The sequence below is a fragment of the Odontesthes bonariensis genome, chromosome 10, assembly GCF_027942865.1.
Source record: "Odontesthes bonariensis isolate fOdoBon6 chromosome 10, fOdoBon6.hap1, whole genome shotgun sequence".
Taxonomy (NCBI): domain Eukaryota; kingdom Metazoa; phylum Chordata; class Actinopteri; order Atheriniformes; family Atherinopsidae; genus Odontesthes; species Odontesthes bonariensis.
This window is the reverse complement of record NC_134515.1, coordinates 30,648,319-30,787,929: the sequence shown is the minus strand read 5'-3', so window position 1 is coordinate 30,787,929 and position 139,611 is coordinate 30,648,319. Positions and strand designations below refer to the sequence as shown.

Here is a 139,611-nt window from a genome sequence, read left to right as displayed (position 1 = left end):
CCTGACGAACCTGCTATCGCATTTACAACGTGGTTGAAGATGTTTGAGAACTACAAGCTCGTTATTGGTGCTACGGGGGAAAGCTGGTCTGATGGGTTCTTCTCCACGCACTTGGGACAGAGGGACAAAGACTGTTTTATGCTCTGCCGGATACTGGCTGTGGAGGGACTGAAAAAGCACTTTGTTCCCAAAGTTAACGTGATTGCAGAACGTCACAAATTTCGACAGAGGGCTCAGAGACCTGATGAGACGATAAATGAGTTTCTGGCTGCACTATGCCAACTCGCTGCTGCTTGTGAGTTTGGAGATATGGAGGAGCCACGGTAGAGTTCTCAACAGGTCGGGTCGGCCCGAAAAACCCGACGGGACCCGCGGGTTCGGGCCGGGTTCGGGTCGAAAATATAAGCAGATGACTCGGGTCGGGTCGGTCCTCGGGCTTAATCTTTTGCGCCCAGTGAAAGAAAAAAAAAAACACATCTATCTATCTATCGTAACGAAAGTCTGCATGGAGCGGGGACAGACATGACACCGCTGCGTGCACGCCTTTAGCGGAGAAGAAGATGGAGTTGGTGAACTTGCTGCAGGTGAATTCACTGTCGCAACAGGATGCAAATGCAAGGTGCTGTTTTTTTTTTTTATAGCAAGAACAGTAAGTTTTCCCATTCATATCATGTTTCTATTGTGGAAAATATCGTTTCACTAGGTTTTTACGTGGGTTAGGCCACTGCACATAAGTGCCGTAACGACCCACAGCCCGTCAGTCTCCATAGGATAACATGGGAAAACTCGACCCCCGGCGTCAGGCTGCGGGCCGGGTTCGGGTAGATAATTCATATTGATGTGTCGGGTTACATCGGGCTCGGGCTTTGAAAGCCACGGGCCGGGTCGGGTCGGGTTGTAATTTTCAGGCCCGTTGAGAACTCTAAGCCACGGTACAACCGGCCTCGGGAAAAGAAGAAAATGGCCCAGAGGACCGCACCTGCTACAGCTCCGGTAAATGTTGCTCCTGCTACCGCTGCGGATCTACCAGCCACCTGGCTAATAAGCCATCATGCCCTGCAGCCAAAGACACATGCAATTCATGTGGTAAAACAGGACATTTTATGCCAAGGTTTGTCGGTCTGGCCAAAAAGAGGTAGCCTGGCGACGCCATCCTACGTACTTCCGCCCAAAGATTTTGGCTCCGCACATAGTCTGGCCAAATCCCCCTACATCGGTTCGCTCAGTGTTTGACCAATCAGCAAACAGTTGGGAGTGGTGACGCAGAACTCACGCGCGGAGTTCATTGTAGTCCATGTAATTGTAGTTCAACCGCAGTGGAAATAAACATGGCGACGGAAGAACGCCAGAAGCTATCCATGAAGTTGTCTCAACTCTGGAGAGCATTACACAATTAAAACAAGAGCAAGAGGAATGCCTCGTCAATTTTGTTAGTGGCAAGGATGTCGTAGCTCTCCTTCCAACTGGCTTTGGGAAAAGTTTGATTTCTCAAATGGTACCGGTATGTTGAAAGCAGATGTGGGAAGCGTGATTCGCGAGCTAGAGTCTCGCGAGAGTAAGCATGAACCTCGGCGCATAACCTACGTCCTTTCTAAACATTACTGATTGGTTAAGGGAACTCCAATTGCTACAGTTGCTGAGTAAGGTCCCACCCTCCATGGAAACAGATTCCTCTTGGGTTTTTCCAGACTGTTTGACGGAGTCAACAGTCGGCTTTCACCCAGGCTAAAAAAGAGGTGCGTGAGGTACTGATATATGAACTGAATGTGCTTTACATGAATGATACTGGGCAAGATAAAATCCTCTGTACTGTACATGTTGATGCTAATGAACATTCTCATGATGTTGAGCTAATCGTGGATACAGGTTCATCTGTTTCTATTCTTCCTGTGAGCATATACCAGAACCTATTTCCTTCATGTGAACTTACTAAGCCTACTGTGACTGTGCACATACTCAAAAGAGAAAATACCAGTTATTGGGCGATTACATGCCACAGTAACTCATAAGGGACATTCAGCTAAATGCTCATTTATGGTTGTTGAGTCAGGTGCTGCTTTGCTTGGGTTAAACCTGTTTGTTGCTCTGCATATGTGTGTTGAGGGTAACAAAGTAATTCCTGCTGCAAACCCTAATGACACCCCCTGACCCTGAACCAACAGTGCCACTGACTGCTCCAGAGGCTCAGATACAAGAAGTTGGATGTGCAAAAGGGTTTGTGCACAAAATACAACTGAAACCACATGCTATTCCAGTACAGCAGAAGCTGAGGAGGCTTCCTTTTTCAGTAAGACAGGCTGTTACTGAGGAGCTTAAGGACCTACAAGACAGGGGCCTTATTGAGCACATTGATGCATCTCCATGGGTCTCTCCTATTGTTGTCACCAAGAGACGGGGCGGAGGAAAGCCTCCCCTGTGTGTTGACCTGAGAGGGCCTAACAAATCAATTGTCTGTGACTGCTACCCCTTGCCACACATGGACGAACTGCTCACCAACCTGCAGGGGGCTACTATCTTTTCCACCATTGCTCTTGCCTCGGCATATCATCAAATGTTGCTCTACCCAGGTAGCCGTGATATAACTGCATTTATCACTCATGAGGGCCTTTTCCAGTTTTGTCGTGTTCCATTTGGACTTGCTTCAGCTCCAACAGCATTCCAAAAGATTATATCTACTATACTGTCTGGCTTTCCAGGAGTACAAGCTTACCTTGATGATATCATATGTTATGGTACCACCCAGCAGGATCACGATACCAACTTACGGAAGGTGCTGCATGACTTGAACGAGGCGGGACTCAAGTTAGGCGAAGCTCAGACAGGCGGGCATCAAGTATGGCATGTTCCACCCAGCCGACCTACATCTCACCTGTGACGGCGTTTCGCACTCTTTCAAAGAACCCGCAGATGTGGAAGTTTTTCTCGCCAAATGGAGCCATCCCTCTTTGGAGACGTAGGAAAACTTTGGCGGTGTCTCGTACTATATGCAAATCTCTAGTACTGGTATTGTAATCTATATAGCCTGTCCTGAGCAGACTTAATTTTTTTTTTTTAATTTTTAAAAGAAAGGAAAGATAGGATTTTTTATTATTATTATCCGTTTATGTCCTTTGACTCGAGTTAAGGCCAGTCCCTCATTTATTTTCTACAGACCTGTTTATAATAAGGAAGGCAAAAAGACACTTATTTTTTATTTTCTGGTATGGGTCGTACTTGGATGTACAATTACGCACATCAAGAGTTGGACTGCATATATTTTCCTTGTGGTCTTTTCTTTTTTTTTTTTTTATTCTAGGCTCAGCTGAGGTACAGTACTCCAGCACTCCTTACAATATAACAAGATCAGCAAAGATCATTACTTCCAGGCACTACTTATTAACCTTTGAGAATCTCAGAACATTCAAAAGCCCCTGTCTCATCTATAGATCTGAACGGGCTGGCACCACCGCCCCTGGGTAACTTAATTAAACAGAAAAACAGGGTGACAATGACAAAATCAGCCACCAGGGGGGACTGTGAGGTACAGTTTAGGAGAACGGCATTTGCACAAAAGGTCCTAACAGTCTTTGGTTTCTCTACATGGAACACAGTTCCGTTGGCCCAACTTTTAAGAAACAACTAAAAATGTGGCTTACAGATAACCAGGACTGTAAACATGAAGGGTAGTTTTATTTAACATGCAATACTAAAAATTAAATTGTTAGTAATTCTTAAAATTAGTTGGCACTTTATTCCGTGCACTTTACAAATAGCACTTAAGGATAAATGCACTTTAATATAGTACCACATGCACTTTAATAAATGTATACTTGTATAGGAGGGTAAAACATTATTTGCCAATCAGATGCATTTTAATGTCTGAAACTACTGTGCGACAAAATTGTGTTGATTATGGTTTTTCGTTACGGTATTCGTACCATAACAGGTAATTTGTTGTATATCTTGTGATGTGGTTAAGTGATATGGAATGTTGAACACTTTGTTTTCTTGTTTCCTGTTTCCTGTTTTTGTCTTTGTCTTGTCTTGATTTTAGTGTGAACAGCAGGACTGCAGATGGAAAAAATTAGCTATGGAGCTAAATCTGGGATATTTACATTGTATGTTTATTAATATGCAGAGTCCTGTCACAAATAACTAACTAACTTTCTTCAAGTATATAATATGACTGATCCCTGGCGTTTCCTGTACCCTGATCTAAGACATTATGCATTTTTCTCCCCTGTGCATCATTCCTACTCACGCATTGATTTTTTATTTTTTTTTGATAATCAGTTGCGGACCTCGATCAGGGAGTGCAGGTATGAAAGTATTGTAATTTCTGATCATGGGCCTGTAGTTTTGCAAATATTCTTTCCTAAGAAAGTTACTCGGCCCCCCTGGCGCTTTAGCAATGCTTCACTCACTAATGAAGGGTTTGTTAACCATATAAACTCAGAAATAGATTTTTTCATGTCCATGAATGATGCACCAGATGTTAGCAAATCAAACTCTTTGAGAATCACTTAAAGTCTTTTTTAAGAGGAGAGACTATTTCATACACCACCTGGGAGGGCAGGAATAGAAAACAGCGCCTTAAAGATCTCACAGACCAAATTCATCAGTTGGACTGTAAATATTCAACTGCCCCCACCCCTAAACTTAAGGGAGAGACTGTCAAAAACGTTATCCCCAAATTGAAAAAGAAATGCTTGCAATAGTGTTTGGAAGACATGTGCATGAGTAAAGCACGGGACGCTGCTGGTGATCTATGTGGCCCTGCTGGATTACAGGAATACGCCACTGAGTGAGGTTGGCTTTTCACCTGCTCAGATGCTCATGGGAAGAAGGTTCAAGTCAAAGTTACCAGTGACAAAAACATTGTTGCAGCCAGGTCTCCATAAAAACACCAGGAGCAACCTGGTGATGTGTAGCGTGGCTCAATAAACCTTATTCAAACCTTATGCAACCTCGGATGTAGGGGGCACCACCTTAAAGAAGGAAAAACACAGAATCTTATGATTCTGGTATGTTAAATTTATATTTCAATTAATAATCAGTCTCATATCTCGCTACTTTCGTGAATTCTCGTTTGATTGGACAGACATTACGTAAAGAAAGCATCCAACACAATCTGTGGTTATACATATATATAGATATATGAACTATTTATTAAAACGATATGACCAAAGACATGAACCTTAGAACAAACAGGAGATGCGTTGAATATGGGTTACTATACACAACACTTAGTGAATTGAAAATAAAATATGGGGAATGGAGAGATACCGGATTTACTCAAATAGTTTAGGTTTGCTTACTATTTGAAGCTAAAGACTGACATCTTGGATTCATTTATCATTCTAATAGTGAAATTCTCGAGACACCCATCTTAACCGTCTGTAAGATGAAAAACGGGTCGACCTTACTTTAATGGAGTCCTGTTTAGTCAGCTCGGAACATCTGGTGTTAGCCACGCGGGGTTCGAGTGGATTTCTCTCGGTTCCGCTCTCAGGGCCTTCCTTGGTTGTGGATGACTTTCGAGGACTTTTCAGCTACTTGGTCGGTCGCTTCTTTCCACCGGGAAACGGGAACTGGCTGGTATCGAGGACTTTACCGTACAGAATGACAAAATCGTCCAAGTGTCAAGAGTTGGTCGTTTGCTGACCAACTTCTGATGAGGTGAGCTTGGCGCTGGCTTTCTTGGTGGGAAACTATGCAATGGCGTGCAGCAGCGGAGGTAAAAAACGTGCGACGTACAAAGACATGGATGACAATGGACGAACAAAAACACAGAAAGCGTGTATCTTTAGCCAACTTCATTCTGTATCTTTGTTCGGATTTTCTACTTCTTCCTCATCTTTCTATCCTGTCTTAAGTCTTCTTCTTCTGCATCGTTCATTCTCTCCGCATCATTCTGAAGACTTGTTCTTCATTCCATTGTCTTCTGTCTCATTTCTCTGGCTCATGGATGTATGGCTTTACTCCATGGTTTACTCTTTCGGCTCTCTCATGTTTCAAAGGGAAGAGTCCCAAGATAAGACTAGAAGTAGAACTGATTTTGGAACGCGGGTTCCGTGGTTTGACTCGCGGAGGCGGGGCATGACGTAGGCATACGCTACACTTTCAGCCAATGATATGCCTGAAACTGTTGTGACGTCTGCCTGGGTATGTTTGTAAGGCGATCTGTTCTAATGTTTATAGAGATTTTTGGATAAAACAAAGAAACTCTATTTCTCCATTTCTTCCGTCTCATAAAACCTTTGTCTCGATGATTCTGAAAACACTACAACTTGTTAAGATATGCAGATTAAAGATATAACATAGACTTAAACAAAGACATCAAATAACACATAACATGACATAGACAATGATCATGAGTCTCAAAACTCAGATGAATATCTGTAAAGTTGTGACATATGAATAACAAACCCAACAATGTTATTTTCCTGTGTTAACAATGGAGTACAAAAAGATACAGAAGGGACATCTTTTAACAGTTGCATTACTGCACATAACTTGTCCAGTTTACTGATTCCGTGTGGATTTAACTATTCAACACTACAGACCACTAGGGGGCAATGTGGTTCCATAGGCGGATTAGTCACGTTTCCAACAGGATTATTTCTTCGTCACACTTTGAGTCAAAATCGTGAAAATCGTCTTTAAATGCATCTCGTGACTTCACTGAGAATCTGAAAGAACTTGTAAAAAGATATCAAACACATTTTATACAGTTTTAAGATTCGGCTGAAAGTGAATCTAGGTAAAAGTAATTTCAGTTCTATTTGGTTCTGTTATCTGGGGGCAATGAGGGTAAAATGTCAACTTCGATTTATTGGTCCAGATAAGATAGGGAATGGGTTGGTCTCCCATTTCTCCAAAAAGGGTTCTTTGTTTGTTCATCTTGAGTTGTTAATGCATCCCTCAAGTTTATGGCAAATGTCTGTTGCTAAATCCACTCCCAAAAGCTTTCATAGGCAGAAGGTGGTTGTAAATTAGGCGATTTCAGTCCCTTTCCGTTGTGTAGACTTTTCACATCTGGTCCTTACCGAGAAAAACATCCCCCACAGGAATGCTTGTATCTTCAAAAGGTTTAAGGTATATTAATTCCACACTGGAGCTTGCTACAGATTAGACAACAAAAAATAGAAACAATACTTTGACCAAGGCACCAGAAAACTGTCTGTCTTCCAAGAGGGTGAACATTTGAGGTTTACACAAGGCAACAAGTGGGAGCCAGCCACTGTGATTGAGAAACACAACCAGCTGAGATCCTACAGAGTGAAAACCCTTAGTGGACAAAAGTACAGGAGGAATCGCAAACACCTGCTCAAAACAAGAGAGACTTCAGTCCCAGTGAAACCTGTTGACACCACATCAGAGCACCATGTGGAACAAGACACTCAGCAAAGTGCTGACTCTTACAGTTGTACTCCAGACTGTCCTGCTGTACCGGCTAATCCAAGGGTAGTGGCAGACCATACTGTTTCCAAAACAACCCTGTGAAAACAAGACGCTGTGGAAGGCCTGTCAGAGTGCCGCATATTTCTGGCATAAAATACGTTCATCTACTCATCTATCCATCCATATATCGGGAGAGAACAGGGCATAGACAATACAGCCTCTAAATAAAGCATTATCTGTCTTTATTTCACCAATACTTTAAGCCGAATTAATGAATGAACGCGGACTATTGCACTGTTAGCTCAAAGCTGCCATGTTGTTGTAATCTGGGGCTATTCACACACGTCTAGTGGAATGACTTCATCACCAGGAAACTGGTTTAGAATAGAATAGCAGCCGCGGCCGCTGTATTTGGGCAGGATGGGCAGAGCCCCGCCTGCCACACCCACCTGCCACACCCCCAACCTTTCCGAAATTATAGATAAAATATTTATTTCAACTTCAATCACAGTGGGAATCGTATTACACCATATTGTGACTTGTGACGGACTTTGCGAGTGGAATCTGTTTTTATTTTTGCTGAAATATTGTGCCATGCTAGGTAATGCTAACATAGCTGCCCAACTCCATGAGGGCTACAGTGTGAGTGTTAGAAATCACAACAAAGAGGTTGATAAAAATAGGCATATCTAAATATTTACTGAGAATCCTGCTGCTGATAGCAAAAAAGACAATAACAGCTTCCTGGTTGAAACCGCAGCCTCCAAGCATAACGCAATGAAGAGATGAGTAAAAAATGTGTTTATTATGGAGAAAATCACAGCAAGACTACAGCTGAAGACAAACTTGTTTGATAAGAGATGGTCATTAATAAGGCAGGTAATGCCTGAACTCTAATCGCCTCCACTTTTATTTTATCTCATTTTATTTTATTTATTTTTATTTTATTAATATAGCAGGGTACTTTCCTTCCCTTTTTCTTTCTTTACTTTTGAATTGGTGTTGTTGTTTTCTCTCTTATTTGTAAAGTACTAAGACTTGGTAGTATTGTTTTTTGGTTGTCGAATATGAAAGTATGACGTATTAAGTACGAGAACACTGACTGATAATTACAAAGATCTAGTCAATGAGAGGTTAGGGAACGGAAAAGACTTTCAAAGGACTATAATCCATCTGTATGTAACGCACATCTGCTATGTTGTTGAATTTGTGTTTGTATGTATGAATGTGTCAAATAAAAAATAAGTTAAAAAAAAAAAAAAAATAGGCATATCCTTTCCAAATTGATGGGTTGCATTCGGTTATGTGGGGCACTTGGATTTGGTAGCATCTTTAGACAGTGTAATGCACGAACATCTGCAGAATGCAACTGTGTTCAGGGGTACCTCCAAAACCATTCAAAATGAATTGCTGGATTGCATGTTTGAGGTCATGCAGAGTTTATCTCTATCCAGGCAGACGAGACCACTGACGTTTCCACCCATTGTCAGCTTGTTGTAGTGTTTCGTAACATTGACAAGGCAAACACGGTGCAGGAGAGATTTTTCTCTTTTAAATCAATTGATGGTCAGTTGCAGGGTGGGCCATTTTCTCAGTCCGGGAATTTAATTCAAATTCAGGCCACTCTGATAAGGAGGAGGAATTTGAGTCCATGAAAAAAGATAAATGTAAAGCAAGTGTTCGGTTCGTTTACACACAGCAAGCACGGGACGTGAACGTGTCTGCATCTGCATTCGTGTTCAGTCCGAAATGGATAGAAATCAACAAGAAAACAGATTCTTCCTTTCACATCAAAGCGTCGTGCCCGCGCGGTGTCCGGATAAGTGCTCATTGCTATTCCCTGCACGGGCGTGAGCGGGCTCAGCTCACATTATAATAAATGGGAGGGGAAAGCTTGAACATGAAACATGATGCTGATTCCCGCGGATAGAACGCGCGTGCAGACTCTCCAGTAATTAAAAAAGGCAACTAAACACCCCAACGTGCTCGCGCTGCCCCTGCCCTGCCATACTGCCCCTGTCCCTGCGCACGCGAACCATGTACAATATTTGCATACAGCCCTTCTAAATAATTATATTTATTTTAATTGCATGTTTGAGATGCATTTAATAACAAATATCAAACAACAAATGTGATCGCCCCTATTTAATATTGCGTTAGTAACCACATGTGCGCGCCTGTGGGAATGCAGGCTACAGTTGATGAGGAGATAAAGCGTGATAAAGCGTTAAGCAATTGTTCATCAGAACTGGAATGTAAAGAAAGTGTTTGGTTCTTCTTTGAATATAGGAATACTTTTCTAAATCATATAAATTGTGAGATTTTACATATTTAACAACAAAAGCTGTCAGATGACAGTTGAGTTGACATTGCAAACGTTCGCCACATTATAGCCTATTTGATCAAATTCACAACCAGGCCTATTATCCATATCTCTCAGTAACCTACCAGCTTGTCTTGAGAAGATATCTGTCAATTTGGCACATTTGGCTGCCACCTCCTGTCTGTTTTTTGAGCTTAGCCCTCTCTGTTCCACCTGGCCTCTTTCTACCCTCCATCACTGACGCGCTCTGTTTCGCGCCATTGTTATTTAAAAGACGAGCCATGGGCCAAACCATCTGAAACATTTGGGAGGAGAGAATTCCCTTACATGGTAGAACCTATTTAATCTGCTGTGACGCAGCAGGCGGCTGCGCTGCAATGGTGAATTTATGCAGACTACAGTTGAATTGATATTAATGCAAGAATAAGATAAGTGACAAAAATTAGTTACAACTATTTTCCCCATGGGCCAAGCAGCCCAGGTCGATGGTTTGGGCCGGGATAGGTCCCGGATAATACCATTGCCAAACCGGCATTGGTCAGTTGTATGGCAGACTTTTATGCGAGTGCGCACATCCCCCCCTGCGTATGGTTGCATAGACTATTGGCCTATTGCGTATGCTCCATAAAAGCTTGCATTTTGATAACGCAGATCATCTGCCTCGCCTATTTTCCAGACCACGAGCCACTACTGTAGAATAGAATAGAAAAATACTTTATTCATCCCCCAATGGGGGAAATTAAAAAAATGTTTAAAATTAATTGATGCCACCTATCACTTGTTCTCATAGTTGTCATGCACATCTTCCAATAGACTCTTAATTGAAAACAATATAACTTGGGAGATGTAGTGTATTGCAATAGTAAAGGTGCATTACTGAGTTTGTCCACGAGAAGCGCTTTTATCTAGCTGTTGTATTGCTTTGTTTAGATCGAGACAGAATAAAAGGTTGTTGTCTGACTACTCATACCTGTGTCCACCTCGTATCTTACAGATATATTCATAATACTTTCATTTTCGTATTTTTACTCTAAATTTCTCTTACTTTTTTCGTACGAAGATCTCGTACGAACACGCCACATCAGATTCAACAAACGGTCTTAACTTCGGAAAAAGTGTGTAAACGACCTGCGTAAATGATGAATGCCACACGTTCATATTTAAGTGCATGTGCACAAGGATAGTAGATTTGCATACTCCACGCCCAAAATGATACCATATAAGGCTGTGCTTCCCCTCTCCTGTGCCAGGAAGTGTTGAGTGTTGAGTCATGAGAATGGCATCAAGGCGCAAATAGAACAACTTTACGGGCTCTGAGATTGAAGTTCTGCTTTCAGAGATCCAAAAAGGAAAATCTGTTATTTTTAGCAGTTCAATTACGGGACCTGCTAAAGCAAAGAAATGGGAAGCAATTACGAGTGCTGTTAATTCCATGTAACCTGTTCGTAATGTCACCGAAATAAAAAAGAAATAGTTTGATATTAAAATAAACGCTGTATCCAGACACACCCACCTGGCCTTCAGCTCAGTGCGCTCCCCAAAGGCACGGGTGCTTTGATGCGTATATGTGTGCATTGCTCCGATTATGATTGGCAGTCCAGCCACGGCATGAAAGTCCCTCTTAATTTGTACTTGTTGGTCCGCGGTGTATGGGAATTTGATGTACCATGGATGATAAACTGATGAGAGTTTTGATGACCAAGGGGAGTGCACGACTCACAGAGGACTGGGACACTCCCGGTCTGTCTCCAATCTCCCTCTGAAAGGTTCCAGTGGCCAAAAATCCAAGTGTGGTGAGGACCTGGACGTGTGGTGGAATTGGGTTTGATCGGCGTATTTCTTTCTGGAGTTGTGGCTCTAGCAAGCTGCATATTTGCAGCAGGACAGTCCTTGGCAATATAAATCGCGATGTCAGCCATTCGTCTGTTTCCACGCGGTGAAGAGCCTGAAGCCTAAGGCATCCAAAAGTAGCAAGTCAGCCACTGGTTACACTTCCCATTGACCTTGTTATATACAGAGTCAAAATAACCTTCAATTAGTGCATAATTTAAGTCAGACAGAATAATTTCAGCATAATTACGAGGTATAATGTATATATTTATTTATGTTTGCTTCAAAGTAATTAAATATATAATCCATTAGTCAAGCAAACTTGATTTGAATAACAGCGGACTATTTTACGAAACTCCTACGACAGGTCTAAATCACTCGTAAATTCTGTTTGTACCTGAAAGAAAACGTAAAATATGAAAAGATTGGTGAATGCGCAAATTCTCTTAAATCACTCGTACGCACAATTTAAGAACAAATCTGTGCGTACGAACGGTTCTTGCATGAGGCCCGTTGTTCTAACAGGTGAGATCTTGGCATGGAGGTACCTCATTTTGATCATGTTTTACACTGTAAAGTAAATATTAAGTGGCTATTTCACTGTGCAGTTGTTTTTATCCCCAACATAATGCTGTTTTCACACACATAAATGTCTTCTCATCTATATCATGTTCTGTTAAATAATTAAGCCTATTTAAACTAACGCAGACTTCTACTGAGCCAACAGAAAGAAGGCAGATGCCCGTAAATCGGGTGGTGGCCCAGCACGCCACCTCTAATGGAGGCAGAGGAGCTTAGCCTGACTACGTCATACTCATGATTCTAATCAGAATGTGAGTCTGTTTCAACCGAACCAGGAGAAAAAATGCCTCTTCGCTCAATTGGATAGACCTACAACCAATCAGAGCAACGTAGTATGTGACGTAGATTAAGCGACACACACTTGTTGTCAAAGGAACTCAGCTGCACGCACGATAAGAGCCTTTATCGCGTTCCTCTGTTCAGCTTTCAAAACGAATGCAATGTGGAGATCCTGTAGAACAGACTCGATGGCAGAATCTACACACCCTAGCTCTCCAGCGGCAGCCATGTTTGTTTCAAACGAATTCAAACCAAGCGCTCTTTAGTGACGTAGTCGATAATGTCCCTATTGATCATCTGTCCATCATCGTATAAAGCCCGCTCTGGCAATCTGATTGGGTCGACTGTCGCGATGTCAAGCATAGAGATTTTCCCAATTGAGCAGAGCCAGACCGAACTTCCCGACCAAAAATTTTATGGGCGGGGCTAAGTTCAGCTGGCACCCAGGCTAAGAGGAGCTGGCCCAAAGCCAGAATATTGGAAGGCCAGTGGCTGAGGGAATCCCTGGAGGGAGTCCACCCCCAAGACACAAGTGCCTTTATAAAATATAATAGGCCTATAGATATCTTTTTTAAGCCTATTCATACAAATATTTATTTGTCTTTTATGTCTTTTTTTCATTCGTCCCAACAAAATTCTGATGGTGCCGCTCAAAAATATAATTGTCTGTAAATGCTAAAACATCTGATAACCATCTCCCGACGAAAATTTAATTCTCTGTGCAATAATGCTGCGCCTTCATCCACGGGATCGTTGTCAAAAGGACATGCCATGTTCGTGACAAAAGTCGTCTCCTACTGTGCGTAATGGACTTCTGGAAGTAGAAGAACTCGCTCTGCTGACTGAATGAATGAGGAAATCAAATGGCGTGTGTGGCTGAAAGAGGGCGGAGACAGAGAGAAACTCGAGGTTTCTTGAGTAAAACCTCGTTTTACCAGGTAGAATCTGTTACTACTGTAACAGGGTGAAACAGGGTAGAGTTACCCCTCTTTCTTGGGTTTGAGTTACCTTCCTTTGTGAAACGGAAAACTTTTCCCCTCATTTCAGGGTTAATAAACTCAGTTTTCACTAAACCTGCTTTGTGAAACGGATCTCAGAACTACAAAATACACCAACGGGTGCCTCAGCAGCTGTATTCATCACTGTCCATAACCTATGTCAGTATTCTGTTCGTGTTTAGAGGCCAGAAGACCTCTAAACTGCTTCGAAACTAGCTGAAGCCAATAAGGCATAGGGGGTTTTCCAAACAATGACCACAGACACCATTAACAGTACAAACAATAAGAAGGGGAGTCAAACAAGGCTGTCCTCTGTCCCCCTATCTTTTTATCATTGCAATTGAAATCTTGGCAATGAAAATAAGATCTAATAGAGAGATAAAAGGTTTAGAATTAAATGGTATTAATAATAAAGTCTGTATGTATGCAGATGATTCTAGTTTTATGCTAGAACCAGACAATGCATCGCTCCATAATCTGATTAGTGATCTGAATACATTTTCAAAAATATCAGGGCTTAAACCCAATTATGAGAAATGTCGCATATTGAGACTTGGCAATTTGAAGAATAGTGATTTCCATCTTCCCTGTGATCTTCCAGTGGAATGGGTAGGTGGAGCTGTTAATATTCTTGGTATCCACATACCCCAGAACATCGGAGACATATCTTTAATTAATTATAAAAACAAGTTGAGGAGGATATGTTCTATTTTACAGCTATGGCAAGGCAAAAATCTAACTATTTATGGTAAGGTAACACTTATAAATTCTTTAGTTGTGTCTCAATTTACTTATTTAATGTTAGCACTTCCTTCACCACCTGAAGTTTTCTTTAAAGAGTATGAAAAACAAATATTTAAAGGAGCACTAGGTAGCATTTTCACCTAAAATTATAGCCTTCAGGAGTTTAACAAAGGTTAAACAAGTCAAAGGTAAGCGAATGAAGCCTGTCTCGCTCCCAACAGGGGTCTGTATGCTGAAAATCCCATATGTAACTTCGGCAGGAGCAACCCGCTTTTGAAGTGTCGTGAAGCGCGAGAAGAGTCGTTTGTGTTTACGGCACTTAGCTAGGTACTGTATGCTAGCTGTAGTTGTAGCTATGTGTTCGCTTGCGTTGAAGAGCCAACACCAAGCGTTTCCTATTCTGCCTTTCACAGACTGAATATGAAACGTTCGATGTTGGCACTTCCCATCTTTGTGAAATTTCTCCAAGCGTGATCTTGTTCATCTACCTTAGTGATCTGCGTTTTAGATCGTAAAGAGACAGGTGAAGACGGTGCTCTAATTCCTCCTGAGTTCGAGACGTAGCCTAGCTTCAGAAATACACGGACTGACCTGATTAGAATAAGAATAGCGTTTTGATCCGAACAAGAATTGTTATGTACAAATGAAAATTGATTAATTTGTGATTGTAATCGGAATAGTGTAGAGCTAGTCTGCGTTTATTGCGGCGTGTGTTGGTAGTGCCTGCGCGCATCTGTCTAAGATGTAACTTTTGTAAGTGTCTGCTAATACAAAGGAATCACTCCACGAATACACCATGATGAGGGAAGAATCCCATTCAAGATCAGCAACAGTCCATCCATACATCCATTATCTTCCGCTTGTCCGGGGGTCGGGTCGCGGGGACAGCAGCCTGAGCAGAGACACCCAGACGAGCTGTCCCCGGCCACTTCCTCCAGCAACAGGATTATAGCGTATTATCTTGAGTTCTTTCTTCAGAAAATCTCTGATTATAGTATCTTACGTGGGCAGTCTACACTTGTGAATTAGATGACCTAACTGCACTGACTAAATAACACAATGGCAGCATTCGCCACAATGGTTAGTTAGTGGGTGTGTACAGGTGGGCATTTTTACGACAGTGTAGAATTTCAGTTTGACCAATAGAGATCGCTATACTGCCGCCAAACTACCTTGTATCCCTTTAAGTTTATTTGGAATGGCAAAAAAGATAAAATTAGACGAGCATATCTTTACAATGATTATGAGGTAGGTGGTATGCAACTGTTGAACCTGAGGTCAATGAACAAATCATTAAAAGCATCTCTCATACAAAAAATTTATTTTAACCCAGACGGGTTCTCAAGCAAGTTACTTGAAAACATTCATCCAATGTTTGAGAAAAAACTGTACCCATTTTTACAGATTAGCCCAACACACTTTGATAAGATGGTAAGCATTAGTTATAAAGCTTCTACCTTCTTAATGGAAGCACTACAAAGCTGGCTACATTTCCAGTATTACCCTCCTGAAAAAGCAGAAGAAATATTACAACAAATGTTATGGTTTAATTCAAATATATTAAGTGGAGGACAAGTAATCTTTTTTAAGCACATGTTTAGTAAAGGAATTATTTTTGTTAAAGACATTTTGAATGAAAAATGTGAGATCCTTCCATATAGTCAAGTAAGAATTATGTATGGGGAGGTATGTACTATTCAACAGTATAATCAATTAATTGCGTCTCTGCCTTTAAGTTGGAGACAAAAAATTAAAACTAGCTGTGACAATAATTTAGTGTGCAGACCAAATATATAGCAGTACAAATGGCTAAACCGAACAAAAATTAACAAGGAAATATACACATTTTATTTACAAACGGATAAATTGGTGGAGTTCCCATGTAAAGTTTTTGATAGCTGGGAAAAAATGATAGATTGTCCTCTTCCATGGAAAGAAATATTCAATCATTTTTACGAAGCATCACTGGATATAAAAATACGTTTTTTTCAATACAAGTTAATTTTTAAATACTTAAACACAAAGAAAATGCTGCATATTTGGGGTATAGAGGCAAATCCATTCTGTCGATTTTGTTTAGAAGAAGAAGAGACCACAGAACATTTATTTTGGTACTGTCCTTCAGTTGTTATATTCTGGCTCGAATTACAAAGTTGGCTGTTAAAATATGATATCAACTTGCGTTTAGATCTCCCTACAGTACTCCTGGGCGATTTGGCAAATGAAAGCCAGGCAATACATAATATCATTCTTTTGTTGGGAAAAGTTTTTATAAATAAAATGATGGATTTAAAACAGTTAAATTTAAGAGCCTTTAAGAATTATGTCAGACACTATTGTAAAATAGAGTGTACAATGGCATGGGAGACAGGTAAAATAATCTATGCAGACAGGTGGTTTAAGATAAAAGATGGAGAAGGATGGCCTTAGGTTTTTGTTTTGTTTTGATTTTCATTTCATTTCATTTCTTAAATGTTTAAGGTATAATTTCAAGGTACAGCAGCACACAAAACATATGTTACAATTCCTTCCTGGGGTGGTGTATGGGGAGGGTGGGGGGGTGGGGGGGTGGCGGGGTAGTTAATATATGGTTTTGAAATGTTGGGGGACACATATTGTTTTTTTTTTTTGTATTTTTTTTTCTCTTTCTTTTTTTCTTTATCCAATTATTGTCCTCTAATATATGTTATAATTTGCCTTATTTCTGTGCCTTGAGGATTGTATGAAGAAAGAGAAAAGGAACGAAGGAAAATATGGAAAAAATTATTAAAGAGTGAGAAGAAAGAAAGAAAATATAGGTCCCCCATAAGGGGGGGTGGTGGTTGGGTTAAAAAAAAAGAAAAAACAGTACAAACACACAGAGAAGCAGGAAGTGTGGTTAAATACAACCTCGCTGCTCTTACAGTGACAAGTTTGCTTTGCATAATCTGTGAAATGAATGATACCACAAGGGTTGCCTTCTATTCCTGTGTGTCTGATAACTGCTTGAGGAAATTTTCTTTGCTCTTTGCAAACAAGACAGTGGTACACTTAAGGTTACTCACCTTAGAAAGAGATTACACAAAATTCCCATTTTGCACACTCCGTCCATACAAGTCTTTTTCATTTATCCATCAAGGTGAAATAATACCCGTTGCCAAAATTATTTGCAGTTTATTCTCATTTGCTCTAGTTGCCTTCTGACCCCGTTTGTGTATTTGAGGGCAGATCGGGATTTTTGAAAAATGAACAGACTGTAACTGGTTTGGTTCGTCTTCTACAGAAGTCATATTGTAAAATATAGCCATATTTGCAACATTGTTCAAACGATCGTGGAATTTCTACTTCAAGACTTACTGTTTCTTCATGTAGAGACAGATGCAGTCACAGTTGGATGTCTGAATGTGGTGCTGTCAATATGGGACCATATTGGGGTCCCAGTGGGTCCTTAATTATTTTTGAGTGTTAAAACTTGGATGTTTCATCCCGATCAGGGATCGAATATATAGCCTATATATGTATATTTTTTATCTTTTTTTTTTTTAAATCAGAACTATATTTCAAAACAAATGGGAAAAAATAACAGCTTAGTATTTACTGTTATGTGGTGGTCAGACCGTCTCAACCATAGACAGCATATACGTCTCATAGACTGACACTATTGGAAATGAGTATCAGCGCGGCCGCCATCTTGGATCGGTCTCCAATGCCCCCACATTGCATTTATTTCGGCTGAGGAACGTCTATATCCCCAGCTACAATAATCATAACTCCACGAATTTTTATATCTATGGTCTCAACTACAAACAGAAACAACGCATGCGGCATGACGTCACTTTGCTGCGTGCCATAAAGCGAAGCAGAACACGGCAGCAGCTTGAAGCTGGGGGCGAGAATGTCTGCGGTGTGGAGGTATTTTAAAGTGGACAAAAACGTTGCGATTGCAAATTGTGACATATGCAAACTTGGGATTTCAAGAGGTGCCAAGGACATCGCTAACATCCTTGATGACAATGGGAATCAAACCTGACAAGGTAGAGATGTTGGTTTTCATTAAGAAAAAAGTACATTTCCTTCTGTGAAGCCAGAGGAGGAGAGTAAGAATTAGGAGTACTGTTCCGAAAAGCACATTACTGGCCTTACTTTATAACAGTGTGGCACCTTTATTTGCTTATTTGTTTATGTGGCGAGGAAGGGGAGGAACTGAATAAAACTAGTCTGAACTAAAGGGAAAACAAGGAAAACCAACAACGCCACCCTGGGAATTGCACCCAAAGAATTAGTTTGCTATATTAAAGGCACACAGATAAGTCACTCAGGCAGCATGAGACGAGGTTCAAAGTTTAAAATACAACTTTTATTAATCTATAAAAGCTTGGTTAAAAAAAAAAGGATCACATTCACACAAAAGTAAAATCGAATTAATGTTGGGGCCAAGTGAGTGGACAAGAACTAGTACAACCAAGCGGCACACCAAAATAAAGAACAACCAAAATCACCCATGTGCTAGACACACACTCCAACGTAGACCTGCTTCCCAAACACAGCAAACAAAACAGAAAGGGGAGGCCACCACCAAGACACCAGCACTACCACCACCGGCCACCAGCAACTGCAAAAGACAGACATTAGAAAAATGCAGAAATAGATAAAACAAAACAGAAAAGTAATAAACCCAGTCAATAACCAACCACAATTAACGAAAGTCAAAGAGCAAAAGAAAATACAAACTCAGGACAAACAATTAATAAAAGAAAAGCTTAAAACCAACTCCAGGCATGTATGCCTTTCCCAATCATCTGGGAGGCCAGGCAGACAAAGACATGGTGGCTGCGAGGCAGCGGCAAGACACAACCGCGCCGAACGAGCAGCAGATGAGCAGCAGAGAAGCAGAGCGGTGAAGTTGAGCAAATTAGACACCCAGCAAAGCAGCAGCAGCTCCAGTGAGCTGATTGCGGTACCCTGTAGAAGTTCTTGAACTTCTAATGTACTTTCTGTTGTGAAATAAGGCTGCTGGTCAACCAGGAAAATGTTTTAGCGAAAAGTTTCAGATTTATCGAGTAACATTATTTATTGTGCTATTCATAACCACACTGGGTATGTTTACACAGACTCACAAGTGTTAACTGACCTGAGGGGTATTCTACGAAGCTGGCTTAGCGGAAAGCCTGGCTTTTCTCGCTACTTCTGGCTAATCTTAGAGAGAGTTCCGTTCCACGAACGTGGCTTATTTGAATGCCCGCTGAGTAACCATGGTAACTTATGCTGCTGAACTAGCGTGCTCCTGGGCAGGCTAAAGTTGAAGCTTAGCTTAGCTACAACTCAAAGAATGTCCGACCGGCTGAAACGCACTCCCGAAAGAAATGTCCACCTAGAATTCTGCACTCCCGCAACTCATGTCTTACTCATGACTCACGAAACAAAAACTGTGGTTATCATATCACCACTTTCACTGTCTCGAAAAATTAATCAGTCGGTGCCAGTGCAACTACAGAAACGCAACTATACACACGTATAGAACATGAAATTAATTGAGAAAGAACATGGTATTCATTAAAACTAATCAATACCTAACAAACATCCGATCTGCACCCACGTAGGACCCGACTCAGAAAAATGGAGAACAGGTAATAATGTTAATAATACAAATTATTGAAAGCTCCTTTCAAAACAGTCAAGGACACTGTACAAATAAGATATTAGATAAAAACACAGGAATTAATACATCATACCGTATTAGAAATACACAGAACGAGGCAATCAATGGAGGTAAGCACACTTGAACGGATGGGTTTTGAGTTAATACTTGAACAGAGGGAGAGTGTCAGTATTGCCAAAGTTTGGGGGGGGGATTTTGACCTCTGTCCTTTCAGGCTGCTGCTCCACATTTACAGCCGATAATGTAAAACAACCTACTGGCTGAAGTATTTGCATTAAGTTCATCATTTCCCTCAGGCTTCCCCATGTTATCGGTGCACTACACTCTACCCATGTACGCATCCAAGGCAAGGCAAGGCAATTTGTAGAGCACAATTCGTACACAAGGCAATTTAAAGTGCTTCACAGCTACATAAAATCACAAGAAGGCAATAAAATCATTCCAAAAAAAAAAATCATTAATTAATTAATTTAAAAGAGAAGAGTGCAGATAAAATACTTTTTTAATTTAGTCTGTCGGCAGTTGTTTGACATGCCGTTTTCTTCGCTTTATTGATCACGGCTGTATTACCATTTCTGGTGATGACAGTTTTAAAATCCTCATACAGCTCCAAGGGAGTAACTTTGATTTTGAAATTGGTGGGGACACAAAAGTGCTCCACGACAGTTTTTTTTATTTTTTGCATTACCAATCATAAGTTAATGGCATGCAGATGCTATATGTTAACGAGCCATCCTAATGTTTAGGGAGTTGGTCTTTAAATCACAGGGTTGCAGGCTCAAATCCCACGATTAAGCTACCTCTGTTTACACCCCCATCCATGACTGGAGTGACCTTGAGCAAAACAACTAACCCAACATTGCTCCAGAGACTATAACCAATAATGTGTTCTTATAAGTCGCTTTGGATAAAAAAAGTCAGCTAAGTGTTATGGAATGTAACTCATATAATGAAAGTCAAGGAGGCAACTTCAGAGAGTTCTCAACTTTATTCTATTATAAAGGATGTTTGGGGCTGTAGTGGTGAAACAGTGCATAATACAGCCAATTTAGATCAAGATCAAGAACAATGATCAAGATCAAGAACATTGAAAGACATAGATCAAGAACATTGAAACACATAACTACAGCATGTAGGCCTAACATGTAAGTAATAGATCAAGAACATTGAAACACATAATGTAACATGTAAGTAAAGTGTTGGTTACTGATACTGATACTGATTAACACAAGTACATTTCTTTACACTGGTTGCTCTTGTTTGAAAGAACCAAACACATGCCTGCGCCTGTCTGTGACAGAGACAAACTGCTGGCAGATCTCTGTTAGGTCAGTATTGTCCAGTTTTTCCTGGTGAACATGGCACACAGCAAGATTGTTCAGCCTTACTTGTGTCTGTCACGCCCATGGACTCATTTTCAGTTTTTCATGTTTCAGGTTATGCTTTTGTTCAGTCCATGTTTAGTTTTTGCCTTAGTTTCCAGTCACTCTGTTCATTTAGTTCACTCACGTCACCTGTGTTTTTTCCTCAGCTGCACTCACTCCCCAATCACTCCCTGCCCTCTATTTAGTTTCCTGCATCCCCTGTCAGTTTGTCAGATCCTTGCCCCTGTCAGTGCCTTTGTTAATGTTCATGACCTGTCTGTCCCAACCTGCCCGGCTAAAGTTAAGTATTTATTCCATGCCATGTCATGTGATTTTGTTTTGGTTTTGTCACAGTTTAGCTTTTGAATCCGGCTTTGCCGCGCCTTTTGTTCGTGTTTGTTTTGTTGTTAATAAATCCACCCTTTTTTGAAAGTCCGCATCCGTGTCCACCCTTCCATCCACCACAACCTGACAGTGTCATGGTGGTTCTTAGTCATGTTTTCAGTCTCCTAAGGGCACTGAAACTTCTCTCTGCTTCAGATGAGGAAATTGGGATGACTAAAAGAAGCCTGACAAGGGACTCAACTTCATCAAACAAGCCTCTCACTTCAACTGCCAAACCTCTCATGATGTCAGCTACTTCGACACTAGATTTGTAGGAGTACTTGGACCTGAACATGGCTAACTGCACCTTTAATGCATCCCTATTCAGCTCTGGGTACTGGCCAATAATGTCGTTCAGAATGTCGTTTCCTCCAGTTTCTGCAGTACACTGAGATCTGGCTGATTAAACCTCTCCTCAAACTGAACATGCACTGTATCCAACATTTTGTAGAACTCTGTCCTATAATGCTCCTCAGCTGACTTTGGAGTGTGCTGGATTGCTTCACTTGAGTATCGTTTTGGTGGTTTTCTTTGGTGAGGAATCTGGATTGGTTCAATCCCAAGACTGTCAACCATTGCAACTGCTTTCTGAAAAACCTAATGAAAGCTGTCTTCACTCCTTTTGCCCTGTATGGTAGATTTGACACACTCTATGGCACTTCTCATTCCTGCCACAGTCTCAGTCCTCTTTTGCAGAGATGTGCTGAGACACTCCAGTTCCTCAATCACCTCTAATGCCAAACAAAGGCCAAGCACAGTTTTTCCTTTCTCAAATCTTTCTCGCAAGCCATTTGCTCTCATGCCTGTGTTAGACCCACTTGATGCCATCTCCTCCAAGCTAGACAAAACACATTCGTACTGAGACAGCACTGCTCGGGTAGCCTTTCCTCTCACTGTCCACCTGGTCGGACAAAGCGGCCTGAGTGACTTGACCGGTACCTCTGAACTTCCTGCTGCAGAAAACAAGTTTTTGAACTTCCCAGACTGTTTGCTTAATGTTCCTAGCTCATGCACCCACTGCAAGGAGTCATTAATCAGAGGGCTGGCTCTGCATGCAGACTGTGTGATCAGGTTCAAACAGTGAGCCCCACAATGCACAAACAATGCTAGCGGTTGCTGTGTCTTAATTTCAGCTTGTGCTCCAGAATACCTCCCTGACATATTTGCAGCACCATCATATGTCTGGGCTCTTAACCCAGACATTGGAATATTCAGCCTCAAGAGCACATCCTCTGCCATTTTTTTCCCAGCTTTCCAGTGTGTGGGCACAAAGACAAGAGGATGCTAGGCATTGTTTGAAGAATATTGTGGGATCAGTACAATACCTTGCTAGGCAGGGCATAGCACTGAGGGGCCATGATACAGAAGACGGCAATCTGTTTCAGCTGTTGAAATTGCAAGCTCAGGATGACTCGCGTCTCAGGGATTGGCTAGCTCATTCTCATGACTATACCTCTCCTAAAGTGCAGAATGAAATTTTGCAATTGTTAGGGAACACTATCGTTAGAGGTATCGCGCAGTCCATTCAGGTGCTTCCAGTTCTGCAGTACTCACTGATCATCGACGGCACTCAGGATATCTCTGGAACAGAGCAAGAGGCTATTTGAGGTATGTGGACCATGACCTGGTACCACATGAGGTGTTTGTTGGATTGTACGGCATCAAAATAAAAAATCCCACCATCATGCTATAACAGTTAGTGCTCAAGAGAGAAGCCATGCAGGCCGCATGTTGATTACATTACATTTAACTGACGTTTTTATCCAAAGCGACTTACAGCTTGTTTTTTAAGTACAGGGTATTGGTTACAGTCTCTGGGGCAGCGTGAGGTTAGGTGCCTTGCTCAAGGGCACCTCAGCCATGAAGTGAGATGGGCAATGGAAGGGTGGGATTCGAACCTGCAACCCTTGGATAAAAAGTCTATCTCCTTAACCACTAGGCCAAGGGTATGTGTTTATTTTGGCCCAAGGGCCACATTGGGTTAAGAATATCGGTCGAAGGGCCAGATCGCAGACAACTTGTGTCAGTAATAAGAAATAATGTACGCTGACATAACTTCTAGGCTATTTCATTCCTGCTCATTGTAATGAAATGTACTTAGATGAACACAGTAGCGGTTAATCTCAAAGCCACAAGGCAAGACCCCTGATTTTAATGAGGTTGGGTGACAGCATCATATTGGATTTAAAAGTGGTCTCTCTTGTAAAGGCTCTGTGGGCCAGATGAAATTGCTCAACGGGCAGCATGTGCCCCCCTGGCCTGAGTTTGCCCACCTATGCACTAGGCCATGGCTGCTACTCTCATGACTAACATTATCCATTAACCTCACCTGTGAATTTCCAGCCTCTGTCTCTGCTTGTCCTCCTCCATCTCCTCCTCTATCTCCTCCAACTGCAGGTTCTCCTCCACTACCACCTCCATCCTCTCCTTCAGCCTCTGCTCCTCTATCTCTTTCTGCCTCTTTTCCTTTACCTCCTCTGTCCTCGCCTCCATCTCCTCCAGCCTCTCTGCTGTCTGTCACCTTACAAAAATATGTTGATGCATGGCATACGAACAGATTAGGGATAGAATGACTGTAAAATTTCATGGTAAGTTAAAGGAGAATTCCGGCTATTTTACAAACATATCCCATCTGTTGGAGACCCAGGAAAGTTGGCCAAAGGGAAAAACGCGAGAAATTTTCATGCCCGCTGCGCAAAGTTTTCCAATTGCGCTGATTTCCATGAAAGCGGGCTCTATCGGACAAGCTTTTAACCTTTCCTGAGGCTCTTGTACCAGCTTCTGTCACAAATCATAAAGACTTCCCCGCAATCCTGAATGCTGGTGTCTTGCAGACTTTTTTCCACGTTCCCAAAATTAACTGGAAGAAGCGACCCAGGCCAGCTCTCCAACTTAGTGCCAAGCGATTGTGAGGTGTAAAATACGATTTTGTGATGCAAATCTATTACTCTTTTGAATGCATATTCTTTTCAGAAGCAAAACGTTATATTTCAAAAGCCCCAGCCAACTAGCCGGACTACTTACGTCACCGCCTAAAAGAGGCTGTAACTCGGCTCACAGGACGCAGCGGGGGGTAAGAAAATGTTCATAAATAATATTACTAGGATGGGATGTCGTACAGCTTCATGTCAAAAGAGGCGAACTATCCCTTTAAGGGGCTGCTTTTGTTGACTGATGCCTCCACACCTTACGACCAAAGGTTCAGCACCCCATATATACACCTAACTCAGAAAAAACACAAGGGCGAGACCAATAGAAGCTGGCTTCTCTGCAGAGAAACTCACTTATTGTTAGAAAGCCCATGTTGTTTAGTTGTTTTCAGTTAAATACCATTAATTTATATTGTGTTTTACGGTGAGTTTTCATACGTCCAACGCTCATGAACACCATAGACGTTTCGACGTTCCTGTGTGAGACGCTGTAGCTGTAAAGTTTACTTTTCTCCTCCTGATGCATCAGTGGACAGCTTATAATATTCCCTTTGCCTGTTTTCACCTAACATTCGCCTGTACATCCTGGGTTTATTGTGTGTAAATGGCAGAAGGTGAGTTTATAAGGTTTCATGTCTAATTTAGTCTAATTCTGTCTAATTTGAATGCTATTCAAATTAGACATGCTATTGTTTACCTTTGGATACAGCTAATGCTATTTCATGCTGCCTCTCACTGTGTTACTGTGATCCTTGTGTGAGGTGATTGTTTAAATATATGAGTCATATATCATATATGATTGATTGATGTATGCAGGATACCAAGCAGTACAGAGGGGAGGACACAGGTGTTGAGCTCAAAGTGGGTTTTTATTTACCCAAAACATGAAAAAAGATTAACAAAATAAACAACTGAATCGGCATGCCAATAAAAGAGGTCAAATCAAGATATTAAGTCAAAAACCATCACTGACAGGACTCAGACAGACAGACAAAAAACTGACCTAATGAAATGACACATAGGGGCCCTTAAATACTATCTAACTAAACCATTCACACACAATAGGGGAAAACAAAAAGGCTGCCACATAAATACTAACACAACCCCACTGAGATGAACCTAAACACCCCCTTCAGTTCCCCCCACTTGACATGAAGCATTGGTTCAGTCCAATCAGGCCATCAGCAGTTCTTCATGCATCTCAGCCTGTAGCCACACCTTTTGCCCATCAGGAAGGGGAACCCAAACACCAAACCCAGGTAACTCAAACAAAGAAAGAAAGTATTAATACAACATAAAACTGAATTTACCTTGCAGTGCATATGGAGTGTGTGCACTCCATACACCCCTGCAAGGCAATAAAGTAACAAACTACAACACATTATATAATTAAAGAATATTCAAAGTAATGATTACAAAGTAAGTTAAAGAAACCAAATTGTGGAAGGGTGTGGCTCTTACCCTGTGTGGCTTGCCATCACAGATGATAACAGTCCTTTATATTCAGAGTTATATTATTATATACATTATGTATGGTGTTTCCATACTGATTGTTGTTTGTATCTTTATTATAGAACCACAGCCAAAGAAATCCACCGTAAACTGGACATCTGTATCCGTGTCTTTTAACGGGGACACACACCATACACCTTGCCGCTCTAAATAACCCAGCTAATTCCTGGAGAACCCCAATCTCTCCTTTTTACTTATAGTGGGTCATAAGACATGGTTTAGAGGAGTTACTGTTACACGAGTCTTTATGTTATTTTCCAGGAATATTCTGCTTGGAGACTGATAACACTGCTATTTGTTATATACACACAGAATTCTGCAATGCTAAACTGACCCAGAAAATTTGAGGGCACAGACGGGGACTGTTGTTGGCCCTGCTCTGGACTCTTGCGCACTGCCAGCGTCCAGTGAAGCTGCTGGAATGATTTATGGTGGAGGCCCGAAGGCACCTGCTAGTAGATGGAGTTTCATCTACTTTGGCCAGGAGATGTGTTAATTCTCCATCACTGATATCCTCCTCCACCATGGAGCTCTCTGTACTGGGTAATTTAACAAAGAGCAGGTGGTCTTTTTTTTTTTTGTCAACATAAAAGTGGAACTACACTTTTGCTGATCCTTTCCAGTTTACATTGCTGTAAAACGACCACAAATGTGCGACTGCATGTAGTGGCTGGGAAAGGTTACAGGCAGTTATCTTCCTGTGATTTCCCATGAGAGGACAATTCTGAAATGTTCCTGCATTTAGCCTATTCCTCCAGGCAACAGTAAACATGCATATTTTGTTCGCTTTATTTTTAGCCCTGCTCTTTCTCTGGGTGTTAGGAGGTGAAATCAATCCACCACTCTGGTCAAGAAATTTGTCAACAACTATTGGGAAACTGACAGGATTTTTTATGGTGTGCTGCCCACGATTTTCTTGGCTGAATTATCATCTTGCAGCACGATGTGATAACTTTGTGCAAGAAACTGTCACTTACTCTGTGAAGTATCTCCACATGAAATAAATGAATGAGGAAAAAGATTAAAAAAACAAAAACAAATGAGGAAGCCCTGACTGTTCCAACCAGTATTATGCAGTTTTATGACAACTGTTTGACAGCTGAAGTCTGAGAATACTTTGTTGGTGCTTGAGGCCACTAGCATGTCAAAAAAGTTTAAATTCATCCAGCAGTTTGTGACCAGACACCAGGACAATCAACTAACTTTACATTGCAATGCTTATTCGCAAAAGTTTGCGCGCTAAAATGCTACGTAACGGTGATAAAAACCTGCCGAATTACGGACAACCAGGCTCTTAATCTCTTTCCCTTAAAAAATAACATTAAGTAAAAACAAGTTAAAAAAAAATCACAATGGCTCTATTTGACGGGCCACTGATCAGTTAACAGCACAGATGTACCTGTATTTAAGACTTATGGCTACACACTCAGGACAAATCCAGTCACCCTCTGGGCCGGGGGTCAATAATGGTCTCAAGCAGTCCATGTGATATCCGAAAAATTAAGTTTGACCAAAGTTCTGGCGTGAAATATCTTCAAAATGTTAACATGGCATCAACTCAAAACACGTGTAAAGCATCAGAGACGGATAGTGGGCAGAGGAAGACAGAGAGGATGTGTGGACACAGAACGTTTATTATTACTGCACCGAGTCACACTGTAGGCACAGCTGATGCCTCCGGTCACTGCGTCCACATTCCTCACAGACAACCGCGTTACTGCCCTCCTCTTCATCATCCCTTTTAGGCGGCCTCACTTCAGTCTGCAGCAACACAAATACTTCATCAATGTAAATGTAGCATACAGAAAACTTTGGCAGATTTGATCAGCAAAGCTTCTTCTGAATGTCTCCTCTGTCTCACCTGCCCAGTGGATCGCTTCAGGTGTTGGCGGCCTGAAATAAAAAAATGAAAAATCCTCTCCTGGTCATATGCAGCTAAGCTTACACGTCTTATAATCCATTGCAAATACAGAACATCGAAAAAATAAATCCATGCACCAAATGCATCTGCAAACAATGCATAACTTCATCTCTTATTTATCTGCCGAAGACTTTCTATTTTTAGTTTTGAAATTGAGAAATATTGAGAGGAATTATCCAGAAGGGAGGAAATTAGAAGTATCTGTGACAGATAAGCCATGTTTACCTGAGACCATTGGAGAATACATTCAAGACAGAAGACATGCTGGCAGTTCTCTAGAGAGCCCACCAATTGCTTGTCAAATGGACTAAGGCAGATGTGACAATTCTCTGAATCAGATATCAGCTCAGCAGTTTCTCCCCCAGCTGCGTTCAACACAATGGACTTGGTCGTAATTTAAATGCTATCAATTGGGCAAAAAGTGTCCATGTGATTTGATAATACCCAATTGTAGTTCAGTTGTAGTACCTCCAGATTAACTGAGCTTTCTGTGAGTTGATGATTCCAGGAAAAACCTGCACAATAACGGCTAGTTAGCTAGCATTAGCCAATTAGCTAACACTACAATAGGACCGTTTCAAGTGGGGCGCTAAAATATATCAAACCATGTCAAGCGTTTTGGGTTTTTTTTGCTTTTATGTTGCTGGTGGGAAGTATTCTACTGCATGAACGCACAGGAGTATAATAAAAGTGTTAACTGCAATGTTTAAATGTCTAGAAAGATTCTCAGTTCACTTCATGCCCCGCGTTACACATAAAAACATCCGTTGTTTTACTTTTCAAATTAAGAGCGGCTGCACAAAACGTAGACAAAAGGTATCAAAACACAAAAATGGCACGAATAGTTGTCATTGACAAAAGCTTTTATTAGGGACCGAGCAGTGAAACTGCAAGGACCCTATTGTAACTGAAGGAGTTATTATTCTTTGCAAAAGGTACTCGAAAACTCAGAAAATTTGGCAGGGACGACCTGCCAGTTTTATTTCAGTTTTTGTTTTATTTATTTATGCATTTTCTAATTGTTGTAATTCTTTCTTTTGCAGTTGCTGGTGGCCATTGGTGGCCTCCCCCATTCTGTTTTGTTTGCTGCGTTTGGGAAGCAGGTCTACTTTGGAGTGTGTCTGTCACATGGGGGATTTTGGTTGCTTTTCTTTATTTTGTTTGCACTCACTCTTGTCCACTCACTTGGCCCCAGGATTAATTCGATTTTACTTTTGTGTGAGTGTGATTCTCAGGGCTCTCAAGTTTTCAAGTTTGCTTGGAGTGAGATTCAGGCGGGGCAGGGGCCAGGCTGTGTGCGCAGGGGGGGGGTTTCTTTCAGGGTTTTTTTGGGGGGGGGGGTGGCTGGTCCCTTGCAGTATTCCATCGCCATAAACTAGCTACTTAAAGAACAAAAAAGTTGTTTTATTTATACCAAAATCACAAATCTTCACTTTTACACTAAATTCTGCTATATTTTAAAATAAATTGTTTTAGGTATGCAAAGTCTTAACAAACAAAATTTTTTTATGAGTGTTGTAAGTGTTTGTGGCAGATTTTGATGCTTGATGACTGATATTGGGGGCTCCCATTTAAAGCACTGTGGCTCAATGTCAGCCATTTTCACAGTCATGATGGATGACAGAGTTCCATTCAGAGCCAACGTGTTCCTGGTCTTGGTTTTATTGAGCCCCACCATGGAAAAAACCCTCTCTGCATCAGCATTTCAGTGTGGCAGAACTAATACCAGTTTGGCAATTGTAGATAGCCTTATTGGGAATCTGTTCATACCAGTCACCTTTGAAAAAATTAACCACGGAAGCCTAATTACACTACATATATTTCATTTTTCATTAAGTTGCTCATGTCAAAGGGTGTGTGCTGAATATTTAGGTCTACTACTCCAACGAACACTTTAATCGGCAGTTATTGGTCTTTTACAAGGAGTAGGAAAACTATAGTAACTAATAAAAGATTCAAATAAATGAAGATATGACCTGCTGATGATCCTGACGGTTCTCTTCCACCTCCAGCTCGTCTACAACTTCTGCACGCATTCAGAGCATAATAGGTTATGTCCGCTGTGCATTCATGGGACGCGTGCTTGCAGCTGAAAGCTCTTTCAGACCTCACCCGGCAACAAGAAATTCTGTTTTGTGATTGGCTGAGAAATTCTATTTTGTGATTTTCCGATGGGTTGCTAAATCAAGACAGCTGTACCAGAGCTATAGTTCTGAGCTGTGCGAGCGCACCTGCCATTGACTCGTTTATAGTATAGGCCATTATCATTTCTGTGCGACGAAGTTGATCATTTCTCAGCGTGAGAAATGGCATGTGTGGCGTGTGAGCGTGTGAACTTGTTGAAATGCGTGTGTCTCACGCTCATTGCGTGAGACTTGAGAGCCCTGGTGATTCTTTTTAACCAAGCTTTTATAGATGAATAAAAGTTGTATTGTTAAACCTTGAACCTCGTCTCATGCTGCCTGAGTGACTTACCTGTGTGCCTTTAATATAGCAAACTAATTCTCTGGGTGCAATTCCCAGGGTGGCGTTGTTGGTTTTCCTTGTTTTCCCTTTAGTTCAAACTAGTTTTATTTAGTTCCTCCCCTTCCTCACCACATCTGGAAGAGGTCTGATCAGTATTTCTTCAGGCTGGTTGTTTTTGTTTTTATTTTGTTTCACAAGCTACTCAACATTAAAAAAAAAAGCTCCTCACTCAAGGGGTGAAGCAGGGTTGGGTTTACACATAACAGCACTTGGCAAAGAACCAATTTTAAATAGCATCTTTAAGGACTTCCTTGTTTAATTAGTTCCCAATTCGTTAGTTGCATTGCATCGATGAAAGATGCCAATGATAATGGAGTTTGACAGACAAAATTGTGTTTTGCACCAACAAAGTGATTTAAAAAAATCTATTAGACCAAAGCAAGGCGTATTTCTGTATGCAGGGTCCATAAAAAATAAACTGAGAAAACCTGAAAAGTGGGGGACAAAAGGAAAAATTGGCACGCCATCTACAGCAGATGAACAGTATCTGAAAGTAATGTGTCCTTAAGAGATAGTTAAGCAGGCGCCCCATGTGCAGAGGCTACAGTCCTCGCTGCAGTCCCGCATCAGACGGCCCTTTGCTGCATGTCATTCCCCCTCTCTCTGCCCCCTGCTTCCTGTCTCTCTTCAACTGTCCTGTCCACTAAAGGCATAAAAGCCAAAAAAATTAATTATGAAAAAAAAAAAAGAGCTTTGTCTTTCAAGAAGGCTGGAAAACCATCCCTGAAGACCATTTAAAGAAATGACAAGAAAGCTTGTCAAACAGGGTTCAGGCCGTGTTGAGGAATTAAGGTAGTCAGGATAAATGTTGACTTTCAAACTCATTAAAACTACACTTTCCCTGTAAAATAACAGTAAAATACTTGCAGGGACACCAGTATTTTACTGTTATTTTATAATACAACTTCTGTTATTTATTTTAACAGTATTTTGGATTACAGTATATGACCGTAGAATAACGGTGGGTGTTGTGGTTATTTTACAGCACATATACCGTAATTTATCTAACAGTATAATACAGTTTTTTGGATTACAGTACATGACGGTAGGATAACTGTGTTTTAGTAATTTTACAGCGCATCCAAAAGTAGCAGGTTAAGCTTGCGGAGGACAGAGTAGCAAAGATTGAACAGTACAAGGAGCGCTTACTCTGACGCTGTTTTCAAGAACCAAGAACCAGAACTCAGAGCAGAGCACTAACTCTAACACCGTTTCCCAGAACCGACAGTACAGAGCTCTCACTTTAAACTTATTCAGCTGATATTTAATTTCACTTAAGTTATTTCACTTAATAACTTCGACCAAACTGTCTGAGCTGTGTCTGCCTCAGTTTCTATGCATGCTGGCTCAATGAAGAGGGTGGCGGCTGGAAAGATATTTTTTAGGTGGGGATGTGCCACATCCAGTAACTGTCAAAGGTTTTAAAATGAGTGCACAAAAGTAAAGTCATTTATTTTCACTTAAAAGGTTATACATTCAACAATTACTTTATGGCATCATGAAATAACACCGACCAATATTAGAGCATCTTAATTTAGTAACTCACACCGCTCCTGTATTTCATTGTTGCTCAGTTCAATGTAGCGCAGCACAAGCAGCTGACAGTGGGTGGAAATGTCCATGTCTCGACTGCTTGAATGGCGACAAAATTGGCGTTCTTCATCTCTTCCTGAATATAACTCCTCACCATAGTTGGGGTAGTTACTCAAAAAAGTAATTAGTTACTTATTACTAGTTACTTCTGAAAATTGTAATGAAATTACTTTACTAGTTACTACATTCGAAAAGTAACTTCATTACTTATTACTTTACTGTTTCTTAATAAAGCGTTAAGGTATGCACAATCATCATAAAGTCTCATACTTTTGAACATTAGGAACAGAATACTGTATGTTGCAATTTAACACAATGCAGAAAGTAAGTGCAACAAAAGTGTAACAGTGAAAACTGCAATAAGAACATTTTACATTTGCTATTCAAAATAAGGATTAATTCATTCATGCAGTTAACATTGAAGCCAACGGCACTTGCCAAATACTTTCATAGTGTTTTAAGAGAGATTTTGTGTATTTAAAACACATCTCAAAATTGTGGTTGGCTCAATATCAGACCATTGCAGGATGTAGACAAAAACATTAACACCTCCTGCAAGGGGAAAGAAAACATCACTCCCACAGTATAATCCAATCATACTAATAGCCTGTTATATCCTTATTTTGTCAGTTTAAACTTGTGACTGCCTCTGTGTTTGTGAGTTCTGTTATGTGTTTCATTTAAAAACATGAAACAAAAGTGCAACATTGAAAACTACAATAAGAACTACATTTTACATTCGCTTTTAATTCAATTCAAATTCAAAATTCAAATTCAATTCAAAAATACTTTATTTATCCCAGAGGGAAATTAAATGTTGATGTAGCTCAATTAAATCAAAGAGTTATTATAGATGCTGATGGCTGTGGGCAGGAAAGATTTCCTGTAGCGGTCCGTTTTGCATCCAAACTGAAGAAGCCTTTGACTGAAGAGACTCTGTTTTCTGATAACAGTCTCATGGAGAGGATGTTCAGGGTTGTCCATAATTCTCTTGATTTTATGCAAAATCCTTCTTTGCATTATTGTCTCCAGAGGTTCCACAGTCGTCCCCAGAACAGAACCAGCCTTCCTTATCAGGTTGTTGAGTCTTTTTAGGTCCCTGGTTCTGATGCTGCTGCCCCAACAGATGACGCAAGAGGAAATGACGCTCTCAACAACAGACTTGTAGAAGATCTGCAACATCTTGTTGCAAACCTTGAAGGACCTTAGCTTCCTCAAGAAGTACAGTCTGCTCTGTCCTTTCTTGTAGATGGCTTCACTGTTGTGTCTCCAGTCCAGTCTGTTGTCCACATGAACACCAAGGTATTTATATTCCTCAACCACCTCCACTTCTTCTCCCATGATGGAAACAGGGTTTGATCTGACCTTGTTTCTCCTGAAATCTACAATCATCTCCTTTGTTTTGTTAACATTCAAGATGAGATGATTGTTCCCACACCATGCCACAAAGCGGTCCACCAGCTCTCTGTACTCAGCTTCTTGTCCATCTCTGATACACCCGACAACTGCAGAGTCATCTGAATATTTCTGTAGATGACAGGAGTCTGACTTGTACTGGAAGTCTGAAGTGTACAGAGTGAAAAGGAATGGTGAGAGTACAGTCCCCTGTGGTGCTCCTGTGCTGCTGATCACCTGGTTAGACACACAATTCTTCAGTCTGACAAACTGTGGTCTGTTTGTCAGGTAGTCATTAATCCAGGTGATTGTTGAGGCCTCCACCTGAGTCTTCTGGAGTTTCAGACTAAGCAGATCAGGCTGGATTGTGTTAAATGCACTGGAGAAATCAAAGAACATGATCCTCACAGTGCTGCCTGCTTTATCCAGATGACAGTGGGTTTGTTGAAGCAGGTGTATGATAGCGTCTTCAACTCCAACTCCATGGCGATAAGCAAACTGCAGGGGGTCCTGATATGTGCTGGTTTGCTTACACAGGTGGGTCAACAGGAGTCTCTCCAGGACCTTCATGATGTGGGATGTCAGTGCAATAGGTCTGTAGTCATTGATATCTGAAGGGTGAGTTTTCTTTGGTACCGGAACCAGACAGGATGTCTTCCACAACAGTGGTACCTTCTCTTGGGTCAAGCTAAGGTTGAAAAGGTGTTGCAGAATCCCACAGAGCTGCTCTGCACAGGCCTTCAGGACTCGGGGGCTGACACCATCTGGACCTGCAGCCTTGTTCCGGTTCAGTCTTTCCAACTGCCTCTTCACCTGACTTCTAGAAACAGAAAAGTGGGAGGAGGAGGCAAAGGGGACAGCAGCATCTCCTGATTGGGTTGATGACAAACTAGTGGAAGCAGAAGAATCCATGACTGAGGTGGAGGTGGAGATGTTACAGGAAAGCTGTGGGTCAGAGGAGGATGGGATGTCTCTTTGGCTGGGAACAGGATGGGAGGATGGTGAGCTTGTTCCAGAACTGAACCTGTTGAAGAATGTGTTCAGCTCATTTGCTCTGTCCAGACTTCCATCCATCCGATCCTCCCTCTGCTTGAGGCCTGTGATCTTCTTCATTCCTGACCACACATCTCTGATATTGTTCCTCTGCAGTTTACTCTCAAGCTTCTTTCTATACACCTCCTTGCTCTCTCTGATCTTGACTTTGAGCTGCTTCTGTATACTCCTCAGTAACTCCCTGTCTCGCTCCCTAAAGGCTCTTTTTTTCTTGTTCAATAGTTCCTTTAGCTCACTGGTGATCCAGGGTTTGTTATTAGGGAAGCATCTCACTGTTCTGGTGGGGATGGTGTTGTCCACACAGAAGTTTATATAGTCAGTCACACACTCAGTCATGGCATTAATGTCCTCTCCATGTGGCTTACAAAGAGAAATCCAATCGGTTGCATCAAAACAACCCTGTAAGGCTTCTTCAGCTTCATGTGACCACTTTCTAACAGTCCTTTTTGTGACAGGTAGTCTCTGGACAAGGGGTTTATATGCTGAACAGAGAAAAACAAGGTTGTGATCTGATTTTCCCAGGGGAGGTCTTGATTTGGAAATGTATGAATCCTTGACATTTGTGTAAAACAAATCCAATGTCTTGTTTTCTCTGGTAGAGCAGCTGACAAACTGTTGAAAAGTTGGCAGTGTAGCAGAGAGTGAGGCATGATTAAAATCACCAGATATTGCCACAAAAGAATTGGGGTGTTGAGTCTGTATCTTAGCAACAACGGAACTGATGACGTCACATGCAGTGTCGGCAACAGCTGAGGGTGGAATGTAAACAGCCACCAAAACAACACTGGTGAACTCTCTTGGCAAATAATATGGACGAAACCCCACTGCCAATAGTTCAATGTCAGGACTGCAGATACGACTCTTCACAGTAACATGTCCTGGGTGACACCATCTGTTGTTGACAAGCACTGCCAATCCACCCCCTTTCCTTTTCCTGCTACTCTTTAAATCTCGATCTGCTCGTACAGTCAGGAAGCCCGGCAGAGAGACGCTGGAGTCGGGTATATGATCCTGTAGCCATGTCTCAGTAAAACACATAATGCTACATTCCCGATATTCTTGCTGAGTCGTTATCAAGGCTAAAAGTTCATCCAACTTGTTAGCTAACGATCTTACATTTCCCATGATGCAGGATGGCAGAGATGGTTTGAACTTCTTCTTTCTTTCTCTCCTCTTTGCTCCTGCTCTGCATCCACGACGCCTCCTTTTCAATTCCAGTGGGATTTCTGGCTTCAGTTGTCGAATTATTTCTGCTTTTCCAATGTTATTCAGCTGCTCCCTGTTGTAAACCACCTTGTTGCTATGGTGATGCATCATGACAAAAGAGTAAAATATGCAAAAGTATTGGGAAAAATTAATCCAGCTGCACAGCATCCAAGGTAGGAAGGAACAGTTGTCCAAAAAATGCAATTTCTTCCAAGAAATAACAGGAATGAAATTTAGAAAAAAAGAAAAATCTCAATGTGAGGTACAGAGCTACTCCAACATGCTGCCACCCTCAGCAGCGCATTCTAGAACACAACTATAAAACAGAAAAATTAAACAGAAAAGTCACATTAAAGGCGCCATGGCATGAAAATAAATGGAGGCTTTTATATATTTTTATAGGCTTTAGTGGTCCCCTTATACTGTATCTGAGTTTTTATCCCCAAAATTCTGCCTTGGTGCAGAATTACAGCCAGTCCCAAAAATGAGCTTTCCTTAGGACCCGCAGAATGAGCTGTTTAGGGTTTGCAGCTTTAAATGCAAATTAGGAGGAGAAAGACGGGGCAAAGATTGCTCTGGTTTGCAAAGATGCACGTAGTGCTAGTCATTTCAATCAGGGGAAAGGCAGATATCGTGCGCGCCATAACACCAACAGCAAGACGGCTATCAAAACAACAAATAAGTACAAAACACTCGAGTTACAGTAAATAAGGTGTCCACTCGCATACCTCATGCTATTTACTGTTACATTAGCGACAGTGACTGAGCTATTAGCTGCAGAGCTAACGACACAGACAGACTGACCGTTTTGACTCTGGAACCATGAATGAATCATTATCCTGATGAAATGCACTGAATTTGCAGATTCATTGTTCTTCAGGAAGCTTGAAGTAGGGGGTTTTGGTCTAAAATGAGCGAGTTAACCATCTCATGGGCATGCAAACACCTCCCACAGCCCAGTTGGCAGAGATAAGAGCTTGCAGATGCTATTAGCTGCATAGCTAACGATACAAACCCTTTCTCGTGGTAACAAGCTATGTAACTATACTGTACATACAGGAAAGCAACACAATAATAGAGCGTTAAATTACTTACTCTCAGGAATGAGATCCTTCCCCAAGTGAGGGACGAATGGAGCAGGAGATTGACAGACGGATCGGTGCGGCGTCTGAAGTGATGCGGGCTCTGCACCGGCCCGTCGTGGTGAAGAAGGAGCTGAGCCAGAAGGCGAAGCTCTCGATTTACCGGTCAATCTGTGTTCCTACCCTGATCCTATGATCGCGAGCTGTGGGTAGTGACCGAGAGAATGAGATCGCGAATACAAGCGGCCGAAATGAGATTTTTGACATCCATGTACAGAGCAATGAGCTGGCCAAATAGCTGTGGGCCGGGAATGGCAGTTTTGGCATAGCCATATATGGGCTCAGGGGGGAAACAACCTCCACGTCATAAGAGGCAGCTTTCCCGATCAGGCCATCTGCATGGTCACATTACCAAAGGCGGAGAATAATTTCCAGTGCATGGTTTAGGTCTATCGTCATTTTTAGCCACTGGGGGACCGCAGGCAGGCTAGGGGAACTCATATTAATGTTAAACAACCTTAAAAAGTGAAAATTTCATGCCATGGCTCCTTTAAGCTTCTCCATCAAAGTTCTCCTCTCAAATGGGTCTTGAATAGAGTATGGCAACCCGACCGAAGCCCGACGGGCCCGGTCGGAACCCGACGGGCCGGGCCGGACTCGGACAAAAAATTAGAATGTCTTGTGGGACTCGGGTCGGGCTCGAAAGCAAGCAGACATCGTGAAAATTATAAACAGGTTTCAGTTCATTGCAAACGTCAGTTTTTGTGATAAACATAAATAATTGAATATGCATAAATGAAAATGTTGGTAGGCTATTCGTGCCTCATGCCGTGCAGCATGCATCTGTGTGCATCTGTGGTCTGTGCATGCTCGGTGCGCACGCACGCATATCGAACATTCGAACAACTTTACATTAAACACGTGCGATCAGTGCAGCCGAGCTCAGTTGGCTGGAAGCGCTATGGAGGACATTAAAAGAAAAATAGCTTCTGGAGAACTGAAAGTCGTGGAAAATGAGAGGGGGAAATCCACTGTGTGGAAACACTTTAAGCTATAATGGATTATGGAGGATAATGGTGCGCTGTCACCAATGTGTATTTACTGATTAGGGTGCGCCGTTTTGCGTTGGTCACTGGTCTCGGGCTTCCGGCGGGCTCGGACACAAATATTTTAATTAATCTCGGGCTCGGGTCGGATTTGAGAACTTTTCTGTTGGTTGAGGGCCGGGCTCGGACAGAAAAATCCGGCCCGAGCCAGGCTCTAGTCTTGAAGTAGAGATCTTATGGAGTTAGGACTCGGTCTCATCGGGGTTGTCATTTTGCTTGCTGTCATGTAGAAAATGTGCGCCTGTTGAGAGTCTAACCATAGACATAAAGAGTCAAATTCTTTATATGACTATGAGTATAACTGCCTTGGTTTAGGCTTGGACGATAAAATTGTCGCCCTTCGTGGAATTATTTTGACAGCGCTGATTGGATAAATTTGTATCATACATTTGACAATATGGTTATGCTATTGGCTAATCTGCTACAAAACCCCGCCTCCTTGGGACGATTTCTCCACCGCCCCTGAGCTGAATTTGAGACATACAGACAGTGAACGTGCAGGAAAAACAGATTTTACATGATAGTTTGTATTTTTTTTAAAGTATATTTTACACATACTACTGGGTATATCAATATTTTAAACACAAAAATGAGAAATTTTGACATTTTTGTAAAATCTTTATGATGCTTTCTGTTGGGAGGGCGGTTCCCTAGCGCCTTCTATTGGCCAGTTGCTGCTGCAAAGTGAAGCATAACTTTACTTTACCTGCTCTGTTGAATTCCACATGGACTTCTCGAATGATATGACGGAGCTGTGCTCTCCAAAGTTAAGTTCAGGAATAGCCAGTTAGTATATTGTCACTCAAAAATGAGGAGTTTGATCAGTAAAGAAATGCTATGTGCCCCCCCAGCCCCCCCGTAGCCACGCCTGTGCCTGGTGTAGACAATCGCTCTCTCCCTTTGCCCAAAATACTACATTTCTATTTTTTATGCACGTTTCAATAAGTTGCAACACTTTAAAAAAAAATAATAAAAATGTGGCTTAAGACTTTTGTGCCCTACTGCAGGATTTGTAACAACAGAAATACATTTATTTTAAGCAAAAGTTAGTTATTTAATAGTTATTTTTATCTCATTTGTGTTTGCGCTCATAACTCTGTTCGAGTTATAATAGAGACGTTCTTTGTCTTCACAATAATAACACGTGCTAGAACACACACACCTCAGTGGGTTGGTGATAAAGCATATATAGAAATGATATGGTTTCCTGCGCGAACACCTTCACACTGAAACAGGAAATTACAGCTGAACAAGGAGCAGCATGTTATTGTCACACTGTAGTCTGAAAGGAACAGTAGCTTTGATCACATCTACCGTTTGCATTTGAGCTCTCTGCTTTTGGAGGTCAAGCAAAGGAGTCCGTAAAGATCCGGGTAAGCGATTTCCACTCTAGACTTTTTCAGATATTCTAAATATGCAACTTTTTGTATTTGTATGCGATTAAATGTTTTTTTATTTTTTTTATTTTTTTTTTTAGAAAATATTAGAATGTGGCGGAAATCTACCAACATTAACTCATTCAGTATTTAGGATTCAACCTTGTGGAAAACTCTAGCAGTAGAAGGAAATATTCAACATCTCAAACACACTAGCTTTAGTGAACTTTATTCACAGCTGGTGCTTTCCTACCTTGTTTCACTTCATTTTCTATAGTTAATTCCTCAAATGACAACAAAAAAAATGTTTTACATCCCTTTTATTTTATGATATGTGAACTACAGCGGTAGGAAAATTACTTGTCATATAAGCGACCGTGTGAATGTCAAATTGGAAAAACTGAAAGGAAACATGTGGTCTCCCTCCACTTACAGGAGACGCCCTGCGATGTGGATACATTTTTTCCATTGATCTGACTCAAGAAAAACAAAAACAAAAAAACGCTCCACTGCATCTGCCACCATGAATGTGACAAACTGCACTGACCCATTAGCGGAGTTCCAGTACCACCTCTTCCCTGCGGTCTACATCCTCGCTTTAGTTGTAGGTCTACCGGGAAATCTGGCTGCGTTCTTTGTTTTCACCTTCAGGATCACGCCGCGCACAGCCTTCAGCGTCTACATCAGCAACCTCGCTCTGGCAGACATTGGCATCCTCTGCACGCTCCCCTTTCGGATCCACTACCACCTGAACAGGAACAACTGGATATTCGGGAACTCTGCATGTCTCCTCACGGGGACTCTATACTTTGCCAACATCTACATGAGCATCTGCTTTATGACCTGCATCTGTGTGGACCGCTATGTGGCCACCGTGCATCCACATACTTATCTGAGGCTGCGGGGCCCCCGGTACTCTCTGGCTGTCAGTGTGGTGCTCTGGTCCGTTGCTGGAGTGGCGATCCTGATCTTTATCCTCATGGGCCCACTGACAATCGGTGATGAATCTCTGGGCCAAAGTTGCTTTGAGAACTTTGCCAGGGCAGAGTGGGAAAAGCGTCTCAGGCTGTTTAGCATTCTAGGCCTGGTCTTTGGCTCCCTGGTGCCCTCTGTGATCATTCTGGTGTGCTACCCTCTGGCAGCGAGGCGCATTTCCATGATCAAGACACAAACAGCCCAAAAAGCTGTGGGGGTCATTTACACCATCCTCGCCATCACGCTGCTCTGCTTCCTGCCCAACCACGTGGTTTACCTGCTGCACCTCCTTCAACGCCTGGACATCATCCAGAGCTGCCCTACACGTGACGCCATCTACAGCGCCCGGCGAGTCACCATGGCGCTCGTCACCCTCAACACATGTCTGGACCCCGTGCTTTACTACATGACCACCAGCCATTTCAGTTGGGAAGACTTAAAGAGGACATGGTTGTGGGGAACGGTCAGCAGGAGGAGGGGTGTCTATACCATAACCTGATGACCTGAGAGGGATGACTGCCCACACTCACTGTAAATACACCTCTGTAAATGCTAAGTACATGACTGCAAAAAGAAACTTTTCAGTAAAAAGCGTTTATTTGTGTTTGTTTCTTCAAAATTAAAGCAATAAGTTTCAGTCTCTTATTTTTCTATTGTTTCAACCATGACCCTATAAAGAATAGCCCAATAAGGACAGGAGCCTGTGTACATGTGAGGTACTATCAGACCATCCCAGTAATAAAAGATGAGAGCAGAAAAGAGAAGATTGAGCCCTGCTGTTGTTAATGTTTACATGTGATCATGTGCGATTCTCTGCGCTGGGGAAAGTAACGACAAATAAAGTCTCCCTGAAGTGTATTTCCTTGGAGATGTCGACATTTAGGGGCAAAAAAGTATTTCAGCAGAGTCCAGACGGAAGCCCCTTTTTCAGCAGAGACGAAAGGAAGCTCCCCAGCTCTTCATCCTGACAAAAAAAATTAAAAATATTAAAAGACAAGTTTAACAGAACTAAGAAAGAATGCAAATTACACATTTTGACACATGAACACAAACACCAGTAAAGTTAAACCAGATTTTTTTTTCTGCTTTAGTCTGACTTTAACAAGCTATTAAGGTAGGGATTCAAAGGTAATACTTAATAATAATCAACAGTTAAGCTAATTGTCTAAACTCTTTTGGTGAATATCAAAAATAGGCACCTCATTTCATGGCTTGTGTTTCCTTGTACCAGTCCTCGCCTTGCTCTTATACGTGCTCTGCACTGAACACATGAAACCACTGAAACCTCCCTCCTTCCATTGCGCAGGGGCTGAGTGCAGGTTCCCCCACCCTCTGCTTTCATCTTACTTCGAAAGGCGCTTCTTTCACAATGTCCACCCACACAATAGTTTTCACCCCTCATTGTTTAAGGTCTCACCATCTCCACAGTGGGCACAAGCAAAAGGTTGAATCGCCCTTCTCTCGGCTGCGTGGTCAGACTGGGTTTACCTAATATCTTCAGGTCAGACAGGAATGTGTGTTGATATATTCGAATTTATCAATTTCCTGGTGCTCACTGCTGTCAAGGTGGCTCTTTTCTCCTTTGCTGCTTGTTTTACGCAATCGTTTGAATATAGGAACAAGTTTATTGAGAATCTAGGATAAATACTAATTCAGACAGATAGCTGTAAATAAATACTGATACTCGTGCAACCTTACTTTATTAACGATCCGTTCCTAAGCTTCCTACAAGTGGGCGAACCGATAAACGCTTGATAAATTCTGCTTCATAAAGAGAAGCCAAGCTATCAAAAATATATAAATTACTGTCTAAGATGGATGACACAATTTCTTTACCATCCTCAAAATGGGAGGCAGATCTATCCTTCAGTTCTAATTCTAACCATAACTTCTGGCCACAAATATGTTTGAACACCTTCAGAATGACTCGAAATCCTAATTTGCAGCTCATACAATACAAAATCCTTCACAGAACACATTATACAGGACAAAGGATGTTCAGGATGGGTCCAGCACACTCAAATATCTGCTCACATTGCACAGATAACAAACTTGATGATTATGCACACGCTTTGTGGTTTTGTGCGCCTGTCCAGAAGTTCTGGCTTGAGGTCTGTGAGGACCTATCAACATGGCTTAAGTGTAGTATTCCTGCATGCTCCACACTGTGCATACTGGGTGACTTGGACAACATCAACATGGAAATTAACTCAGCGCACATGGTCCTCAGTGCTATGTATCGCAAAGAAAACTATCCTCATGAATTGGAAAGCAAACAATCTGTGTATTAACCAGTTTAGAAATGTTCTTTTAGATTATATTAGCATGGAAACAATGTCTGCCTCCTCAAAAGATCAACTGGCTGAATTTCATTCTCTCTGGTCCCCGCTGATTAGCTTTATCACATAGTGGAGGTGGAAAAGTCTTCTCTTTAAAAAAAATAAGAGAAGACAAGCTGACATGGATGGATTTAAAAGCAACCTCATAAAGGGTGCTTGGCCAACATTAGCTTGTCATCCCTGTACTAACTTGTCTGACACTTTTTGCTTTATAGCCAAAAAAAGCACAAGGATCATAAGGCCCTGCAGTCACGATCCGTACTCCACCAAAATCTTAGGAAGCTGGTTTGACTTAATGGATCAAAGTTTATCTTAAATTGGAGGTGGATACACCTGGCCCCTCCTGCGCCTGCTTTATCTGCAATCAAAGTGACGATTAAATAAGATGCTGTTTTAGGTCTCATTACTTTTGATATTTACATACATAAGAGAGGCAGAGATTTAAAGGGGAAGTTCTTTTTTTTTTTTTTAAACATGGACCTTATTTCTGGCATAAAATACTTTAATCTACTCACCGATAACAGTTTGGTGAAAGTCGCCGTCCTTCGGAAGATATTTATATTACCTGAGATCCACTTATATACATATAACGGGACTGAACAGGGCATAGACAATACAGCCTCTAAATTAGGCATCATCTGTCTTTATTTCACCAATACTTTGACGAATGAATGAATGAACATGTACTATTGCACTGTTAGCTAATAGCTGGCATGTTGTTGTTATCCGGGACTATCGGGGGGCTTAAGGGAGCTTTCTACACACGAGTCTAGTGGGATGACTTCATTGACGCGCACCGCTGCCCGTTATATGTTCCTCCACACCCACTCAAATTAGATGCTGCTAAATCTTGACGCCACCGTATTACGGTCATGCCGATACAAGGTTTTCTTTCTTTGCTGGGTGAACTGCCCAAGTGTTTTCATTGTATGGGAAACTTTGTTTATTTTAAACCTTTAATTTTTCATTTTTTTACACTATATTAACTACCGGTATGTCAAGTTTGGCAAATTCCCAACATATCCTGCCCATTATCAAAGCCAGAAATTTCTAAGAACTGGCAATATTTGCATATTCATAGATCGGCTGTGTAAGCTTTTCCATCATCTGTTTAATGTGTCTGTGGAGAGCAGTGCATGCTCAGATAACAGAAGCAGGAAATAATTACAGCGAATCCTTTGAATTGATGCTCTTAAAAAGGACACAGAGGACCAGATATTATCTTTAATTGTCTTGCTTTCGATTAATGCTGATAATTATTTATCTTGCTGTGAACTTTAAGGCGGGTTGTTCATTCTAACAGTTGTTAAAAATGAATGTTTTTCCATGAAAGCAACCATGATGATATAAGATATTGGTTGTATAAAGAAACTCTTGATGGAGCATATTCTCCAACAGAACGTCTTTAAACAACTGCAAGAAGGTGCAGCAAGAAGAGAAGTGAAATGATGGGGAACGGTGGAAATATGTTTCTAACTGCAACCATTTCTCTCCCCATTACAAAGACGAATAATAAATGATGTGGGGAATAATGCGATCTGAGGAGATTTATTGGTAAAATCAACTAAATTATCGTGTTGTACCTGGTAACTCCAGGAAAGCAGCAGAACCTTGGCGTTGGTGTCGTCGACAGAGGAGGACACTTTGATGACAATAGACTCCACCATGACTGTGCCATCAGGGAGGTGCTGGATGGTGTAACCTTTTAATACACTGAAACAAACAGATGAAATGCAATTGCAATGCTGATGAACTGTAGGATGAAGGAAGCCCATTAAGCGTCCCCTCACCTCTTGAGGTGTGTGTAGATTCTGTGGAGTGTGTCGGGGTCGCTGTGAGGATCCTGGAGCTGCACGCGGCAGGTGAAGCGTAACTGATGTTCGTTGAGGCCCAACTCCTTCAGGGCCTGCTCCGACGACACCAGCTTCAGACTCTGTGTTCAGGTAAAGACACCAGCGGGTTAAATAACAGTAATAGGATAAATGATGAAGAGAGCAGCTGCTCACAAATGAAACGAGCACAGATCCACTCACCAGCAGGTTATTACACCAACCGAAAAACAATACTGGGCAACATAATCGTTTATAGGGTTCAGCTTTAGAAAGGATATTTGTTATCTGGGCTACTTTCACTTTTATAAATGTGGTAGACAAAGTCATAAAGTATAAAGTAAAACAATTCAACAGTAAAGTGAATCAGCAGCTTTTATAATCTTCATAAAAACAGAATTTACATATCCAGAACAGCCAACTTACATTTTCTTTCATGATCAGGGTCCCATGCATGGTGCAAGGTTTTTTGGGATCCGGCAGGGGCCCTATAACATAATGACAATGTTATTTACAAGAACTTAACCAGAAAAGAGGAAACACCAACGGTGTGGACCAACAGTGGAGGAAACCATAAACAACAACTAAGAGATACAGCACATTGACTATGTTGGAATATTATTAAGCTGGTAAAATGTTTGTGTTTGGTGGTTTAGATTACTCATGTTCTCGAGCCATAAATTACAGAATAAATACATTTCATGCTGATTTTTAAGTTTTATGTTTTATCATGTTTTAATATGCAATCATTTATGACTTTATGTGACTTTTAAATCTTTTCTCCTCATCATTTAGGATTAAAATAAGCTTGTCAGGAAAACGAAAGTTACGTATGTAACTATAGTTCTATGAATCCCGGATGATGCTGAAAGCACTGAATGTCCCCTTTCCACATGCACCGTTCAAGTAGTAAGACCAACAGAGTCACACCTGTGACATGTCGTGTGACGCTCTGTTCCTACAGAATCTTCTCGCGGAATGCAAGGATTCTGAGTGACAGAGAAGCTCGGGGAAGCCCATGATGCAGCAGCACATATTGCTTCCATCAGAACCCCTCTCAAGGCTGCCCAGGAAGCGGAGACGCTCCTGGTAGAGTGCGCCTTCACACCGATGAGTGGGGAGCAGCATAGGCGTGGCAGATGACATCCAAAATCCAATGGGAGAGGCGTTGCTTGGAAAGAGGACAACCTAACCTAGGGCCTCCATAACACAAGAACAGTTGGTCTGAGCGTCGTATAGCAGCAGTGGCTGCAATGTATGCCTCCAGTGGCCTCACTGGGCACAACAACCGAGACCCATCGGCAGTTCCCTCTGACACAGGCTGACATCGTGCCAATCTCAATGGCCGGTTGCAATGAGAACGAGATAACACTTTAGGCAGGAATGCAGTGTTTGGCCACAAGGTAACACCAGAGCCATCAGTACCCAATCTGAGAAAGGAAGGGCTGACAGAAGGAGCATGTAGCTCACTGACCCTCTCAGAAAGACAATAGCCAACAAAAAGGCAGTCTTACAAGATAGCCACTTGAGGTCCGCCTGCGCCAAAGGCTCTAATGGAGAGTGGCACAGAGCTTCAAGAACCAAGGGCAGATCCCAAACTGGTGCCCGTGGAACCATCAGCGGGTACAACCTACGAGCACCACGCAAAAAAAGATAAACTAGATTATGGCTCCCCATGGTACAGCCCTCAAAGCCTGCATTATTAGATTATATCGCCGCTACATACACCTTAAGTGTTGAAGGAGAGCGGCCCTCATCAAGAAGAGACTGGAGAAACTCCAGGATAGTGGACACTGCACAGGTGACTGGATCATCATTGCGGGCAGAACACCACTGGGAAAACAGCCGCCACCCATTTCCACATTACTGGCGAGTAGAGGGTGCCCTGGCTCTCAAAAGGGTGCGTCTGACGAGACCCGAATATCCTGTCAGCAGCTGCTCAAACTGTCCAGCGGCCATAGTCGGAGGCGTTGAGGATTGGGGTACCACAACAGTCCCAACTGAGACAGCAAATCCCTCCTGGTCGGAAGACACCACTGGATGCCGTGACACAGACTCTGTCGGAGTGGGAACCATGGCCGTGCTGGCCAACACGGAGCCCCTAGCAACATCTTTAGGCCCTCCTCGGCAACCCTCCAAAGAGTAGGCCAAATCAGAGACGGGTGGAAAAGCGTATAGGAGGACCCTTGGCCAAGGATGAGCCAATGCGTCCTGGCCCAGTGCACCTGATGCCCCCGTAAGGGAATACCATTGAGGACATTGAGTCGACTCCTCTGTGGCGAAAAGAATCAAATGCACAGCACGCAGCTCCAGTACATTTATGTGTTAGGGTGCATTGACAGCAGACCTAAGGGCACAACCCGAGTGACTGACGTTAGTTTGCCCAGCAGCCGCAGGAAGGCGACGTTAGGAAACTGCCGGCCCAGCCTGAATCAACTGACCAACCGGACTACATCGTTCACCCTTTGAGCAGATAGGTAAGCCTTCATGGAAGGTGAATCCAGAAACACCCCAAGAAAAGTGGTTGTCTGAGATGGGGTCAGGCAGCTCTTCTCCAAGTTGACCTGGAGGCCCAACTGGGACACATGACCAAGCAGACGACTTGTATCGCGAGAAGCATGCGCTCGGGATGGGGCGCAGAAGCCAATCGTCGAGGTATGGAAGAACCTTCATTTCGCAGGCCTGCAGAGGAGAAAGGGCTGCTTTTACGCACCGAGTGAACACCCTCGGGGGGAGAGAGAGAGAGAGGCCAAACGGGAGCACCGGAGAAAAACGGTGCACTGTCGCAATAGGTACATGAAGTACGCATCCGTCAGGTCTATTGAGGTAAACCACTCGTCCCTCGAAACAGTCTGAAGAACCTCTGCCATCGTGAGCATGTGAAAGGGCAGCACCTTTAGATATCGATTCAGTCCCCTGAGATCTAAAATAGTAGCCTCTGGGTTGCTGCAGAGGATCCACTGTCTCGATTGCACCCATGGCCAGGAGGGCGGAAAGCACCTGGTCCAGTGCTGTCGGAATTGTAGCCGGTAACCATGGGTCAGGGTGGCAACCACCCATTGATCCCCAGCATGAGCAGCCCAATAACTGAGCTGCTGATGGGAAAAATATCCGACGGTCGGCCTGGTGGCCTCACTGTCTGTCCCCACAGCCCCTGGTGGGGCTGCGGCCAGAGTTTGTGGCACATCACGACGCAGAGCCTCATCTGGTGACACAATTAGTGTGGCCACAGCAGGTTCAACCACAGGCATACGATCCAAGCCTGCTTTAACCGACTCACGCATAGCTGCCAACATGTGACCATTTGTGGAGAGGCATGAAAAGGCTCTAGGGTCCCGCCAACAAGCGTGTAACTCCTTCAAGTATTCCTGATGGAGGGACAGAAAAGGGAGAAGGGGCCCGTCCTCGCCTGAAAAAGGCGAATAATTCAGAAAAAGTCAGACCTCACATCGCTTGGCGCTATTTCTCTCTTCCTTCATATCACTACGGGCTGTGTAAACTGTGCGGACTGAAGTGCAGACCGAGCAGTCCCTTGCTTCCGAGCAGTAAACACCGTAACAGGTGCGGCTATCGCTAGGTGGCTGTACGCATTGATATGAGGCAAAAATAGCGCCAAACGATGTGAGGTCTGACTTTTTCTGGAGGGAGGATTTTGTGATGCAAATGTGTTACTCTTTTGAACGCATATTGTTTTGAGAAGCAAGACGCTCTATTTTCGGGACCCTCGCAAACTAGGGTCAAAAGAGGCGAACTATCCCTTTAACTTCATTCTGCCAACAGCAAAAACCAGCATGACAGCCAGCAAGCGCAGTCAGGATGTTTTGCTCTTATGCATCATCTAAATCACACTAAATTTGAGAGAATTATCATTGAAACTATTTTTATATTTAAATCATTTCATACCTCCAGCATACAATAGGAGTGTGCGCTAAACTGTGCATGGATTTAAACCGCGTAACCTGTCAGCAGCAGAAATCATGCCAAGAATGATTGATGTGCCGGTCGGTTTTCAAATATGATTTGCTAAGTTGCATTCTGTACAAAAGTCATGTCTATAAGTCATAAAACCTTTGCTGCACTGTCCACACAAACATGACTTCTCACTTTCTCTTGTCCTTTTATATAAATATTTTATAAATTTGTATAAAAATTTTAGCTCCTTTTCTTTTCACGCTGTACACATCAGACTTTAGGTACAACTCAGAGTAGAGCCCTGCACTCCCGCGGGAGTCCCGCGAGGGAGGTGGACCCAACACAAAGAAGTGCGGCGCGGGACACATTTTAGATTTTGAAAGCTCATTGCGGGCACGGGCGGGACGGGGAGTGCCCAGTGCGGGAGCGGTGATAAGCTGCAGTCCCGCTAACTAAAAACATGTTTAATATAAAAGCTATAAATTATTAATTTATGTCTATCACATAGGCTATATAGTAGGAATGCTTTACAAATGCTGGGTTAGCCAAATGTTTTGTATGGCTGAAGAATAAATATACAAAATTTCCACTTGGAATTACGCACTGTCTGTCTGTCTTCCCTTCCTCGTATTACTACTACTACTACTACTATTATTAGGCTATTATTATTATTATTATTATCATTTGAGAAACTGGCGAATGCATAAGTCAAGACTTTGATCTCCTGCTGCTGAAAACAACTGAGAAGAAATAAAGCCTAACTAAAAGAAGTTCAAAAGCGCGATCCATCTCCTTTTATTCATTGCACAACAACGAGGGAAAAGGCATGGTTAACCTACTTAAATAATAATTGGATTACATGTTACATTTTCAACATTCTGGGTTTAGAAAAGGTAGGGTAATTAATAACACATATTGTTTTCATTCCACTTGTTTGCATTTAAATCAATGTAACGTGAGCTGTAGGCTTAGATATTTATGCTCAAATCCACTCAAAGTAGGGGGCGGGGCTCCATCATGCTGTGTTCAAAATCATTGTAAGCGCCATTTATTATTGTTTAGTTAGTCACACTGATTTGTGCTGATGTTGTTGGAGGATTAAGTTCAAGTATGATTTGAATTTAGAGCCAACTGTGTTTCTGTTGACGTTGGATGCAGTTTACGTAGAGAGCGCAGAAAGTGAAGTTTTGACTGCTGAGTTCTTCTCAAATTGATTGATTGATTTTTTTATTTGATTTATTTAGTAATTTATTATTATCATTATTATTATTATGAGTTAGCAGTAGTATTTTTATTAGAATTGTTTATTATTGTTGTTGTTAATATACAATCATTGTAAATATTAATAATTTTTTTGAGCTACTTGACTAATTTGAATTTCCCTCATTGGGGGATGAATAAAGCATTTTTCTATTCTATTCTAAATGTCATCATGACTAATCTGGCTCATAATACTGTACGGAGGTGGCAGAAGTAGAGAAAATGCTGAAAAACCACTTCAATCACAGTGAGAGAACTAAAAATGCCAGTCCAAAAAAACTGAAATGTGAACTAAACTGTAGGCATGCTTAATCTGAACCATCTTTAACCACAGGACAGAAAATACCTCCAAGAGCCATCTCCCTTTTGAGCAGGTTGAGCGACATGTCCACAGGAACGCTGGGGTTTGTCGTCACAGTCGCCGTCTCTCCGTTGGCAGGCATGTAACAGTCTACGCCTGACAGTCAAAGAAGTATTAACCGGGCTGGAAATTCCCTCTGCCTCTAATGCCAACATGCTTACAATATCACTGATGATTTGAAGCTGCACTCACTGAACTCCTGCTCGATCTTGCCCTTGAGGAACTCCATTTTGACTGCCTCCCCGTGCACAAGCAGCATGTTGCGAGGCTCTGCCATGCGGATGAGCTGCATGATGCCCTTGGCATCTGCATGTGCACTGAAGGACATGTACTCCACCTGCAGCTTCACGTCCAACTGTAGCAATCACAGACAGACTCAGATATAGTCACTCTACTCATGATTTTTCACAATGGTCAAAATTTCAAGGCTTTTTTCCCTTTTAAATGAACAGCTAAAAATAAGTTCTCTTCTTTCTGAGATAATTTTGAAAAAAAACTTTTTAGCGCCATCTGTTGCTCAGCTTAAGTAGGTAAAGTTTGCTTATTTACTTTTTACAACGCAGGGAGCTACATGAGCAGATTGGCATCGGTCTCCTCCAGTGTGTCACATATAAAACTACAGTGGGGTGTAGAACTAATAGGCGTTCTTTATCGTACTTGATAACTTTGCCTGTTGGCTGTTCTGTGGTGTGCTGTTCAACAACCTAAGCCAGCTCAAGATATATGTAACTAAGGTTAAAAATCTATATTAGGAAAACAATTAAAACTAAAACATTTGTATTAAAATGGGTTAAATTCATATCAAAAAGTTAATTCATGAAGTACGTTATTAATTTAAAGATTTAAAACTTATATTTGTTTAAAAGCAATTGAATTGTGAAAAGAAAATTATAAGAAATAAATAGGAAGTTTATTTTGAAGGAGAAGGGTTGGAGACGAGCTGTCAGCCAATCTGAAAAAAACCCTGGTCTGTTGACCTGCTCGGAGCAGAATTCATGTCCTCTTGAGCTGCTGGGAGAAACCCCTGCGTCGAGCACAATTCCTACCTCGTGAAGAGAATGAAATTAAAGTTGATAAAACTGATTAAAAACTCATCAAGACCATCCCGTGTGGAACCCTGGGCCTGTGAGAGTGCAGTTGGAGAGACTTGACGTCTCCCTCATGAAGGAAAACGCATCGGTCAGGTTTTTTTTGTTGGACCTCTTTGAACCTGTGATCTACTGAATGGAACTAAAAACGGTTTGAAGTGACTGAAAAAAGGGGAAATTTTGAATTTTAAATCACAGCTGTGAGTTTTTTTTATACATTTTTTATTTTTCTAAAAAAACTTAAAAGGGAAGCGTTCTTTGTTTCTCAAAGAAAATACAACTGTGCCCGAGTCATTCCTGGTTCTTTGTTTGGTTAATCCGGGGCTCTGTAGTCAAACATAGAGCTTCTGATCTCACTGACCATAAGTAATCATTACACCCAGTAAACCCATCTTCAAAGGGTTACATATATCTCTAGGCAAGACTGCATCTACCTGCAATTAAGGGTGATGCAACTATTCAAGAATAAAATTCCTTGTCTAATATCTTTTTTTAATCAGTCCGGTTATCTGGGCTCAATTTGCTGTGTTTGGTAGTGGGAGCTCTCAGATGCCCTGTCATATGGTAACAATGTACTTCAAGGTTTATTGAGTACTACTAATCTGGCAAAAGAGAGGTTGTGGAGCGGAGAGAGTGGGTCACCCCATTCATGCCCTAAAACAGTTCATTGTGAAAGCAGATATAAATTCACGGTGGTGAGAGGAGCTATTGTAGGTATCTCTGTGGTGTTTTGACCAAAGCATGTTGGAAACACTCTCTTAAGACCTCAGGAAAGTGTGCCAATAGTTAAAGAAGGCATGATATGTCTTCTTTAACTACCAGAAGTAATGAGAGTAATGACAAGATGAGGGGAATATGTGTCTTTATCTGCTCAACTAAGACAAAATGTTATCTTTTTTGTAAGAAAATAAGACTCTTACTGTTGCTCTTCCTTCCATCTCCAGCTTCCTCTGCCCATTTAGGATCTTATGACCAATTGTTCCTTGTACACAATATCCAGGCATGATTACCTACAAAAAGATTCTAATTTTTAGATCACAGTGTAACTCACAAAACCTTAAAACCTGTTCACTGCCGTACAAGACTCACCATGTTCTTCTCATTACCTGCCCATTTCTTGAATATCTGCAAAGACTGGCCTGCGTGCAGCATACCTGGTGTGGCAAACACCACCTGAAAAGTGCCCACATCTTTAGCTCCACTGCTGTTTAAATGATCAGACAGAAACATTTCAAGTGTGCGCATCTTGGAGGAAAAACCGACTCACCATTGGTCCAGGATTGTCCGCGTAGGAGCGATCAAAGGCCTTGATGTGCTTAAATTCAAACATGTTTCTTTGTACAAAGGTTTTTCGAATCTTCTGGTTGGTCCATGTTATGAAAAGCTTGTAGTAATGATTAGCTTTCTCCGTCAGCCCAGTGGAGAAGTAGATTGGGGCCTTCAGGTTCATTCTCTCCCTGTGTAGTCAGAGAAGGTACTTAGAGCCTGTCCACTGAGTCAATGAAAACCTATGTGTAATACAATTACTCTTTCAAACTTAGTCAAATTAATATAGCTATTACAGGGAGCTCCCTAGACAAACACATTACCTTTTTTGTAATGTAATCATGTGCAATTACTCAACACTGAGAATATTTCTTTTTAACCAGGATGCAAATAGTCTTGAGGCAGAAAAGTGGCTTTAATCTAATATCATTCAACCAGGGAACAGACTGATTATCTCCACACATCACTGTGTTTGCTGTCTTATTCCTAGATCTGAAAAAGATGTCCTCAATGGAAAAAAAAAGCTAATGCAATGCACTGATTCAAAGGTTTCTTTAAAAACTCTACCAAAATGTTTCCAGCAGGATGCAGAGCTCTTGAGCTCGTCCGAGAGCAAAAACTGGAATGAGGACCTGGTTTGAAAGAATCAAAGATGTTAGAAAACGTAGAAGAATTAAAGGGAAACCGAAACGTTCACCTCAATATGCAACATTAAACTGACTAGAAATGTTACCTTTCCTCCTCGCTCTATGCTTTCATGCACCTTCTTCAAAAAGTCCCTCTCTCTGCACCTCTTTGAGTCACGGATGGTGGTAGCATACGTGGACTCTGAGATAAGGATGTCTGGACGGCACTTATCAATCCATGCAGCACTGCAGCAACATACAACGCAAAGATCAAACGAGGGCACAGCATACTCGGCAACAGAATTTTGAATACACCAACTGAATGGTCATGCACACAGAGTCAGCCGGTTACATTACAAGTAGAGCCGAGCTACAGCTGGACTTGACGAGTTAATTGGACCACCTTTCTTGTAACAATTTACACGTATACCCAACCCCGACACCCTTACTTGTCACAAATTAATCTGCTGATAGTAGAAGCTTCCAGAATGCTGTTACTTGTGTATTGTAAGGGCGTTTGTGCCTTTCTTTGCCTCTCTGCTAACTTCTTTTGAGCGTGTTTTGCTAGCACCAAATTCTGTTTTTGTTAAGATTTTCTAAATACAATGAAGTTGAATTTGGAAAATATTAAGTTCAGTGAAGACACTGAAAATAGTTTTTCTTCTACTAGTGTCTGTTAAATACAGGCTCAAAATAATAATAATGAATAGAAAAATACTTTATTCATCCACCAAAGGGGGAAATTCAAATTAGTCAAGTAGCACAAAAAAATATTAATATTTTCAATGATTATATATTAACAACAACAATAATAATAATAATACCAATTCTAATAAAAATACTACTACTAACTAATAATAATAATATTAATAATAAATGACTAAATAAATAAAAAATAAAAATAAATCAATCAATCAATTTGAGAAGAACTCAGCAGTCACTGTTAAAAAGCCTTATGGCTGTGGGAACAATGACCTCCTGAACCTCTCAGTCCTGCAGCGCAGAGAGATGAGCCTCTCACTGCAGCTGCTCCTCTGTCCTGCCAGGATGCTGTGGAGAGGATGTTTATTGTTCTCCAAAACAGAATACAATTTCCTCCTCATCCGTTGCTCCACCACAGCACTGAGAGGGTCCAGCCTTCTGCCTACAACAGAACCAGCCTTTTTTTTACCAGTTTGTCCAGGTGCCTACAGTTTTTGTCTGTAGTGCAACTCCCCCAGCAGACAGCAGCATAGAACAGTGCACTCTCAATGATAGTGTGATAAAACATGCACATCATATCACTGCAGACATTGAAGGACCTGAGCCATCTCAGGAAAAAGAGACGGCTCTGGCCCCTCCTGTACACTGCTTCTATGTTGGCAGACCACTCCAGTTTATTATCGAGCACCACCCCCAGGTATTTGCAGGTCTGAACAGTCCCTATCTCCCCTCCATCAATGCAGACTGACTGGTATGGGGTTTTAGATCTTCTGAAGTCCACCACCAGCTCTTTGGTTTTGGTGGTGTTCAGGAGCAAACAGTTATTTTTGGTCCAGTCAGTAAAGGCCTCCACAAGGTCCCTGTACTCCTTCTCCTGTCCACCATGCACACATGCCACAACAGCCGTATCATCAGAATACTTCTGAATGTGGCAGGACTCTGAGTTGTACCTGAAGTCCGATGTGTACAGGGTGAAAAGAAAAGGAGCCAAAACAGTACCCTGCGGAGCCCCAGTACTGCATTTCAGTGTTCCAGAAAGACATCTTAATGATGAAAAAAAAAAGAATTTTAAAAAAACTTCCCCCCCGCGACCCTGAGTTGGATTAAGTGGGTATAGAAAATGGATGAGTGGGGGGGGTTAAGCAACAAAATCAGTTTTAAAAAAGCCACAGCTTCTTTAAAACAGGCTCTTTTTTCTATGAACACAAATTTGTACGCTCTTCATTCCCTTAAGGCTGATTTATGGTCGCCTATGGAGAGCCCTCTCCGTCAACGGAGACCCTCCTGGAGACGCTCTCCGTCGCTTGCGTGCGTCGGCCAAAATTCCTATCTGTCCATCGAGGCGACGGAGACTCGCGGAAACCACAAGGGTTGTGATTGGTCGGCTACCAACATTAATTCCGGAATCACTCTTCCGGTTTAGCTCCTTCCTCTCAGAACAAGTCTGGGTCGTTTAAGATTGGGTCGTTTAACGTAGCGACGCCCACTGATCGGGAGGTGAATTGCCTTGCGTATCCGACAGCCTGACGGAGAACTTCGAAAGGACGGACTACGGAGACGGATTGACGGATAGCGACGGAGAAGCATACTGAGGCATTTAACCAGCAGCATGAAGTGGCCACCTGCAGTCTTGAAGGAGGACTTGCTGGCTGCTTTGCCTTCCAAATGACGGCTTTGCAGATTTTAAGATAAATGTGATGTTGCGTTGAATTCTCAACAAATATCCAATTCAATTCATGTCAGTTTTACTCATATAGCGCCAAATACAACAAATGTCATCTCAAGGCACTTAAATAGTATAGTCCAATTGGAATTCAATTCAATAATGTCACCAGCAAAGCCCCCACTCCATCACCATCACCAGCTCCTCCTTCATGCATATACCCTCCATTTACCTTCCCTGCATCTGTAAAACAAGAGTAGCAGCAGCAGGCAATTTTCCCATTCTGACTTTCAGACCAAAGCCTTGATTTCCACTTGACGACTGTCTACTTGGGCCAAGCAGTTATCCTTCTCTTCTTGGTCTCTCTCAGCAGAGGTGTCTTTGCACCAGTTTCACCATGAAGATTAACCGGATTAACACAGCCAGCTAGTAATGTTCTAAGAATGTTTGGTGTTGCAAACTTTGTGGGAAGTTGGCAAAACAGAACAAAAAAGCTAGTATGATTGCAGAAAATCCAGCCCAATCAAAATTTCTTAAAATTCTTTGGACTAATTGACGTTTCACAATACCAACTGAGAGTATGATTGCTAATAGTGTGCAAAGGTGACACTGAGAATGCTAAACTATGGAATACGTATTTTCTATGCATTTTATTTATATATTATATATCATATATATTTTCTTTGTCAACAGCCATTTTCTCATTGCATAATTGCTTTTGTATCATACAGCATTGTGCTACAATGTGGAAAATTGTAAGAATTAAAAGCCTTGAATAAGCGTGTGTGTTAAAACTAGAATACGACAGCACAGAAGATTTTCATTAAATGAAGTAAAGTCAACTTACCCTAAATGCCTGTCTGGTGTCATATTATAGTCTCCCTAAAATGAGAAGATATTTTCCTCAGATTGCCAGTTGTTAAAATTGCCAGCCGTGACACAGTTCAGACTTGTTTACACTCACAGTGTAGACCACAGACTCTGATCCCACTTTGATGAGCACCATAGCAGCTCCCAGGACATGGCCTGCATAGTACGCCTTGATCTCCAGCTCATCATCCACCTGCCGGCAGCAAAACAGAAACAGCTTGATTTGTCATTCAAAGAGACGAGCAGCTGGCACAGAAAAAAAAAGATGAGATAAGAAAAAAAAAAAGTGTGACTGAACACTTCAAACGTGATGTCAACATTGCACCTGGACAGTTTGGTGGAGGTTCAAAGGAACAACTTTCTTCATGCAGTCCTTGATCATTTGCGAAGTGAAAAAGTTGGTTTCTCCCTTCTTGTCAACGGTGATCTTCCGGAAATCCTCCAGTAAAATGGGACATATGGCCTTGGTAGGATGAGTCATGTAGATGGGTCCGTCATAGCCCACCATCTCACTCATGTAAGGCAGAGCGCCACAGTGGTCCAAATGAAAATGGCTGAGAACACAGGCGGTGAAGCCGCATGGCGACACAGAGTTGTTATATGACTGTTGCAAATACTGTTGACTCAGAAAGGGTGAAACAAAGACGAGAAACTGAGACAACAAACCTAATGATAACACAGTCCAGAAAGTCTGTCAGACGGCCATTCTGGGTTATGTAAGAAAAGTCTGGAAAACGTCTCTGGAATGATAATAAAGAGTCATGTTTAACTGAAATTATACTGTAGATGATCAACAGGTGAGACTTCATTTTTAGACTACAATTTTAAAAACAGATTTTCAGCGCAGTGAATCCAATCAATAAAGAAGTTAAAACATTTCCGTAGCTCTGTAATGGACACCCTTCACAAGAATGGTCAACGATAAATGGGTTGTACCTGTAAAGCTGCTTTCCTAGTCGACTATTTAAAGTGCTTTGACATTACGAGCCACAAGCACCCATTCACACACGCTCATACAGCACCTCTTAAGTCTACACAGTGTTACAGGATACATCCATAGACACATTCCCACACAGATGGATGCATCAGTGGCGCTGAGTCAGCGTCTAGCACAAGGACACTTCGACATGCGGTTTGGGAAGGTCAAGAATTCAGCCACCACTGACCTCCCAATTAGAAGACAACTGCCGGTACTCTTTCTGAGACAGATTTTATGTATGACAGCAGCAAAGGATTGTTCCGCTTGGGTCGAAAATGAATTGCAATTAGTCAGTATTCCCAAATTTTTGGCTGTGACTTTCAAAAGAATTGGGCTGTATTAAAGCAGATTAAGGTTGTTGTTTTTTTTCAAGCAATGGTCAGTTTGACTGTCTAATTATTATTTTTTAATAAATTTGTATAATTATGTTTTACTTTAGTTTTCTTTCAGACATATGGAAAGATGCTGACTGAAATAAATGTGTTAAATTTTACAAGCTTTTTACAAGCTAAACAGCTGATTGCGCTGAAGTGGAAGAACATAGAAAGACCAAAGATAAATGAGTGGATTAAAGCACTGAGCAACAACCTGGCAATGGAAAAACTGACGTATATGGTGAAAGGGAAGCTTGAAGACTTTAAAGATATGTGGTCACCCTTCCTATATTTTATCAAAAATAACAACATGTAAACTTAAATTTCTTTTCTTTGTTTGTCTGATCTGACCCCTAGGTGTACAGGGTGGGGGAAGGGTTATAAGATGTTTATGTTTTCTGTTTAATTTCTTTATTGTATCTTTGTTGTTTGTTTGTATAATTTGAAAATTTCAATAAAAATATTTTGAAAAAAAAAATTGTGTTTAATTCGCCACCCTTTGTTTATTGGATGCTTATTAAATCAGTGTATATTTACATATTAAAATAATTATATATACACTGCATATAAAATTATAAGGTAAAAAATTCATTAGTAAAGAATCAACTGGATAAAATGAAACAAATAACTAAACTAAAAGTCTAAATTAGGTTAGACTTTTACATGTAAACTGTGGTTCAAATTAGAGTTAATAGGATTTTATAGTCTTTTATAGTTTTCTCTAAACATGATATTCCAGTGCACTTCAAACCCAAGAACACCCTCAGACAGAGACTGGTTCACCCAAACGACAAAATGTGTATGCAGTGCAGTGCAGAGAAGAGTGTGAGGACCTCTATATCGGAGAGACCAAACAACAGCTCCACAAGCACATGGCACAACATAGGAGAGCCAGCTCTTCAGGTCAACACTCAGCAGTGCACCTACATCTCAAGGAAAAGGGACACTGTTCCGAGGACAGTAATGTACACTTTCATCTATATTAAACTGGAAAATACATCTTTAAACAGAGGAAGTGGTCTCAGGTATCACCTTCCCAGCACTGCCCCACAATGCAGCATGGTCTCTCCTCCCCAGGCAATTTCACAACCATTCCCACTTTGGATCCTGTGACCCAAACTCGCCATTTCAGGTAGGTAGACAATTCATAGGTGATAATAACTCAAACAACACGCATATTGGTCAGGGGGTTCAATGACACAAGTAACGACCCTAACTGCTTATAAGCTGACACTTAGAACTGAAGAAGATAAGAGGTGAAACGTCTTCGAGATCCAAGAAAAAGTCTAGTTGCCCTTGTTCAAGCTCTTATGATTACCATGACCTGGATGACCTATCCAGTGTGTTTGCTGCCTTTGTGAAATATCTGTGTCACTTACATCGTCGTTGTATCCCATGTGCATCCCACAGTCCAGCATTATGTTTTTGCCTCCAATGGAGACAAGGATGCAGCTGCGGCCGACATCCTGTCCAGCACCTTGGAGAGGGAACACAAAAGTTCAGAAGAACTAAGAACACACCGATTTGTCAGCTATGGCTAACAAAACTAAACAGCGAGGGTTATAAGCTTCTGAGAGCAACTACAGGGACACCAAATGCACAGTTTTTGTTTTTCAAAGATAGACAGTCACTTAAGGCAGCATTAACGTTGTCCAGTAAGCAGCCAAATACACAATGTTGACGGAACTAGCTTAGCATATGCTAGTTATCTTAAAGTACTCACCAAGCGGTGTTACTTTTATTTCAGGCATGTTTTCTCATCGGGGCAACCCGCTCCTGTAGACAGATAGATTAATGACACCAAGATATCCCAAAGTGACTGCCTCAAATAAACAGCCACTTAATCAGAATGAATGCGTATTGTCTAAAACTTGCGCATGCGGTGCTTTCACCGACAGCGAAGTAGCATTCATGGAACTTCCGGCCAGCGCATTCAAAATAAAATCCCATATCAGCGGGCGAATATAACTAAGAAGTTGTCGACCAGGACTTTTCCAGCATGAAGCACTTGAATTTTAAACTATTTAGCATACAAGTATTTCTGCAACATGTTGGATGAAAATATTATTATATAATATTGTTCTTTTTACTTCTCAATATCAAAACAATTTTATGATAGAGTATTATACAAACAAAGATGCCTGTGGCAATTCAGAAATGGTGTCATCTTGTTTGCAAAGCAGAGTAACTGTTGTTATGTACAATACGATCTGCGCCGCTTGCATCGGAGATGAAGCAGCATTCCAGCAGACCAGACAGTTGTGAAGACTCAAGTGAAGTCAAGTGGTGTCTCTATACAATACACTGCAGGAAAGTTCAACAATAATGCCATGATTTTTGCCTCTCTAATTTAACATAAACTCTGTATGTATAAAATATACCAGTTAACACAGTAGAATAATAAGATTGCACTCATCAGCATCAGTATATTTTTTTCCAAGATTGGCGCCTGTAACTCAACTGTTCTTATCCTGGCTTATCAGATGGTCCATCGCACTCGCTTTGGGACCCGAGGAGACAGATCTTTCCAAAGTCATCTTTTAAAAACCCAACTTAAGACGTTCTTTTTTCAAACAAGCATTCTAGCCCAAGGTTCCCCCAGACTGCTAAAACTGATATTTACTGAATGTTGTTGCAATGTATTTTTAAATGCCCATATTGTACTCACTGATGCCCCTCCTGTGAAGCACTTTGTGACTGCTGTCTGAGAAAGGGGCTATATAAATAAATTTGACTTACTTACTTACTTACTTCCTCAAATAGGACATCAGTGTTTCAACATTTCAAAGATTAAACATCAGTCTATCTGTTTCCAATTGCTGATTTATCCAGTTCAGGGTTGCGGGGAGGCTGGAGTGTATCAGCCTGAATCAGCCTTTATGCCAGGCATTACTTGGGCTTTCGACTGGAGCAAGCACACATCCGGGAATGTCAGGAGCGTACTTGTCTGGATGCCCCTTGAATTGTACTTGGTCCCTCGGTGATGACGTTTCAGAAGTACACGAGTACGCAAGTACAGACAAGTAAGCATATTGAGAAACGGTCCTTATGAAAAAAAAGAAAAAAAGAAACGGTCCTTTAAGGACCGTTTCTTTTTTTCTATATATAAGGACCGTCCTTATATCGTAAATCACCCTCATATCTGACGGCCGATCCCCCTATCTGCCACCAGGGGGACCCGCCGGGTTGGGCATGGTCGCCCCGCCCGGAGGCAGTAGTTCTGACCATCACACCATTGTGCTGTCACTATAACACACACACACACACACACACAATATCTTTCTATGGAGATACGGATATACATATATATATATATATATATATTACCTGATTTAGCTTTGAGAGTGTTCCAATTTAATCAACTGCCGCAGACTGCTTTCCAACTTATTTTACAACAATACGTATCAGCATTTGAGTTGACTTGATATCAGCTGTTATTAAACATTTCCAGTGCTTTTACTTTGAAGGTGTTTTATTCAATTTCCTGTAATATCTGGTCGGAGTTTGCGCAGTAGAGGATTAAAGGAGGAATGACCTGACGTTTCTCGGTGTTGAACTACAGTAATGCTCCCTTTTCCTTTTCCTTTAATTTGCAGGTAATGCGTTATTCCGTGATTGTTTTCAGGAGAACTTCCATCTGTTCCCGCTTCTAACTTGCTGGTCGCTATTAAACACATGTTCTCATTCACATGTTGTCTCTTTGCTTTCATCGACAGCACTTCCTTATAGAGAACCATGGCTGGTTCCGAGGCTTCAGAGAACCAGAGATTCTGCTTACAGGAGGTGCTCGACACGTTTAAGCTGTGTCTGTCGGAAAACAAAGAAGTCTATCTTGAACACTACGTCGCTGGTTGGCGCGGCCTCGTGAAGTAAGTGATTTAGGGTAAAATGTTCTGGCATTTGTTGCGCAAACACAGTAATCGGTAAACCTATTCAGTAAGTAAAAGTGTAATATAGTAAAGAATAAATAATGTTTCTACAGTAACTTCCAAAAGTGCGAATAAAGGTAAAACAATTCTAGTTTTGCTGCGCAGTTTATGTACATTTTTTTTTTGTCATACATGATTGTCAGATAATGCAAAAAACGTGTGTCAAGAAAATTCTCTCTTTATGAGGATCAGAGTCAATTGACAAAACATTTATTCTTGCAGCAAGGAGACAAGTGTACACAACACATCAAAAAGCTACGGAAGAGTATTAGGGCCAGGCATAAGAAAAAATAATAATATTTTGCCTGTCGAGAATAAAAGTCGAATTTTCGAGAATCATCTCATTACTTTATTTTCGTCATTTCGACTTTATTCCCGACATTTCGTCTTTATTCTCGACAGGCAAAATTTAAATATTTTTTTTCTTATGCCTGGCCCTAATACTCTTCCGTAGAAAGCTGACCCAGAGTTGAGTTTAAAAAAAAAAAAAAAAAAAAGATACTATCGCAATATATGTCTTCTACTATGAGATCACTAGCCACACAAGGTTATGAGACATTCAGTAAAGCAAAGTTTAGGCAGAAGCTAAAATAAGATGGATGGGTGGCCTTCTCCAGAACACAGTGTGCCTTGACCATGCAACATAAAAACATTCTCACACATGGTACCGTACTTGCTTTTCTCATAATATAAATTCATGATATTTTTCCAACAACGTACATTCTGAAGTAGAATCTAAAGTTCAATGTTACTGACGTTGGGTCTCTGTTTCTTCAAAATGACCACCTTTAATATCATTTGACATTGACCTTTTCAAAGCAGCTTGCTCTTCAGGTTTAATGACTAAGGCAGGGATGTCAAACTCCAGTACTTGAGGGTCGCTTGAGGTTTTATGTTTTCCCCGCTTCAACACACCTGATTCGGATTAAATGGAGCAAGATGAAATAGAGGGCTGCGGCGCTCGACCACCAGTTTTGACTAAGGTGTCCATTACAAGAGGGAGAGCATGCTGGTCTTCTCTTTCCTCTCCGAGTGGTTTAAGCAAAGCAAAGATATGTAGAATAATCTCTTGAAGCCATAGTTCTCATGGCTATTCCTTAGTGGGTAGTTCCACTCTTAAATGGCCTTAAAGGGTTTTCTTTTTTTTTGTATTTTTTTTTTTTGTACACATCTACATGTGCAGACCGAGCAGTCCCCTGCTTCCGAGCAGTAAACACCGTAACAGGCTCGGCTGTCGGCAGGTGGCAGCACGCAGTGATACGAAGGGAGAGAAAATGGCGCCAAGCGATTGTGAGGTCTGACTTTTTCCTGCAGAACGATTTTGTGATGCAAATGTATTACTCTTTTGAACGCATATTGTTTTGAGAAGCAAAACGCTTTATTTTTGTAGCCCCAGCCAACTAGGCACACTACTTTTGACAACGCCAAAACGAGGCTGGAACTGGACTCGCAGTACGCAGCAGGGGATAAGAAAATGTTCATAGATTATATTGCTAATATGGGATGTCATACAGTTTCATGTCAAGAGAGGCTTTATCAGAACAGGATATAGATGAGAAGACATGTATGTGTGTGAAAACAGCAAATATGTTGGGGATAAAAACAACTGCACAGTCAAGTAGCCACTTAATATTTACTTTACATTGTAAAATGTGATCAAAATGAGGTACCTCCATACTGAGGTCTCACCTGTTTGAACAATGTTTTTATATTTCATCTTAAACTGCTGCCAAGTGCGCTTCTCCCCCGTGGGATTGCACCTAAATGAAATAAATTAATAGGCTACCATTCAAGCAGTTTTCCCCTGTAATATTATTGTGATTGCAAAGGACTACATTTAAACTTACACATTGATCCGATCAGCAATGTTCTCCCTGGTCTCCCTCTCTTTTGCTGCTGCAGCGGTGTTGCTCTTCTTTCTAAAAATGTGTTGAAACTCCCCCTATGAGCGCATTAAGATTTGGATTGTATATTTCATTACTTTGAAGCAATCATAAATAAATATATACATTGTACCCCATAATTATGTAGACATTATTCTGTTTGACTTAAATTATGCACTAATTGAAGGTTACTTCAAGGTTTGACTCTGCGTTAGCATTAGTGCGTCAGGCTCTTGGAAGAGAGCGTGTGTTCTGAGAACGTGCAGATATCCTTGCGGAGACAGACGAATGGCTGACATCAAGATTTAGATTGCCAAGGACTGTGCTGCTGCAAATATGCAGCTTGATGGAGCCACAACTCCAGAGAGAAAGATGCTGATCAAACCCAATTCCAACACACGTCCAGGTCCTCATCACCCTTGGATTTTTGGCCACGGAAACCTTTCAGAGGGAGATTTGAGACAAATCGGATGTGTCCAGGTCCTCTGAGTCGTGCACTCCCCTTGGTCATTAAAACTTTCATCAGTTTATCACCCATGAAATTCCCATACACTACTGTCGATTAAGTACAAATTAAGAGGGACGTCCATGCCATGGCTGGACTGCCAAACATAATCGGAGCAATAGACTGCACACATGTACGCAAAGGGCCCGTTTGTGGAGCACACTAGTGTTTTTGTTAATGAATTTAGCAGACGCTTTTAACCAAAGTGACTTACAAATGAGGATATAACATTACAGCTAACAATAAGCTACGTGGAAGGAAAGCCCAATTCAGACTCTGTCAGAGGTGATAGGGGTGACAGTGTAGAGATAGAGTGCAGGCATAGAGGGAAGTACAGAAGGAAGGCCAGGTGGATGTGTCTCGATACAGCGGGGGGTAAAACTGCTCTATAGCAAAGAGAAGGCATGCCAGATTTTTCCGACATGCTGCGTTTTGCACAATATTGCCATGAACGAGGGTGTCCTACTACCTGAACCAGCCAGCAGACTACATGCCAGAAGACACCTCTCATGGATCGCCCCATCAAAGTGCCATCATGAGGCAACAACTGATTACACGGCTTTAGTTGCAGTCATTGAGCACCTGGCCATGGCGAGAGATTTTTTTTTTTAAGCCATTTTCATATCAAACCATTCTTCTATATTTCGGGGACATTACGAACTACAGGTGACATGGAATTAACAGAACTTGTAATTGGTTTCCACTTCTTTGCTTTAGCAGGTCCCATAATTTCACTACTGACACTGCTAAAAATGACATTTTCCTTTTTGGATCTCTGAAAGCAGAACTTCAATCTCAGAGCCTGTAAAGAAGTTGTTTTTGTGCCTTGATGCCATTCTCATGACTCAACACTCAACACTTCCTGGCACAGGAGAGAGGAAGCGTAGCCTTATATGGTATTATTTTGGGCTTGGAGTATGCAAATTTACCGTCCTCGTTCACGTGCACTTAAATACGCACAGGTGGCATTCATCATTTCATTTACACACTTTTTCCGAAGTTAAGAGCGTTTATTGAATCTGACGTGTTGGCATGATTGTACGAGACTTTCATACAAAAAAAAAAGTGAGAAATTTAGAATAAAAATACAAAAATGTTCTTGCATGAGGCCCAATGTACTTTGGACAGACGAGACCAAAGTGAAATGTTTGACCATAATGCACAGCAGCACGTTTAGAGAAAAACATACACAGCATATCAGCACCGACAACTCATACCAACTATCAAGCACGGTGGTGGAGGGCTGATGATTTGGGCTTGTTTTGTTGTCATTGAGTCCACCATAAACTCCTCTGTATCCTGAAGCATTCTAGAGTCAAATTAAATTAAGCAGCTGTTTCTTAATGGGTTTATATTGTGCATAATTGTGGGCAAAACAGGTTTTTATTTAATTTTCTTGTCTACTTGTCTTTTACAACTCAGGTACTGATGTTTGTAACCAATTTTTCAAAGGGAAACCTAGGCACACTGACAACAGTACAAATTCTGGATGCAACATTAGATGCAGTAATTTTTATATATATATATATATATATATATATATATATATATTTACACATAAAAAGAAAAAAAGAAAAGAATGAGATTTATCTGATCCCTTAGGCTTGACTATAGACTGAACTTTAAAGGATTAATACTGACTCCAGCTTAGCCAGCCAGAAGAACTCTGTTGCATCACCGCTTACACATTTCTCATCAGTGCCATCAGACAAGGGACTGAATACTTATTAAAGTACACATTCCTGAAAATACTTTCTCCATTGATATTGAAGTATGACTTTATTGCAGGACTTTTATTTGTGATTAAATGTTTATACACAGAATCCTTCAAAAGTATGAATACTCAAATGTCAGAGCTTTGCAGCACAGCTTTGGTTTAAGTCAAGGGAAGCCAAGATAGATTGTTAACGCTGCAAAACAACACAAAGTTCCATGTTACACAAAACAAATTTGCGATCCCCTCAAAGCAGCAACATTGAAGTCTATTAACTCTAATTCTTATACTTCAAAAAGTGATTTTAAACACTTCAAAAAGGTCAAAGTCAATAGGCAATACTGCTTTAATTTGGATTCCTGAAAACTAGTCTGCTTTAATTTGGATTCCTGAAAACTAGTCAAGCAAACTTGATTTGAATAACAGCAAACTATTTTACAAAACCCCTACGACAGGTCTGGATCACTCGTAAAATTCTGTTTGTACCTAAAAGAAAACTTAAATTACGAAAAAACTGGTGATTGCGCAAATTCTCTTAAATCACTCGTACGCACGACGTTAGAACAAGTCGTGTTCTTAAGTGGCGGTGGCCAAGGCTTTTCTTTGCGGTAGACGTATTGCATCTCTTCCTGTTACCTTGCTTGTGTACTGTGGAATTTCTTGCTCCTCTTGGACTACTGATAATCACTTTATTTCTACCCATAACTTACACAATTTTGCATAGTTAACTCTATAGCTTACCGTTCTGTTCTAACACACTCCTACAGATCTTTAATCTTTATTCTCTCTTTTTAGCGGTGTGTCTGGTTCTCTAGCTTAGCATGGCTACCAGTTCTCTCCCTCAATCTCCTGCTTTCACCTGCTCTGTTTGTCAGATGTTTAGTTACTTCTCTGCCTCCTTTAGCGATAATGGTACATGTAACAAATGTAGTCTTTTTGTAGTTTTGGAGGCGAGGTTATCTGAATTGGAAGCTCGGCTCTGCACTGTTGAAAATCAACTGATAGTGAGCCAGGTCCCTTTAGCCAGTATGGAGCCACCTAGCGTAGCTAGCTTCATTAGCCGCCCCCAAGCAGAACCCGAGCAGCCGGGATCACAGGGTGGCTGGGTGACTGTCAGGAAGAGGCATAGCTCTAAAGTCAAGCCCGTGGTTAACCATCACCCTGTCCACGCTTCAAATAGATTTTCCCCACTCAGCGACACACCCACTGAAGACAAAACCCTGGTAATTGGCAGCTCTATGGTCAGAAACATGGCATTAGAGACACCAGCGACCATCGGAGGTCACTAAAATTAATGTTGTATCGTTGTGTAATTTTGCCAAAACAATATCGGACTCCGTAGTTTTCTCTGGACCCCAGCTGCTACCCCCCCCCCCATCAATTAACACAAAAGGAGCAAATCCTCTTGTGCAAAAAAAAAAAAATGAAAACAAAAACATCAAACTATTAAATGTGGTTTGCTGAATATCAGATCTCTCCTTTCAAAGTCTCTGTTGGTGAATGAGTTGATTTGTGATCATCATATTGATATATTTTGTCTTACAGAAACCTGGCTGCAGCAGGAGGATCATGTTAGCATTAATGAGGCAACTCCCTGTGACTGTTTAAATGTTCACGTTCCTCGAACCACAGGCAGAGGAGGAGGAGTGGCAGCTATCTTCAGATCAGGGTTACTAATCAGTCCCAGACCCAAGATTAGTTTTAGCTCTTTTGAATCTCTGATTCTCAGTTTTTCCCACCCAAAGTGGAAATCACAGAAACCTCTTGTGTTTGTTGTTGTGTATCGTCCACCTGGCCCTTATTCTGAGTTTCTGTCTGAATTCTCAGAGTTTTTATCCCAGTTAGTGCTGAGTACAGATAAAGTCATTGTAGTGGGTGACTTTAATATTCATGTAGATGTTGAAAATGACAGCCTGAATATGAACTTTAATTCTATATTAGATTGGATTTTCTCAGTGTTCACAGACCGACTCACTGCCTTAATCACACCCTTGATCTTGTGCTGACTTATGGCATTGAGAGTGAACAGTTAATCTTCCCTCATAACCCTGTCTTATCTGACCATTTTCTGATAACCTTTGAGTTTACATTACTTGACTTTTCAGTTTCTGAGAAGAAATTTACATATAGAAGGTGTCTATCGGAGGATGTTGTAACCAGATTTAAAGAATTAATTCCATCATCCTTTTCTTTACTGCCATGTGCAGATATGACAGACCACGACTACCTAAATTTTACTCCAGCAACACTTGACTCTCTTGTTGACAGCACTATTGTTTCAATGCATACAGCACTGGACAATGTTGCCCCTCTGAAAAGGAAGATAATCAGTCAGAAGAGGTTGGCTCCTTGGTATAATTCCCAGCTGCGTGCTTTAAAGCAGACTGCAAAAAAGCTGGAGAGACAGTGGTGTTCTTCTAATGTAGAAGAGTCTCAATTAGTCTGGAAAGATAGTTTAATAACGTATAAGAAAGCCCTTCGTAAAGCTAGAACTGCTTATTATTCATCATTGATAGAAGAGAATAAGAACAATCCCAGGTTTCTTTTCAGCACTGTAGCCAGGCTGACTAAGAGTTCGAGGTCTGTTGAGCCAGGTATTCCTTTAACTCTCAGCAGTGATGATTTCATGAGCTTCTTGATCAATAAAATTGTTTCTAATAGAGAGAAGATGGATGATGGAGTCCTTCCCACTATTATCAGTGATGTATCATCAAGTACAGCAGCTTTAGAAGTATCTTTAGAACCTGATTTGTATTTAGACGGCTTCTGTCCAGTTGATCTCTCTGAACTAACAGCAATACAGTAGTCTCTTCTATCAACTTGTGTTTTAGACCCAATCCCAACCAGACTGTTCAAGGAGGTTTTCCCATTAAAGTGATACTCCGGAGTAGATTCAACCTGGGGTCATTTGAACCGTGATATCCAGCTAAGTAGCCCACCCGCAGTTTTTTCGATATTGACTGAACATCAGCTGAGTTACAGAGTTATCCCGAATAGCATCGTACAAGGGTTAATGGATCCTGGTCCGTATCTCCAAAATTACCACACTAAAATCACATGCCATGACACCAAACTTCTACAGGAGTACAAATATGGTCTGTACTCAACAAACGATGCATTTGGAAGTTTGAAAATAGTCCAGGAGTTTATTATTATCAACACAAGCCTGATAGCTTCTCTGCAGCTAAAGCTGCGTCGACGTCACTTCAGAGAGCTGGGAGCTTCAAAATAAGATGAGGGTTGGTCTACTACTGTAGACAACTAAGTATATGCTATATTCTACATGCTTTTTTTTATGAATTTTTATGTTGTAGAGTTGTGAAGTTATTTTATCAATGGAGAAATTGAGCAGCCTTGCTTTGTTGTCTACAGTAGTAGATCAACCCTCATCTTATTTTGAAGCTCCCAGCTCTCTGAAGTGACGTCGACGCAGCTTTAGCTGCAGAGAAGCTATCAGGCTTTTGTTGATAATAATTAACTCCTGGACTATTTTCAAACTCCCAAATGCATCGTTTGGTGAGTACAGACCATATTTGTACTACTGTAGAAGTTTGGTGTCATGGCATGTGATTTTAGTGTGGTAATTTTGGAGATACGGACCAGGATCCATTAACCCTTGTACGAAGCTATTCGGGATAACTCAGTAACTTGGCTGATATTCAGCCAATATCGAAAAAACTGCGGGTGGGCTACTTGGCTGGATATCACGGTTCAAATGACCCCAGGTTGAATCTACTCCGGAGTATCACTTTAATTGACACTTCCATATTGGATTTGATCAATCTGTCCTCAGACTTTTAAGGTTGCTGTAATTAAACCTTTACTTAAAAAACCTACTCTTGATTCAGAAGTGTTAGCTAATTATAGACCTATATCCAATCTCCTTTTTATGTCTAAAGTTCTTGAAAACATAGTTGCAGCTCAACTTTGTGATCATTTACACAGAAATAATCTGTTTGAAGAGATTCAGTCAGGATTCGGAGTGCATCAAAGCACAGAAACGGCACTGGTGAAAGTTACTAATGATTTCCTCTTAGCCTCTGATATCGGACTTGTGTCTGTGCTTGTCCTGTTGGATCTCAGTGCTGCATTTAATATGCTCGATCACAGTATCTTATTAAAGAGACTTGAACATGTTATTGGGATTAAAGGAACTGCATTAGGCTGGTTTAAGTGATATTTATCTGAAAGATTTCAGTTTGTTCTTGTAAATGAAGAATCTTCCTCACACCAGAGTAAGTCATGGAGTTCCTCAGGGTTCTGTGCTTGGACCAATTCTTTTCACTTTATACATGCTTCCATTAGGTAACATTATTAGACAGCATGGCATAAATTTCCATTGCTATGCTGATGATACTCAGCTGTACTTATCTATAAAACCAGATGAACCCAATAGGTTGGTCAGACTACAAGCATGTCTTAAAGACATGAAGATCTGGATGACTCAGAACTGTCTGCTTCTAAATTCAGACAAAACTGAAGTCGTTATCTTTGGACCTGAGCGCTCTAGGGAGAAATTGTCTAGCTATATAGTTACTCTAGATGGTATTTTCTTGGCTTCTCGTACTACAATGAGGATCCTTGGAGTTATATTTTTATACATATATATATATATATATATATATATATATATATATATATATATATAATTTTTTGGGGGGCTTTTTATGCCTTTAATGGATAGACAGTTGGAGAGAGACAGGAAGCAGGGGGCAGAGAGCAGAGAGAGATGGGGAAGACATGCAGCACAGGGCTGTCCGGTGTGGGACTCAAACCGGGGCCAGCTGCAGTGAGGACTGTAGCCTGCGTACATGGGGCGGCCGCTTAACCCACTACGCCACCGACCACCCCCGCCTTGGAGTTATTTTTGACCAGAATTTATCATTTGACTCGCATATAAAACAGGTTTCTAGGACTGCCTTCTTTCACCTTCGTAATATTGTTAAAATCAGGAACATCTTGTCTCAGAGTGATGCAGAAAAACTAGTCCATGCATTTGTTACTTCAAGATTGGACTACTGTAATTCTTTATTATTGGGCTGTCCCACATATTCTCTGAAAAGCCTTCAGTTGATCCAAAATGCTGCAGCCAGAGTTCTGATGAGAACTAACAGGAGAGATCATATTTCTCCAGTTTTAGCTTCTCTTCATTGGCTCCCTGTTAAATACAGAATAGAATTTAAGATTCTTCTCCTCACATATAAAGCTCTTAATGACCGAGCTCCATCATATCTTAAAGATCTCATAAGATATTTTCCTAACAGAGCACTTCGTTCCCAAACTGCAGGTTTACTTGAGGTTCCCAGAGTTTCTAAAAGTAGAATGGGAGGCAGAGCCTTCAGTTATCAGGCCCCTCTCTTGTGGAATAAGCTGCCAGTAAATGTCCGGGAAGCAGACACCCTTTCCACTTTTAAGATCAGGCTTAAAACTTTCCTTTTTTTATAAAGCTTATAGTTAGGGATGGCTCAGGTGGTCCTGAAACATCCCATAGTTAAGCTGCTATAGGCCCAGACTGCTGGGGGGCCTCATCTGTCACACCTTTCCTCACTTTACTCTCTTTATGTATATGTGACATTATTGTGGTCATTAACTCGTGTTTCCCTGTCCCAACAGATATCCTTTGAATGGTGTTACAGTGCCGCCCCCGCCCCCCTCCCCCCCTTTCTGTCTTCTCAAACGCCTAGCTGGTCGAGGCGGATGGGCACCCTTCCTGAGTTTGGTTCTGCCAGAGGTTTCTTCCTGTTAAAAGGGAGTCGTTCCTTTCCACAGTCGCATCAGGGCGGGAGATTGGACTGAAGACAAGTTTCGGTGCAATCTGTTGGTTTCCTTAGCTAGGAAATTGTTTTTGAATTGGCTCTATATTAATGAATTGGATTATTTTGAAAATAATTATAATAATTATATAATTATTACAATGAATTGAATTCCAATTGGCTTGAATTGGACTATACTATTTAAGTGCCTTGAGATGACATTTGTTGTATTTGGCGCTACATAAATAAAAATGAATTTAACAAATCTGTTCGCACGAACGGTTGTTGCATGAGGCCCAATGTCCCCGAAGTCTTGTGGTTTGTTCGATACAAATGTGCAAAAAAAATGTCATCCGACCCTGACAGTGTTGCTTGCACGGAGATTTCGGACTGACAACATAGCCACGGGGGCATCAATTTATATTGTGTTTTAAACGCTATTTTTATACCTCTTCTACAGCTCCAAACAACATAACACTTACGTGGTAGTGAGTAGAGGGTCCCTAAAGCCAAACCGAAGTGTCCCGAGGTCTTCATGTGGTCGGATATAGAGTCCAGAATGAATTTAATCAAGCCAGTACCTTTCCGGAAATGTGTCTGCTGCAGCTGCCGCTACAGACCGTGGTGAAGTTGGTTTGATATTGGTTTGAAAAAATAGACACCTTATTTCCTTATTGTGAATATCTGTCGAATATCCAATATCAAACCAACTACCAACGACATTTTTTTGCGTCTTTGCTATGGCTAAATCATGGGTAGATTGGGCAATACAGCTGGATGTTGTAAACGACCGAAATGGTCCTTTAATGGTGAGGTTGTGTTTGCCTCATTTTAAGGTAAGGACCAGATGATCTTTTAAAATATAATTTCTTTACACATAAAAGTTTAGATTGGGGGGAAAAAAAAATGAAGTGTACTTTTTTTTTTTTTACGTTATTGTAATTGGTATTAAATAGAAAATACTGAAAGGTACACACCTCTGGGGAATGTTTAGAATTCCTCATTGTGAATTGAAATGATAATGTTTCGGCATGTAGAGCTCTACTCTTCTGAAGAAAACACACTGTGCTGTAACAGCAGAACAAACATCATAGAGGAACTGACACAGTGTGTGTATTTATCCACCAGGTTTCTGAACAGCTTGGGGAGTGTCTTTGGCTTTATTTCTAAGGATGCTGTCAACAAGATCCAGATCCTGGTGAGCTACCTGGGTGGAGAGAACGGCTCTCAGTATGTCACTGTGCAGGCCATGGTCAAATACGAGCTGGAGAACGAACTGGTGGACCTGACCAAGAGAGGCAGCCATCCAGAGTCAGGCTGCCGCACTTTGCTGCGGCTCCACCGTGCACTGAGGTGGCTGGAGCTCTTCCTGGAGCGCCTCCGCACCAGCACGGAGGACGGCAAGACACCTGTCATGTGCGCCGAGGCGTACAACGAGTCACTGGCCCAGCACCACCCTTGGCTCATCCGTAAGGCTGCGGGCATGGCGTTCTGTGTGCTCCCGGGGCGCCTTGCTTTCTTTGAAGTGATGAATGTGGGCCCCCCCGAGCAGGTTGTGATCATGCTGGGAGAGGCCCTGCCTCTTATCTCTGAGGTGTACCAGATCACAGAAGAACTTTACAGAAAACATAACCTGCTTGACTTGCCATAGAGAGGAACCGGTGCTATTATCAGCTCCTGTACATAATGAAATATCTGTAACAGGTTCCAGCTGGAGGGCAGTGAACCCTGCTGCTGCTCCTCTTTGATGACGCTGACATCTGTGTTATCTCTAAAACGGATTTTTAAGGACACACATCGGAAGCACCTGCATTCCAGCTTTCAATATAATGCTGCATGTTTACCTTTGTGTCAATGTAATGCACCTTTAAATGTTCTTTAAATCCAGCGTCTCTGTGTGGATTTAGTGGTTTTTAACTTGAATAGATGGAATGACACTGGGGGCACAGAAGTCTTTGCTCATGGTTCAAAGTTGTTGATTTCATAATTTAATAGATAAAAGGCCAAGCTCAAGTTTTTCTTTTAGAGCTACAACGTCTACAACAAGACATTGTAGCCGAACCATTATTTGACCAATCATCATTAAGTGTTTTAAAAATTTGTCATGGAAGTTCGTTTAAAAAAGATCATGTTTATGTTGCTTTTACACGGTTGTAGGTGATTTTGATCAATATCATTTGGATTTATTACATCTTATAACTTCAGTTTTGATGGACTTATAGTTATAGTTAAGACACATTATTATCATCAACATTATTAGTAGTAGTAGTAATCAACATTGCTCCATGATACTGTCATCGTAGCACACACTGATGTAGGTTTCTCATGCAGTGGGGATTTTTGTTTGGTTTTAAATAAAAACAAAAATAAATCAAATCTGTCACTGCTGTATGTGATCTCGGTCTATTTTTTTCTGTCACTTAGTACATGTCACGCCCATGGACTCTTGTTTTTAGTTTTATGTTTTAGGTCACGTTTTTGTGTTTCGGTTCATGTCTTAGTTTTCCCTGCACTCTGTTAATTAGTTCATTCACTGCACCTTGTCCCCAATAACTCTCACTCCCTATTTAGTTCTCAGTCCTTTTGTGTTCCTTTTGTGAGATTCTTACCCAAGTTGCCTTACCCTACCTGGCCTGCCTGCCTGCCTGCCTTGCATCCCATGTTCCACGTCTTTGCTAAGTTAAGAATTTATTTATTCTTGCCATGCCAAGTCCTTTTGTTTCCACAGTAGTTTTTTTTTTTATCCGGCTCAGCCGCGCTTTCTGTTGTTACTTTGTTTTTGTATAATAAAACCCAGTTTTTGCTTTTGAAGTCTGCATCCGTGTCCTACCTTCCCCACCTTCCCCCTCAACCCACTATCCTGACAGTACATTTCTTTCCACTTGGCTTGGAATTTTTTTCTGTTTTTTTTTTTTTTTTAAATGTCAGAAATATGTTTGAGTAAAACATTTTGTTCAGTAACTAGCCGTTGTCCAAAGTACAGCAGAGGAGTGAGTTAGTTAACACGTATATTAAGTACTAAGATTAATCACATCAACCTCTTTTGTCTGTAGTATATTTTCTTATATAGTATATTCTGAGAGGTTTTATACTTCCCAGTGTATATTTTCTTCTTCCTCTGTTTTTTTTTTTCTTCAATAAAACTTTGTATTTGTAGCTGACGTCTTCTGCTAATTTTTTTTCTTTCGCAATGTTCTTTTTCTACTTAGCTTGCTGACAGTTGCTTTGGATAATAAGATTATTTATACAATTTTTTTTTTTTTTTTTTCCGCTAAAAATTAAAAACATAATCATTAGTTTTGGTATTTACACCCATACACTAGAGTGGTGTAAAAATGAACTGGTAAAGACCTGGATGACTCAGAACTGTCTGCTTCTAAATTCAGACAAAACTGAAGTCGTTATCTTTGGACCTGAGCGCTCTAGGGAGAAATTGTCTAGCTATATAGTTATTCTAGATGGTATTTTCTTGGCTTCTCGTACTACAGTGAGGATCCTTGGAGTTATATTTTATAGATATATATATATATATATATACATGTAATTTTTTGGGGGGCTTTTATATATATATATATATATATATATATATATATATATATATATATATATATATATATTAGTTAAAGCAATACTATGTAACATTTCTACCTTTAAAATAACAGTTTCAAAAAAATTGTGTGGCTAGAATGAGTTTTAATATTGCGATTGGCCTGTCTCCTATGCCCTTTGGGGGTCAGAGTTGGAATAACTGCGCTATGTAACTTTGCTGGACCGGCCCGGGAGCTGAGCGGAAGTACTTCGACTTGCTTTCTGGCACGCCTACTGCAAAAACAAATAGACCCCTCTCACGCTCCCAGGTATAAGGCTAAGCTAGCGCAACATTGTCAGTACGATCATCATGGCAGAGGCACCGAAGAAACAGAAGAAGACGTTGACTGATGAAGCAAGGAAGAGAAAGAGATTTACGACAGTGTCTTAACCGTAAATTACCTCCAAGCCTGTAGGGGGAGCTCCATAATGGGCTTTTTGAGAAGTTACATAATATTGCTTCAATGAAATAACAGCATTTAATTTTTTTTTTTTTTACATTTTTAAGCATTATCTATCAGAAGTATACTCTTAGAAATCGTTAGTTTTACATTTGGTTAGCATGAAATGTCGATGTTGATGTTAAAAAGGTAATGGATTTAGGAACCTAACTGAAAGCTTGGTAACAGAGGCCAATGTAGTCCATTAATTTTTTATTGTCAGGTGACATGATGTAAAGTTGTTTTGATTGTTAGGTTTTAAAACATTACCAAAATACTATGTAGGCCTATAGTAATAATACATTTGTGGTATTTCTGATGTATTTTCTCCGGTAAATTGATTAAATTACAACATTTTTGGCATAGTGAGGCATTAGCTGACTGGTCTTTAATTAAGTAAGTTTTTTTCAGCATGACTTTGCAGCTGTGTTAATGAATTTATGAATTTCTCTGTTGTAAGGGAGATCAGCAGATGTGGTGGTCGCTGCTGTCATGCTGCCATGGATCAACCCTCATTCGGACTACAGCACATTTCAACAATGTCCAAACCCTTAAATTTGATCAAATACAGTTCATTGTTGTAGATTAATCTACCCAACAGTATAAATAGCAGTAAAATAACTTCTTTATTAAGGCCTGTTTTACATTTTCATGATGACATTTTTATAATAAAATGTTTGGTTTAAATCTGTTTTTTTTTTGCACAACTGACACATTTATTTTGTCATTAATATGGTTTTAACCAGAAAAAAGTTATTAAATTCATATTTTAATCCATCCATCTATCCATTATACCCGCTGAATCCGTCGGTCGGGTCGCGGGGGGGCCGGAGCCTATCCCAGCGGTCATCGGGTGAGAGGCGGGGTGCACCCTGGACAGGCTGCCAGTCCATCACAGGGCCATATTTTAATCAATTAGTTAATATTTTACTATAGTTTTCTGGCTTGAAGCACAATAAACAGGGTTACAGATGTATTCAGTTCACATGAGATATATTCGAAAAATGATGTCTACTACAGAAAAGAAGAATTGATCCCGGCTCATCAGTCAAAGCATCTACAGCCACATATTTTCCTCCAAGTCATTTAAAGCTTCTTTAAAATAATTTATTCAGCTCAGCTTTGCCACTCAGCTCATTTTACATCTGACACCAGAGAGAACAGACAGACTGAATGACATCTTCTACAGATTGGGTGTTTGGGACAGGAGTAAATCCTGGGAACAGACAGTAACATCAGGCTCTGTTGAAGGATGTAGATCTGAAGGTAAGCTGGACCACTGGCATGATTCAGTATAAAGGAGGACAAGGTAGCTGGCCCCTGCTAGCATGCAGAGGTACCCTCTACGATTTAAAATGGTGATAAATGTGTCTGCCGCTCCAAAAAAGAAAAACGTTGATAAAATGCATTGTCGGTGAAGTGATCAATGCACGTTATGGGTCAATATTTACTGAAAATTGCGTCGTAAATGTTAAAGTTATCTTTTTTGTGCTCCGTTCCGCTAAAAACCCGTTCAAACTGACTGACAGCGCTGTGAAGTTTGGAACTACGGAGGCTTACAGTGTTGCCAAAAAAAAATCACAAGAAGTCGCTATTGGCTCTCTGAAAAGTCGCTAGAAGTCGCTAGATTGCGTCATGACGTCATAAGTGACGTAACCACGCCCATATTATATATTTTCGCTCCTACCCGAGCCGAAATCAGCCGGCCTGAAGCTGATTTCAGCTCTAAACTCTGTAAACTTTAGCAACATTTGAAACTTTTCAGGCCAGAAAGTTGTCGTTTAGATCCCCAATGTGTTAAAAACCTGCCAAAATACCGGCTATTTACAATTTTGTTCCGACGAATTCGGCGCTACTAAAGCTAGCCGCAGTGGGCAACGCACTTCCGGTTATTTTGACAAAATAAAATACCCGTTGCCTTTTATCATAGGGAAAGCCATTACGATAAAAAGGTGCTTTTGTTTTGAAAACAGGAAGTGAACCTACCCTCGTTGTAGCTAGCTTGAAACTGCCGTTTTGACAGGAAATGACGGTATGCCGGGTTGCTGCCGTCCTGCAGTGCTTCTGTCTCGGCTTGTATGGTGTCGCGGGGCAACTGATTTGTCACTCACAAAACAAGTTAAATTGTCGCTAGATTCAGCCAGATTGAGCCCGAAAGTCGCTAAGTCGCTAGATTATTTTTTTTGTCGCCAGAGATGGCCAAAAGTCGCTAAATCTAGCGACAAAGTCGCTAAATTGGCAACACTGGAGGCTTACATGAACCACGTGACAGCCCTAGCGGCGAGATCGAAACGTGTCGCAACTCTGTATTACTCTATAGCTCTGCCATAGACATAGGCTGTGTTCGAAACCGCCTACTTCTCCTACTACTTCCACTACTCCTACTAACTTGAACTTTTTTTAAGTTTCCGGATGCATACTAGATTCACCGAAATGTTGGGTATGCATCATGAGGTTACTACTCACACAGCCATTATAACGAACAGCCTTGCCACTCTCTATTAAGCCCCATTGTACCGGCTTTTTGGCTGCAGTTCCACCAGAATTCCACTGGTCTCCACCGCGTCGTGGACCAGAATGAATGGGGCCTAATGGAGCTAGATGCTAAGTCTCCTCAAGAGCGCTCAGATTTGAATGTAGTTTCTGAGAGCTCAACATGGGTTTCAAGTCAAAAATCTACTGAACGAGTACATATATCCCTTTGATTTCTTACAGGTTGGCTTCTTGTTGTCCACCACGCGCTAGCATTGTGCTAATGACAGCGCTCGACCAGAATTACGACCAGAGGCACCGCTTGACGGCTGGCTCCATACCAAGCGACAACAGAATTAAGATGGACTTTTTCCGCTTATGTTACCACAGCCTAAGAATCTGTGATGTTACCACACATTCTCTCTTACTACAGCTCTTCCTTGAAAACGCTGCTGCCTTTGAGACCAACAACAAGCAGGATTGTTGCCGTAAAGCGGCATCTCCGGTCGTAAGCTATGTATGACGTCATACTTCAAATCCTTTTTATAAGCAAATGAGTGGCTCTAAAAATCTACTCAGCCAATGGTATTTTCTAAACATCCTCTTTCGAAAACAACATTCGAATTACTAGAGAAAAAATTATATCTTGAGATAAGGGCACGAAAGGGCGTATAGCTCCATAGGACTCCATTCATTCTGGTCTCCAAAATTGAGCGCCCCACGTGGAAAAAGGGTGGAACTGCAACCAAAATCGCCTCGTTGGAAACCGGAAATGCACCGTGAGTGGCGTATCTGTACTATTATAGCCTACTCATACTCAAACTACCCAGGATGCAACGTAACGTGACGTCACCGATCGTCATTTCCTGTCAAAACGGCAGTTTCAAGCTAGCTACAACCAGGGTAGGTTCACTTCCTGTTTTCAAAACAAAAGCACCAATTGTATTGTAATGGCTTTCCCTATGATAAAAGGCAACGGGTATTTTATTTTGTGAAAATAACCGGAAGTGCGTTACTCACTGCGGCTAGCTTTAGTAGAACCGAATTCGTGGGAACAAAATTGTAAATAGTTGGAATTTTGTCAGATTTTCAACACGTTGGGGGTCTAAACGACTATTTTCTCGCCTGAAAATGTTTCAAATGTTGCTAAAGTTATATATTTACAGAGTTTATAGCTTAAGCGAAATCAGCTTCAGGCCGGCTGATTTCGGCTCGGCAGGAGCGAAGTGCACTGTGTGTAAAAGCTCTGCATATGGTCTGATCGAATGAGTATGCCGTTTGCAAGTATGTAGTATTTAGTAGGCGGTTTCGAACACAGCCATAACGCCTCACAGATTGCCTATTGGAGCTGACGTATCAGCGCGGCCGCCATCTTGGATGGGTCTCCAATGCCCCCACATTGCATTTATTTTGACTGAGGACGGTATATGTCCCCAACTTCAATAATCATAACTCCCTGAATTTTTTACCAGATTTTCATACGGTTTGGTTTGTTACAAACGGCAGAGATTTAGTTATGATACAGGACATTGTCACACATTAAAAATACGTGCTTTCGGTCGGTGGCGTGGTGGGTTGAGCGGCCGCCCCGTGTGCAGTGGCTGCGGTCCTCGCTGCAGCTGGCCCCGGTTCGACTCCCGCACGGAGTGGCCCTGTGCTGCGTGTCTATCCCCTCTCTCTGCTTCCTGTCTCTCTCCAACTGTCCACTCATTAGAGGCATAAAAAGCCCCCCAAAAATACTTAAAAAAAAATAAATACATGCTTTCATTCTGAAAGACTTTGTATCATGCTCTTTAACAAAGACATATGGTTGGCCATAGCATATTGATAAATGTATAAATGAATTTTATAGTTTAATAAAGACAGTTTGATTGTTCATTTGAATTTATTTCTCTCTCTCTCATACACACACTACCCTTCTGTAAGACATATACATACAAGCTCCCATAGGATTCAAGGATTTTTTTTATTTGTCATTGTATTCCTACAACAACATTTTGTTGGCACTCGAGAAAAACAGAAAAAACAACAACAATGAATAAAATAAAGTGTTGTGAATAAAAATAAATAAATAAATAAAGTGTTGAGGTGTAAAAACAGTTATAAATATATCAGAAAACATATACACAGTTCTAAAAATGGTGGAATTATAAATATGGTGGAAGTAAACAGCCTATAGTAGGCTATATGTAATATAATATTGCACATTTATACTGTACCAGCCTAGAAAAATAAGCGTTATAATTCCAGGTCATTCCTTTATAGTAATCACGCAGGACACCGGTGTATCTTTCAGCAGTCCGTTTACTATATAACCTGTAGCGCACGTGATACACACACATCACATCCCACAAGCCAGGCATGCTGGGACCTGTAGTCCTACTACTACTCCAATTCCAGCATCTTACACTACCCTGTTAGGCTTGCAACTGGGGCTGGGGAGCTAAAACCCTTGAAAAATAACATTTTTGCTCAGCTTCTTGCGTCTGCTGGCACTCTGTAACTCCAGGGTAGTTAATTTTGCGATGTTTTGCAGCCTTACTTTGTGAAATACAGACACCACAAATGATACAAGCATCATATCTAAGCCTGACAATCTCACCTGTCCTGTCAAAATCATCAGGCTTGAAGTGCTCACTACAGAGCTTTGACAACTCAGTCGCAACAAAACCCTCCCGTCTTACAGCAACTTCTCATTGCCTCCTCAAGCCTGTATCACTGGGAAACCTTCAAAATATGAAGAAGAGAAAAAAAAACAGCAACATACAATGAGAGAGAGAGAGTACCAGTTCCCACTGTAATAACGTACGTAAGTGACGTTAGTTACGATGACATAATATTATACATGGTAAAGTAACCTAAATTTATGTTTAATCTTACTTGTGAAAGGTAATCCCACGCGATTTGGTATCAATACTGCACCGGTTATTGCAACCGTAAACTGCACAAAATACAAGCATAATTGCTCGCTCTCAGTCGACTCCAATCGATTCTGGTGTTGGCCGAGATTGAGGAAACTCACCCAATGTGGCGACCAATTTTATCGTAATCGCTTTCCCTATAATAAAAGGCAACGGGTATTTTATTTTGTGAAAATAACCGGAAGTGCGTTGCTCAGTACGGCTAGCTTTTGTAGCGCCCAATTTGTCGGAACAAAATTGTAAATAGCCGGTATTTTGTCAGATTTTCAACACGTTGGGGATCTAAACGACTACTTTCTTGCCTGAAAATTTTTCAAATGTTGCTAAAGTTTACAGAGTTTAGAGCTTAAGCGAAATCAGCTTCAGGCCGGCTGATTTCGGCCCGGGCAGGAGCGAAATGCATTGTGGGTAAACGCTCTGCATACTGTCTGATCGATGAGTATGCAGTATGCAGTATGGAAGTATGTAGTATGCGGTTTCAAACACAGCCCATGTCTATGCCTACACCGGCGTCCGCCACCAGGTGGTCCGTCCCTCCAATTGTCATGGCAACTCAACAGACATCCGAAAAGAAGGCAGTTCGTGCCTCAACTGGATGCGCTAACGGTACAATGACGGTTTAATTCGTATATTTATCATAGTATGCATGTCTACAGTCAAGCAACATAGTTATGAATTTCTTAACTCTTTTTTGGAGGTCTGAAGCCAAGAAATAAGTGCGAAAGTCAGGCTTGAACAAAATGATGACCAAGCTTGACCTGTCTGATGGTGCAGTGACTCATCCCTGCAGCTCCGAAGAGGACAGGAGGGCTGAGCTAATGGACACGAGCTTAAATAATGTGTGGCGCTGGTATATTTTACCTGCTGTTTCCCAGTGCAGAATGATGGATGTGTGGAGTTCACAGGTTGCTGTTCTATTGCGCTGCTGTGGGAGTGGGGTGGGGGTGTCATTGACTTTTTAATGCATATTACAGGAAATTTTATTTAAGCTTTCAAAAATGAAAACTAGAGCATCTTCATTTATTTGGACATTTAGGACTCCGAGAGCTCCAAAAGTAATGTGATTTTTTTTGTTTTTGAAAGGCGAATAAAAGTTCACCCTCAAACTACTGAGAGAAGTCTTGTAACATATACCTGGAAGCAATCTTTAATCATAAACCCATCAAACCAGTTTAATCAGAATTCACGCTTCATGCCTTTGTGTAACCAAAAGCAACATGAATCCAACTTTTTCAATTTGCGTTCAATCAAAGAAGCTCAAATAGCAAAACAAGCCTTTGCATCTGCTACCAGTTGCTGATTTAAATGTTTAATGGTGGCATCAGAGCTGCATTTGAATACCAATCAGGTGGTCACTTTTAGAAAAAGTGTGGTTTCTTGGTTGTCATTTTGCCGTTTTTATATACCTGATGCAGCCCCTCACAAAGAAAGCAAAGTGTAGGATTTAACACGAACCTACTGTCCTACTTTCAGTGTTGCATCCCTCTGTTTAAAGACAACTGTGCCATGTAGTGTCATCATATGGTAAAGGTGAAGTCATTGCCCCAAGTAGAAGCCATATGCAGTTCAAGCAGAGCAAATTACCCCACACCATGTCCTCAGCTGTTTTATGAAGGCTGGAGGAAAATATTATATGCAGTTTTATGCATTTCACAAGAAAGACTGAGTACCCTGGCATATTTATTAAAACATTCACAAGGTAAAGTGCAACACAACACATTGTGCTCAACACAGGCTGGAACAAGTGACCTGTTTGTATACACTCCTTTTTATTTTCTACAGCACCCAACAAGCTGAAGTTGCTTTATATAAAAAAAAACAAAAAAAAAAAAAACAAAAAAAAACTGCATTTCCTACTTAAATATTCTGAGAGGTTTTATACTTCCCAGTGTTTTTGCTTTTTTTTTTGGTTTGCTTCCTGATTGAAAAACAAATTAACTTGTAAGGTTAGTTAACTCCCACTAAGTTCAAACAGGCATTTTGAACCTTATATTGCTTAAAAAAAAAAAAAAAATCACTCAAGGATCTTTAATCAAAACTCAACCCTTATTAAGTCATGCAAACTTCGTAGATGAGACACATTCTTATATCACACCAATATTATATCAAACAACACGGCAAACCTTCAACATGCATATTTAACAGTTTTACCAGCTAGTGGTTAGTTTATAGTCTCCGCGAGATGTAACTTAAAGCTTTAAAGTGACCTTTGCAGTCAAACTTGGACACATCAAATGAAATCCAAGTTAAACTGGCACAAATTACTGCTAGAAAAGGAACTTTTGCATAATAAACATTGCGTGCATCTTTAAACCAAAAAAAAAAAAAAGGTAAACAATACACCCCTGAAAGAACTCATTTGAGGCAACACGTCTGACCGCGTCATCGTCGCGGGTGGGACACGCAGAGAAGAATTCAGCTCATCAGTTTTTCCATTTCTTCAAGATTGCTTGTGTCAAGTTTAGTGATTTTCCTGTCTGTGGGAGCAAATAAAAACATATCAGGATCTGAGCTGACAGAGTGTTTTAACACGATCAAACAGATAGTAAACAGACATACTGAAGTGCATCTCGATTTGGCTGATAATATCCAAGCTTTTTCTGCTGTCCACCATATTCACTGCAAATCCTCGTCTGCCAAAGCGTCCTGTGCGGCCAATCCGATGCAGGTATGTCTCATTGTCAGCATTCCCGTCCATGGCAACAGGGAGGTCAAAGTTAACCACCAGGGATACCTGCTCCACATCGATACCTGCAATCCGCAGGAGCACAAATAAACTCTTGGGCTTCTCATATCTCCTCCGAACGCCAACACGTTTTCATGTTTGGTCTTCTTACCTCTGGAACACACATTTGTGGTCACCAGCACCTTCTCCTTGCCGTTCCTGAAGCGTTCGATGATAGCTGCTCTCTGTTCCACTGTCATTTCTCCGCTCAGTAGTGCCACCTGGTGGCCTTCTTTGATCAGGTGGGCTGCCAGCCATGAAGCCATTTTACGAGTCTAACAAAACAAAAACAAAAACAAAAAAAAAAGTTTCATCTAAAGGAATAGCTCTCAATTCATCCCAACATTCACTTAGGTCAAATCCATGAGGAAAAAAATAAAATGGTCCGTTGTGGTACTAATGGTACAGGGGAAGGCTTGCAACTATCTTAACTTAAACAATGGCTTAAGACCAACCATCTGGGTTTAATGTAGCATTGTGTTATAATTCTATAAAAAATAAATAAATAACAACTGTACTTTAAGTACATCAATCAGTGAAAAGGTAAGGACAAACTGTCATTGTCTGTTCGATATAAAAGTTATTTAAGGGGTGGGGAGGGTAGAAAAAAAAACAAACAAAAAATGTAATGGGAACATAAAAAAAATGAACGAAAAGGGAAAAGATAAAAGTGAAAAGAACTGCTTCAATTAATAAAATTTAATTACAAAAAAATTGATGCAGCTGAAAATCCGTTTTTTCACACTTTTTACAACATCTATCCTGTAACTTATCTTTTTATTTTAGTTTTATTGCCATACAATTTCCTTCATAAAGCCATATATATATATATACACACACACACACACACACACACACACACACACACACACACACACACACACACACACACACACACACACACACACACACACACACACACACACACACACACACACACACACACACACACACACACTTCTGATGATGGCAGTTTCAGTAACTGAAATAATTCTAAATTCTTGCCATAACTTGTTTGAGACTTCCCATTTTACCTATAGTACAACGTTACAGGAAATCATCTCAAAAGAGATGCAAGGGACTAACTTCTGTAATAAGAAGCTGGGAAAATGAGGAAAATAAACATTTTTCTTGATGGTCTATCATTTAGCCTAACGCTCATTGTGGGGGCAGCCATCGTTATGGAAGTCACACAGCCACTATCACACAAACGCCAAAGATTTAAGTCGAAACACTGCCTGCGGTTTCCGGTTCACACATGCAGCATTGAGCACAAGACGATTTGCATTAAGAGGCACATTCTCACAACTGGAAAAACTGCAGAGTGGTGACTGGGTGGGGGCCCAGGAGGCAGGACGTGATGGAGAAAGAGGAATACGGAAAGACGTATTTTGTCTACAGCATGTTCAGGATGGCGAATGAAGCTCCCTACTTATCTTCTACTGATTTGAGTTCTTAATTCCAAAGTGCCACTCTCAAACTTATACTTGGTTCTTCCCTTTTAGGCTACTATGGTAACATGACGACAAAAACATAGTTATGAAAACTATGCTGCATTTCTGCCAGCAGAGGGACCTAAATAATACACACTGGCCCTCATTTATCAAACTTGCGTAAGACGAAAAACGTGCGTAGGTCGTGTGTACGTTCTTTTCTGCGCAAAGGTTGGCATTTATCAAATCCATCGTGAGCGCAGGAAAGATGAAATCGCCACGACAGGTCTGAGGCCGTGTACGCACTTTTCCATTTTGACTTGCGGTGACTGCAATAGCATACATAAACAGCAGCGTCACTAGTGCGTGCCTTATGAGTCGCAACAAATCCCTTGGTTAAAATTACAGACTTATCACTTCAAAGAAGGCCCATGTTTTATTTGACTTCAACATAAATATAAACATAAACGCAAATTAAATAAATTAAACAAGTACAACTCCGTAATTGGAAGAGTGATGGCTCATTATTCAACCGCGCACCCTCACACCGAACAGGAGAGGCGCTTTAACACTGCGCACTGTGGAGAGGTTAGGGCACCTAAAGGGCAGGTGGATCTGTCTCTCGGCTGCGGGGGAACCCTTCTATATACGCCCGAAAAGGTATGCAATATTATTATTGCATGCGGGGTTCTCCATACATTGCCCAAAAAAATGGAGTGCCATTTCCAGATGTACATCCAGAGGACCCCGTACCCAGAGATCCCACCAGCCTGCACATTCTGTTATTCAAGGAAAAAAGACGTAGCTCCGATCAGGCCAGCCACCCTCTCCTCCAAGGCACTCAAATCCAAACCTGGATCAGAGCCCCCCCCCCCCCCCCCCCGTTTGTGACATGCTGCGTCCGAGAGCTGCGACCTTTTTTGTGGCCAATTTCATATCGGACCACTTCTTCCTGATCTTATTGGAGAAAAAGTAAAACATCGTTCAATTTTAGATTTCATTTAATCTGGAGTTTATCACATTTTATTGACCATCACAGTAGGGGAAAATACATAACTCGTCCGGTCTGCGATTTACATCGCCAACGCTGTTGACAGCCGTCCCAGCTGTCAACAGCGTTGAGAGCGTTTCTTTGCCGTCTTTTGTCTATCCATGTCGCAAATCTAGAGGTGCGGCCCTTTTATAGAAGGCGTGGTTAGGATCATTACGATGGATTTCACCCGCCAGATTTATCAACAGCCGCTCTGTTTTACGATGGGATTGGTGTGGTACGCATGTTTTGTAAATCTCACTTGAGCTTCTGCGTACGACGAGTTCTCCGCTCATATCTACGATGCTTTCTACGACGGCTTGATAAATGAGGGCCACTGTATTTTTATGTCACTAATTGTTGAATTAACTGCCTTACTAGACATATGGTGAAAGATAATTGTAATTTTTTTTTAAATCAGAAAGTTTGTACAAGGTAGAGTCAAATCTGTAGACTTACGTGGCAGAAAATCATGGCCTGTGCGATAGTAAGGCTGCCATACAGATTGCAGACAGCTGTAAACTTGTCCTCCTTTTCCTTGCAGAGCACGTAGAACTGTTTGATCGTGTCGAGCGTCTCCTCTTCGCGCTTCAGCTTAATGATATTGGGGTCAGGGACCACTTGCTCTGCAAACCTCCACACAGAGTCCTCAAAGGTGGCAGAGAAAAGCAGCATCTGGCAGTCTTTGGTCAGCTGTCTAAAAGTGTGTGACATCACTTAATATGATCTGACACGACTTAGACCGTTATTGTCATCATCATCATCATCCACAGATTTCTCTGAAAAGGGCCCACCTGTGGATTCGAATGCTCTGGTCCCGATGGCCCTGAGTGGCGATCATCACGTCAGCCTCGTCCAGCACAAACAGAGTAATCTTCTTGGGGTCGATGTGCTTGTACTTGGTGCACCAGTCGAGGACTGTGCCTGGTGTTCCAATGACAATCTGCTCTTGCAACTTGATGCCTCGTTCCACTGAACACACAGTTAGTCATGCAGTAATACAGGCCACACCGGCTGACTGAAAACAACAATGTCCATCAGAGGCAGTTACAAACTCTTACTTCTGTTCCCACGAACGGCGTAGGCCAGTTTCACATCCGGACAGAATTTCCCCATCTGCTCGATTACTTGACCAATCTGCAGCGCAAGTTCGTATGTCGGTGCGACGCAAAGGCACTGAAAGATGCAAGGAGGACATTTTAGGGTCTGATTTGAGGAGATTAAATAACCTGTGAGGCTCTGAAGATATTCTGCTCACCTGAATCCACTTATTGGCAGGCTCAACGTGGCTGAGCATGGCCAGAGAGAAAGCAGCAGTTTTACCCGTGCCAGACTGTGACTGTGCAATCAGATTCTGAGGTCTGAGAGCAGAGGGAGTTCACACATAAAGTGAAGGTTATAGGGGATGTTTGCACCTTACACTTGTTTCACGCTTCTATTATGTATCTGTCAGAAGTTTTTGGCCTTCAAACAGAAGAAGAAGAGCAGTCAATTTCAGAACCCGAATGATCGTTTACTGAATTGTTCAAGGAATTTTCCCAGAACGATGTGCAACATTTCTTATTCCATAAACTGAGAATGTGCTGCTTCTCTGGGTTTTAAATAACAGCAAGCTGATTTTTTACTGGTTCTAAGTCAACTGCTTCAGGACTGATTTATCTTACATTACACAGTCTTACCTCTGTTGCCAGGGCAATGACACAAAGCAATACTTTCAATATTAGCGCATTTGATTCATGTCACACTCTGTTGTTTATCTTCTCACTTTAGTAGCTCAAACATGCAGATATTTTGTGTTATTTGCGCACGTTTCCCTGATGAAGGCTTTTGATGCTTAATATCGTTCAATTAGCCTGTTACACTTATCAGGTTACTCCTTTGGCTCGACTTCATAAGTGTCAAGGTGAACTCACGGCTGTGCCATCATCATAGGCAGAGCATTTTCCTGGATTCTGGATGGTCTGTTGAAACCCATGTTGTACACACCTTTCAGCAGCTCAGGTTTCCTAATAAGCACGACAGAATAATAGTTTGAGAAAGGACAAACAGATAAACGTTTGCTCATCCTCACGAAGAAGTCAATCAGTCGAGGCCGCTTTCTTCTTGAACTTACAGTCTCAGCTCCTCAAAGGTCTTCACGGAGTACAAAGGGGAGGTGGGGTCCGCCTGCAGGACCTCCACCTGGTTCCTATTCCTCACCAGAGAGCGACGGATCAGTTTATTTAAAAGGGATTGTTCAGCCAGGTCCACTTTGTCCCCGCCACCTGCTTTCCAGCCTCCATTTTCAGGCTTCTCAGGCACTATGTTGCCTGTAGGTGGCAACACCATGACAGAGCACGTCAGTAAATGCCATCGGTACAGTTAGTTTGTAGGTATTTAAACATCAAGAAATACAAATAATAAAGTTACCATTTATGTCTCCTTTCATGTTAAGCCTACCACGAAGTCGACTGACTTTCTGTGATAAGTCAAACTGTCCAGAGACAACACAGTTATCAGGTTATTTTGTTCAAATGTCAGTTGTCAGTATTAGGTGGACAGCAACGACAAGGCTAATACATTAAGCTAGCCAGCTAACGAATGATGAGCAAGTGCGAGTGTTTGATGGAACTTTCGGAGCTACCGGGTCACCTTTAAAACTTTACCTGAAAGGATGGAGATGTAGTCTCCTGAACGTCGGCAGCAAGCGCCCACGAGTCTTCGGACATTTTCGAATATTAATAATACGTCTTTCCACGAAAACGAAACTTTTTGCAAAAGTTTGTCGGGAGTGAACGAGGTGAGTGCACGTACCGCTATCACGAGCTGAACCTGAACCAGCCGCAACCCTCTGGACCACCGGTGCTGCCTTCATAAATGTCGGAATTATCGGTTTCCAAGGTTAGATCGAGAGAAAATAACAAAATCGAGGAAATAAATAGGCGTGCTAATGTTATATAACGCGCAACTCCAATATAAAAGGTCACTTTATAATATAAACGATATTGTATTTAATTTTTAGTATTGTATCCTATTTCAGTTTTAGACTTATATTAAAATATAGCCTGTCCCACAAAGCGTTTTATGTCAAATGAAGTGTTGGGTTTTCATTTATAAACACTGCTTTTGATTATATGCAGGGCCGGCCCAAGCCTTTATGGGGCCTTAAGCAGAATTTCATTTGGGGCCCCCCTACCATCACCTCAGCTCCAGATGCCTCATTATTCCATAGGCTACACTGTTATGTGTGTAACGGACCCACAATAATTAGCATTATTTGTAATCACCTTACATTATACAGGTGTCATTCTTGTTTTTAACCTTAAAGGGATAGCAAACTCATAAATATAGTTTAATTAACTTCTACATAAAGAGTTAGGGCTGAACGATCTATCGTTTTCGACCGAAAATCGCGATCTCAGACAACACAATTTTGCGATCGTCAAAGCTGCGGTTTTTTTTTGGTGCATTTTTTTTTTTTTTTTTTTTTTTTTTGAAAAGCTGCCGTCGGCAGGTTTTCAAAATTGCGAGTCTAAACTCGGAAAATTCGAACTGATACAACTTTCAGGTCCCTCTCCAACCTCTAACAAGCTCCGAATCGCCCCCCAAACCCCTCCCCCTCTGTGGAGGTTGTGCACGTGAGTTCACACCAGTGTTGAGCGCACACAAGCTGGGCCAGACTCACGCTCAGCAGCGTGTGCACAAGCTGTGATTGACAGGTAGGATTCCTCCACGCTAACTTGATTGGTTAAAAACAGCCGGGAGCGCTCGATTTTTGCAAGCATGATTACAGGCTTCAGAGGGAGCTACAGATTTCGTTATTTTTCCTAAACAGCCTATTTAATATTCTACTTCCAGAATCCCATGACAGTTCAAGCTAATATGACTAAAAAAAAGTTGCCGACCGCAGCTATTTTTTGGGGCTTTTTATGCCTTTAATGTTAGGACAGTTTGAGAGAGACAGGAAGCAGGGGGCAGAGAGAGGGGAAAGACACGCAGCACAGGGCCGCCCAGTGCGGGAGTCGAACCGGGGCCAGCCGCATTGAATTCATTTACACTGAAACTTGATTTAAAGAAAATAAATCGTGGTTGAAATCGAAATCGCAATCTCTGCCAGAAAAATCGCAATTTCAATTTTTTCTTAAAATCGTTCAGCCCTATAAAGAGTAATGTATAAGTATGGCTCATTAATTTAACTATTTAAAAGTAAGATCAGCAGGCGGGAGACTGCATTTATAGTAAACACGTTAAATAGTTTAATTTCTTTCAGATGTGCAATGGTGTGCAAAATGTTCAAAATCCAAATCCAAAATAGAATCAAATGACATTCACATTATCTTACAGAAAAATAAAGTTGTAATCAAAATTAAATACTTAAATAATAAATACAATACTAAAATAATTTTGCCCAACGGTGGCACCAGCCAACAGGAGACATAAATTAACCTAGTATTAGTATTTTGTCAAAATTATTTTTTTTTCTGGTTTAAAACAATTTCGTTTAAATTATTCAATGTTATTTTAATTTCATGTATATATTTACTTTTTTATCACAACGTCTCGGTGCTCTCTGGGGCCCTCTGGTGACGTGGGGGGCCTTACGCGACCGCGTAGTTGGCATTATGCCTTGGGCCGGCTCTGATTATATGATTACAATAACAAATGTTTCAAATCTTTATTCATTCATTGGTCAGTTCAGCTACAAAAAAACATTGCAATTGAGTAATTGATGAATATTCATCGAGTGAATCATTGTTTTAACTCATATTCACAGCAGCTGAATTGAGTGCATCACACGGGAAAACAACCTTTCGGCGGTATGAAAAGCATCGAACATTTATGAGAACTTCAGCAGTTCATAACACGCTGAAATACTGTGTGTCGGACGCTCGCTCAATCTCGGTCAACTATTATGAATAAGTTATTGAAGGATTGTCATACAAGATCTACTAAAAATGTCTTCTTTCCACTCTCTAAAGAAGATTTGAAATTTTTCAGTTTTTTTTTTGAGATCATAAACTTTCAGCATTTAACCAGATGGACAAAATATGCTTTGCGTGGTCTTCTTTAAAGCTTATAGCATCGTTCCCCGACACACCTCAATTCATCCAACGGCAGCCAATCAAGTTACACTAAATTGGACAGATAAGTTTACTTTATTTGCCATTTGTGTGAATAAAATTGAGTAATAGATATTACTCAATATCTATTGAGCTAATCTGATGAATTGAGACAGGGATCGATTGTTTGAAGTTGAATTTTTTTCCACTGAATTTTTTTGAAGTTGAATTTTCTTCCACTGAACTTTTGGAAGTTGAATTTTTTTTCCTCTGATTTTTTTTTCCACTGTTGGTATTTCAAATTCAGTCTGATTTTGATGCTGTAAAAATTTGATATTAGAAATTCGTATTCAAACTCTGATGGCACAGAAAAACTTCCATAGACAACCCATTGGATTTCAGTGGGCTTTGCCTTTGGTTGCTCATTTGGTTCCCTTGGAAGAAGGAGGGTGCGCGTGAGAGAGGATGAGAGGCTGAGAGACAGAATGAGAAATAAGGAGGAACGGGGAAAGGAAGGAGGGAGGCAGCGAGGGGATTGTTGGCTGCAGGTTAATTCAATTTCGAGGCGGATGTTGAGTTTCACCCCCCCCGCATTAGCACTCTCGCGCGCACACAGCAGCCCACATCTTCACAACGCCATCAACATGATTGTTCAAATAGACATTAATTGTCATGGAAACCTCGCACGGAAAAAACAGACGGATGAAACCAAGTGATCACAATAACACAGATTCAGCCAAACGCCGGATTAAGAACATTTAGGTGTTCCCAGTCTCACCACAACCAGGCAGAGAGACAGATCATGACAGGTTATAAGAGGAGGACGTGCATTGCACCCTGTCCTACCCTCCTGCCACTAGTGTTACAGAATATAACATGCACACTGATCTCTCGCTGTTACAAAGGATACCTGAATGGTTTGTGTTGTCAGCGGGGGCTGGAGTGAGTGGGTGGAGGTGATGATGCTTTTGAATGAGGATGGGGAAGGGGAAGGGGGGGGGGGGGGGGGGTGTGGTGTTTGGTTTGGACCCTCTCTTAGTCTCCTCTTCCTCCCTCAAACTCCAGCATCAGCACATCAGGGAGGAGGGGGGGAGAGGATAAAGGAAACAGTTCTTGTAACCACATGTTGCTGCACTGGATCACTGAATCACTGCAGCAGCCACCTTCTTTTGTTTTTTTGCACTACGCGTCCAACTAACGACGTGGCTGCTGCGCGTGTAGTTCCTGCCACCTGTGGTAGCACTTTCTGTTCCCCTCTACGCCACAGAGAGCGAACAAAAAAAGAAAGAAAAAAGAAAAGAAAAGAAAAAAAAGCAGAGCCGAGAGAGGTTGGGGAGGAGGGGGTTGTCGTTCACGACAAGTGGACTTCTGACACAGAGAGATCCTCGCTGCAGTTGACACAAATGAAAGGTAAGAGCATGGGAGTGAAAGTGTGGCCATATCAGATGGATGTGAACGCCGCCTCATGTCTGTCTGGCGATGCATATTTGAAACATCACCTGTATTTGTTTTAAACGAAGAAAAGGTCAGGCAGAGAGACGGTGATTAAAACTGCCAGTGATGTAGACAGATGTAGGGAGACAATGCGGCCACAGGTGGCTACACAGCATCTGCTGTCTGTTCTGGCACAGATGAGTGCAGGGGAGTGTGGCAGTGCTGATAGAAATTGTTCAGAGTTGATGGTTTGATGGTCTTTTAGCAAAAACCCTGAGGGTGGGTGGCAGATTGATTGGTGTGACTGAGCCAGCCGGGGGAGAAGCAGCTTGGGACTGCCACTTTTTTTATAGTAATTCACAGAGCGTAAAGAGGCATCTCCCTGCCACGTACCCTTTTTAAAGACAAACTTTTGCAGAACCGCAGCCTTTTTAGTTGAGACAGATCCTTTCGTTTTTGAAATTTTTTTTATTTGTTATTTTTGGCATCCATACGCTGAGTGTAATTTGATGTTTTGCAGTTCAGCTGAGCCCAATATTTTTTTCCCTCCTCTAAGTCTTCTCCACCTGTAAGAGGAGATTGTTCCCATAGGGGGACAAATCAATATATTCCAGTTTGTTTCTCAGTCAGAGGTTGACTGGACACATGGTGGCACTGTTGAGATGGACAACAAAACAGCCTCAGGCTGCATCTGTATGACCTTTTTCTCACCATGAAAAAAAGACATGTGGCACCTAAAACTCCACTTTGATTTTTTTATTTTTTATTTTTTAAACCGCTGATCAGATCTTTTACTGACTCTGATTGACAACTTACATATTCAGTGCATGTGGACATTTTCCCTAAATATATATATGTATCTTTTTTTTTTTTACATGTGTGATAATATTTAGCCTTTTGTGTGTGATAAAAATCGCAATCAAATAATAGAAATAATAATCATCAGAAATGAAGTGGAAATCAATTAGGATCAGTCTCACCATCACAATTACACACGTTCCAGATGTTACTGGTCAGTATGGAGACAACATAGCTGGCAGAGCTGTCTCTATGGATATTGCTTTCGTCATAACCCTTGCTATCAAGCCTTGTGCTGGGGCTCTTGGTCATGCAGAAGAAGCAGACCCTTGACAGCACATTACTAAAATTGCTGGTGCAGGAGAGGGCATCAACAATGAAGCAAAGCCATTAAGCAACAAGTAATTGAGGTTATTACACATATGATATACTTAGATAATTGGTGTTTCTGTAATAATCCCTGAGCATCTTTAATGTTTAAAAAATATTTTTAAGTTGTAATATTTCCCCCCTTCACATAGCCCTGAAATCCCTATGTTTTTCTCTATATTCCTACATTGATGCTGTGTTTCTAATGACAAGGCCGTTTTCAATTTGTTTTATCAGGATGAACTATCTCAAATCCTCAAAACACTGGTCACTGGTTAATCACATTAAGGAGGATTTTTAAGCCTGGAGTACGTATAAAGTATGCTGCACTGAACTGGGGTAGATAATTCTGCTCTATTCTTAAAAATAATCTATAAGGCTGCTCCGCGTTTGATCTTATTGGTGAAGAACAATAAAAAGTAATAAAAAGATAGAAAATTGATTATCTCCATTTTAACCCCGTATGAAGCTCAATGCTGAATATATATGGATGAAATTTAAAAATCTGTGAATAATTCTGTGGATCATATGAATAATGAAGTAAGAAATTCTTTACAAGCCTGTTACTCTCTCCCCTCCTCTGCCTTCCCCTCTCCTGCCTTCCCCTCCTCTCCCTCCTCTCCCTCCCCTCCTCCCCCTCCTCTCTTTGTCGAAAAAAGTACAAGGAAAACATGGGAGATGTTGAAACTGAGAACATTTCTTTTTTGAAAAATTTCATTTTTAGTACAGGTCAGCACCGTCAGCACACTGCGAGCGGGTTCCTGGCTCAAATCCCAGCTGGGGCCTTTCTGTGTGGACTTTGCATGTTCTTCCTGTGTATGCGTGGGTTCTCTCTGGGTTCCTCCCACTACCCAAAAACATGCATGTCAGCTTGATTGGTGACCCTAAATTGACCCTAAGATTGAGTGTGAGCGGGGATGGTTGTCTTTGTGTGTTCCTGTGTGTCCCTGTAACGGACTGGCGAGCCGCCCAGGGTGTACCCCGCCTCTCGCTCAATGATAGCTGGGATAGACTCCAGCAACCCTGAGTTGATATGGAAAATGGATGGATGGAATGGAAAGTAAACATTTAAAAAGGTTAGGAGGGAATCAACAAAAGAATGGAAAAGTCAACAAAAGGCTAGAAAAATAAACACCTGTCGCTAATGAGATTATTTGGAAACTGGTTTGGATGAAAACAAGAGAACACCCCATAAAAACTGTAAAAATATGTTCTGTGGTACATGTCACGTCCATGGGGTTTCCCCCATGTTTTTAGTTTTATGTTTTATCAGGTTTTAGGTTGTTTCATGTCTTGGTTTTTTAATTTCATGTTTAGTTTTAGTTTTGCCATTGTTTTTCCTTCACTTCCCATGTTCAGTTCATTAGTTTCACTCATGTCACCAGCATTCATTGTCCCCAGCTGCACTCATTTGTCAATCACTCCCAGTTCAGTATTTAGTTTCCAGGTTTCCCCTTTCATTTTATGAAATCCTTTCTCTGTTTTTCACCCCTTATGCCGTGCCGTGCCATGCCGTGCCATGCCGTGCCATGCTGTACCATGCCATGACGTCATTTCTTTTTTTTTTGTCACAGTTATATTCATGTTTGTGTCCCCACAGTCTAGTTTTTTCATTCGGCTCAGCCGCGCCCTTTGTTAACTTTGTTTTGTTTGTGAATAAATCAAGTTTGCTTTACACCTCTGAAGTCCGCATCCGTGTCCTGCCAACCCAACCCTGACAGTATAATGCATCAGATTTTGAAATTCTTTATGGAACTCATAGATGCTGAATCCTTTATACATATGTAGAGGATATTTCCTAAACAAAATCATGCCTGTTTTCAATAGGCAAGGCAAGGCAATTTTATTTATAAAGCACAATTCATACACAGGGCAATTCAAAGTGCTTTATAGCTACATAAAATCACAAGAAGGCAATAAAACCATTAAAAAGGAATAATAAAAATAAATAAATAAATAAAAGAAATAAATTAAAAAAGAAAGAAATTTAAAACCCATTAAAATAATCTTTAAGTAATTAAAAAGTGAAGAGTGCAGATAAAATACTTTCAGGTGTCATATGCACAGCTAAATAGAACTGTTTTCAGCCTGGATTTAAACATTGTCAGAGTTGAGGCCTGTCTCACATCTTCTGGAAGGCTGTTCCAGATTTTAGGGGCATAAAACTGAAACGCAGCCTCACCTTGTTTAGTCCTGACTCCGGGCACCAGCAGGAGACCCCTCCCTGAGGTTCTCAGAGCCCGAGTCCATATGGCTCTAACATGTGAGAGATGTACTTTGGCGCTTGACCGTGAAGAGACTTGTACACAAGCAGAGCTGTTTTAAACTCTATTGTCTGAGCGACAGGAAGCCAGTGCAGAGACCTGAGCACTGGACTAATATGGTCGTATTCCCTGGTTCTAGTCAGGACTCGAGCAGCAGCGTTCTGGATGTACTGCAGCTGTCTTATAACCCGTTTAGAGAGCCCAGTGAGCAGGCCGTTACAGTAGTCTAACCTGCTGGAGACAAACGCATGGATCAGTCTTTCTAAGTCTGGTTTAGACACTATTCCTTTGATTCTGGCAATGTTTTTTAGATGGTAAAAAGCTGCTGATGTTACAGATTTAATGTGGCTGTTAAAGTTCAGGTCTTAGTCCAATACAATGTTTTCTGATGGTCTGAAGATGATAACCATTATCAAGCTAACTCTTCTGTAGATTATTGGGATCTTATAATGATATTTTCAACAATGGATCATGAACCAGATTATTTGCAATATTGACATTGATGGTTGAGTTGTTGAACTATTTGTCCATGCAGTCTTTCACACAGAGATGAAACCCTCCCCATATAGCTGTCTAAGAACACACATATATATATATATATATATATATATATATATATATATATATATATATATATATATATATATATATATATATACACACATACTGGTGGCAACAGCATTTGTCTCTGGCATATAGTATTAATATTAATCTTCTTTTCAAACCAGAATCTTAAAGTCGTCAACATGCCTGGACTTATTAACAAGGAAAACCGGTGTGCTCTGCCGCTCAGTGTATCTGACATCACTTCCTGTGTCAGGGGTTACACCCTGGCTCTAACTGCCTCTATGACCTATGAAAACATTGAGGATCATGCAATTGAGGGTAAGTGAGAGTACTTCAAATTGTAACCACTTACATTCGGTTTCAACCCATGTGTTCTGAAAGCTGTTTTTAAATGAGTTTTTATCGACTGCATGTTGGTGATTGCTTGTTTGCTCTTTTGAGTTCATCATCTGTTTGTGTATTGCCTCTCTCTCTACCTTTTAGGCATCTTCATATATCCATTGGAGGAAAATTCCATTGTTGTAGGGTTCGAGGCTATGATATCCAGTCAAATTATCACACTGCAAATAAAAGACAAGGCAAAAATTGATGACTGTTATCTGGAAAGCTGCAATACCATCAATGGAGCTCCGCAGAGTGGTAGTGGTAAGGCTGATCAATATTGGTATGGAAGCAAAGTTTCAAAGGAATTCCCATATGTGTATGTTAAAGGACTTTGTTGTGATGACAACAGTCATGTAAAATGGTAAATGGACTGTACTTCTAAAGCGCTTGTCTAGTCTAGCTGACCACTCAAAGCGCTTTTCTCTGAGTGGGTGGGACTGCTCAGAGGGCCGCGCTCCCAGTTTTACAAGGTTGATATACACTATGCACTCATAACTGAGCATGGTTCATGTGGGACCTGTGCACACACACACACAATCATTTGCCCAGTCTCATGCGTGCGATGCAGTTGCTGTGTCATCCTGTGGTTTTGGGCCACATAAAAAAAATATAAAAAAATAAGCAGTACTTGGGAAAAAAAAGGGGGGCTTTACATTCATAAAGTCTCCCAACGCGCTGCGCTGTCTTTTCAAGGCAACCTGAAACGTCATTTTGACGGGCCGCCACCGCCGTGAGTGACGCGTCAACTGTAAATCCGCCTTTAAAGCTGCAGTCTGCAACTCTTTTTCAAGCATAATGCCTGGAACTGTCCGGGGATTCTGAAAGTAGTACATTAAATACCCCAATACAAAAAAAATGAGTTCTCTAGGTCCCCTATATGTCCCGCTAGGTCCCTCCAAAGCCAGCAGGTTTGTTTACAAAATTGCAGACCGGACCGGTAAAAGGTAACCAATCAGGTTACGAGCTGGGCTCTGCTGCCTGTCAATCACCGATTGTGCATGCGTGATACAAGGTAGGCTCGTCCCCACGCTTATTTATCTGGACTATTGAACTTCATTACGGGCTAGTCTACTTACTGTGTCTTCCATGATCGCAAATGACAGATGAGTTGATGAATGAGGAGTCGTGTAGGCGCATCTGGCGTGCACGTAGACGTGCAAGAGTTCTCATGTGTTTTGATGGGGCGGGACAGGAAGTTGAATAACTTTTTATTTTTCGGTTAAAAAATAAGCATTTCTTGCATTTTGCGACTACGGAGGTCACCGTTTTCAACTTCAAGCGTTCTGATAGATCATGTAAACTCTTAAAATGCCAAAAATCAGGACTTTACGTATGACAACAACAAATCCTGCAGACTGCAGCTTTAAAGGCTCTAGCATGGTTGACGCGTCTGCTAGCGCGAGCGGTGTTGATGACGTCACGATTTCGTGCCGGCTATATATAATGGCGTAAGTCGATGCGCCAGTTGTTGCAATCTTCTCCGTCACAGAGGTGTCGCTGCTACGTGAAGGTTACCTCTAACTACTCTAAGACAAAAGTCGAGAAGAAAACAATGCCACTGTCAAGAGCAGTAACACTGTCATCAATGATACTGCTGCATTATCTGGAAGATGAAATGCTTAGAACCTAGTGTATTGTGTTACCCTTTGTTTGTTTCTTTGTTTGTTTCTTAGTGTGCTTCAATGGACACACTTGGGAATTATCGTTACCTTTCAGGATGCAACAATAATAATAATAATAGATTGGTTTTATATAGCGCTAATACTCAAAGCCACTTCCAGTGAATGAAACAACAGTAAATTCCTAACGACATCATTTATACAAAGTATTTTACATGACAGAACCGTCAGCCGTGAGCCTGTTTTCAACTTGGTCCATCCGGTTTGTCGTTCTCAGCGCGCGCAAAGTTACAAAATTCGACTGGTGCACGACAACGCGCTGCGCCATCTTTTCATGCCTGAAACGTCATTTTGACGAGCGATGCGTCAACTATAAATCCAGCTTTACTCTCCTCCTCTGGCTTCAGAGAAGAAAATGTACGTTTTTCTTGATGAAAACCAACATCTCTACCTTGTCAGGTTTGAGCCTGTTAATGTTCTCATCTAGGATGTTAGCGAAGTCCTTGCCACCTCTTGAATTACCAAGTTTGCATATCTCACAGTTTGCAATCGCAACGTTTTTGTCATCCACTTTTCATCTATACATATATAGATAAACTATATATCCGATCGCTGATCGGGATGAAACGTCCGATTCCGATCAAGTCTGAAACCACATGGTCGGCCCCAATTTCCGATCACGTGATCGGATCGGGACATCCCTATAAGAAAGCATTGTTTACTTGCATCTGTTGCTAACTTATTGCGCTACATTGCTAAATAGTTTCACTCCTGGATCAATAGAGTAACTATCTTTATCTACATAAAGAGCTAAAGTGTTTTGGTATGACTGGAAGAACAGCTTCATTATGCTTGTGTTTACTGCATTAAATCTTACACTGGATGCGCAGAGTTTGATGACAGGTAACTTACATGTTACTCACAAGCACATGTTGATCAACTTTTTTGTTAGCAACAGTCAAGCATAACAGTGTATGCTTGGCCAACGTGCAAACATACTAAACTAACCCTTCACTGATGTCCAGTTGAAGCCTTGATGGTTGAACCTCTCTGGGAACTCCTTCTTGTTCAGGGTCTGATTTCGGGCCAAACAGATGTAGCTGCTTGGTTCTGTCAAAGACAGTCAGTTTCTGTTCGAAAACTTGACTAGGGTGAGTAGTTCTCACCTCACCAGAAAGGGTGGGGGTGGGCGGAGTAGTTCCTAACCTTTTGCTCCTAAAAGTAGCCTGGTATGAGCAGTTGTGTTTCAGTTGGGGTGAGAGAAGGGCTAATAAGCTTAAGATAATATGACCAAAGCCTGTCTCATAGATTTAAATAAGATCTCAGAAAATTGTGTACATTTTTTAAAAGGGCACAATATGTCACCTTTAAATCTAGCCTTAGGAGTCTCCTAAAAGCCCCCCATTATGTTGCTCTCAGATTGGTTTTGACACAGTGTCATAATCACTGTGATAGTTGCTTACATTTTGAATGTTTGTTGTCTAATCTGGTGTAACAGGACACATAGTGATGGATGAAGATTTTGAGAAGACAGTGTTAGTGGTTAACCTAGGGAACATCCCTTCAATGGAGACAGTCCATATCCTGGTCAGTACCTCCTCAGAGCTTACCACATTGCCCAGTGGTGGCATCAGGGTCTCATCCCCACCAGTGTGCACCCCTCGGGTGCAGAGGACCATCAACGAGGAGCAGGGACTATCCCCAAACTTCTCCAGAACGTAAGGAAACAATCTAAGACATAAAACAGTAAAAACAAATGATCCTCTTGTCGTATTAAACCATGATACATCCTGTTTATAAATCTAATTGATTTCTAAGTCAGATCTCACACTATAAATTGGATGTCCATGTTACATACAGTAGTAGTAGTAGTATTGACTCTACTTACCATTCTTATGTGAATTCAGAGTGGCTTCTTTCCAAGGTAGTTGTACTTTACCACTTTTAGGCGTGACAGACACACCTGGGCCTCAAGTCCTCATGATCAAAATCCAAGCTCCCCTCAGCTGTGTTTGGCTTCCCTGCTGGAGGAGGAGGCCATTAACTCCATGGATTACGAATTCAACTTCCAGCTGGAGATACGGGCTCCCTATCTTCTAGCAGGTAAGAGAATTGAACTTTACTACCTGTGCAAATCCACAATTATTGTAATTCTTGGTAGCTCTTACTTTTGTACAAATAGACTGTCCCAAATAGAGTCCCATGGGGTATTTGTTCATGCAGGTCAAAACGACCAATAAATGCATATGTGACCTCTTGTAGTCATCATAAGAACTGAATGTGGATTGTGAAAATGGCATCCATTAAGGTAAAGGATACATTGTAAAAACAATGCATTTTAGCCATAACCATGATGATTTTCCAGTTTTGTCATAACATGTTGGGTATGAAATATGAATTGCTGGATGGCAGAGCAAGGTACAAAAACAATTTCTAAACTCAGAGGTCTACAATTACAGTACATATTAGTACTCTGCCAAAACCACATACAAAAATACTATGATTTCACCTAAGACTTATTATTTCCTGTACCAGGCTAGACAAATATTTGGGATCTTTGTTAATAAAGCAAGACAACTTAAAAAAAATTATGCCCATGCAGGTAATGGTTGTGTTGTAAAATGACTGTATCTTATTCCTTACCATGATTGTTTTTTAACCCTAACCAATTAGTTTTGATTTCTAATTCTAATCAAGTAATGTCAATGCCAAAACCCAAGTTGGAAGTGACAAAAATGCTTTAGTGAAGTGGCGTCATTAACTAAATGTAACTCAGAAATGAACACACTATTCAGGTTAACACCAACAACCAACTTTTTTCTCTGCTGCTTGTTCAGACATTACTTCACAGGAAGTCAGTATGTGTATTAAGGGCATGGACAAAAAGCCCACATGGTTGCTGTGATGAGAGGAGTTGCTGAATACGTTGTTTTTCCTCCATAAGTGACAGGGGTATTGATTTAATTTGATGTACTTCATGCAACAAAGAAAATTAATGTCTGCCCCGAAAGTGAAGCTATTTGAAATGAAAAATTTGATGACTTCAGTTGTTTGATGTTGACTCTGGATGACCGCTCGAATGCATCAGTGTAAAAATTGTCTAGCAATTTAAAATCTTTTGGATATGTCGTCTCATTTACAGCCTTGAGTAATAATTTCTGTTATTAGTGGAGGTGGAGCCACTTGTTACTTGATCTAATGTGGTTACTTCTCTATGTAGGTGTAGAGAGCCCTTCTCATGCCATCCGAGCTGATGCTGACTCTCTAGCCCGCTCTGCCACCAACGTCATCATCACTCTGGCTGACAAGTACACTTACGACTACCCGGTCGAAATCCTCATCTACCCCAGCGGTAGGTCTATAACTTCAAAACTCACAGCGGTACATCCCTGCAGATAGTCTTTCCTCCAGTCATAAGTAAAATATTCTGAAATTTTCTTGGCTCTTTTCGTGACACAATATTTGGCCTGTAATAAGATAAGCAGAAAGGTGACTCACTGCCACACTTCGTGTGTGTGAGTGATTCGTAAGGAAAAAAAAGGCTCCTGGTTATCAATATGTGACATGCCAGAAGTCAGACTCCATTGTGTGGGTGTGAATTAGCGAAGGTTTTCTCCTCTGGTGCTCTTTTTTGTCCCTTACTGCTGTCTTGACCTACAGAATGTGTGGGCCGGTTTCTCCCAGAGGCCAGAATGAGCCCTGGTCACACTGATGCGATAGGCCTTTTATGAGGGTTTTGTTCACAAGCAGACTTGTGGCCAGAGCAGGGCAAGTTAATTCAATTTAGACTGGTGCTGCAGTTTCAGTCACAACATGGATGTTCAGCTTGTGCAGACAGATGGAAGAAGACTAAGGAGACTTGTATTGCACATCATTTTACATTGGCAGCATACATTTTTCTTTCTTTTTCTTTTTCCAGCCACTGTTTAGGGTTTCTGATAGATTCCCTTTTTTTTTAAATGCTTAAGTTTCAAGGTACTTTAATAATGCACAAATTGAAATGTATAAATATTTAATGTACGCTGCACAAAGTAGTTATTGATTGATAAGATAAAGATCAGACTTATTGTCATGTAGATACAGGAAATACACAAAATTACTCCTCCACGTTTAACCCATCCAGTTTGGCACCTGTTGAACACAAACATGCACATGCACAGGGTCATTCACTAATGGAGACAGATGCCATATACATTGGAGCAGTGGGCAGCCATTCACAGTGCCTTGGGAGCATGGTACGGTGCCTTTCTCAAGGAAACCTAGGCCGTGGCAAGGAAATGGACTGTCAGTTCACCAATCTTTGAGTGGTGAACCTTCCGGTTATTGGATAATCCACTGAGCCACGGCCGAAAGATGAATGGATGGATGGCAGAGCAAGGTACAAAAAGAAATGTGACCTAAAGTCAGAGGTCTACAATGATAGTACATAGTACTCTGCCAAAACCACATACAAAAATACTTTGATTTGATTAAGACTTATTCTTTCCTTGGCTAAACAAATATTTGGAATCTTTGTAAAATAAACACAACACATATGTTGTGATACTGCATTTATATATGCAGTCAGCTTATAATTGTCCAACCACTGACAATATTCATGGTGATGTCTTTGTTCTGAATCACTGTGCCACTTCAGAACCTCATCAGCCACATGTGCTCATTGAGAATGGCGACATGACGCAGGAGGAGTACGATGAGTATCTTCACAGCCGGAGCGATTTCATCAAAGCCTCCAAGAAGGACTCCAGCAATGAGAGGAAAGTGAGTGTTGCCGACATCAGCTCCTATTTACCTGAACTGATGAGAATAAAAAAATTTCGATTTCATTTTGAAGGGTGAGATACACAAAAGCAAAGTGCTGCAACAAAGACTATTTCTGTAAGGCTACATTGTGATATTTCATGTTGCAGTATAATGCAATCTACTACAAAGTCACAGCTTAAATTACTACAGAGTGGAATTGAGTACTCTTCTGTTTGTTTTAGTTATTTCTTCTTTGTGTATGACATTTATCTTGACATCTTTAGTGTTTTGGAAAAATTAAAAAAGTGTAAATTATTCTTTTAAGTCTGTAAATGGTAAAAAGTAGATTTTCCATCATTAATAAGACAAAAGACAACATAAATCCAAAAATTAAGAAATCAGTAATGAAATACATAAATAGAAAAACACAACATTGCCCCCCCCAAAAATGTTTCACAAATCATAACAGCAACAGAGCACAATGGCCTTTTAAAGCTGCAGTCTGCAACTCTTTTTCAAGCATAATGCCTGGAACTGTCCGGGGATTCTGAAAGTAATACATTAAATACCCCAATACAAAAAAAAAACGAGTTCTCTAGGTCCCCTATTTGTCCCGCTAGGTCCCTCCAAAGCCAGCAGGTTTGTTTACAAAATTGCAGACCGGACCGGTAAAAGGTAACCAATCAGGTTTACGAGCTGGGCTCTGTTGCCTGTCAATCACAGATTGTGCACGCGCGATACAAGGTAGGCTCGTCCCCACGCTTATTTATCTAGACTATTGAACTTCATTACGGGCTTGTCTACTTACTGTGTCTTCCATGATCGCAAATGACAGGTGAGTTGATGAATGAGGAGTCGTGTAGGCGCATCTGGCGTGCACGTCTACGTGCAAGAGTTCTCATGTGTTTTGAAGGGGCGGGACAGGAAGTTGAATAACTTTTTTTTTTTACGGTTAAAAAATAAGCATTTCTTGCATTTTGCGACTACGGAGGTCACCGTTTTCAACTTCAAGCGTTCTGATAGATCATGTAAACTCTTAAAATGCCAAAAAGTAGGACTTTACATATGACAACAACAAATCTTGCAGACTGCAGCTTTAACAACACAATTAACATAAATGGAAATATTTCAGGAAATGTAATATTTCAGAAAATATAAGATAACATAAATAGTAAGTATGTTTTCAGTGGTTCAGATAAATGTTTTTGCCTGTTTAGCTTTGCCATGTTTTTGAAATATGTTTTTGGAATTGTGTCTTTGAATTGTCTCGTTTTGTGATATGTCATGCTTTTAGTTTTGTTATGTTGTCTTAAAAAAACAAGAACGTTATTCTTTTTGTTGTTTTTGAGTTGAATTGTGGTTTATTTTCTAAACTGTTAATGTGCATTATTGTCATTTTGTGAAATGGGGTGCATTCTGAAATGCTGTCTTCTAAAATGTCTTTGTGTTTCATTGAAATGTTGAAATGTGTTTTGAGAAATATATTTAGGCAAAAGCAGAAGTTGAGTAAAAATGTTGAGTGTTATTCAATTTCACAAGAATTACTGTACATTTGAAAAACATCAAGACAAAGTACAAAATATGTTAATAAGTATAAATATGATCTTTAACTTCATCATGCTTTTTAACTACTTCATTTAAGAAGATAAATTTAAATGACCACTTATTGTCAGTAGTTGTCAGGAATTTAATTTACGTGCTATTTTGAGTTAAATAATTTAAGATATACTGTACATAATTTATACTGAACTAAATAAGGACTAAAATGACAATTACCATCTTTGAAATTGTATTTTGAAGGTAATTTAAACACTGCAAATCATTTGAATCAACCAAAAGCTTTCAAAAGCTAAGATATCAGCCCTACTTCTACTTACTTGCGCTAGCTAGCTTTAGCTTGAGTTTGTTTTTTTTTTTTAGAGATGCTTGGGATGGCCACTATCTAAACTGGTTAGTGTTTTTAAAAATTAAGGACTGCAGTATGACCATATACGTCCAGTCTAAATCTTTATATTGCAATAATTTCAATCTAACAGAACTGCTATTATCCTAAATACATATTTGTCTAGACCAGTACTGTTAATGGATTTGTGCATCAAATATCTTAATAACGCTTTATGTATTTACTTTGTTTTTTTGTATGCGTGTGTATAAATGCATCGAAGCTTTCACTGTATATTCTGTAAACACAGTATAAACGTTGAGCATGGTCATTTCAGGTTAATTAGTAACTTGTCCTACACCACTTCAAGTGTACACGAAGCATCCAGAGTTAAACTGTCTGTTCTCTTGTCTGCTTTAAAATTGTTAGAGGTGGCGTATATATATTTTTCCTGTTAATAATCGTATGCAGTGACAATCTGAAAAGTCACTTAAATTAAATTAAAGGAACAGGAGAAACAGAGAGAGACAGAAAAAAGTTAAAATCTGTTTTCTTGTAAGACTTTAATGTTAGATTTTTTGGTTATATATTGGATTACTTAAACTTGTTTTTAACTAAATCATGTAAGAAGTTTAGAAGGGAAAATATCATTGATTGATTAAACTGCTTAAAATTTGCATAAATCTAAAAAGTGATTGGTTTCTGTAAATTAACAGAGGCTAGAAAAGCTGGAAACCATTGGTTTTTGTATATTGAGTGGAGTTAATAGTTTGTTATATTAGATATTGCATGTGGGGTGCTTTCATAGAAATATTACAGGAATACTTAAGTAACACTATGATTCTCATGCTCCTCAGTGTCTATAAAACTGAGGATTAATTCATCTTTTTTTTTTTTTTTTTTTTTACAGTTTGGAGAATATTAAAGATCCAACACAAATTGACAAAAGGACAATAGATGGGAAAATGTGTTAACAGTGTCAGCACCCCTAACAGTGGCATAAATTTACCGCTCCCGAGAGGACATGGAACATGTAAATGGCGCGTGAAGAAAATAAGGAAAAAGCAATTATTGTGTTAGTCAGTCCAAAACTGCACTTTTAAAATCCATGTAAACATGTCAATCTGGCTGAAATTGTATGAAATCAAAGTGCTCAAAACCACACAAACACACTCAGATAATGTTGGTGGGAGTCCAGCTACTACTGCACATACATGTTTAATTATACCAAAGCTTTCCTCGTCACACAGGCTCCAAAGTTCCATCTTTTTGTAAAACAGTAAAACTCAAGTGTATATTAATACTGTACAGCCAAATTCCTAATAAAGCTACTCTCACTACTCTCATTCACACATCATCTAATTTCTGTTTCTTTTGTCAGACAGCTTGCTTACAAGCTTACAAGCCTTAGAAATAGTGACAAAAAAGCAGTCCGTTAAGACTATACTGTATGTCAACTTCCAGTGACTTAAAGTATATAAAGCTTTAAGTCTTAAAGCAAGACTTGAACACTAAAAGAAGTTCAGCTCATTTGTGCCTGTAACTGTAATGGCTTAGCTTAAAGGATAAGACCGGTTTTTTACATTGGGTCCTTGATTTCACATTATAACACGATGTTCTACTCACCCCTGCTTGTTGTTGGTTATTTGGAGCTGTTCCGAAGATATTCGAGAGGCGTCTGGCTGCTCTCTTGAGATATTCGGCCATAAAACGGTTTCCTATGGGCAAGCTTATACAGGCACAAACTATGCTGTTTATAATTTATTAATTACTCTACACTAGCACTGATAACGTGGAGGTGGGTCGCTTACTTAAAAAAATCCGGGTTACTAATTTTGAATTTTAGCCGAATGAATAAATAGGCAGCAGGTCTGTGGGCTGTCTGTGGCAGAAGCACCACGAGGACGTCAGTAACACCCACTTTACGACAAAAATTCAAAATTACAGTAACCCGGATTTTTTTAAGTAAGCGACGCACCTCCACGTTATCAGTGCTAGTGTAGAGTAATTAATAAATTATAAACAGCATAGTTTGTGCCTATATAAGCTTGCCCATAGGAAACCGTTTCATGGCCGAATATCTCAAGAGAGCAGCCAGACGCCTCTCGAATATCTTCGGAACAGCTCCAAATGACCAACAACAAGCAGGGGTGAGTAGAACATCATGTTATAATGTGAAATCAAGGGCCCAATGTCAAAAAACCGGTCTTATCCTTAATAGTCCAAAACGCCTAATTTATAGTCCAGACTTCTCCAGTCAGTAGAGACTGAGGAAAAATTTGATTTTTTTTTTTAACATTACATTTGTATATAAACATACTGTATTAGATCACCATAAATAAACTTATGAACCTGTAAAATAACATATAATTAAGGACAGAAGACGTAACTGGTCCTTTAGTTCCTCTGTGGCTGTTACATCCCTGCGTGTGTCCATACACATCAAGCAATGATGAGGTATTTAAGTGACCAGCAGACCTAAACAGGAGAAGAAGAAGCACTTAGCCATAAAAGTAGGTTTCTATGGTAACACTCCAAAGGCAAGGCACGTTCTGCCTGGACTTTTCCTGCAGATCTACAATAATTGATGCGCTTCGTCGCCTTGAACACTTGTCAATATTGTGTCTGCCAAAGACCCTGCAAAGTTGATTATTTCATGGTGCCAAATCCTCCTTAATTTCATGCCTTTTCTTTGTTGTTGTAGGTAGATATAATTCACAGGCGGCTGCATAAGGACATCCTCCACAACCCTGTGGTCATGTTGAACTTTTGTCCTAACCTCAAATCTGTCTGCTCTGACCTGAGGAAGGTTCATGGGGAATTTATCTTTCTCATTGACCGAAGTGGCAGCATGAGCGGAGTCAACATCAACCGTGTAAAGGTATTTTTTTATCTCAACTTGTACCCCATTTTTATATAGGTATTCTGCAAATACTTAAGCACATGTTTTACATATATATAACATAGCATATTTTATACCACCCCAGACATAGTTTTGGAGGAAGTTATGGGGTTTTTTTGTGAAAAAAAAAGAAGACATTTTTTAAACGTCTAGTTGACACCAAATACATCAAAGATTCGAGAGTTAATGCATGCAAAAACAGGACATGAGACTGTAAAATTGCTTTTTAGGCTCAAAGTCATACTGAGCTCTGTAGGGATCGCAGATGTGGTCAGCTAACTGTGGGAACGGCATTTACACAAGGATATTGATCAGACAAATTATTCACTACTCAGCAAGCATTTTGCGGTTGCTAGGTTTTAGACAGTCTTTGAGATCTTATCTGACTTCATGTGAACTTCCATCAATACTCATGGAGGCGAGTCAGGGATATTGAAGGTTGAATTTTTTATTTTTCTTCAAATGTTTGTAGTTTATTTGGCAGCTTGTATACTGATCCCTTCCAGTTATGCCGGCTGCTGTTCTTTTGAGACAGACATGCAGGCTTTTATTGGTTTTGTCAGATACTGCATAGGCTGGGTTTACGGTCAGGGGGATTGTGATAGGGATTTGATGACTATTTACCACGGATCTTTCAAGAATTCCTGCGCAAAATACCTTAAAAAATACTAATAAACTAAGATAATAATAATAAAACTGTGTTTTCTAAGAGAAAATTTGCTACTCAGTTACAACAGTTGTTGCTTGGGACCTAATTCTGCTCTTGGTCTTCTTCTCAGGATGCCATGGTGGTTATTCTCAAGAGCCTGGTGCCTGGCTGCCTTTTCAACATCGTTGGGTTTGGATCCACATTTAAATCACTGTTCACAACCAGCCAGAACTATGAGGAGGTAACGCCATCCTGAATAATGAAACCAGCATCTCACGCAGTTTAGCCAGTGAATATCCACAGTGTTTAGATACAGTGTATGGTCATGAGAAAAGCACAACTCACTCACAACTCAGCAAAGCCACACAGTTTAATCTCTGTTGGGTGTAAAAGTGGGAGTAAAAGAATGCTGACTGTATGTATATGAATATAGATTTCACCCCTTTCTGAAACTATATACAAAAGTGAAGCCAAATATTGTGAAAACATGTACCGCTGCCATCTTCTTCTGGTGCTGTCATTTGCAACCAGTCTGGTATCGTCGCTGAACCTTTTGCTTTGTACCATTGACTGAAATACAGCTTGACCCATCAACACAGTTTTTATTGTCTTAAGGCCAGAATACACTTCCTTTTTTTTACCTCATCCTTACATATGCTACAGGCTCCATGGTCAGTATAATTGGTCATGTACTTGCCAATGCACTACACCTGTTTTCCACTATAGGGCTTCCCAACAAACTCAGACCTTACATATCTTCCAGATCTATAGGATGAGCAGTGCCTTGAAAAATGATTTAGAACTCTCTTGGCATTTTTTCTTATTTGTTGAGTAATTTCTGTCATTTCAATTAATCTATTTGGGTGGATTATTTATTTTTTTTAAATGTACCAAAAAATCCAAACAGGTGAAGTGAAATGGAAATAGTGAAAAAAAAAAAAAAAAAGTGTTGCATGCATATGTTTTCCTTCCCTTTGCTATAAAGCCCATAAATCAGATCTGGTGCTACCAATTGCCTTCAGAAGTCACAGAATTAGTTAGATAATGTCTATTTGTGAACAATCAAAGTGCCCCAATCTCAGTATTTTTACACCAGTTCTCAAAGTCTGCAACAGACTGATTGGGAGGCACCACAAAGCAGCATGAACACCAAAAAGCTCTCCAAACTGCTCAGTTACAAACTAGTGGAGAAATCGAAATCAGGGTTGGGTTGTAAAAATAAATTCTATATGCTGATACTGTAATCCCATGGAGCATCATTAAATCCTTCATCATAAAATGGAAACATCAAAAGTCATCAAAACTCTTAGACTTAGCAAGGAGGATATTAATCATAGAGGTAACAAAAATACCGAAGGTAACCCTGAAGGAGCTGGAAAGCTCCACAGAGGACACTGGCGTATCTGTCTATAGGACCTCTTTAAACTGTAAAGTCCACATCTTCCTGGTTAGATAAAGGTTATGATAAAACTCCACAGAGCTGGGCTTTTTGGAAGAGTGGGCAGAAAAAAAGCCATTGTTTCCAGAAAAGTTTGCCAAAAGGAATGTAGGAGACTTGCCAAAAGAAGAAGAAGAAGAAAGTTCTCTCGTCATAAATATATATAAATGTATAATATTCCTATTAAAATATTATATGAAATAATTCTAAATTACTTCATTGTCAAGGTTGGTAAATAAAGAAAGGAAAAAAATACATGAATGTGAAAGATATTGTTCTCATCAGCAGTTTACACTAACATTTATCCACACGATCCTATGTTTGTGACTGGATAAAATTAACTGAGCATGACTTTGAGAGTTGCAGCCACAAGAAATTGTAAGAGATCTATGCCCTATTTTGCAGTTTTACCAATATAAAGTTGATGTTTCACAGAAAGTTATCTAGATCTGGTTCTAAATAGAGACACTTAGGAATCTATAATTCATCCCAGTGGTTTTTGAGTCATCTTGTCAAAGATAATAAAATCCCATACTTCTTTTTTGGCTCTTTCCCTTTAAAACAATTACATTGCAGTGATTGCAATTTCAAATGTATGTATGTATTTTCAAATTAAGATGGGTTCTTTTCCTTTTGATCCAAATCGTATACATTTTGGTTTGTACACTTCAGCATTTTGTTACTGCTTCACTCTGTGAAGTGTTTTAGACTGTTTTAATGATCTAATGATCATTTTATATCTAATTATCATTTGTACTGCACAGTTTAATTTATTGCTGTCAGCATAAAATTTAAATTCTTTCCTCAGGTGAGTTTATGTTAACTTGGGTCAGTAGCAGGGATTTTATTGCCAGCTTTGATTTACATTTAGAAGTTGTGAAGAGGTTAGTGGAGATGATAAAATGAGAAAGTAAAAAGAAAAAAATTTGTGAACAAAAATGTTTATATGTTTGCTTGAGATGTTTTTTTTCCATTTTAAAGACAACTCAATATGTATAAGGGGGTATTGATCCAACTTTGTGAACTTAGTCAGACCTGGCAAAGATGAAAATAAAGTGGGTCTGAGCCTAAAAACAAAAATGACTGACAGGTGTCTTCCCATATATGATATGATTTCCAAGTTTTTTCCAGAGATGAAAGTAACTCCTGAGGAAGAGCTCACTTAAGTTTATTCTAGTGAATGTGCAATGCAGTTGTTGTTCCTTAAGGTTTCTTTCCACTTAAGACAACTACTTCTTGTATTGAATTACAGCCATCAGCAACATAGCCTGTACTGCCACCTTCTGGCAAGACACCTCAGCATAGTTAACTTGCTTTAATCAGTCATTGGAAATTTGTCCGATTAATAATTCTTAAAAAAAATTTGTAATAGTTTCAAAAGATTACTCCAGAATAGCTTCTTTAGCGAATGGCGACCTTGGCGTTACAGCACCTTTTCATCCTCATGATCCAGGAAGCCCTGGCCCTGGCTTGTGAATTTGTCAGAAAGATCAGAGCTGACATGGGGGGGACCAACATCCTGGCACCCCTCACTTGGATTGTGAGGCAGCCGATGTTTAGTGGACACCCCAGACTGCTGTTCCTGCTCACAGACGGGGCCGTCAGCAACACGGGCAAGGTTATTGAGCTGGTTCGCAGCCACGCTCGCTACATCAGGCAAGTATTACTGTTAACATGTTTAGAGTTAGAACAATGAGTTACATTGTTAGGGATATTCCCAATACTATATTACAACAATGTTTATTGTCAAACCCATTCTGGTCTCTGATCATTGATGGTAACTGTGTTCCATACTGTATCTGCCGGCAGACATTGTAGCTGCTTGGTTTCTAAGATTTGCAGTGACACCAGTGGCAGAAAATCTACAAAAGAAAATCTACATTGTGTCAAAGTAAATGTTAATTAATTAATCAACTTGGCAATAATAATATATAATTACTTATAAGATTTGTCAGCGAATTAAGAAGATGCAACACCCTTCTATGGAGCTGTAATCCTCTCAAAATGAAATCCAGAAACATGCAGCTTGTTGTGTCAGTGCCATACATTATAAATCACTGGAAAGAATCTGACATCTGGACTTTCTGGAGCGGTCCATAACTGGTTCAGGTCCTACTTAGAAGGCTGGAGTTATTTTGTTACAATTGGTAGCTATGAATCTGAGCGAGTGGCCATGACTTGTGGAGTCCCCCAGGGGTCAATTCTTGGACCTCTTCTGTTTAACTTGTGCTGTGTCAGTGTCTGGAGGAAGTAAACACCTGGATGAGAGAGAATTTTCTACAATTAAATGAAGACAAAACTGCGATCATTCTGTTTGGTAGCAAAGAAAGGAGGGTCAGCGTTGGTAAATATCCTGAGACTCGGGACCTTACAATCACTGAACAAGTTCGTAACTTTGGAGTGTTGATAGACTCAGATCTGACTTTCAGCATCCACATCAAAGCTGTCACCAAGGCAGCTTTTTACCTCCTCAGAAACATCAACAGAATTAAAGGTTTCCTCTCCCAAAAAGACCAGGAGAAACTCATCCATGCATTCATCTCCAGTAGACTCGATTACTGTAACGCTCTTTTAACTGGACTTCCCAAAAAGAGCATTAAACATCTGCAGCTCATCCACAACGCTGCTGCTAGAGTTTCAACCAGGACTAAGAGATCCGAACACATCACACCAGTTTTAAAATCTTTACACTGGCTTCCAGTCAGTCACAGAATAGATTTTAAAAGCCTGCTGATGGTTTACAAATCCCAGAACGGTTTAGGCCCAAATGCATCTGTGACATGTTCAGAGAATATAAACCCAGCAGAGCTCTTAGATCCAAGGACTCAGATCAGCTGGTCCAGTCCAGAGTCCAGACTAAACATGGAGAAGCAGCATTTAGCTGTTATGCTGCAAACAAGTGGAACAAACTGGCAGTGGAGATTAAACTTTCACCAAATGTAGACATTTTTGAATCCAGGTTAAAAACACTTCTTTTCTCATGTGTCTATGCATGAAATCTGCACGGTATCTTTAATTTATATGGACTGTTGCTTGTTTTTAAATTCATTTAAATTATTTTATTTGTTTCTCTTTATATTCTTTTATGTATTTTTAATGCTTCTACCACTCCCTGCTGCAATGCTTTTATTTTATGTAAAGCACTTTGAATTGTTTTGTACATGAAATGTGCTATACAAATAAATTTGATTTGATTTGATTTGACTGGAAAGCAACGTTTACACTGCTGTATGAGATGGAATGATCAAAATTGCGTCGAAGCTAAGAGAAATAAGAAACAGCATGTCAAGCTGTCAACTTTGCGGGGGCGCCGATGGCACAACAGATCTGCAGTGCTCTGGGAAATCATTCTCTTTTTTCCGCCTGCATCTAAATCTCACACAGTGAAATCCCTGTCACTGGAAATAATTGACCTTTGTCTTCCCTTTTTTAATGGATGAATGCCCCCAGATAACTGCATTAAGTGGGTCATTATCACACCATGCTTACAAATCCACACAGCCAGAGACTCAAACAAGGATTGTTCTGCCTCCACCTCTGGCACCCTCTATAGTTTCATTACCCCCTGAACCAGGGTTTGAATCCCATTCCTACTTATCTTTACCTCTTCTATTTCTACCCCCGACCCGAACCAGGGTTTGTATCCCCACCCCGCTATGACTGGTGTGCAGTTGGTGAGAGGCTGGGGTAGCTTGTGGTTGTGGAAAAAAATATGGTTGTTGTGGTGTGAGGAGCACTGATGGCTGGCATTAGGGGAGTAACTCTGGGACGCCAGTGATCACTGTCTAGCCTCCTGGAGGTGTTGTGGGCCCAAACTAGATGGAACATTGATGAAAGGAGGTTCCCACCTGATGACCCCAATGACATGTTGGTCAGCACTGCTCACTTGTCTATATAGGGATTATGAGGAATTATTCACTGAGCCTGGTCCATTTTTTCTCTAGCACAAGTTTCTTGTGTTTACCTTGGATCAGTTCAGAATATCCATGTTAGGGTTTTAACTACACCTTTTTTATTTATCTATGAAATGTGTGCACATCCAGAGAAGACATTTGTTATCTTGGATCTGTGTGTTTGTGCAGATGTTTCACGTTTGGCATAGGACAGAATGCTTGCAGAAGGCTGGTTGGGGGACTGGCGACAGTTTCCAAAGGAACAGCAGAGTTTCTGGCCGAAGGAGAGAGAGTGCAGCCCAAGGTACTCATTTCCAGCTATGAGTGTCACTCCTAATGACGGCCTACTATTCTGAGGGCCACTGAAGAGCCATTATGCAGTGGTTTCAAAGCACTGAGTGTCTGCTACTGATGCCAATTAGGAAATATTATCTCACAGACAAAATTTGCTTCATGTGGTACTCAGAGAGAAGCTGTGTTTTACATTTGCTTCATTCCACAGATGATAAAGTCGCTGAAGAAAACCATGTCTCCAGTCCTCAGTGACATTTCCATTGAATGGCTCTTTCCTGAAACCAAAGAAGTGCTGCTCTCTCCAGTGGGCAACACTTTCCTTTTTCCAGGGGACAGTCTGATTGGCTACAATGTGGTTTGCGACACCACCCGTTACCATGACAACCCAAAATCTGTAAGTCACCTGATGAAAATCAACAATTAACTGCATGACTGTGTTTCAGAAAAGGGACCTTTTCTGTTTGAAACAAGTCTAATCATCACATAAATCACTGCTCTGCTATCACAGAGAGCTATTTGAAGTGAATCCCGGCAATATTAAAAACAAGCCACTCTAAAAAATTTGTCGAAATCAAACCTTTTGAATGGTTTGAACAAAATAACCAAAAGGCAATTCTGTCGATGTATCACCCCACTCCAAATCTCAACAGGATAAGAGGAGGCGATACAGCATGATGCGCTCTACAGAGTCAGCCAGCTCAGTGTTTTACCATTCCCAAGAAGAGGAGCCGGCAAAGACGGATGTCGACAGTCAGGGGTCCCACAGGGAAGGACCCTCTGGTGGCCTGTATGACTCCTACCATGACTCCACGATAAACAGCAGTTCTGTCATTACTGAGCCAGATCTCATGGGTAGGAATTTAGAGTTTACACAAGTTCATGCTTCCTGTAAGAAGGGACTACCCCTAATTTATAATGTTAAACTGTGTGCTCTTGTATTTGCTGTTGGGTCTAGTTTATGCAGTAATCAGGTCATTCATTTAGATGGATTTATACATTTTAGCTCCACTATTGGAAGGGTGTGTTAATCAGCCTACCTCTGCATTTAAAACCTCAGTGTCAATTTGACAACTGACACGAAATTATAAATTTGGTATTTATAGTACCCACACTGAGACCTTGGAATTTGGTAACTTGTTAATATTTTTATATAACCCCACCAAAATACTCAAGGACATGGGTCTGTATTTTCACATAGCTGCTCTGTAAAATCAGTGTTCTGCAATTGTGTGATTTCCATTCACTGAATAAGACCATGAGAGTGGGATGGGAAAGAAACCAGCTCATAAATTAGTAAGAAGATTTATTATTATTATTAAGAATATTTGAATACATTTTTTAATTTTTACTATTACTATTTCTTTCTTTAATTTTGACAGCTGGTTTTGATGAGACATCACCGAGGAGGCGTGCCTACAGCACCAACCAGATAGCTGACTACAACCCATCAAAGAAAGCCTACACTCCCAGTGACCCCACCTCTGTAGTGCCCAAGAATCCACTGAGGAGAACCAAAGTCCAGGAGCTGATAGGTCAGATGAGCCCTGAACATGAAGTACAGTGGAAGAATGACTACCAGGTGATCCAATACTGTGAACACTGTTCACATGGTCAATTTTCTCCAGTTTTTAAACTGTGTCACATGTTATTTTTTATTCTGTTTCTTATTTAGCTGTAGCTCACACTGGGTATTTAACATGCATGGCACATTTGCACGCAAAATAAACCCCTATCTTATGATAACGGTAAGACAATCTAAATTCATTTATTTAATTAAAGAGTATTCAAACACATATATAAAATCCTATTTGAATTCAGACTGTGTTCCCAGATTACATAGCCAACTAACCTTCATCTGGACAAGAGTATAGTCAAGAGTGGGCTAATGTGACTTACTCAGTAATTAAGGACCAAATTAATGAATGACAATTAGGTTTGACTGTAACTCAGGGAGCATTATAACATGACATAACAGAATTATGAAAAGGACATTATATCTGCTCTTCTAAATCCGGCTGAAGATCCATTGCATCCTTGCTCCAGTTAGATACGGCCTATAAACTCTCTATTTAAATTAAAGGAGTACAGCATGAGAAATGGGAATATGACGGCCATTTCACCTCTCAAAGATGATCAAATATCATTCTGGTAATCTCTGAATGTTTTTCTGCACGCAACGATGATTTGCTGCTTGTCGTTTTGCTGATCAGATAAGAAACCCTTAAAGAGATTGTGATGGGCATTTGTTCTCATTTTGTATTTTCTAACAAAGAGAATCTTTATGTGATGTATCTCTTGAAAACAACAGTAAAATATGAACTGGTTCGAACAAACAGAATGATGACAATCCACATAGTGCTATTGATTGTGAATTAAAGGGCATTCTACTGTATTCAGTCACAGCTGGCCAGCCTGTCTGCCACATCTTTCAGAGGACAACCTGCCAGCTGTCGTAAGAACCTTCCTTACCAGGAGTTGCCTCTGCAGCAGAAAGATGATTTGGGGCCTAATTCCCTGCCCCAGCAACAATACAACCCTCAGGCAAGCGATGGTAGCATGCCGTCTGCGGTTAAAAACCATGTTGGGGAAGATGGGTCCAGGTCATCAACAGACAGCCCTTCTGTTGGCAGCATTGGAGACACAGGTGAGAACACAACCTCTCCAGCTAATGATATATAATGTAGCTAAAATCAACTGAAAAAAATTCAAAGAATAAAAAAAAGTAGGTAAATTTTGCTAGATGACATCAGACATTAATTAGCATATGTCATTGTGTCCTTATGTCATATATACATTCTTTCTTTCTTAACCCCTTCACATCTGTTTGCTTCTCTCCTTCCTTCTGTGCTTACACGTACTATATTTTAGTATAGCCAGTATTTAGCATTCAGTATTTTCAGTTTTTGTTGTCAGGCAGCAAAACAAGTCTGACATTGTGACTGATAAGTGCCCAATTAGTTTGTTCAGCTGCAGTTCATTTGCAGGCATTATTGTGAGGCTGCTGCTATGTCCTAATAAAATCCTCATTTTAAAACCTAGTGTCATGTAAAATCATCCTCCATTTGAATTAAAGACAGTGTCCATCTAGTTATTTTACCTATATTTACATGCACAGTGATAACTCTGAGAGAAAATTGATATTGGTAGTGTCTTTTGAACAGATTCTCTAGTTGGGAGCCAGCTGCTATGCGGGGGCTGCTCTCTGTTTCTGTTGTACTATTGCATTGCACCATTGGGAGATAGTGAGCCTGCCTGGTTCTTCTCACTCACTATAATGCACAGCTGACAGGTAGATCCTGTCTGTAGGAGCATACATACATATTATTAACTCACTTATCTGTGATGTATCTAATGTTTGTCTTAAAAGTTCATTGAAAGGTCATTCATAGGTCATATTTTAGAAAACATTTTCTTTATTCTGTTTAAGATGACAGAGCATTCAAAACCAAGCATACTTTTTTCAAAATTGTTTTTATTCAAACAGTTTTCCAATAATTGAAGTGCAGCTCAAGGAAAAGTGAGACCTGATAAACGAACATTCAGGAATCATAGCTTGTTCCTGTGATATTTCAGATGGATATGGACACCAGTTGTGTCAAGCAGAAACACCACTAGAGACTCAGATGTCAGATCTGGGCGCCGCTAATCAGCACAAAGGTGACTGCAAGGCAGTGGTGTCAGGACTGCTGTGTGGGAAACCAATGAAGTGGGAGGTGGTCTTTGATGTCGATCCCTTTCTAAATGGCCGGGAACGTGAGGAAAAGGTTCACGAGGAGCTGTGGAATGAAACCTTCCACCACTTGGCTGGACACTCCATCATACACGACTTTGAGCACATGGCGGATCAAGAGTGTGAGATAGAGCATGGTAAGCTGTGCTGGGAGAAATTGGGGGATTTTGAGTCAACTTTCAGACTTAAAAAAAATTCTTCAGGAATTCTTTACAGCCTAAATCAGGGATGTCCAAAGTTGGTCCTTGAGGGCCGCTGTCCTACAGGTTTTAGATGTTTCCCTGCTTCAACACACCTGATTCAGGTGAAATAGAGATCTCTTCAAAAGATTGTTAAGTTCTGCACAAGCCTGCTAATGATGCATTGATCTTAATCAGGTGTGTTGAAGCAGGGAAACATCTAAAACCTGCAGGACAGAGTCCTAGAGGACCGGATGTGGACATCCCTGGCCTAAATTAATGTTTGGCTACAAGAAAGACGCATATTACAATTACTGGTGAGATTGTTAGCTGGAATTTTCTCCTTATGTGAGCTAAAGAGAAAACAAACAAACATAAAACAAAACAAAAACATACACACACAAGGGGGCTCCTCTATTAACAATATCATTGTATGAAATGACCAGTGTCTTTAATTATATATGTGTTGCATCATCTATTGTTTGGATTAAAGCAGTCCATTTCTCCCATTTCCTGGAAAAGGTCGTTCATCTAGATCTGAGAGATGAAGTCATCTTTTCCATTGTACACAAATGTTTCACTCTGTCCATCCATTTGTTCAGGCTTTAAGGATCAGTTTTATACCAGCACTTTGCTATAGATTTTTTACAAGCGATCATCAGTATTTTACAAAGATACTAGTCTTTTTTAATGACCACATTCTCATTTAGGACACAAAAATAAAGGACCATTACAAAGGACCTCATGCATGAACATTTTCATATTTTTGTTCTAAATTTCTCTCACTTTTTTCGTACAAAGGTCTTGTACGAAAACGCCACGTCAGATTCAACAAACGCTCTGAACTCCGGAAAAAGTGTACAAACGACCTGCGTAAATGATGAATGCCACCTGTGCGTATTTAAGTGTACGTGCACGAGGATAGTAGATTTGCATACTCCACGCCCAAAATTATACCATATCGTGCTTCCTTTCTCCTGTGCCAGGAAGTTTTGAGTGTTGAGTCATGAGAATGGCATCAAGGCACAAAAAGAAAAACTTTATGGGCTCTGAGATTGAAGTTCTGCTTTCAGAGATCCAAAAAGGAAAATCTGTCATTTTTAGCAGTGTCAGCAGTGGAATTACGGGACCTGCTAAAGCGAAGAAATTGGAAGCAATTACAAGTGCTGTTAATTCTGTGTCACTTGTAGTTCGTAATGTCAGCGAAATAAAAAAGAAATGGTTTGATATGAAAATGGATTAAAAAAAATGTCTCGCCATGGCCAGGCGCTCGATGACTGCAACTAAAGCTGCGCAATCAGTTGTTGCCTCATCATGATGACAGTTTGATGGGCCGGTTAATGAGGGGGGGTCTTCTGGTACCACAACTTCTGGTCTGCCTGGGCTGGGTCAGGTAGTAGGAGACACTCGTTCATGGCAATATTTTGCAAATCTGGCATGCCTTCTCTGGGCTATAGAGCAGTTTGCCCCCCGCTGTATCGAGACACACCCAGCTGGCCTTCAGCTCAGTGGGCTGCACAACGGCATGGATGCATTGATGCGTATATGTGTGCAGTCTATTGCTCCGATTATGTTTGGCAGTCCAGCCAAGGCATGAAAGTCCCTCCTAATTTGTACTTGTTGGACAGCGGTGTATGGGAATTTGATGTACCATGGGTGATAAACTGATGAGAGTTTTGATGACCAAGGGGAGCCCATGACTCACAGAGGACTGGGACACACCCGATCTGTCTCCAATCTCCCTCTGAAAGGTTCCCGTGGCCAAAAATACAAGGGTGATGAGGACCTGGACGTGTGGTGGAATTGGGTTTGATCGGTGTGTTTCTCTCTGGAGTTGTGGCTCTAGCAAGCAGCACAGTCCTTGGCAATCTAAATCGCTTCCCATTGACCTTGTTATATACAGAGTCAAATTAACCTTCAATTAGTGCATAATTTAAGTTAAACAGAATAATGTCAGCATCATTGTGGGGTATAACGTATATATTTATTTCTGATTGCTTCAAAGTAATTAAATATACAATCCATTAGTCAAGCAAACTTGATTCGAATAACAGCAGACTTTTTTACGAAACTCCTACGACAGGTCTGGATCACTCGTAAATTCTGTTCGTACCTGAAAGAAAACGTAAAATACAAAAAGATTGGTGAATGCGCAAATTCTCTTAAATCACTCGTACGCACGACTTAAGAACAAATCTGTGCGTACGAATGGTTTTTGCATGAGGCCCGTTGTTAGGAACTGTGTATCTCAGAATCTTTCCCAGAGTCATGTATACATTACTCCAAAAAGTTTGAATTTTTGGGCACATGGAAGTGATCTGTGTAAATATTTCCGCACTGCCTCCAGCACTGTTGTTGTGACTGAGAGAATTTGCTTTTTAAAAGGGGTGTAATGAAAAAATTAATCAAATTTTTCCAGCCAAATATCCTCCACATCTTTGAACTCGTAGATGAATGCTGTGCACTCCACATGGAACGCCAATCCTCATCTGATATTACTATGTTTAGTTCTTTCTCCAATTTTGCTTTAATATATCCTGTGTTGTTCCCATTCTGTTACTGGAGACCCTGATAGATTTTAGAAATAATTAGTCTAACTCTTCTTGAGACATTTTTGCTTCGTGGCAGCATTCTCTTGCGAAAAGAGGCCACTGCCATCAGGGAATGTCGTTTCCATTAGCAGGTGTACTTGGTGAGTAACACTGTTTGGGCTGGTGTTACATATTAAAGTGTCACACCCATGGACTCACGTTTTTAGTTTCATGTTTTAGGTTATGTTTGTTTTCAGTCCAGGTTTAGTTTTTTGTCATGCTTTAGTTTCCCTGCACTCTGTTTATTAGTTCACTCACTTCATCTGTGTTTTTTCCCTCAGCTGCACTCACTCCCCAATCACTCTCACCCCCTATTTAGTTTTCTGCCTCCCCTGTCAGTTTTGCCGGATCTTTGTTGTTGATTGTCACGTTTGCCCTCCTATGCCAAGTTTATTGTTATCCATGTTCCACGTCGTTGTTACCAAGCTAAGTATTTATTTATTCCTTGCCATGTCAAATATTTTTGTTTGTTCCTTATGGCTACGTTTTTCTCCGGCTCAGCCGCGCTTTCTGTTGTTACTTTTTTTATTTTTTTTATTTTTTTGTTAATAAATCACCCTTTACTTTTAAAGTCCGCATCCGTGTCCTCCATCCTCACACAAACCTGACATTAAAGTATCATAAACATAAATGTAAGGACCCAAGGCTTCCCAGCAGACTATTTCCCAAAGCACACTGCTCCTGTTGGCTTGCCTTCTTTCCTTTGTACACCCTGGTGTCATGTCTTCCTAAGGTAAGTGAAACACAGATGTAAAAGACGTGTTTCATCAGACCAAGCTACCGTCTTCCTTTGCACTATGGTTCCTTTATTGGAGATTGAACTGACAACATACCACTGCCTTCAACCTCCATGTGCATCAATGAGCCTTGGTCACCTATGACCCTTTTGTCATTCCTGGGAACACATTGTTTGGTCCAAACTACATCAGACAGAGAACGTTTCACAAGACCTGTAATTATTGCGATGCTGTGACCCAGCTGTCTAGTCATCAAAATTCTTCTCATGTTAAAGCTGTTCAAATCCTTATACTAAATACATTTTTTTTCTTCTTCCAACACATCAACTTTTAAGAGAGGATGTTTACTTGCTGCCAAATTCATCTTACTTACTGCTAAGTGCCTTTGTAACAAGATATGAATAGTTTTCTTATTTAATGTGTAAGTGGTCATTGTGTTATTGCTAATTGGTGCATATGTTATATATGACTTATGTATAAACTTACTGTTATTAAGATTTAATGTTAAGTAAGTATTTCTTGCTTTTGGTATTCACAGGTTCTGGCAGGAAGTACCAGTTATATGCCATTCACACCAGCAAAGCCTGTAATATACTGAGCAAATACACAGCCTTTGTTCCCATTGACCTGGACACCAATGAATATTTGCAGACGGGCGTTGAGTACATAAACCCTGGTAAGTAATACGGCTTAGATGTGAAGATGTGAAACAAGTCATTTAAGTTGAAATCGAACAGAATGCCAAATATTCTCTAGTTCCAACTGTTAAAATTAACTGCCTATCTGTGTTTGGTATCATTACAAATTAGGTATTCAATGTGTTTGGGATCAAAATGAATCTTTACAAAAAGATCAGATTGCGCAACTAAGGTTGCCAGCTCATCCCTACTTGTGTTTAAATTTTATTTTGAGGTGAATGTCTGAAGAGGGGCTCTAGGTCTCGGTCAGGGAGTCGGAAAAACAGAGGTTACTCCATCGGGCTGGGTCGCTCACAGTCTGGCGGCATGTCGGAGGAAGCTGAAGATGTCCTGCTCCTAAACAGTAGGCTGTATTTCTTTATTCTTAGCTTACATATCACTCTGAGAGTATTAACCAGGAAGAGGTTTAAAACATAAAGTTGATTCATAACCAATGGGAAATGGCTTGAAAAAAAGGTGCTATAGAGGAAGGCCAAAGGGCTTCTTATTGAGGATTGAAACTGTAGAATGAAAGGAGCATCATTCTTTGTGGTAAAATTGATTCATGTTTATGAGTTTATATCATATTAAACCTGCCTTTATTTGAAATGGAAAGGTTGCAATTTTATATCAGCAGCTCCCTGAGTTTGGAGACATTGAATCTTCAGAAAGCTTTGTGTGCTGCATTAAAAATACAACTTTGGCAAAAGGACACAGTATTTTAAAATGATCTTCAGTGATGGCATAGCAACAGCGCGAGCTCAGGAAAGCAAGCTGCTGGAGCATCTGCCAGTTCAGGGGGAAGGTACACAGGGAGCACACATGCTGATGTGCTGCATCAGTGGTTGCACAATCCTCTCTTTTTAATACTCCTCCTGGGATTTAGAATGATCAAAACTAAAACAGGGTGCAGCTGACAGTTGATTTCAAGTCTGATCATTGTCTCAGATGGAGAAGATGGTGTCTCTCCTTGTGGCACCCCACCCTCTGCTGGCTGGGAGAGATGCAGCTTCACAGAGGGTAAGTGTAACACATCAGTCGGTCAGTTATTTTTCTGCTCAAAGACCTTTGATGTACAGCATCTGGTAGGCTGTTGTCATTTTCTGGGCAACACGGGTGCATTGTTCTGAAAGTAAAACATGAAATTACTGACATTTTAGTTTGTCTTCTTTTAAGTGATGACAGAGTTGACTTTTGTTTGTATCGACAAACTGAACAATGAGCATATCCTGAGGGCAAACGAGAGATTTCAGCTGGCAGATAAAGCTGCTGGAATATACTGAATGTCTTTTGTCGTCACTGTTACATCTCTGTTGGAGTGTTGAGAAATTTCATAAGGGTGACGAATAATTAGCGATTAAAAGCAAAGTGACAAGGAATGCTTTTGCGTCTTTCTTTCCCTCCTCTGTCTGACTCTCTACCCCTGTCTGCTTCTCTGTCTCCAAGTCTCCCAAAGGAGTCCGTCCGTGACGTCTGACCAATCACAGAAATCGGTTGAGAGCCTTTTTTCTGCCAGGTGGGTGATGGGAGGTTGGCTGGCGGCATAAACGTGTGCCCCAACTGCACAAGCAAGCCCAGAGATTCAAGTGTTATAACTCAGCTGCCTCAAGGGGCCGAGACTATTTTGAATTCCTTCATCTTTATTCATTTCTTCCAGTGGATTTCGACTTTTGAGCTCAATGAATCAGGAAATTCATATTAATTGTCATTAACTGTGAACATGTAGTGAAAAAATGTTAATTAGATTTTGTTTTTCTCTTAAAAAGCAAGAGTAAGAGTTTACATCTATATTAGCAGATATGTGTTTTCTAAATTGGGTTTTCTGTTTTGCTCTTGCAATTTCTAAAACTGGAGTTTTTGAGGGGGAGAAATCTTGGCACGTTTCCAACTCAGCATCACCAAAAATAATCCACCCAAAAGAAGTAAAGAAAAGGCCAAAGTGCTACGATCACTTGAAACACAGAATGGTTGCACATATTTTCAGACCTTCTCTCCTTGAGATCCTCTATATATTTTAATTCCCTCGTGCATATGGAAAGGGTCAGAGTCAAGGAAGACATTAGAGGAGAAAGAATCTTGCTCAACCGGCCAATCGTGTTGTGAAATTTTAAAAAAGAAAAATAATTGCAGTCAGCTAAGTTCTAAAGTCAGGCAACTACTCTAAGATTAGAAATCCACAACAATAACTTCTAACATTAATTAAGTAATTGCTCAGATTTACTTTAGTCTTTGGTCCTTAGAAATATTTCATACTTCAGCATGCACAGCAGGAACTCAATAGCTGAAATGTAAAATCATGGTGGTATTCATCCACAACCATTTGTGTTTAGAAAGGGAACTAGAAGGTTCAGATCATTATTATTATTATAAGGGCCAGTAGGAGTTAAGGAAGGAGTTGTTGTATCTATTATTTTAACCAAGCAGGAGCCATTTGGATAGCTTTATGACTAGAGTTGAATTTTTCACTGATTTCTAATTATTGGTATTTGTTTGAATTTGAAGGTCATCATTATTCTTTTTAGAGTTTTTATCAAGTATTTGTTTGTCAGGGAACCAGATTAAGGCTGTATGGAGAAGGTGTACGAGACTGATGGGAGGTCTGAACAGAGCCAAAGAGCTGAAGATGTTTTCCAATAGATTCAGTTCAAAACAACACTCAGCATGCCACTCACCTGCCTCCAGCTACACGGAGGTCCACAAAATTTCACTCCCAAATACGTGGGAAAGTAGGACCGAGGTTGGAAAATCGTGGAATATTCCTTTATGTTATCGTCATTGTCTGTACATGTTTTCATTTGCCGTAATGACCGGATAGCTCAAAAGAAGTGTACTGAAACAAGTGAGGTATACTACAGTAGTTTGTATGTCACACAAAGAAACAAGTAATTATTTAGGTCCATAAAGGGAATTTTTATTTAAGAAAAAAAAAAAAAAAAAAGTTCTTGGCCAGTGGAATTTTCTCACCTCACTTTAATTTTGTCTCATGAGTTAAAAGTTACTTTCAGACACTGATGCGAGGTCATGAAGATTCAGTCAGGGCCCTGTGCATGTTGTCCTTCACACATTCTTGGTCTATTTCAATAGTTGTTGAGATATTTCACTTTAGGTAAAGTGGTACACTGATGACATTTCTGTCCCCAGAGTCACACTTGCTAAAAATTATTGCCTTTTTTTTTTTATAAAGCAAGGATCTATCAAAATCTATCATATTAATAAGAGCCATTTTTTTCCAATCCTAATAGAAGAAGTAGATCAAACATAACAATGGTGTACGCCATACAAAGCATACGCTTTGCTTCACATCTGCATTCCCCCTCTCCTTTGCAAGGTTGGCCCTCAGCAGGACTCGCCTCCTGACTCGAGCTGCGAAAGGATTCATGTGTCGATCTCACAGCAAGTCGGGCGATTCAATCGGAGACAGTGAGAACGAGAACAAAGACTACATTCCTGTGGTGAGTAGCAGATCTATGCTGCACATCTGAATGCTCAGCCAACCTGCATGTTTTGTGATGGACATTTTATGCATGTATTTTCTATTTTCACTTTAAGTATTATCCATAACTGACCGCAGGTAAGAATAGTGCGGCTATCTTTTTTTTTTTTCAAAATCAGCGTAAAAGCAATTTATAAATTCTGTTTTAATTTTTCAGTCTTACAAGAGAAATTGCCAGTAATAAAATAAGGGTTAAAACAGTATCAACACTTAATATCATAGGATCATAACCTGCACCTCTGTGAACCAAGACATTGACAGAAGCCCTAATTATACAGCACATACTGTACCTGCTAGTCTGCTCGCTGCTATCCAACTTCAGCGGACAGAAAATATCTTTCAGTAATGTGTAACTGTAGAGGGGAGATCCATAAGAGATAGCTGTGCACAAACACTTTCTACCTCCTAACAAGGACTCCTTTTGCAAGACACATAACAAGCAGGTTATTGTAGCAGTAAATCATCCATCCATCCATTATCTTCCGCTTGTCCGGGGGTCGGGTCGCGGGGGCAGCTGCTTGAGCAGAGACCCAGACGTCCCTGTCCCCGGCCACTTCCTCCAGCTCTTCTGCGGGAATCCCGAGGCGTTCCCAGGCCAGCCGAGAAACATAGTCTCTCCAACGTGTCCTGGGTCTTCCCCGGGGTCTCCTCCCAGTGGGACGGGCCCGGAACACCTCACTGGGGAGGCGTCCAGGAGGCATCCTAACCAGATGCCTGAGCCACCTCATCTGACTCCTCTCGATGCGGAGGAGCAGCGGTTCTACTCCGAGCCCCTCCCGGATGACCGAGCTTCTCACCCTATCTCTAAGGGAGAGCCCGGACACCCTGCGGAGGAAACTCATTTCAGCCGCTTGTATTCGCGATCTCGTTCTCTAGGTTGCTACCCACAGCTTGTGACCATAGGTGAGGGTAGGAACATAGAGTGACCGGTGAATCGAGAGCTTCGCCTTCTGGCTCAGCTCCTTCTTCACCACGACGGGCCGGTGCAGAGCCCGCATCACTGCAGACGCCGCACCGATCCGTCTGTCAATCTCCTGCTCCATTTGTCCCTCACTCGTGAACAAGACCGCGAGATACTTGAACTCCTCCACTTGGGGAAGGATCTCGTTCCCGACCTGGAGAGGGCATTCCGGTGGAATGCCGGTAAATCATGTCTGTTATAAAGTATAGTAGTGCAGATGAAGAGTATGCATTCAAATCAATAGGTCATGTGCTGCCTCATTTCCTATGTTACTATTAACCTGAGAGCTAAAACTGCCAACAGAAGATTGTTTTTTAATTCAAATAAGGTTTAAGGGAAGAAGCAGTCAATATACTGGGTTAATAATGTCTGCAGTGAAAAAAAGAGTCAGTGAATGCAAGAATTGTTGAATTAAATATTTTTTTTTTTTTTGCATTTTCAATACCGCACCAGCTTCCTCTGATTTGTACTATTCCCCTCTATGCAGGTGCTGTTGCAGTTAGCTAATGGTGCGTTTCCCCTGGATACGGCTCTGTGTGAAGCCATTAACGTGCCAATGGAAAAGCTCAAATGGACATCCCCCTTCACCAGCCACCGCACTAGCCTGGGCCACCAGTCTCACTCCAGCAGCCGCCGCACTGACAGTGCTGATGGCAGCTGCAGATCACCGTTCGAACCAGACGTGCATCTACAAGCTTCTGAGCACACTGTAGGTGCCCACAGCCCCTCTAATTTATCCAGGAGCACTTGGCCTGACACTGGTCTCTCCTCATTGGTTGGTCCATCCACTGCAGTTGAGGCGCCACTCTCCCCACACCCCCAGCTGGATGGTGCACGGAGTTCAGGTTTAGGAGGCATAGAAATGGCATCACCTGGGGGCGTTATGAAGCAGATGCAGGATCTAGAGAGCATGGTGTGGGCAACAGCCGTGGCCCTCGCCTGGCTGGAGCACAGCTCTGCCAGCTATTTCATAGAGTGGGAACTGATAGCTGCCAAAGCCAGCATGTGGCTGAGTGCACAGAACATCCCAGAGGGGAAAGACTTTTCCTCCATAAAGGCTGCTGCTAATCAGCTCTTTATCATCCTCAGACACTGGGATGAAAACCTGCAACTGAACATGCTCTGTTACAACCCCAACAGTGTCTGAGAACTACCAGTTCAAGATGGATATAGACCACTGAATGGTACTCATTCCCATTTAATACTATGCTAACTGAGGCTGTTCTATTCACTGCCCAGCAGTTTTTCCTCTGAAGTCTGGTTTTGCTGTTGCCGTTGTGAGCAATGTGTTTTTAGTTCTGTTTGTGTGAAGTTCCTCAAAACATATCACAGATTCTTCAGAGACACGTTGTGCAAGCTGTTACCTCGCTGGTGCCATAAACAGTAGCTGGATCTCTATTAGCGGGGGATCTCTCTGAATTATGCCACAGACTTGGATTTCAAGAAAAAAAAGTCAGTGTTGAAGTCATTGCATGTTGGACCACTGACCATCAATGTATGAGAAAAGCTATTATTGTCATCATATTGATGTTATGGGTAGAATGCTGCAAAACAATGGTAAGAGAAAACTGTTCCATTGGTTGTCACATAGTGTTGTGACATCTTTATTGCATCTGAATTGATCGTATTGTGGAAAAAAATATTACAAAGAAGCATTTGGTTACTTACTAGCTGTACTGTTATTACCGTCTTCATGCCTGTTTCTATTGTAGTGTTATAACTTGCCTCTTTTGAGCTCAATTGTAGCAGAGACATAAAAATATGCAAAGAGTTGGAGAAAATCTTAAATAGTCTGTATGTTGACATATAAATTATATATGTGGTATAGGTGGAAGTCTATGAAAGTGTATCGTATAGAATGTAATTTGCTGTGTATTACTGAATGATATTTTTTTTTTTTTTTTTTTTTCTTAGCTTGTCTGAGTATACCTGTTTTATAGAGTAAGATCCAATAAAGATTGTTACTTTAAACAACATAAAAGACAAAGAGCCGGCTGCACAAGCAGTTTGCAAACTCAAAGTTGGCCTACTTAGAAACTAAAGGTTTAAAATGTAAGTAGATATTTACTTGAACATTAGTAGTTGCACCAAATAAACAAATTACCCTTTCGGAACAAAAAACAGAAAAAGACCTCTTTCAGACTTGAACAAAAATTTTCATGAAACTTCTAAGAAAACTAATAATAATATGTGTTAAGTTACCTTCATAAAATAGTTGCTATTTACCGTTTAATGTATGATTACAAGATTTACAATATATGAATAGTACAATATCTACATGTACAAATAATCACCCTTGAAAAGTAATGTTACAGCGCTTTATGGTTTATAGGGACTTTCGGTATAAAAATTTTAATTAAATGTTCAATTACACAATAACTCTGTAATGAGTTGAGTTAATTTAATAAAAAAAACTTTTTTAATTAATTTATAAAAAAAAATTCTGTGCGACCTCTGTGGCCCCTGGAGTGTGTGGGACCATTAAAATTAGCTAGTGTAGCAAATGTTATCGATCTAGCTTGAAAAGTTTAACAATATTATCTAATTGTCAATTGACTAATGCAGGTTACAGGTAAGGAAACAATGTTCAAGCTTCAGTTCAGTAAAACCCTGGTTTGTAGAATGCGTGCTTAATATATATCCATCTAAATGACAGATACAAGGAATTTCAAATCGGCTTTATTAGGGAGTTTGAGGTGTTTTCTGATGACATGAGTCTTCAAGAGTTGTTGAAGATAGAGGAGTTTTAATGGTGAAATTTGCTTGATACTGATTAGAAGTTGATGAACTTATGATTATGAACTTGTGACTTAGTAATGGGTTTGCAAACAGCTGGTGTAACCCAATCTTGTGGAATATGTGCACAAGATTGTGTGAGGCCTTTCACCATCCTGTTCTGGCAGTTGATGGTGCAAGGCCTCAGCTAGCCGTCATCGTCATGTCTAAATTACCTCAAGTGCCTGAACAAGGTTTAAAGTTGGTGGAATTATATATTTTTTCCTTTAAGTAATTAGAAGTTCCCTTTTTTCTTTCTTTTTTTTTTTTTAAACGTCAATTAATCTAGTGACTTATTGGTGTGTTGCACCATCAAGAGTAGCGGCCATTATTGTGGTCATGAATACTCCAGTTTCAAATTAAGGTAAAGAAATAACGTCACACTTTTGCAAAGGTTGACATTATTGACTGTTAATATCATTGACACCAAACAAATACAGGATACGCGAGGCAGCCATGATAAACATGCGTATGTGTAGTTAACAGTAACTGTATTTGAAGCTTTAAGCTAGCTCTTAGCTTAGCTCCCCCATAAGAATATCTACCCCATTCTTCAAAGTGAGTGCAGTCAACTGCAGCTGAGACACCAACTGCTCATAAGTACTTAATAAAACCCCACTTCGCCCAAAAAAAGAGAACAAAAGGAGGGGAAAAAAAAACTTTTTAGTGTAGTCTGTGTGAACACTGCAGCCTCTAAAGTGTCTTAGCCTATTATTAGAGTAACAAATCCGTTGTTATCTGTTGCGCCATGTTGAGCTTTACAGCTGCATGCTAGTCAATGCTTGATGAGCACATTTTGGCTAACAGCAGTGTTAGCCAAAATGTATGTGTTATTGGAATCTAAGTCCTTTCCATTCTTAACTCACTTGTGCTGAACATCTCGGGCCTTTGCATGCCCAGGTAATCTTTGTAAACTTTCAGACTTTAGTGAAGCAAAGGTTGAATTTTTTCACATTCATTATTTTTCCGAGTGGTGTAATGTTTCCATTGCTGTTGGAGTAGCTTAAAACTTTGCAGGTTTTTTTCTTATTTCCTTGATATTGTTGTCAAATTATGTTACACTGAAATTGATAGTTGAAAAAAAAATTGGACAAATTTCAGTACAGGTTGCTTTCCGATGCATTTTTTTTTTTTTTTTTTTTTTTAACGATTGCAGAAATGGTGACTTGTTTACTTTTGGTACTAATTGCCGTTAAGAGTTGGTAAACTTTCTTTCTCTAAACCTTTAATGTCCTGCTCTACCATCTGGTAGAGCCCTTTTTTTGTCATTATACTGAATGAAACTTGAAATTTGTGGAAGTAAACCTATTTGTGTAATCTCTACCACTTGATTTAGGTATGTAATGCTAAAAGTGAGTATATTAATCAAATGTTTATCATTTTAACATGTTAAAAAAAAACATTGATTTTCTTCTTTTCATTGCCCTGAAGAAATGTAAAATAATGTATGGAAAAAAATTGTGCCCTTCTGCATGAACACAGGTGTTTACATTTTATAATTTTTTGATGACGGAATTGCCACATTGGAGACAGTAGTGCAGTATTTTCATCTCACATGAAAAGTATGACGTAAATGTTATACAGTAATATTTTTGTGCTCTAATTAAAATGGTAAGTGCAGCTGTAATTGTAACTAAGTTTTATTTTTTAACGTAATGAGTCAGTTGTATAGTGTATTATCTTTCAACTTGCTGTTTGTGCCTTTATAAATAGTTGTTGACCATTTGGGGCTGTTAGAAGCTTCTGTTGTGTATTAATAATTGTTGATGCTACGTCCAGCTCTGCAGGTGCATGTAATAAATTCTACAACCATAATTATCCAGCTCCTCGGATTCTTGAAACAGATTGGGAAAGTTGCTTTTACCTCTGGTCCTGTTCCAGCAATTGGCCGTGGCTCTGGTAATTTTAGCAAGCTTCTCCTGCTTTATACCTGGCAATGGTCCACTTGCAACAATTTGAATCTTTTCTGGAATTGCAGGCATTGTTTTAACAGAGACAATATCCACCGAAACAAACAAGGTAGTAGAACCCTTATTGCACACGTGCACTTGGTGTTGATACAGGTTGCTCAGCTACACCATCCTGTTCTTCCTTGATTCTAACACTATTTTCTGATGGTAACTTTGATTATTCAAAAGACTTAATCCCTTCCCACCATACTGTTGAAAATGACCATATTCCTGTTATAATCTTCCTTATACACCCAGTTAGAAATCAAGCTGTTTATGATTTCCTTGTGAATAGCAGATTCTTCTGCCTTTGGCTTGTGAGGCTGCATCAACTCCCCACACTACCCTGCAGCTCCCATATGAAAGGTCAGGAGGACACTTTTCTGAGGATGGCACTGGTGAATGCTTGCTACATTACAAACAACCTTTGTGTTGAATGGCATCACAAAGTCTAACAAATTAGACTTTCAGTTTGTGATTAAAACATGGCGGAGGGATATAGATCATACTTCTATGACTGACTAAGCTATGTCCAGAGGATTATACATTTACTGGCCCGTCAAGGGCTTCAGGTCATGATGGAGGACTCGTTATGTTTAAGAAATCATTTCTGTCATCAGTCGGGGAACTGTGGGTCCTATTCTATCACAGCTGGACACAAAAATCGAAAAAGTAAATTTAGTGACTGCTAAGTTATTTAGATTTTTTATTATTGGTTACTGTGACATTGATGTTGACGATTCATCAGATAAATTTTCCTAATAGTTTTATTGAGCTCACTGTTTTAATCTTAGAATCTCAGAATGTTACACACATCTTGTTTTTTAGTCTTGGTGTAAATATTGGGTTTGTATCTTCTGAGTATATTTTTGTTTCAAATCATCATTGTGTCATATTTGATTTTTTTTTTGTTTTTATCTTAATTAGATTTTTTACGATGTCAAAATTAAGTAAACTCTAACTTACTCAACTATTTATCGGCAGGAATCATATCATATCATATCTGCTGCCTTCTATATGCCTTCTGGACAGAGCAAATGAGCTGAACACATTCTTCAACAGGTTCAGTTCAGGAACAAGCTCACCATCCTCCTCTCCTGTTCCCAGCCAAAGAGACATCCCACCCTCCTCTGACCCACAGCTTTCCTGTAACATCTCCACCTCCACCTCAGTCATGGATTCTTCTGCTTCCACTAGTTTGTCTTCAACCCAATCAGGAGATGCTGCTGTCCCCTTTGCCTCCCCCTCCCACTTTTCTGTTTCTAGAGGTCAGGTGAAGAGGCAGTTGGAGAGACTGAACCGGAACAAGGCTGCAGGTCCAGATGGTGTCAGCCCCCGAGTCCTGAAGGCCTGTGCAGAGCAGCTCTGTGGGATTCTGCAACACCTTTTCAACCTTAGCTTGACCCAAGAGAGGGTACCACTGTTGTGGAAGACATCCTGTCTGGTTCCGGTACCAAAGAAAACTCACCCTTCAGACATTAATGACTACAGACCTGTTGCCCTGACATCCCACATCATGAAGGTCCTGGAGAGACTCCTGTTGACCCACCTGTGTAAGCAAACCAGCACATATGAGGACCCCCTGCAGTTTGCTTATCGCCATGGAGTTGGAGTTGAAGACGCTATCATACACCTGCTTCAACAAACCCACAAAGCAGGTAGCACTGTGAGGATCATGTTCTTTGATTTCTCCAGTGCATTTAACACAATTCAGCCTGATCTGCTTCGTCTCAAACTCCAGAAGACTCAGGTGGAGGCCTCAACAATCACCTGGATTAATGACTACCTGACAAACAGACCACAGTTTGTCAGACTGAAGAATTGTGTATCTAACCAGGTGATCAGCAGCACAGGAGCACCACAGGGGACTGTACTCTCACCATTCCTTTTCACTCTGTACACTTCAGACTTCCAGTACAAGTCAGACTCCTGTCATCTACAGAAATATTCAGATGACTCTGCAGTGGTCGGGTGTATCAGAGATGGACAAGAAGCTGAGTACAGAGAGCTGGTGGACCGCTTTGTGGCATGGTGTGGGAACAATCATCTCATCTTGAATGTTAACAAAACAAAGGAGATGATTGTAGATTTCAGGAGAAACAGGGTCAGATCAAACCCTGTTTCCATCATGGGAGAAGAAGTGGAGGTGGTTGAGGAGTATAAATACCTTGGTGTTCATGTGGACAACAGACTGGACTGGAGACACAACAGTGAAGCCATCTACAAGAAAGGACAGAGCAGACTGTACTTCTTGAGGAAGCTAAGGTCCTTCAAGGTTCGCAACAAGATGTTGCAGATCTTCTACAAGTCTGTTGTTGAGAGCGTCATTTCCTCTTGCGTCATCTGTTGGGCCAGCAGCATCAGAACCAGGGACCTAAAAAGACTCAACAACCTGATAAGGAAGGCTGGTTCTGTTCTGGGGACGACTGTGGAACCTCTGGAGACAATAATGCAAAGAAGGATTTTGCATAAAATCAAGAGAATTATGGACAACCCTGAACATCCTCTCCATGAGACTGTTATCGGAAAACAGAGTCTCTTCAGTCAAAGGCTTCTTCAGTTTGGATGCAAAACGGACCGCTACAGGAAATCATTCCTGCCCACAGCCATCAGCATCTATAATAACTCCTTGCTTTAATTGAGTTACATCAACATTTAATTTCCCTCTGGGATAAATAAAGTATTTTTGAATTTGAATTTGAATTTGAATTGAATGATACCACCCATCAGTTTTCCCTCTTTAGATTCTGACACTGATAAGCACTTAGTCTTTCAATGACCATTGTGTCTTACTTTTAGATACAATTGCTTCAATTCAATTTATTTATATAGCGCCAAATTATAACAAATGTCATCTCAAGGCACTTAAATAATATAGTCCAATTCAAGCCAATTGGATTTCAATTCATTGTAATCACAATTAATTTTGAAATAATCCATTTCATTCATATAGAGCAAATTCAAAAACAATTTCCTAGGAAACCAACAGACTGAACCAAAACTTGTCTTCAGTCCAATCTCCCGCCCAGAGCATGCCTGAGGCAACTGTGGAAAGGAACGACTCCCTTTTAACAGGAAGAAACCTCTGTCAGAAACAGACTCAGGAAGGGTGGCCATCCGCCTCGACCAGCTGACTTCATGAGCATGAGTTCCAACCATATATTTTGACCCTGTTCGAATGCATGTTAATGATCCCATGCATAATATCTTGGAGGGTAAAAGAGTAACGCAAGTGTGGAAAGAAAAGGGTATACTAAATAGCCAGTCCTTCCCAATTTTACAATCAAGAGTAGATTCCCAAGTAACCTTGATCCTGGAATTCCTGGAAAACTGAGTCAGCGTTTTAAGGTTTTACGGCAGCCCAGTGGAAGATTTGGGTATGCACTTATTCTTTGTATGCCCTTAAAGGTCTTCTGCATGAAGCAGATTATAATATCTGGAAGTGTTTTGTCTCTGATGCAAGGATACTTTGTTCTCGGATTGTATCAAAAAGTCTGCTGGACGATGCACACGTCTCAAAACTTTCAGCAATGCTTTCGAGCACAAATATGGAAGAGAGTGGTGTACCATGAACTTACACCTTCATTTAGACCTAAAATCGTGTATCATAGACTATAGTCCAGTTCATTCATTTTGGTGCTTTTCTTTTGAAAGGGCCAATGGGATTTTAGGTGACTACCATACAGATAACCGACATCCTGAACTCATTATGATGCATAAATTGTTGCTAGATTGGCAGGTATTTCAGAAACATAAATGTGTACCAAGACAGCTTCAAGAACATTTTCAGTTATCCAAATAGAAAGCATCAAAATGCAGCTACATACTAAGACCAGTTAAATAGGCTTAAAATTCTTTCAGACATTGATAATATTCAGCATGACTTCACATCTGATTATACATTGGAGACTCTGATTCCACCTTTACACCGAAGGCATATTTCTTATGAAGAAAATGATGCGCTCTTTTTAATGTTTAAGAGTATACAAAAATGACTACGTATACAGAGTGTCTTTCAACGCCATCAGGTTCCACAGTTCCATACGAGGAGGGGAATTACTATCAACAGGAGACTACAGAGCAAAAGTCGTGTATTCTCAAGGTGGCTTAGAAATGACGAGAAAACTGGAGAACCGGTTATTGATCTGAAAGCTGAAGCTCGACCAGCGTTGATTTCCAGAAAGTTTAAGGTCATAGTCTTTTTGAAAAAAGATGGTGAGACAGTTAAAGCTGAGCATACTGTGGCTGAAGTTAAATGGTTCAAACAACACAGTGATAGATATTATTACAGATATTATTAAAGTGATTCATGTTCTGTTTGGGAAATAGGTTTTGAACCATTTTCCTTTGCACCATACCTCTCACTGAAAAGAATCATTGGCCGTTGTGCCTATACCAAGACGAAGGTTAGGTTTTCAAGAAGTAGGGAGGAAACTGTAAGCCAGTGTCATCACTGAGATGCATTTAGGGACAAGGATATTTTAGGCTAAAACATTACTGATCAATGAACTATTACTGAAATACCCCCACTTTAAAAAAAAAAAAAAAAGGGGAGGGCCTTTTTAAAAAAACAATTATTTTAGAATAAGATTTAGTGTTTCTCTAAAAAATAACAGAACCAGACATATTTTCAATATTCTAATAAACAAAGCTTATGACTTGGAAGTTGACTGGCTACTTCAAGTTATTTTCTTATTTTTATGACAAATAAGCAATTTCAGAATCAGAATGGGTATTTTTTTTGCCAAGTAAGTTTGCACAATCAAGGAATTTGTCTTGGGGTGAGCAAACACAATCAAAGAGCTAGGACAGAGAGAGGTGTTGGTGTGGTGGGGGTGGGGGGTTCATTGGAGGTGAGTAGCTTCAAAGAGGCCCTTCTCCTGTAATGCTAGGGGAGGGTGAGTGGCTGGTTTGCTGGGACTGGTGGGGGATGTTGGGCCCAGCACCTTGTCTTTCAAAGCGGCAGTAAAACTTGTTCAGTTTGTAGTACATAAAAATATACTAATGATATCAAATAAAATTTTGTTGCCAATCTTTCACATATCCAAGACGCTAGTTACCACCAAAGCCCCATGTGTATGATATTTATTTTATAGAAAATATTGAATGTTTTTTGTGTTTTCAATAATTAATTAATTAAAATAATTAAACTGTCATTTAACGGGTTCAAATCCTAAAAATGATTGAATGTTAGGTAATTTTGAGCAAGACGGAAGTTGTTTAAAGGATTTATATTGATAAAATATTGATGTATGATGTAGGTTTACGGAAGATATCCAATACTAGGATCTATCCCAGATGTTTATCCGGAGAATATCCTGTGCTAGGAGTTGCTATAGATGTGTATATGGAGGGAATCCTATACTAGGATCTGTTACAGATTAGATCTTCCTGTCATGGTTCTGCAACTCTCTCTCCCAACTGGTAACTTTCCACTCATTATCACCTGTCATTTCCACTCTATCAGGCTCACCTGCTGCCACTTAACGAGCATTACTCTGCTGCCTCCATGCCATCACTGACTCTGCTGCCTATTGTCTTTAATTGACCCTCGTTAACAATCTGTGGCTATCATTGGCTGGCTCTTGTCACCTGCTGCCTTTCTCTGTCCATATAAACCTCAGATCCCCAGTGCCTCTCTGTCAGATCGTCTGCAAGTAACACTGTTTGCTGGCTACTTCTCATCTGACTCCGAACCCGTGCCTGAACCTTTGACCTCGACTCATCTACCTTCCCGGAAAACCTGACCTGTCTTCTGTCTGAAACCCACCCTGATCTCCAGCCATGGACCCAGAGGGCTCGGCCCCCCCACCACCCGCGCCACAGGACTCTTCTCAGCCACTGGGGAACGCACACACACAGGCCCCGGATTCAACCTCCCAACTTCCTCTCCCCCTGAACCCTAAAATAAACTGTGATAAGTGACGCATCTGGGTCTCTCGTCTGTCTTTCTGACACTTCCCGTATATCCTCGGAAACATTTTGGATACGTGGCAGATACATAAACTTGTATATTGCTGGATCCCTCCGGATATTAGGCCTTTTAGTGCAGTGCAATTTGGCAAACTGGCTCCTGGAACTTGGAATTTCAACTCACTGGTGAGGAAAGAGCCTGAGCTGGTATGTGAGGTTCAGCGATAGCAACTGAACTTAGTTGGGCTCACCTCCACACCCAGCATGGGCTCTGGAACCAAAGTGCTGGAGAGATGCTGGACTCTCTCATACTCCGGAGTTGTCCAGGAGGAGAGGCGTCAGGTGGGTGGGGTGATACTCACAAGCCCCTGGCTGAGTGCCTCAGTGTTGGATTTCTCCGTGGTGAATGAGAGGGTTTCCTCACTATGACTGCACTATGACTCGTCTGTAGCTGTGACCCAGTGGAACTCATTACCAACAGACAAAACATGCACTGGCCTAAAAGCATTTGCAAAACGGACCAAAAAATGGCTCTTAAGAAATCAAACGTGTACACATGTATGAGGAGTGAGTGTGAGAGTGGCTGGACCAAAGAGAGTGGAAGAGTGAGTGGCTGGCCCAAAGAGAGTGAATGTTGTGTGTAAATGAGAGATGTTTTTTTTTATTTTTCATTTATTATATTCATGCAAAAAAGTGGAACAACTTGTATTGTGTATTAAATTAAATGATAGTTATTTATATGTGAAAATGTATGGTGAAATGGTCATGTGCTCATGTACCTTTTAGGATTAGTTTTGTTACACCAACCTGCCCAGGGACTACAGGTGGAAATTAGCATTTCCTGCTATAACCTGGTACAAAGCATCTTTCCTCATGATCAATGTTTATTGTACACTGTCCCTGTTCAAATAAAAACATACCATACCATACCATACCAAGTCAAAGGAGAGAAGGTTTTGACTGTTGTCTATGCATATGAACCAAACGGTAGCTCAAATTACCAGGCCTTCTTGGAGTCTCTGGGTGGTGTCTTGGAGGTAAGTTCTTCTGAGGGCCTCCAATGCCCATATAGGCAATGATGGAGTGACCTGGAGAGTGACCACCTTTGGCCACAGGTTGGTGATCGACTTTGTGGTCGATCACCACCTGGTGGTGAGTTGGATCCGTTGGCCCAAATAGGTAGTGTGGGTTAACTAAGAACGTCAAGTTGACACCCCTGTACACAAGATCTTCAACTCACACCTGCAGGATAATTTTTTTCATATACTGGGTAAGGTTGGGAATGTGAAATCTTATCGCCTTATCGTTCCTGTCAGCGGGACCCACTGGTGGACGCCAGCACTGAGGGAAGCTGATATGTTGAAGAAGGCTTTTTGGTCTTGGTTGTCCCAGGCGTCAGCTGAAGCAGCTGACAGGTACCAAGTGACCAAAAGGGTTGCTGCATTGGTGGTTGGTGAGGTTAAAACTCGTGGCGTGGGAGGAATTTGGCGAGGCCGTGGAGAAGGACTTTCGGTTGCACACAGAAGAACAGAGATTTACGTACCTAATATTTAATCAAGTGTGTTGTGGTAAAAGGTTTGTTCTATGTACTGTTGCTAAGCTACTCAGTTATGGGAAAAAGTGTTTTGTGAACCAATAAAACATCAGTTTTAGCGCTATATATAGGAGTGTTTTATTTCGAGTTTGAAGTAAGAAGTTGCATGACTGAGTGCTTCATTTGAAAAAAAAATAAGTTAATTTTACACCCATCATCATGTATTCTAACATACAATGTTTGTGTGTACACTGCAGCCTAGTTTTTCACTTATATCACAGCCACTGAGACGACACTGACTGCATTTGTCTTGAATTTAATCCAAGCTATTATATCACAGTTGTTTAATGTGCACATAAATAGCTGACAGAAAAAAATATTCAATTGAAATGTCTGGATGAAAGCTCGCCCAGAGGTGGGTTGTGGGGCACAATAAATGACTATTGTCATAAGAGGGTGATTACCTGTAGCCATGGTAACCACTTTTGTTTTTCACAACATTGTCTGTGTAAAGATGTGAAAAAAAAAATCTAAGCTCTGAACATGTCAAGTTTATCTACAGTTAGACTGTGGATAAGCCAAGGAATATTACGTTCATGGTTTCTGAGCAAAAACACTAATTTAATGACGGATTGTGATCTATAGTTATTGAGATTTCAGTCATGCACTTATTAAAATTGGCTTTGTTCTTAGACATTATAAATGAAATAGTATCTGTACTCTGTACTTTTCCATGCAGGAATGGGAAGACAAAACAATTGGCAAAGCCTGGGAAAGCGAGCGCAGATTCACACACACACATTGTTTGGCGTATCCAGAGAATATGACGAACCATGTTGAACCTACTCGTGTCCAATCATACTCGGTCGAGTGTGAGTCCAACCTATGAGGCTATAAATGCAAATGATAACCGGAAATCGAGGCTCAGTCTGAAG

General features: G+C 40.8%; 5 protein-coding genes across 6 annotated transcripts; 3 read left to right on the top strand and 2 right to left on the bottom strand.

Moving 5' to 3' along the window:
• Nucleotides 1–39,097: 39,097 nt before the first annotated feature.
• On the top strand, nucleotides 39,098–40,821 carry LOC142389964 (P2Y purinoceptor 1). Its single transcript, XM_075475241.1, has 2 exons — nucleotides 39,098–39,222; nucleotides 39,661–40,821. Exon 2 carries the CDS (start codon nucleotides 39,749–39,751, stop codon nucleotides 40,697–40,699), a length of 951 nt encoding a protein of 316 aa, XP_075331356.1. The 5' UTR covers nucleotides 39,098–39,222; nucleotides 39,661–39,748; the 3' UTR covers nucleotides 40,700–40,821.
• On the bottom strand, nucleotides 40,779–59,371 carry ints11 (integrator complex subunit 11). Its single transcript, XM_075475240.1, has 17 exons — nucleotides 59,193–59,371; nucleotides 58,849–58,946; nucleotides 56,783–56,856; nucleotides 56,442–56,670; nucleotides 56,211–56,309; nucleotides 56,094–56,128; nucleotides 52,989–53,127; nucleotides 52,823–52,887; nucleotides 52,257–52,446; nucleotides 52,079–52,162; nucleotides 51,910–51,999; nucleotides 50,094–50,256; nucleotides 49,887–49,997; nucleotides 44,795–44,856; nucleotides 44,330–44,472; nucleotides 44,123–44,252; nucleotides 40,779–41,164 (listed from the first exon to the last, which is right to left on the bottom strand). The coding sequence occupies exons 1-17, from the start codon at nucleotides 59,218–59,220 to the stop codon at nucleotides 41,099–41,101; spliced, it is 1,806 nt and encodes a 601-aa protein (XP_075331355.1). The 5' UTR covers nucleotides 59,221–59,371; the 3' UTR covers nucleotides 40,779–41,098.
• Nucleotides 59,372–60,982: 1,611 nt separating this feature from the next.
• Nucleotides 60,983–74,064, top strand: cptp (ceramide-1-phosphate transfer protein). Of its 2 annotated transcripts, none has more exons than XM_075475239.1 (3): nucleotides 60,983–61,030; nucleotides 61,186–61,338; nucleotides 72,382–74,064. In XM_075475239.1, exons 2-3 carry the CDS (start codon nucleotides 61,205–61,207, stop codon nucleotides 72,902–72,904), a joined length of 657 nt encoding a protein of 218 aa, XP_075331354.1. In that variant the 5' UTR covers nucleotides 60,983–61,030; nucleotides 61,186–61,204; the 3' UTR covers nucleotides 72,905–74,064. The 2 variants fall into 2 exon arrangements, with proteins under 2 accessions (XP_075331354.1, XP_075331353.1); XM_075475238.1 differs by having other exon boundaries at nucleotides 60,984–61,065.
• Nucleotides 74,065–83,023: 8,959 nt separating this feature from the next.
• Nucleotides 83,024–88,610, bottom strand: ddx19a (DEAD-box helicase 19a). The gene is made up of 11 exons (XM_075475788.1): nucleotides 88,508–88,610; nucleotides 88,272–88,335; nucleotides 87,976–88,171; nucleotides 87,776–87,868; nucleotides 87,121–87,223; nucleotides 86,924–87,038; nucleotides 86,657–86,834; nucleotides 86,322–86,559; nucleotides 83,512–83,674; nucleotides 83,234–83,425; nucleotides 83,024–83,151 (listed from the first exon to the last, which is right to left on the bottom strand). Exons 1-11 carry the CDS (start codon nucleotides 88,568–88,570, stop codon nucleotides 83,090–83,092), a joined length of 1,467 nt encoding a protein of 488 aa, XP_075331903.1. The 5' UTR covers nucleotides 88,571–88,610; the 3' UTR covers nucleotides 83,024–83,089.
• Nucleotides 88,611–91,984: 3,374 nt separating this feature from the next.
• On the top strand, nucleotides 91,985–131,080 carry vwa5b1 (von Willebrand factor A domain containing 5B1). Its single transcript, XM_075475237.1, has 22 exons — nucleotides 91,985–92,311; nucleotides 96,495–96,651; nucleotides 96,817–96,978; nucleotides 99,835–100,054; nucleotides 100,285–100,439; nucleotides 101,557–101,688; nucleotides 102,973–103,097; nucleotides 107,666–107,842; nucleotides 108,643–108,753; nucleotides 111,404–111,606; nucleotides 114,033–114,147; nucleotides 114,346–114,531; nucleotides 114,788–114,989; nucleotides 115,517–115,716; nucleotides 116,535–116,781; nucleotides 117,711–118,004; nucleotides 121,913–122,050; nucleotides 122,287–122,415; nucleotides 123,000–123,071; nucleotides 123,498–123,567; nucleotides 125,380–125,503; nucleotides 126,993–131,080. The coding sequence occupies exons 2-22, from the start codon at nucleotides 96,513–96,515 to the stop codon at nucleotides 127,650–127,652; spliced, it is 3,861 nt and encodes a 1,286-aa protein (XP_075331352.1). The 5' UTR covers nucleotides 91,985–92,311; nucleotides 96,495–96,512; the 3' UTR covers nucleotides 127,653–131,080.
• Nucleotides 131,081–139,611: the final 8,531 nt, after the last annotated feature.

What these genes read in the sequence shown, in the direction of transcription:
- cptp (XM_075475239.1), top strand. Translation starts at nt 61,205, where the DNA reads ATGGCTGGTTCCGAGGCTTCAGAGAACCAGAGATTCTGCTTACAGGAG. An exon ending in GGTTGGCGCGGCCTCGTGAA is followed by an intron (nt 61,339 to 72,381) that starts GTAAGTGATTTA and finishes TTTATCCACCAG; the next exon opens with GTTTCTGAACAGCTTGGGGA.
- LOC142389964 (XM_075475241.1), top strand. Translation starts at nt 39,749, where the DNA reads ATGAATGTGACAAACTGCACTGACCCATTAGCGGAGTTCCAGTACCAC.
- vwa5b1 (XM_075475237.1), top strand. Translation starts at nt 96,513, where the DNA reads ATGCCTGGACTTATTAACAAGGAAAACCGGTGTGCTCTGCCGCTCAGT. An exon ending in GGCTCCCTATCTTCTAGCAG is followed by an intron (nt 100,440 to 101,556) that starts GTAAGAGAATTG and finishes TTCTCTATGTAG; the next exon opens with GTGTAGAGAGCCCTTCTCAT. An exon ending in CCAGCCAGAACTATGAGGAG is followed by an intron (nt 108,754 to 111,403) that starts GTAACGCCATCC and finishes CTCATGATCCAG; the next exon opens with GAAGCCCTGGCCCTGGCTTG.
- ints11 (XM_075475240.1), bottom strand. Translation starts at nt 59,220, where the DNA reads ATGCCTGAAATAAAAGTAACACCGCTTG. An exon ending in ACATGGGATACAACGACGAT is followed by an intron (nt 56,857 to 58,848) that starts GTAAGTGACACA and finishes TTATCATTCCAG; the next exon opens with AGACGTTTTCCAGACTTTTC. An exon ending in AGATGGAAGGAAGAGCAACA is followed by an intron (nt 50,257 to 51,909) that starts GTAAGAGTCTTA and finishes TGATTGCTACAG; the next exon opens with TTGGACGTGAAGCTGCAGGT.
- ddx19a (XM_075475788.1), bottom strand. Translation starts at nt 88,570, where the DNA reads ATGTCCGAAGACTCGTGGGCGCTTGCTGCCGACGTTCAGGAGACTACA. An exon ending in ACCTTTGAGGAGCTGAGACT is followed by an intron (nt 87,869 to 87,975) that starts GTAAGTTCAAGA and finishes CGTGCTTATTAG; the next exon opens with GAAACCTGAGCTGCTGAAAG. An exon ending in CACAAATGTGTGTTCCAGAG is followed by an intron (nt 83,426 to 83,511) that starts GTAAGAAGACCA and finishes TGCGGATTGCAG; the next exon opens with GTATCGATGTGGAGCAGGTA.